Source organism: Mobula birostris, chromosome 3 (assembly GCF_030028105.1).
Source record: "Mobula birostris isolate sMobBir1 chromosome 3, sMobBir1.hap1, whole genome shotgun sequence".
Classification (NCBI taxonomy): domain Eukaryota; kingdom Metazoa; phylum Chordata; class Chondrichthyes; order Myliobatiformes; family Myliobatidae; genus Mobula; species Mobula birostris.
Window position 1 is genome coordinate 110,037,610 of NC_092372.1, and position 144,179 is coordinate 110,181,788.

Below are 144,179 nucleotides of genomic sequence, written 5' to 3' on the forward strand. Positions count from 1 at the left end.
CAGAAACTTGTGAAATTAGTCAGCTCCATCATGGGTACCAGCCTTCGTAGTGTCCAAGACATCGTCAAGGAGCGGTGTCCATCACCAAGCACCCCCACCATCCAGAACATGCCCTCGTCTCAGTCTCACCATTGGGTAGGAGGTCCAGAAGCCTGAAGGCACACTCTCAGCGATTCAGATACAGCTCCTTCCCCTCTGCCATCCGATTGCTACCTGGACATTGAACACTACTTCACGACGTTTTTGTATTTATTTGTTTGCACTGCTTATCTTAACTTAACTATTTACTTACTTACTGTAATTCAGTGTTTTTCTCTCCATTTATCACGTATTGCATTGTACTGCTGCCCTAATGTTAACAAATTTCACAACATATGCCAGTGATATTAAACCTGATTTTGATTCTGATTCTGATTCTAAACTCCAAGACTACTAGAAGACCATGAAACAAAGTGCAATATACAAAGACAGAATATAGAATATAGAAGCAGGAGTAGGCCTTTTGGCCCTTTGTGGCTGCTCCAATATTAAATATGATTATGGCTATCCTAACTCACTGCCACATACTAGTTCTTTTCCCACAACCCTTGGTACATTTGGAGTCTAGAAACCAATCTATACCCTACTTACATACCAGATACTCGGCATTTAGATTTTAAATTATGAGGACACGCAGTCCTCTTTTATTGTCATTTAATACTGCGTGCATTAAGAAATGATAAAATGTTTCTCCAGAATGATATCACAGAAACACATGACAAACCTACTGAAAAACTGACAAAAACCACATAATTATAACATATAGTTACAACAGTACAAAACAATACCATAATTTGATACAGAACAGACAGTAAAAAGTCTCAAAGTCTCTCGAAAGTCCCATCATCTCACGCAGACGGTGAACCTCCAGCGCTGCAAACTCGCTGATGCAGCATTCTGGAAGCATCTGACCACAGTCCGACTCCGAGTCCGTCCGAAAACTCTGAGCCTCCGACCAGCTCTCCGACACTGAGCACCGAGCACCATCTCTGCCGAGTGCTTCGACCCCGGCCCTGGCAACAGGCAATAGGCAAAGCCGAGGATTTGGGGCCTTCCCCTCTGGAGATTCCCGATCGCACAGTAATATTTGAGCCACCACTGTCTTATGTGGTAGAAAATGCACATGTTCACAACCCTCTGAGTGAAGAGATTTTTCAGACCATGCCTCCAACTGCCAATCTCCTTCGATCTTTTCACTCCATGGTTTCCGCCTCCCGCATTCTCTTCACCTTTGCAACCTCTTTAGTGTAATAACTCTTTTCTCACTTTACCTTGCATTCTCACAATTCTCCTTCCATGATGTCTCCCTTTCTCTTACTTTGTCACTGGCTACAAACACAAACATTAGGCTTGACCATCAGTTACCCTGTCTCCCAATCTGCATGCTGCCAGGCTGCAGGCTGAACAAAAATCAACTGAATGTATTTGGGAGCTTTCCTTCATCAGAACTGGAAAGGAAAGGGAAGGAAGCTCTTCCTGAATGTCATCAAGATAAAGGAGATAGTTATCAACTTGAGGGGAACTTGCACCACCCATACCCCCACCCCCCACCCCCCTTTACATCAGCAGCACAGCAGTGGAAACTGCAAGCTGTTTCAAACTCCTGGGAGTGTACATTTCACACGTAGACCCAGAAAGCATCCAACATAGCAGGAAAGCTTACCAATGATTCTGCTTTCTGAAGAGAGCTGGACAATGCACATGCACACCCATGTCATTCTGCAGATGCACAGTAGAGGGCATCCAAACTAGCTGCATCACTGCTTGGGACAGAAGCTGCACTGCAGCGAACAGGAAGGCTCTATAACAGGTAATGATGTATTGGCAGTCCCAACACATCACCAGCACCAGCCCGTACCTGCCATCAAGAACAGATATATAGAAAGGTGCCAGAAAAGGACCAGTAACATCATGAAGGATCCCACCCACCCTGCTCATAGACTGTTTGTCCCACTCCCATCAGGGAAGAGGTTAAGTAACATCCACATCAGGACCACCAGACTTAAAAACAGTTAGTTTCCCCAAGCAGCAAGGCTGAACAACACCTCCACCCACTAACCCACTCCTCCACACCCCAACCACCATATATCAGTCACCTTACATAAAGGCACTCTTGTGCCTACATCACTTTATGGACATACAATCAATCTACATATAGCACTATCTTATGTGTTTATATTTATTGTGTTCTTTATCTTTTGTGTTTTTGTTCTGTATTAGATTCAGAGTAATAATTATTTTGTTCTCCTTAACAGGGAATGACATTAAACTTTAAATTTTGATTCTTGTATTAGAAGCTGTGGTGAGGGGAAGGAGTACAAGTTGACAAGTGATAGATGAAACCTGGTGAGGAGGAAGATGGGTGGGTGGGAGAGGGGTGGTGAAAATATGGATGATAGGTGGAAAAGGTAAAGTTCTGAAAAAGAATGAATCTGACAGGAGAGGAGAGTAGACCCTGAGAGAAAAGGAATGAGAAGAGGCGCCAAATTGAGGTGATAGGAAGGAGGAGAAGAAAGGGGTAAGAAGCAAACCAAAATGGAGAATGGAACAAGAAAGAAGGGGGTAAGGGAGATTGCTGGAAGTTAGAGAAATCAATGTTCATGTCGTCAGGTTGGAGGCCACCCAGATGGAAGAGGAGGTGTTGTTCCTCCAACTTGAGAGTGACTTCTCAATGGCAGTAGAGAAGGCCTGGATCAACATGTTGGAATAGGAGTGGAAGTAGAATTGAAACGGGTGGCCACCAAGAAATCACACGGTTCCCCAATCTGCGTCAGGTCTCACCAACGTAGAGGAGGCTATACCAGGAGCCTCCTGGTTAGATGAAGTGTTGCCTCATTTAAAAGGACTGTTTGAGGCCCTGAATAGTGGTGAGGGAGGAGATGAGGGGCAGGTGTAGCATTTGACCTGCTTGCAGGCGTAAGTACTTGGAGGGAAAACGGTGGAGGGGGACACATGGACATGGGAATCATAGAGAGCAATCCCTTAATCCCTTAGAGAACTAATAAAGGTTTCTGGCATGAATTAAGCAAAATGCCAGGACTTAAATTGCACCTAAAATAAAGTGAACCTACATTTTGTGGCAAGTCTGTGAAGAACTTGAGTTTTGTTCTACAGCATTAGAGATGCTATATAAATGGAAGTTTCTGTTGATATAGCTATTGATGAATTTGTTTTATATAGAGTCATAGATCACTACAGCCCAAAAACCGGCCCTTCAGCCCATCTAATAAATGTCAAAATATTCATGTACTTAACTTGCTACCTATCATTTTCAATCTCTCATTACTACAGTCAGAATCTACAGCTGCTTCAAAGGGGCAACAATTGGACCAGTAGCCAGGAAGAGCACTGTGAGCTTCATTAGCAACTATCATCCAGTAGCAGGAAGAGCAATGTGAGCTTTATTAACAACTAGCAACACACATCAAAGTTGCTGGTGAACGCAGCAGGCCAGGCAGCATCTCTAGAAAGAGGTACAGTTGACGTTTCAGACTGACACCCTTTGTCAGGACTAACTGAAGGAAGAGCTAGTAAGAGATCAAATCTCTTACTTTCCAGCATCTGCAGAATTTCTCGTGTTTGTATTTATTAACAACTGCCGTCCAGTAGCAAGAGCAAGGGCCTGGGCCTACCGTAATTTGTCTATCGCCACATAGGTCTATGACGAACATGATCTGAATGGTTCTCCACGTGGCCTTAGATCACCTGGACAGTACAAATATCCATGTCAGGATGCTGGTTATTTACCATAACTTAGCGTTTAACACCATCAATCCTACAGTCCTGATCAAAAAGCTACAGAACCTGGGCCTCTGTACCTCCCTCTGCAACTGGATCCTTGACTTCGTAACTGTTAAACCACAATCTGTGCAAATCGGTAATAATATCTCCACCTCATTGACCATCAACACTGGCGCATTCAGGGGTGTGTGCTTAGCCCACTGCTCTTACTCTCTCTACACCCGTGACTGTGTAGCTAGGCATAATGCTAACACCACCTATAAATTTGCTGATGGTATAACCAATGCTGACAGAATCTCAGATGGTGATGAGAGGGCTTACAGGAGTGAGATATACCAGCTTGTTGAGTGCTGTCACAGCAACAACCTTGCACTCAATGTCAGTAAGACCAAAGAGCTGATTGTGGTCTTCAGAAAGGGTAAGACAAGGGAACACACACCAGTTTTCATACAGGGATCAGAAGTGGACAGAGGCAACAATTTCACGTCCCTGTGTGTCAATATCTCTGAAGATCTAACCTGGTCCCAACATATCGATGCAGCTATAGAGAAGGCAAGGCAGCCACTATGTTTCATTATGAGTTTGAGGAGATTTGCTATGTTACCTAAAACACTTGGAAACTTCTACAGATATACCCTGGATAGCTGCATCACTGTCTGGTATGTGTGGGGGAGGGGGAGGAGGAGGGGGTACTGCACAGGATCAAAGTAAGCTGCATAAAGTTGTAAAATTAGTCAGCTCCATCATGGGCACTAGCCTCCGTCGTATCAAAGACATCTTCAACATCGATGCCTCAAAAATGTGTTGACCTTTATTAGGCATCTCTATCATCCAGGGCATGCCCTCTTCTCATTGTTACCCTCAGGTAGGAGGTACAGAAGTGTGAAGGCACACAGCAATTCAGGAACAGCTCTTTCCCCTCTGCCATCCGATTTCTGAATGAACCCATGAACACTACCTCATTACTTTTTTTAAAATTTCTGTTTTTGCACTAGTTATTCCATTTAACTATTTAATGTACAAATATACACTTACTGTAATTTAATTTTTTTCTATATTCATCATGTGTTGTCTTGTACTGCTGCTGTTAAGTTAACACATTTCACAACATATGCCAGTGATACTAAACCTGATTCAGATTCGCCAAATGAAGTACATGGACATCACATACAGTATATTTGAATGGCGAAAAGCTAATTGCTGAGGCAGCATATGACATAGCAATGTTCAGATTTCTACATTGAACACTGCATAAGCAGTCATTAGAAGCTGTTACCCATTTTAATCGGAATTGTTGCAAATGCGCTGATTTGCCATGCAGTTGTCGAAGATGATGTTTTGAAATGGAATGATGTCATCTGATACACTTCTCAGTAGGAACTTGTGTCAGATAATCAGGCTTGACTCATGCTGGGTCTTGTCCAGTCAGCTTTCAGGAGTAGCACGAAACAGCCACAGATTTCACTCAGAGTAAGTAGATGTTCAGTCTGCCAGTACTAAAATAAACATAACTAGGCCACCTGGCTCTGGAAAATTCTGAATCAGTACAGCAGAACAGATAACCCAGCATGTCTGGGATCTCAGTGCTATTGGGCCTGCAGATTTACAGAACTATACACCAACACAGTTTAATTCACTTTTTTGTACATGACATAGTTGTATAATAAATTCAGAGAAACAGCTGAGTTTAAACAGAACATGAAAAATGAGTTTCCTCTGTGTGGAAAAGGAGCTTAGGACTGGGTGTGGTTTAATAGAGTTTGGGAACAGGGTCTTATCATGTTTAGAGCGAGTGTGGGAAAAGGGCCTCAGAATGTTTAAAATGAGGATTGGAATGGGGCCCAAGTGAATTTAAAGAGAGATTGGGATTATGATGAGCCAAATACCATCAGAATTTCAGAACAATAGTATAGAGGATTGTCAAACCTTAACTGTAGTGTACTTTTCAAAATCAATTATATGTAAATTATTCTATTTCAAATGCAATCCTCATTATATAATTTGTAATGAGAATCTGTAGATGTGAACTTCCCACCATTCAGGGCATTTACAAAGACAGGTGTGTAAAAAGGGCCCGAAGGATCACTGGGGACCCGAGTCACCCCAACCACGAACTGTTCCAGCTGTTACCATCCGGGAAACAGTCCTGCAGCATAAAAATCAGGACCAACAGGCTCCAGGACAGCTTCTTCCACCAGGCCGTCAGACTGATAAATTCATGCAGATACAATTGTATTTCTATGTTATATTGACTGTCCTGTTCTACATACTATTTTTATAAATTACTACAAATTGCACATTGCATATTTAGATAGAGATGTAGCGTAAAGATTTTTACTCCTCATGTAAGGATGTAAGTGATAAAAATAAACTCAATTCAATACATAATTTACCAAACAATTAAATTATAATTTTCCTCTCCATTATCCACCACTGAACCATTAATATCATAATCTTCATCTCTTTATATTGCTTTTCTCTGGAATTCTCCTTCCGGGGCAATTTCTTAAAATTTTACCTATCGGTGCTAACTCTTTGTTAGCTTTCACTAACCTAACTTTTCACTAATTGGTTCACTCTAATCATTTTTTTCCCTAAACTCTTAACTGTCAAACCTACCTGAAAAGTGAAATACCTTGGTATGTCATGCTAAGTTATAAGGTCAGTACAAGTTCAACCAGATTCTGTTACAGTTGAAAAGGATAGATTGCAATCGACCGCCCAGCCTTATGTGATTGACAAGATTCTCGCAAGAGATGGAAGGGTCAGATGTTTCTTTAGTCCAGATGTCAAAGTCTGCTTTGTCTGTTGTCAGCTCGTTTGTATCCTGAAGGAAGATTTCTGAGTGGAGAAGGTGGACATGAAGTTTTCACTGGACTCCAATGAAGGAAGCTAATTACTGAGAAGTCTCCAGCCACAGTGTTGTCACAGTTACTTGCTCTGATTGAGGAAGACACCCTCACGGACAGGAGTCGACACAGGAGACCACCAATGAGCATAATCCCACCTTAGCTGCTGAGATTTTGCTCTTTGGATTTTTGACTCCTTTAATTCATGCTCAGAACAAAGTTTGGATAAATAAATTATTTTGTTAGGATTTAAAGTAGATTATTAAATAATAGATGAAAATAAGTAGCCAGGGTATTATTTTCACTCAGGTCCAAATAGCTGAAACAACAAAGTTTTTTGAATAGAGCCCTATCAAGTCCAATTCTTTCATTTTCAACATACAACTACATTTCAGTGTAACTGACCTCTCTTACCATCTATGACAGCTATCATGTTTCAACCAGGTAATCCAACACTTGCTCAGTAAGGTATATGAATTTAATTATGTTGTATTTGATCAAATCTTAAACACTAAAAGGAAGGTTAACTGAAGTGCAATGGAATGCATTTTTTAACATTGAATAGTATGTTTTCATATCCACTGACATTCAAAATTCAAGCTTCAACTTTATTTATCTTGTGTACATTGAAATATACAGTGAAATGTGTTATTGTATTAACAACCAACATGCCCGAGCGTGTGCTGGGAGCTGCTTGCAGTGTTGTCACACATTCCAGCTCGAGCATACCACGTCCATAATGCTCAGCAGAACAACGCAGAATACAACGAAACAGAACACAAGCTTCAAAACACCAACAGCAAAACAAGCCTCATTCATCCCTCTCTCCCACCCAATCCTCCAACTGCAGAACAGGCCATCTTTGGCCTCCACCCTCCAGTGTAGTCAAACTCAGACTCAGACTCACACAGCCTCCAGCTACCTCAGTGGGCTTGCAGACTTGAGACTCTGACAAATCAGTCTCTATTTCTAGATTTCTGATTGACACTTGGGCCTCAGTCCTTGGAATCGACCCCTGGACCCACCAGGCCTCGAACACTGGACTTAACTGTGACAGAACCCTGAGTACTACGCCTTGAACTGGTCTCACCGATTCACGTATTCCAGGGGTCGTTGTACCTCCTTCTTCCTCACTGAAAAAAAACCTGACTCCAGAAACTGCCAACAATTTACTGACCCTGGGGTGGCCACCAGCTCTCATCCACACTGTGCTGACCACAGATGTCCCACATCTGTGCCGCTGGACTTTGGCCTGACCTCAAATTACCCCATATTCTTGTCCCTGAGCCCTAACCCAACTTCTAACTTCCTTCTCATTCCCAAAATATCCCTAAGGACCTAAAAAAACAACTAAATCTGAGTGGTAATCTCAATGGAGGTCACAGCTGAGAGAAAACAGTGTAACCATCTCACAAATCTCACCTGATATATTTCAGTATGACACTTTAAGTGGCTTACTTATATAACTGAAACTGCTGTTGCCATTTGTAAATTGCTCATACAAATGCACAGAGACCATTACAAAGAAACTACACAAAAAATAACGATGATGTGTGAAGTTTTTGACTGTGTACTGAACATTTTTAAACCAAAAGTAAAGACTGGTGTATTTTCTTGCTTTACTGTGTTTCCTGTATCCACACAACAGCTTTTTGTTTTGGAACTAGGAAACACTGAGGAACCTGAAAGGCAAGTTGAGTATTTGGGAGTTAATGGCCCATGTCGTCCATTTTCCAAGTATCCACTCAGTCTGAGTATCAGTGTCAGCTGCCAGCAGAAAACATATGATGAGGATTCAGACATCTGGAACATTACATTATTCGCTTTAGTTTATTACCTGCATATGAATATAATTTCAGTGGAGAACTGCCAAGTTTATGCTGCAGAAAACCTGCTTTAAACCATCACTGATGATTGACGAGGCAGATCAAACCAGATGTGCAGTTTTTGTTTCAACCAATAAATTTTGATGGCAATGTGACAAAAGCAAAGATCATTGTGGTGAATCTCTAATTTGTTCATGCCAATATTAAGGAGTTTTGACACACAAATAGAAGAAATCTGTTGTTCAGGACCATTTCACTCTAATTCTGTTGAATATATTGAAGATTATGCAAGGCACCTTAATTACTGCATTTTGTCTATTTAGAGAACTTCATACTGCAGATAAAATACATTGTAAAAACAAGTGATATTTTATAAATCCATTTATAAATTTCTCTCATATAAAGACAATAAGCATTGAATTAATGCAAATACATTATATATATATATGTAGTAGACTTTATTTTTACATGAACACCTTCTTTAGAATAGCACCTTGGGATCATGTATATCCAATTGAGCAACCTTACTGGGGCCCAGTTTCATGTTTCATTCTAAAGACATCATCTGAACAGAAATGAAAAGATCTTACACTTTTATTTAACTCTCCTAAAACTGTTAAAATCTGAAATAATGAGACTCGCCAATGCCAGAGGGCTTGATTGATAGAAATTATTGCTAATCACATAATTACTTTCAAATTGGAAGTTAAAATATGTAACTTATTTGACAAACTTCTATTGAACAGGTAGAAAAGGCCCACAATGTCCAAAACTTTTCAATAATGAGGAACATGGCAAGATGCCAAATACTGTTTTCACAGAGCATCAGCAGAGCAGTACAACTTGTTTGTATTTTTTAAATTTAAATACATTTTAACCATATCCTAAAGTAGTTGCAACTTTGTCTGTAAATTGGAGTGAATGCTATTAATAGCTCAGTTACTTTATAAGAGAAAATTTGGGATCTGTATTAATAACTTCCCAAAAGTAAAGTGAATTTTATTGGTATTACGTAACTGCTCACTGAGATTATAGCCCAGACTTTGCAGAGGTAAATCAGCAAATCTATCAGAATACACAGATATTATATATACAGCTGCTAGCAACTTTTGCAGAAAACAGTATGGAAGTCACTGGCAATGTCTCTGGGTAACCAGCTGTACTCTATTTCTCATGGTCTTCGGTGGGGTAGCTGAAACCTGGGCAAAATGCCCTGTGCATATGCTTCACTCTTGCTAAGGAATCCTGTGGTTGATTAGAGAAGGCAAACTAAAGTTTTTTTCCTTGAATGGAAGAAAACAATTAAGAGTGCCTCTGGTAAATGTTTCCTAATGTAAAAAGTCAGTTAAGTTGGTATTTAACATTTAGAGAAATGCAGTATCCCTAGTCAATAGCTCTGAAAATATAACAGAGCCAGAACATTGCCCTTAAAATTCACTCCATTCGCTACAACTGAATGAGTTCTGGAGATAAAGCACAATGCCACACCACAAAACATGGGCAGGTTTCTAGGCAAGCCTCTTCAGTATTTTAAACACAATTATTAAATTCTTCAAGCATTTTATTGTATTTAAAATGCATGGAGTATGAAAAAGTATTTTAAAGGTGTCTAAGAGTGTTTTATCTTTTATTGTTTTTTATCTTTTAGTTTCTTAAGCTTTTAGGTGTCTTTGAATGCTTGTGAATGTCCAAGAAATATTTTTCATCGACATGCCAAGGTTTGTTCTGCCATCCCACTTGATCCTATTTTCCATGAATAGCATGTCTCACCATCACCATTCTTCACTGTGCTTTCCAAAAGTTCTTACTGGGAAGATTGCAATGATACATTGAAGAGTAAAGAGTTAAACATGTGTTCACAGCTAACTTCAAAATCTAAGCAATGTATAAACACATGTTTAACCAGTCTTCTTGTTCTGTATTTATTGTTCATTAGTTGTATGTCAATGTTAGTACACAGCTCTTTTGACACTTCATTCAATTCATCCGACACTACCTGCAACCTCAGTTTGTGGAAAGAGGTTACTTAATGCCAACACCACAAAATACTACCCTCTAGTACCAGAGAAGTGTAGATGACCTCAATCCTACCTTGTCAGATGCTGTGGTTCTCTTTTGTATATTTTACAAGATTACCCCCCTCCTCTCCTTCACCATTCCCCGTTCCCATTTTCCTCTCTCACTTTATCTCCTTGTCTGTTCATTACCTCCCTCTGGTGCTCCTCCCCCTTTCCTTTCTTCCATGGTCTTCTGATCTATCCTGTCAAGACTCCCCATTCTCCAGCCCTTTATCTTTTTCACCAATTAACTTCCCAGCTTTTTACTTCATTCCTCCCCCTCCCGGTTTCACCTATCACCAACCACATTGTACTCTTCCTCTCCTTCCCCCACCTTCTTATTCTGACTTCTCTCCATCCTTTCCAATCCTGATGAAGGGTCTTGGTCCAAAATGTTGAGTGTTTACTCTTTTCCACAGCCTGGCCTGCTGGGTTCAAAGGTTTCAAAGGTACGTTTAATGTCAGAGAAATGTATACAATATACATCCTGAAATGCTTTTTCTTCACAACCATCCACAAAAACAGAGGAGTGCCCCCAAAGAATGAGTGATAGTTAAATGTTAGCACCCCAATGTTCCCCCCCCCAGTTCCCCTCCCTCCCGTGCATAAGTGGCAGCGAGCAACAATCCCCCTCCCCCTCTGGCAAAAAAAAGCATCAGTACCCGCCACCGAGCACTCAAGTGTGAGTAAAGCAACAGCAAAGACATCGACTTGCAGTTACCCCAAAGACTACATTGTTCACCCAGTATTCGACATAATAAGGGAGAAAGAGATGTCTCTGTTTCACAGCGAGAGGGAAACATAACAAACAACTCGCTGGTTTATGATGTTAAGAGTCCATTACATTGCTTTTTCCGAGCTCTGTGCCAAAAGATCTCAGGCCTCTGGGCACACAGCCATAGATCTCCCATCTTCCATGACACACCAGTCTTCTGCTCAGACACCGACCTCCGATTTCTTGCCCCCCCCCCCCACCCCGTGTCCAGAGCCACGAAAACTCGGTCCTCCGAAGCCAAGCAGAGCTCTTAGGCCAAGCCCTTGGCGCGCCGAATAACGGCCAGTCGTGAAACCACGAGAGTGGGTCCCATTCCCAGAAAGAACCGTAGTCAGTGTGTAACTCCAGGTCAGGGTCTTCGAAAGAACCCTGAAAGGGAAAAATAGAGATATTAAAGATGGAAATAGAGCTGTTTCCGACGATGTAGGCAAAGGAGTCGGCTTTAGGTGCCATTAACCCTCCTAAGCCCTGCTTCCCTCCAGCATTTTGTGTGTGTTACCTCTAGTCGGTAATGGGCTCAAGCCACTGCAAATGCAAGTACAGAACCTGAGCGGGCACTTCAGTGTAGGCCAGATCCACTGTCAGAAACATCATCTTTAGGATGAGATTCTAACCTGATAGCCCCTCTGTCAGCTCAGGCAGGAGTAAAAGAGCCTGTGACATTATTTGGAGAATATTCGTGGACATTTATTTGGACAATATTGCAGGACATTTATCTCTAAATTAATCACTGAAAATAAAGGAGAGGCTGCAGATGTTGGAATTTCGAGCATCTTTTGTTGGAAACCAAGACCTGTCCTTAGCACCTGCTGCTGGATCAGTGCAAAGCTGCTGCCACGCTCCCTGCAACACTGACTGCATTTCAAAGTCTCTTCCAGGCTGCAAATACATGATCATGATGTACCCACGTGCTGGAATAGAACTCAAATAGTGGCAGCTGAAAGTTAACTAGTTCATCTGCACCAGCTTGTGTCAGGTGAATTTTGTTTCTATAACCAAAACTTTCATTGGCTGATTATTTTCAGATGAGGTGGGAAATTCTGCTGATGAGAATAGAGATGCTATTGCTGTGTTAGTGATGATCAACAATCAGCTGGGAGAGAGGTTATTTATCAAAGGCTTTTCCCGAGCCTCTCCTTAGCAATCATATTGTTTCCTTCAATACTTTCCCAGGTCACATTGGGTTTGAGAACTTCCCTTACTGCTGCATTTGTGGAATAATGAGAGGCATGAGTTGAGACATATCTCAGAGAATTAGATGTTAGACAGACAGAGGAGGAAAGAAGCAATCATAATTGAGAGACTCAGAGAGCAATGGGCAAAAAATTCATCTCTGTTCACCAGCATTGAATTGCTGCACATGGCAGAATGCCATTGAGTTCTCCTAAAGGAAGTAGAGGGGCTGGGGTTTCGGAGAGGGAATTCCAATGTATGAGGCCAAATTGACTGAAAGTACATCTGGTGGAACAAAGGCCAAATCTGTAGAAACATTTGTCCTGAAGGAAGTTACCAAGTTAGAACCTGAGGAAATAACAAAGAAATTAAAAGAGTAGGATATGAATTTTAAAAGTGCAAAGTTGGAAAACAGATTCAGCTACATCTGGAGTCTTGTGTTCTAAATTATTTATAAATCTGACAAATAGCTGTGCTCTCAGTTCTGATTTCTGTGATACTCACATCACTGCCTGGGACCCAGAAAAAGACCCACTCATTCTGACACCTTGCTTACAATTGCCCAATCAGTTCTCTCCCATGTTAACACCCTCCCCACTCCAGCCCCAAAGGTGCTTCAGTTTTGCATATTAATCACATACGTGAAAATTGCCAGAAGTCTACTGGAAGGGAAATGAAGAGTAAAAGGGAGGTGAGAGTTGATATTGGACCACTGGAAAATTATGCTGGCGTGGTAGTAATGGGGGACAAAGAAATGGCAGATGAACTTACAGTGGAAGATACTAGCTGAATGCCAGAGGTCCGTGAGTGTCAGGCAGCATAAGTAAGTGCCATTGCTATTACAAAGGAAAACATGCTAGGCGAACTGAAAGTTCTTAAGGTGGATAAATCATCTGGACCAGATGGACTACATCCCAGAGTCCTGAGAGAGGTTGCTGAAGAGATAACGGATGCATTAGTCATGATCTTTCAAGAATCACTTGATTCTGGCATGATCCCAGAGGACTGAAAGATTGCAAATGTCACTCCACTCTTTAAGAAGGAGGGAAGGCAAAAGAAAGGAAACTATAGGCCAGATAGCCTAACCTCAGTGGCTGGGAAACTGTTGCAGAACATTATTAAGGATGAGGTTTCAAGGTACTTGGAAACTAATGAGTCAAGGTCAGCATGGTTTCTGTGAAAGGAAATCTTGCCTGACAAATCTGTTAGAGTTCTTCAAGGAAGTAACAGGCAGGGTGGAGAAGCAGTGGATGTTATTTGCTTGGATTTACTGAAGGAGTTTGATAAGGTGCCACACATGAGGATGCTTAACATGATAAAATCCTATGGCATTAAAGGGAATATTCTGGCATGGATATAGGAATGGCTCCCAGGCGGGAGATAGCAAGTGGAAATAAAAGGGGCTATTCTAGTTGCCTGCCTGTGGTGTTCCTCAGGGCCAGTTTTGGGACCACTAATTTTCACACTGTTTGTCAATGATTTGGATAATAGAATTGATGGCTTTATGGCAAAGTTTGCGAATGATACGAAGATAGGTGGAGGGGTAGGTAGAGCTGAGGAAGCAATGCAATTGCAGCAGGACTTAGGCAAATTGGAAGAATGGGCAAATGGAATACTGTCAACACACATCAAAGTTGCTGGTGAATGCAGCAGGCCAGGCAGCATCTCTAGGAAGAGGTACAGTCGAGGTTTCAGGCGGAGACCCTTCGTCAGGACTAACTGAAGGAGGAGTTAGTAAGAGATATGAAAGTGGGAGGGGGAGGGGGAGATCCAAAATGATAGGAGAAGACAGGAGGGGGAGGGATGGAGCCAAGAGCTGGACAGGTGATTGGCAAAGGGGATATGAGAGGATCATGGGACAGGAGGCCCGGGGAGAAAGAAAAGTCAGGGGGAACCCAGAGGATGGGCAAGGGGTATAGTCAGAGGGACAGAGGGAGAAAAAGGAGAGTGAGAGAAAGAATATGTGTGTAAAAATAAATAACGGGTGGGGTACAAGGGGGAGGTGAAGGAGGATTATTTATTTTTACACACACGTTCTTTCTCTCACTCTCCTTTTTCTCCCTCTGTCCCTCTGAATATACCCCTTGCCCATCCTCTGGGTTCCCCCCCGCCCCCTTGTCTTTCTTTCCGGACCTCCTGTCCCATGATCCTCTCATATCCCTTTTGCCAATCACCTGTCCAGCTCTCGGCTCTATCCCTCCCCACTCCTGTCTTCTCCTATCATTTTGGATCTCCCCCTCCCCCTCCAACTTTCAAATCCCTTACTCACTCTTCCTTCAGTTAGTCCTGACGAAGGGTCTCGGCCTGAAACGTCGACTGTACCTCTTCCTAGAGATGCTGCCTGGCCTGCTGCGTTCACCAGCAACTTTGATGTGTGTTGCTTGAATTTCCAGCATCTGCAGAATTCCCGTTGTTTGCATTTTAAGATGGAATACTGTATAGTGTTGGAAATGTATGATAATGCAGTTTGGTACAGACTATTATCTAAATGGGGAGAAAATTCAAACATCAGAGCTGCGGAAGGACTTATGCAAGACTCCCAGAAGATTAATTTACAGGTTGAGAAGGCAGTTGCAAAGTTGACATTTATTTCCAGGGGAGTAGAATGTAAAAGCGAGGAGATAATGTTGAAGCTTTATAAGACACAAGTCAGGCCGAACGTGGACTATTGTCAATAGTTTTGGGCTCTGTATCTCGGAAAGGATGTGTTGCCATTGGAGTGAGTCCAGAGGAGGTTCACGAGGATGATTCTGGGAATGAAGGTCTAATGTATGAGGAGCATTTGGCAGCTTTGCACCTGTACTCACTGGAATTTAGAAAAATGCATGGGGATCTCATTGAAACCTGCTGAATCTTGAAAGGACAAGATAGGGTGATGTGGAGAGGATGTTTCCTATAGTAGGGGTATCCAGAACTAGAGGACACAGCCTCAAAATTGAGGTGCGACCCTTTAGAACAGAGGTAAGGATGAATTTTTTCAGCCAGAGAGTAGCGAATCAATGGAAACTCCAGGAAAAATGCCAGGAGCAACACAGCGACCTCTTCGTGACCTTTGTCGATCTAACCAAGGCTTTCGATACGGTCAGCAGAGAAGGCTTGTGGAAGATCATGGAGAAGTTTGGCTGCCCCAGCAAGTTCATCACAATTGTCCGGCAGTTCCACGACGGTATGATGGTGAAAGTTCTGGATGACGACGACGAATCAGAGGCCTTCCCAGTGACAAATGGCGTCAAACAAGGCTGCGTTCTTGCCCTGACTCTGTTCAGTATGGTATTCTCTGCCATGCTGACAGATGCCTTCTGTAACTACGAAGAAGGAATCCACGTCAGGTACAGGACTGACGGCAGGTTGTTCAACCTTAGGCGCCTGCAGGCAGTTACAAAGGTGCGAGAGACTGTCATCAGAGACTTCTTGTTTGCTGATGACTGCGCACTCAATGCCAGCACAGAGCAGGAGATGCAGTGTGAAATGGACTGCTTCTCACAAGCCTGCGACAACTTCGGTCTCACTATCAGCACCAAAAAGACCAAAGTTATGTACCAGCCTGCCCCAGGAAAGCCATACCAGGAGCCGCACATCACGGTGAAGGGCCAGAACCTCCAGGCAGCCGACAACTTCACCTACCTGGGCAGCATACTCTCTCGCGCAGTGAACATAGACGCTGAGGTCAACAACAGGATTGCCAAAGCCAGCGCCGCCTTTGGGAGACTCCGTGAGAACATCTGGGAGCGGAGAGGACTCAGCCTTACCACCAAGCTGAAGGTCTACTGTGCAGTGGTCCTTACCACCCTCCTTTACGCCAGCGAGACCTGGACTGTCTACAGCAGACACGCCAAACAGCTCAACCACTTTCACCTGAGCTGTCTCCGCAGACTCCTCCACATCAGGTGGCAGGACAAAGTCCCCGACACGGAAATCCTGGAACGAGCTGGGCTCTGCAGCGTCTACACCCTCCTGCTGAAAGCCCAAGCCAGGTGGGCTGGACATGTGGTCAGAATGCCAGACAGCCGATTGCCTAAGCAGCTGCTGTACGGAGAACTGTGTCAGGGCAAGTGCTCAGTCGGGGGTCAGAAGAAACGTTACAAGGACTGCCTGAAAGCGTCCCTCAAAGGCCTGGGTGTCGACATCAACACTTGGGAGACGCTTGCCCTCGACCGTCCAGCTTGGCGCAGCAAGATCACCACAGGAGCCCGTGCAGCTGAGGTCAGGCGCATCATCGAGGCGCAACAAAAGCGTGTTGTGCACAAGGCCCGAGCAGCATCCACTGCCATGACAGCACCCACCCACTTGTGTCCCACATGTGGGCGAGCCTTCAGGGCCCAGGTTGGCCTCATCAGTCACCTCCGGACCCACAGCCACCAATCTCCCATTTAACTTTGAAGCCATGGTCATCTTCGACTAAGAAGGACGAACAACAACAAACAACAACAGCGAATCAATGGAATACTCTGCCATAGACTGCGGCGGAAACCAAGTCCGTGGATATATTTAAGGCAGAAGTTGATTATTTCCTGATTGGTCAGGAGATCAAAGGATATTGTGAGAAGACAGGTGTATGGGGTTGAGTGGGATCTGGGATCAGACATGATGGAATGGTGGAGACAACTTCATAGGCTGAGTGGCCTCATTCTGCTCCTATGTCTTGTGGTCTTAAGTACAAATATCCACTAGTCTAGCCGCATCCACTCTACCTGTTACACCCGCACAAAACATTTGTAGATTTATCAAGCATGATGTGCCTTTTGTAAGATCACATCCACTTGATTGATCCTGGTACTCCTCAGCACACATTCTGTTGTTAAATTTTATTACGAGTGTAGCCCCCTGGTGAGCCTCAGGCTCACTCAACTCGCTTTCGTCTAGGGGGAGCAGCCTTCGGCCTCGCCAAACTGGGTAATCAAGTTTGTGTTGATGCTGTGTGATGCACCCCACCCCACCAAATAACAGACAATACACCATATGCGATTAAATGATTACACTTTATAGACCTTACTGGAACTATGTAATTAATAGAGATAAAATATAAAAGGAAAATAAAAGGCGCCAAACTTATCAAAGTTCAACCACTTCATGCACAACAGTTGGAGCTCAAGTAGCAGAGTCTCCTTTCCACCATTTGATCCCCTCCGACCCCCTCGACCCACCGACTGGGACCAACCACGATGGTTGACCAGATGCTCCACATGAGTCTGTCTTCGTCTCCTCTCCTCGCCGAAGACCCTGGGCCTCGGACTCCCACTCAGGGTTGGTCCCACCGCCCAGGGTCACAGCATCTCATCTCCTCTCTCTGTCCCCATCACGCCTTCTACGCTAAAGCCCCCGAAACACAATAGCTTACAGACACAGAAGAAAGAATAACATCTATCCCAATTGGTTCGCTCTTCCTCTTATCAATAATATAACCCAAAGAAGCAGAAAGAGAACTCCTTACATCGCAGTTATTATTACAGAAAAGCCATTTTAATTATAACATAACAAAGAAGCCATTTTGTTAGCCTTCGCAGTAACATAAAAGAAGAAACCCCTTACACGAGCTCCAGCACTTCACCCCTACTGAGATTAGTCTAAATGGTCTATGATTCCCTGTTAACCTCCTGTTAAATATTGTGCTGTATTAGTTACCCTTCCAGAAAACAAAGAATGTTGGAAAATAGCCATCAGCACATTCACTAAGTACAAGGCCACTTCCTTCATTAATAGGGATAGACACAATTAGTCCCTGGAGATACTTTAATCTCTTCAATTTCCCACAACACATTTTTTCCTACAAATGCTTATTTTCTTCAGTCACGCCCTTTCACTCAGCCTGTGTTTCTCAGCATTCCTGGAAGGTTATTTATGTTCATCTTTTGAAGAAAGAATGGGAAGTATGTGTAATTGAACAGCCATTTCTTTGTTCATGATTGTGAATACCCATTTCCAAATGTAAGAGATCTATATTTCTTTTTGTTCATATTGTTCTCTTCACACATCTAAAAAAACGCTTCAACTCAAGTAATAATAATAATAAGTACTTTATTGATCCCGAGAGGGAACTTCCTTCGTTTCAGCAGCAACATTTAAATACACACTTAGCAGTGAGCAGACTTAACTAGTAATAAAGTCCAGAATAATAATTACACAATAATAAGTTACCAATGTTCAATAATGTGCAATAGAGCAAAAGACTATAAGACATAGGAGCAGAATTAGGCCATTCAGCCCATTGAGTCTGCTCCACTATTCTATCATGGCTGATCCTGGATACCACTCAACCCCATACACCTCCCTTCTCACCATATCCATTGATGCCCTGATCAATCAGAAAACCATCTATTTCCACCATAAGTATACGCACACACTTGACCTCCACCAGCTTGTGAAGGAACATTCCACAGACTTACTGCTCTCTGGCTAAAAAAATTTCTTCTTACCTTTGTTTTCAAGGGTTGTCCCTTAATTCTGAGCTGTGCCCAATAGTTCTGGATACCCCCACCATAGGATACATCCTCTCCACATTCACTGCGGCTTGTCCTTTCAACATTTGGTAGGTTTCAATGAGATACCCATGCATTTTTCTAAATTCCATTGAGTACAGGCCCAAATCTGCCAAATGTTCCTCATATGTTAACTCCTTTATTCCTGGAATCATCCTCGTGAACCTCCTCTGGATTCTCTCCAATCAGCATTATCTCCTTGTTTTATATTCTATTCCCCTTGAAATAAATGCCAACATTGCATTTGCCTTCTTTACCAAAGACTCAACCTGTAAATTAACCTTCTGGGAGTCTTGCATAAGGACTCCTAAGTCCCTCTGCATCTCTGATGTTTGAACCTTCTCCACATTTAGATAATAGTCCACACTATTGTTCCTTTTTACCAAAATGCATTATCATACATTTCCCAACGCTGTATTCCATCTGCCACATTTTTGCCTGTTCTTCCACTTTATCTAAGTCCTATTGCAATCACTTTGCTTCATCAGCATTACCTACCCTTCCACCTATCTTTGTATCATCCACAAACTTTGCCACAAAGTTATCAATTCCATTATCTAAATCATTAACAATCAATATGAAAAGTAGCGGTCCCAAAACTGTCCCCTGAGAAACACTTCTTGTCATTGGCAGGCAAGCAGCAAAGGCCCCCTTTATTCCTACTCCCTGCTTCCTGCCTATCAGCCATTCCGCTATCCACGTCAGTATCTTTCCTGTAACGCCATAGGATTTTATCTTGTTAAGCAGCCTCACGTATGGCACCTTATCAAATGCCTTGTGAAAATACAAGTAAATGACATCCACTGCCTCTCCTTTGTCGAAGAACTCTAACAGATTTTTCAGGCAAGATTCCCTTCATAGAATCTGTTGTAGTCTGGATGAAATTACCGGAGAGACAGAGTCACTGGTAGATACAAAGCAGCTTCTTTATTTGACACAACAAGCAGGCATTATATGGATGGAGACGCTTTCGGGAGAAAGGTCTGCTAGCTCAATGTGGGCTTGATATTAATATGCTAAATGCAAAGGCAATCGCTACTTAAAAAGTTATAGGCAATGCTTCTTATTGAAGCTACAAACAAACATCACACCATCCTTTCCTTCCGACGCCAACATGTCTGGGTTGGTATCCACAGCCTTTAAGTATGCGAGTTAAGTCTACGATACATTTATTTGGCATTTCCCGTGCTAACATAGAAGACAATTAATATTTATAATGTATAGATAATACTGTCTTCGAAACTACAGCATCAGGTCAAACTACGGCGCCAGAAGCATCTGGTATTCACACTTTTTCAGGAAGCGCATTGTTGTGGACTCAATCCATAGTAATTTGTCAAATAGAAGTCTGGTGGCCAAAGTCATTTAAGTGTAAACAAATCATCTACCTAAAAAACTCACTCTAACAGAATCCATGCTGACTTTGACTTATTTTATCATTAGTCTCCAAGTACCCCTTCACCTCATTCTTAATAATAGACTCCAACACTTTCCCAACCACTGATGTTAGACTAGCTGGTCTATAATTTCCTTTCTTTTGCCTTCCTCCCTTCTTAAAGAGTGAAGTGACATTTGCAATTTTCCAGAGCTCTGGGACCATGCCAGATTCAAGTGATCCTTGAAAGATCATGACTAATGCATCTGTTATCTCTTCAGCAACCTCTCTCAGGACTCTGGGATGTAGTCCATTGGGTCCAGATGACTTAACCACCTTAAGACCTTTTGAGTTTGCCTAACGCTTTTTCCTTTGTAATAGCTATGGCACATACTCCTGCTCCCTGACACTCATGGTCCTCTGGCATACTGCAGGTGTCTTCCACAGTGAAGACAGATGCAAAGTACCCATTAAGTTCATCTACCATTTCTTTGTTCTACTTCACTGGCATCATTTTCCAGTGGTGCAATATCAACTCTCACCTCCCTTTTACTCTTTCTATAACAGAAAAAATTTTGGTGTCTTGCTTTATATGATTGGCTAGTCTGCCTTCATAATTCATCTTTTCCTTTTTTTAGTTGCCTTTTGTTGGATTTTAAAAGCTTTCCAATCATCCAACTTTGCACTCACTTTCGTTACCTTACATGCCCTTTCCTTGGCTTTTATTCAGTCCTTAACTTCCTTTGTCAGCCACAGTTGCCATAAGAACTACTTCTTCTGTGGGTCATATCTATCCTGTGTCTTGTGAACTATTCCCAGAAACTACCACCAACTCTGCTCTGTCATCATCCCTACCAGTATCCCCTCCAATCCACCTGGGCAAGCTCCCCTCTCATGCCTCTGTAATTTCCTTTTTTCCAATATTAATGTACAAAATAATAAAACAGAGACTATTGCACTATGATGTGTGTTCTCCTGTTACACAGAGATGAACTGTTGTATATGTTTATTGCATTTGGTAGGAAAGATTTTCTGTAACGATCCTTGTGACAGTGGAGCTGAACGAGTCTGTTCGAAAGGGTGCTCCACGACTTATTCAGTAGGTCATGGAGAGGATGTGCCAGATTGTCTATAATGGATAACAGTTTGTTTAGTGAGTTGCTGACCACCACCAACTCAAAAGAGTCTGGGTTGTAGCCTGGGATGGATCCAGCCTTTGATGAGTTTATTTTGTGTTTTTGCATCACCAGCACTGATGCTACTCCCCTGAAATAAAGCCGCAAAGAAAACTGCACTCGCTATAACAGACTGGTAAAGGATCTCCAACATCCTGCTGCACACATTGAAGGATCTCAGCTTCCTTAGAAAATAGAGTCTGCTCATCTCCTTCTTGTAAAGAGCCTCGGTGTTGATTTTCAAGTCAAGTCTGTTGTCGAGGTGAACCCCCAAGTATTTGTACTCCTCCTCCACCGCAACAACTTCTCCCAGAATGTATACAGGACTCGCCACAGTCCTCTTCCTCGTAAAATCAATCACCATCTCCCTGGTTTTGGCCACATTCAGGAGCAGGTGATTCCTCCCGTATCACTCCACAATCTCATCCACCAGTCCTCTGTACTCTGACTCCTGCCCATCTCTGATACACCTAACCACCGCAGAGTCATTAGAGAACTTCTGCAAGTGACAAGATTCAGATTTGTACTGAAAGTCTGAGGTGTACAGTGTGAACAGAAATGGAGGCAGGACAGTCCTTCTCTACAGAGAAGATATGTATTCGCAGAGGGGGATTGTTCATCTGCACCTTCCTGAAGTCCACAATGATTTCCTTTGTCTTCTCCACCTTCAAGCTTAGGTTGTTCTTCTCAAACCAATTCATGAGCTGCTCCACTTCCTCTCTATGCTCAGTCTTATCATCATTCTTGATAAGGCCAAGCACTGTTGTGTCATCTGCAAACTCGATGAGACGGTTTGAGCTGGATCTTGCAATACAGTCATGCGTCAGCAGTGTGAACAGCAGCTGGCTGAGCATATGGCCCTGGGAAGCGCCAGTGCTCATTGTAATGGGATGAGAGAAGTTGCTGCCCACGTGGACTGACTGCAGCAAATAAGAGTGAATCTGCAGATGCTGGAGGAACTCCAGGGAACTCCAGAGTGAAGGGTAGAGGCTATTGTCAGTGGATTGACTTGAGCAATAAGTGAACTAGAAAGGGTCCAGTGTAGCCAAGGGAAAGGCTTTAATGTGCTCCATGATCAGCCACTCAACGCATTTCTTAATGGTTGATTTAATGCCACCGGCTGATACTCATTTAGGGCAGGTTACTGCCGCCTTCTTTGGCATTGGAATGATGGTTGCTGTCTTGAAAACCGAGGAGACAATGGATTGTTCCAGAGAGATGTTACATATATCTGTCAGCATCTCCATCACCTGGGCTGTGCAGTCTTTCAGAACCTGACCTGGTACTTTATCAGGCTTTGTGTCGGTCAACTCTAGCTCATTTCAGCTTCATCCAGGAGTGTCTGTTGCCCTGGGGGGTGGGGGGTTGGGGGTGCCTTCCTCACCAGCAATTTGTTCTGTACATCAAACCAGGTGTAGAAGACTTTCAGCCTCTCAGGGAGTGAAACACCATGGTCACTGAGGCACAGGGTAGACTTGTTGTCTGTAATCCTCTGAATTCCCTGTCACATGCGCCTTGTGCCTCTGGTATTTTACAGTCTCAGAGACTTACAGTTACAGTATAAACATGCACTATGTTTCTGCAGCTTTCTTTCATGTTTTATTTGGAGACGTACAATTAGGCTCCGGAAAGATCTTGACCCGAAGTGTCAATTGTCCATTTCCATCCATAGATGCTGCCTGACCTGCTGAGTTCCTCCAGTCTTTTTTTATGTTCCATTTTCCCCTTCTTAATCAGTCCCCATGTTTTCCTTTGATTCTACTGCTTCTTGAAACGTATAAAATCCTAAAGGGATTGGACAGGCTAGATGCAGGAAGATTGTTCCTGATGTTGGGGAAGACCAGAACGAGGGGTCACAGTTTGAGGATAAAGGGGAAGCCTTTTAGGACCGAGATTAGGAAAAACTTCTTCACTCAGAGAGTGGTGAATCTGTGGAATTCTCTGCCACAGGAAGCAGTTGAGGCCAGTACATTGGCTATATTTAAGAGGGAGTTAGATATGGCCCTTGTGCCTACGGGGATCAGGAGGTATGGAGGGAAGGCTGGGGCGGGGTTCTGAGTTGGATGATCAGCCATGATCATAATAAATGGCGATGCAGGCTCGAAGGGCTGAATGGCCTACTCCTGCACCTATTTTCTATGTTTCTATGTTTCTCATTACTTTTGTAATCTATTGTTGATCGATGAATTACAAAAGAAATGAGGGATGGTATTAGATTCAACTAGATCCCTTGATAGTTTAGAGCCTTTAGTGGACCTTTGAAATGAAATAAACATGAATGTTTTAAATGATTTTATTTTTGTCAAATGAAATAATATTTGCACCATAAAATTGATTCTAAGAGTCAAAGCTACCAACAGATATCAGCATTCACTGAAGAAGTTACATCTCTCAAATGTCTGTTCTTTAAAATTAATGAATGGAAAGTTTTAACCCTTATCCAGTGAGATTCCAGGTCATGCAATCACTCTTCGTATAGTCTCAGTGGTTTTATACAAATCCTCAGGAATAATTCCTAAATTATCCGATGTTTCTTTGCAAAAAGCAGCATTTCCTGCTAGCCAGCCATTTTAATTCCTGTTCCTGTTCCCACTTGACAAGTCGGCCCGTGGCCCCCTCTTCTGCCTCGATGAGGCTACTCTCAGGTTGGAGGAACAACACCTTATATTCTGTCTGGGTAGCCTCCAACCTGATGGCACGAACATTGATTTCTCCTTCCAGCACTTTTTTTTTCCCTCTGGCTTCCTTTCTTTTTTTATTTTTTCACTCTGGCATCTTACCTCTTCTCCTCACTTGCCTATCACCTCTTCCTTCCCTTTCTCCCATGACCCACTCTCCTCTCCCATCAGTTTCCTTCTTCTCCAGCCTTTTCCACTGATTGTCTCACAGCTTCTTACTTCATCCCCCTCCCCCACCCACCTGGCTTTACCTGGTGTCTTCCTTCCCCTCCCCCTACCTGTTTATTCTGGCATCTTCCCCCTTCCTTTCCAGTCCTGATGAAGACCCAAAACATCGACTGTTTATTCATTTCCATAGATACAGCCTCTCCTGCTGAGTTCCTCCAACATTTTGTGTGTCCTTAGTTATTTACACTGTCTCGTTCTCAGTAGAAGGAAATTTTACAACATTTCAAATCTGTCAGTTATTTTGACGGATGTCCATGTGCATGTTTGAGTGGAAGTAACAATGCTTTGCAAACTCCTACAGCTCTGTAACAGAAAACTGTTATTCTTCATCCAGATATGGACACTTTATTCATTAAGGATCAATTCTTGTGATCCTCTGGGATATTTTGTTGCCAGCCATTAGTTTCATCTGAATATTTCAGGTTATTTAATTTAGAATGTCAACACATATTCTCTACAGGAAACTGACTCAGCTGTTTTATTCCCAAAGTGCCATGTCAGAGAATAAGTTTGAGCAGACACAACTGCTTTTAGATTTATTCCTTAGATATTCAACAGCACAAGTTCCACCACCCTCCTACTTTTGGGCTCACTGGAGAGATGAGTGGATAGGCCCTGATGTGTCTGAAGACAAGGATGATGTCAAGTTTAATGGAAAGTTATATGAGGAGGGTCAATCAGCGATCAGGCAGTGGTGTGGTAATGCAAATCCACAGTCCTAGTGGTGACAGGGATTTGTGGCCTGAAGCTGAAGATCTGGATTTGGTTCTTCTTTGTCATGTGCCTAGTTTTATTTTCCATTCAAGTAAATCCATGGTTCAAATAATTTTGAATCTTTTTTCTTGCTTTTGAATTTATGCCTGAAATGCTCAGGAAAAAATATTGCCTTTGACAGATCCAATTAAGTGAATTGGCATGGGTATCCAGCTGTCAAAAAGTTTTCATCCCTTTTGTGGGTGGGCTTTACTTGCCTCCCCACTTGTATTTTCAATGGTGACGTGATCTAGTTGTAAATGTCCCACCGGGCTTTCCCCACTTGGAAAACCAAGGCAGGTGAATACAGAAAATTACAAATTCTTCACTGAAAAATAATGATGTTCTAATGATACGTAACTTGGCTAGTGCACAGATCAGTCAGTAATATGTGGCAAAGGTGAATTTCAATGTGTCTCTCTCTAGTGGCATTTCACAAAATAGACATTTTATAAAAACCTCCACACTACTATGAATTAGATTGAAAAATATATTTATCATGTGTGAGGGTCTCCACAAAAAAGTCTAACAATTATCAGTGGAAAGTACTGTTCAGACTATGAAGCTCTTAATGATTGGCAATAACCTGTTTCTCACAAAAGGTGACAAATACATACCAATGAACATTCTCAATCTCTCCAGTCTCCTCATCTGCTCTGTTTTTCTTTTTCTTTCTTTTCCTGCACTAATTCTGAGTCTAATCCTCCCTGCATATCCAAATGTTTTCTGTTCATTTATCATTACTGGAATCTCTTTAACTAAGGGGCTGCACTTTTGAAATTGGACAACTACCCAAAATTCTGGAGGATCTCAGCAGGTCAGGCAGCAGCAATGGAAATAAATGTACAGTCGACAGTTCAGGCCAAAACCCTTCATCAGCTTGCAATTTAAGCAGCCTTGAAGACAATATTTTTAAAAGCTTAAACATAGGCCAGCAAATCTTCTTTCCAAGGCAATCTAAATCTAATTATTTTCTGATGACATTAAAACATGTGCCTACTTGGCTAACATGTTGGGTGTTTCCTTAGGTGCAAGCCCATTAAATTATGCCTTTCTCTGCACTGAATGAAAATAGGTGCATCCAACGTGGGTGCAACCAGATGCCAGCAGCCATTCCTGAGCCATTACACAACTTTACAAAAACACTGCAAGTCACATTAAGAATACAATTGACATTGAATTGATCTTTTCACTGGGAATTTGAGATGAAATCCCAAAGAGATAAATACCTAGATTGTAGGACTAATAATAACATAAGATAGTAGCTGATTTCATATCTTGACTGGGACTCTCATAGTGTAAAAGGGCTGGATGGGATAGAGTTTGTCAATACGCACAAAATGCTGGAGGAACTCAGCAAGTCATGCAGCGTTGATGGAAATGAATAAGCAGTTGATGAAGGGAGTAGGAGCCAAAATATAAAGGTGGTGGGAGGGGAACTAGTACAAACTAGAAGGTGATAGGCTAGGCCAAGTGGGTAGAGGAGAGGGGATGGAATAAAAAGCTGGGTGGTGATAGGTGAAAAGGGTACAGGGCTGGAGAGAAGATAGGAGAGGAGAGTGGACTATGGGGGAAAGGGAGGGAAGAGGAGCACCAGATGATAGGCAGGTGAGGAGAAGAGGAGAGGTAAGTGGGAGGCAAGGAGCAGATTGGGGAATTGAAGAAGAGGGATGTTGGAGAATTAAATGGCTTCACCTACCATCTTCTAACTTGTACTCCTCCACACCTCTTCTTATTGGAAACATAGGAAACCTACAGCACAATACAGACCCTTCGGCCCACAATGATGTGCCGAACATGTACTTACTTAAGAATTTACCTAGGGTTACACATAGCCTCTAGTTTTCTAAGCTCCATGTACCTATCCAGAGGTCTCTTAAAAGACCCTATCATATCCGCCTCCACCACCACCGCCAACAGCCCATTCCATGCACTCACCACTCTCTGCGTAAAAAACTTACCCCGACATCTCCTCTGACCCTACATCCAAGCACCTAAAAACTGTGCCCTCTCGTGCTAGCCATTTCAGCCCTGGGAAAAAGCCTCTGACTATCCACATGATCAATGCCTCTCATCATCTTATACACCTCTATCAGGTCACCTCTCATCATCCGTCGCTCCTAGGAGAAAAGGCCGAGTTATTATGGGTTCTTCCCCTTTCTTTCCAGTCCTGATGAAGGGTCTCATCCCAAAACGTTGACTATTTATTCATTTTCATAGATGCTGCCTGAACAACTGAGTTCCTCTAGCATTTTGTATGCGTTACTCTGGATTTCTAGCATCTGCAGAATCTCTGTGATTATATGTCAAATATGTATAGGAATATTTCCTTTAACAAACAAAGACTTCACTATATCCACCAAGAAGAGAGGACAGCTGAGTTTTTTAAAGATGGAGTAGGTGGAGTATTCTTTCTGATTAACTATTTGTGGTACACGGATGTGGCTGCTCTGTCCCAATCATGCTCACCCAAACTAGAATGTCTAGCAGTCAAGTGCCATCCATTATATCTGCGAGGGAGTTCTCTGCCATCATCCTGGTAGTGGTGTACACTCCACCTCTGGTCAACTCAGGCTGGCACTGGGGGAGCTGAGTGCTGTGATCAGCAGTCATGAAATACTGTACCCTGATTATTGTGGGAGATTTCAAGCAGGCCAGCTTGAAGAGATCTCTGAACAACTACTGCCAACACATCACCTGTGGAACGAGAGAAGCCAACACGCTTGGCCACTGTTATAGCACCATCAGGAACACTTACCATGCCATCCCATGCCCACAAGAATATACTTCTATTCCTGAACATAGGCTATAGGTCACAGGACCAAGAATAGAGGTGTAGGAGTGCTTCCGGGGCTGCTTTGAGTCGGTGGGCTGTTCACTACTCAGGGATTCATCTTCAATATGCCACAGTGATCACCAACTTCATCATGATCTGTGTGGATGAGTGTGTGTCTTCAAGAGCACTCCAGGCATACCCAAACAAAAAGCTGAGGATTAACCAGGAGATTCATAGTCTGCTGACGGTTGGATCTGTGGCATTCAAGACTGGTGATCCAGAACTACACACAAAGTCCAGGTATGACCTACGGAAAGCTATTTTAAGAGGGAATAAACAATTGCAAATGAAGTTAGATATGGAATCAGATGGACATCAGCTCTGCTGGGGTTTGCAGACCATTATTTCCTACAAGGTGAAACTTAATATCATAAATTGCTGTGATGCTGCACTCCCAGATGAGCCCAATGCCTTTAATGCATACTTTGAAAGAGAGAATAAAATTACACCTGTGAAAATCCCCACAGCATCCGGTGACCCCATGATCTCTGTCATGGAGGCCAACATCAGAACACCTTTCAAGATGGTAAACTCTTGCAGGGTTTCAGGCCCTAATGGTGTACCTGACAGGGCACTGAAATTCTGTGCCAATCAAGGACATGTTCAATCTCTCACTGCTGCAGTCAGAGGTTCCCACTTGGTTCGAAAGGGCAACAATCATACCAGTGCCAAAGAAGATCAGAGTGAGCTGCCTCAATGACTATCACCCAGTGGCACTCACATCTACTGTGATGTGCTTTGAGGGCTTGGTCATTGCAAGAATCAGCTCCTGCCTCAGCAGGGACCTGGACCTGCTGCAATAGGCCTACAGCGGATGCAATCTCACTGGCTTCTCGCTCAGCCATGGATTACCTGGACAATAGCAATAACTATGCCAGGCTGCTGTTTATTGACTATGACTCAGTGTTCAATACTATCATACCCTCAGTTCTAATCAACAAAACCTGAGCCTCTGTACCTTATTCTGTAACTATCTCTGATTTTCTTATCAGGAGACCACAGTCACTGCAGATCGGAAATACCATCTCCTCCTCACTAACAATCCACACAGGTGCACATCAAGGATGCATGCTTAGCCCACTGCTCTAATCTCTCTACACCCATGACAGTGCGGCTAGGCCAAGCTGGTCTACAAATTCACTGATGACACAGCCACAGATGGTGATGAAGAGGTGTACAGGAGTGAGATATATCAGCTGGTTGAGTGGTGTCGCAACAACAACAACATTGTATTCAACGTCAGTAAGACCAAGGAATTGATTGTGGACTTCAGGAAGGAGAAGTCAAGGGAAAACACACCAGTCCTCAAAGGGGTCAGAGTAGAAAGGGTGAGCAATTTCAAGTTCCTGGGTAGCAACATCTCTGAAGATCTATCTTGGGCCCAAAATAATTATGTAATTACAAAGAAGGCATGACAGCAGCTATACTTCATTATGAGTTTGAGGAGATTTGATACGTTAGCAAAGACTCTCACAGATTTCTACAGATGTACCGTGGAGAGCATTCTAACTGGTTGTGCCACCATCTGATATGGAGGGGCTACCGCACATGATCGGAAAAAGTTGCAGAAAATTGTAAACTCAGCCAGTTCCATCATAGGCATTAGTCTTCCCAGTATCATGGATACCTTCAAATGGAACTGTCTCAAAAAGGTGGCATCCATCACTTCGGATCTTCATCACAAAGGACATGCCCTCTTTCCATGGCTACCAACAGGATGAGGTACAGCAGCCTGAACACACAGACTCGATGTTTCAGCAATAGCGCCTTCCCCTCCGGCACCCAAATTCTGAGTGGACAATGAATCCATGTTCACCAGCTGACTATTGTTTTTTTGCATGACTGATAATTTAATTTTTTATTTCTTATTGTGGTTATAGCTTCATTATTATTAAGTATTTCAATGTACTGCTACCACAAAACAGCAGTTCTCATGATGCTGACTTAGAGGTCCCAACTAGAAAGAGGGTCCTACTCCTATTAGGGAATGAGGCAGGGCAGGTGACAGACATTTATGTGGAGAACACTTTGGGTCTAGTGATCATAATTCCATTAGTTTCAAGATAATTGTGAAGAAGAATAGGCCTGGTCCTATGGTTGTGATTCTAAATTGGAGAAAGGCCAATTTTGATGGCGTCAGAAAGGATCTGGCAGGTGTAGTTTGTCAAAGTCAAAGTGCATTTATTATCAAAGAATGTATAAATCACACAACTTTGAGATTTGCTTGCTTATAGTCAGCTACAAAGCAAGAAACCCCGAAAGAACCCAATTAACAAAAATGACACCAAACCCCCAGTGCCCACAGAAAAATAGAAAAGAAAACAAAACAGATCTTGCGAACAGTAGAATCAAGCAACAACAGCATTCTGAACCAAACTGAGTTCTTAGATCCAAATCCCCAGAGCAACTCAAAGTAGGCCCAAAGCCTCGGTATTCAGTTCATCATATTAGTGGAGCAAGCCACTGCAAAGTTTGCAGGCACAAATAATAGACTTAGCATTGTGGAGGGAGGAGCCCCCAGACTATCTGGGCTGGTGTCTAAATTGTTTGAACCTCACACTAGGACCCCAGCCCCATCACAACAAATTATTCTGGACCTAGATGTTGCTGCTAGAGAAGTCATTCTCGTTCTCTCCAAATTGGCTCAACACCCAGAGCGACCTAACCTAGCCCGACCCTTGACACCCTGACTTTCTGGTCTATCTGGGCTAGTGTTTAGATTGTCCAAACAGCCTATAAGAACATGGGACTCGCCACAATGAATCACTCTGGACCTAGAACACACTGTGCAACAATTTGCTTTGGACCTGCTGAAGATGTTTCCAACCTCTCCAAATTGCTCGATATTTAGAATGATCCACCCTCGCACCTGGATTAGTTGGATAGGCATCAGAATGCCTCTGTCCTGTCTGAATCACCCACTCCAATCAGCATGGCTCCAACTCCAAGTGTGTCGATTTTGCAGCGCATCAGCAGGGCGCGTCTCTCAAGTTCACTTTGGCTTCGCTGCCTCGTCATTGCTTGCAGTGATAGTTTACCACAATTTACTTCCAAAAAAGTAATATTAATAATTTGCTTAATCAATTTCATTTGCTTTCGAACCACCAGTAAAATGTTGCATGTCTTCAGCAGCACAATCTTAAACTAGAAAGGCAGAATGGGGAGAGGTTAAGATTTGCTTACAACAGAGGTAGGTATAGCAGGAGGGAGGCCTCCAAAAGTAAAATTTTGTAAGTACAGGGTTTGTATGTTCATGTCAGGACAAAAGGCAAGGGGAACAAGTTTACAGAACCTTGGCTTTCAAGAGGCCCAGGTTAAGAAGAAGGAGAAGGTGCAGAGCAAGTATGGATAGGTAGGAACAAACAAGATACAAGAAATGCAAGAGAGTATTTAATAAGGAAATCAGGAGGGCTAAAAAGCGACGTGAGGTTTCTCTAGCAGACAAGGTGAAGGAGAAACCCAAAGGCTTCTCCAAATATATTAAAAGCAAATAGATAGCAAGGGACAAACTGGTGGCCATCCATGTATGGAGCAGAAAGAAATACAGGAGATGTTAAATGGAATGTTTCCATCTGTATGTAATCGGGATATGAATGCAGTGTCTATAGAAGAGAGGCTGAACAGCAGTGAGGTTATGGATAGTTTAGGCATTACAGAGGAGAGGTGCTTGCTGTCTTAAGGCAAATTAGGGTGGAAAAATTCCCAGGGCCGAGTAGGGTGGCCCCTTGGGCCCTACGGAATGCTAGTGCAGAAACTGCAGGGACCCTAGCAGAGATATTTAAAATGTCCTTAGCCACAGGTGCAGTGCTGGAGGATTGGAGGACAGCTAATGTGTATCTGTTTAAGAAAGGCTCTCAGAATAGGCCAGGAAATTATAGGCTGGTGAACCTGACATCAGCACAAAAAGTTCAAAGTACAATTTATTATCAGAGTGCATACATGTTACCGCATACAACCCTAAGATTCTTTTACTGTGGGCATACTTAGCAAATCTATAGAACATGCAACAGGATCAACTGTGCAAATGCAAATATCAATAAATAACACGCATAAAGTAACAAGATAAAGAGTCCTTAAAGTGAGTCCATCGGTTGTGGGAACATCAGAAATAGAATGAGTTGTAGTTATCCATTTTTGTTCAAGAGTCTGATGGTTGAAGGGTAGTAATGTTCATGAACCTGGAGGTGTGAGTCCTGAGGCACCTGCACCTTCTACCTGATGGCAGCAGCAAGAAAGATTAAAGAGTAGGGATGAGTTGTTGGAAGGCATACTGAAGGATCAGATATGTAAGTATTTGGACAGACGAGGATTGATTAGGGATAGTCAACATGGCTTTGTGCATCATAGATTATGCCTCACCAATCAGAGTTTTTGGCATATTGGCCTTTGAAAATCAGAGTACTGCGTATGGGGTTGAGATGTTATGTTGAAGTTGTATCTGATGTTGGTGAGGCCAACTTTAGAGTATTGTGTGTAGTTCTAGTCACCAACATACAGGAAAGAGATCAATATGAACACAAGTGTACAGAGATAATTAACAAGCTATTTCCTGGGACTTAAGGAACTAAGTTACAGGGAGTGTAGGAGAATGAGGAGAGATTTGATAGCAGTATACAAAATTATGAGGGGTATAGATAGGGTAAATGCAATTGGACTTTTCTGCTGAGGTATGGTGAAAGTGGGACTAGAGGTCATAGGTTAAAGGTGAAAGGTGAAATATTGGAGGGGAACCTGAGGGAGAACTTCTTCACTCAGAGGACAGTATGAGTGTGGAACAAGCTGCCAGTGAAAGTGGGTTTGACTGAACATTTTAAGAGAAGTTTGGATAAGTACATGGATGAGAGGGAATGGAGGGCTACAATACAGGTGTGGGTTGATGGGCCTAGGCAGGTTAACAATTTGGCATGGACTAGACGGGCTGAAGGGCCTGTTGTATTAGTTTAATACAGCAAAATATGTATTCATTCCTATTCACTTTTTCCCATGAGCTCCAGTCTCTGACCTATTGGCTGCCAGATTCTGGAGATGAAATAAGTTGGCAGAATTAATCTTGCTTTGAATACCAACATAAACACAAATCTAGCAAATAGACAGGAGATATGTTGAAATATTAGACAAAAGAATCTTTGAGTGCAGATATTAATATCATAAACAGCATTTACAATGTTTAACATATTAATCATTAGTCATTTCAACTACTGTTTAAAAACATCTACAGTAATCTGGAACTGATTCAATATATCAGATTGCATCGAATAATTTGATGAAATGAAAGGGGTTTTGACAATCATTCAAATTCTTTTCAAGATAGCAATGCATTTAGATTCTAACCATACCTTAATAACAATCATTTGGCAGCAGAGATAAATAGTGGACTCTTCTTCCCATCAGTTTCGCATTCAGGCAGACACTGAGAAGCAAATTAGTATAATTCGCAGTCACAGTTGAAAGCCCAGAGTTGGAAGATAGCTCTGATTACAATGGCAATAGATGTGATTATGTCAATCTAAAATGAATTCTTAATTGCCAAGTATAGTATAGACTGGCAAATCAGTGCTTTGCTTGGTGACCACCACCAAATTGTCACAGCATTTAGTTATGTAAATATATGTTTTGCACTTAATGAGTTCATTCATACCTGTTAATTTTCTCTGCTGGAAGGAATTCTGCAGGTTGAACAGCATCTGTGAGATGAAAGGATTTGTTGATTTTTTTTGGATCAAAACCTTGCATTAGGAGTCAGGGTTTCAGTCCAAAATATTGTCGTTTCTTCCCCCACTGATGCTACTTGACTCTTTGATTTCCTCCACCAGATTATCTATTGCTCCAGATGCCAACATCTCCAGTCTCTTCTGTCTCTCATTTTCCCAGCGTTCCCTGATGCAAACTGGCAGCAAACTAACTTGTGCACACTTGTGGGTTTCTAGTGAATGTCTTTTGATGCTATTTCAGTCTGTTGATTAAATCTGAAAGACCTTATTGTCACTATTATCAATTTGTTTTCAGGTAAATTAATAGAAGAGCACAGAATAGCAAGAGGCCTGTTAGCCCACAACCATGATACCAACATAGACAAATCTCATGGCTGATCCCTGCCTATACTTGCACCTGTCTAAATGCCACTTCAACTTACTATTACTCTGTACCTGTTTTCATCATTCCCCTAGCAGCACATTCCAGACACCTACCACTCTGTTAAAAGCCTTGTAAATTACCTTTAAGCTTCCTCCCTCTCACAATAAAGTAATGCCCTTAATATTTGTTATTTCCACCTGGGAAAATTGCTCTATCTCTGACTATGCACATAGTATTTTATTAACTGCGAACCTTCTTGGGACTCTGAAAGTTGATTAGATATAAATGCAAATCTTTTTTTGTTAATGCAGAGGAAAGCTCACTTTATCTTATTTCATTCTTGGAAAACAACCCCAAAAACGTATCCTCAAGGTGATATTTTTCATTTCTTGGACTCGGCCTCTTATGAGCTTGGACTGACAGTGCCCTTACACACAATGCTGCATTCACTGGACTGTCTTGTGAAATGGATCAGTACTCACTTAGAAATAAGTTAGAATTGCTCTGATTTATTTTATAGATGAACTCTGCAAATTATATTCAGTTGACACTTTGAGGCTGAAGTAAATTTTTCATCCCTAAAATAACAGACCAATAAATTATTATCTAAGCTAACTTCCTGTTTGAATATCAAGAGTGGCCTTTAAGCAATGTTCTCATTTTATGTTAAAGGGAAATCTGGGAAGATAACTGATCTCACTCTGTGACATCCCTTCATCTGCTAAGGCAGATATTTTTAAATCTTCAGTGACACATCTTCAACAAGTCTGAAAATACATATAGCTGGATGAATGAAACTTAACAAACCTGCAGTTGGATGACTATATAAAAAACTGTTTTGCTTTGAATAAGATATATGAATTATAGCACAGTACAGTATTTTAATTGGTGAATAAATGAGGCTCTGTGAAAAAAAATCACATTGGAGATATACAAACCCCATTTCCAGAAAAGTTGGGATATTTTCCAAAATCCAATAAAAACAAAAATCTGTGATATGTTAATTCACGTGAACCTTTATTTAACTGACAAAAGTACAAAGAAAAGATTTTCAATAGTTTTACTGACCAACTTAATTGTATTTTGTAAATATACACAAATTTAGAATTTGATGGCTGCAACACACTCAACAAAAAGTTGGGACAGAGTTAAATTAAGATTGAAAAGTGCACAGAATAGTCAAGTAACATCGGTTTGGAAGACTCCACATTAAGCAGGCTAATTGGTAGCAGGTGAGGTATCATGACTGGGTATAAAAGTAGCGTCCATCAAAGGCTCAGTCTTTGCAAGCAAGGATGGATCATGGCTCTCCTCTTTGTGCCAAAATTCGTGAGAGAATTGTTAGTCAGTTCAAAAGGAACATTTCTCAATGCAAGATTGCAGAGAATTTAGGTCTTTCAACATCTACAGTACATAATATTGTGAAAAGATTCAGCGAATTCAGAGACATCTCAGTGCATAAAGGGCAAGGTAGAAAACCACTGTTGAACGTGCGTGATCTTCGAGCCCCCAGGCGGCGCTGCCTAAGAAACCGTCATGCTACTGTGACAACTATAGCCACCTGGGCTCAGGAGTGCTTCGGAAAACCATTGTCACTCAACACAGTCCGTCGCTGCATCCAGAAATGCAACTCAAAACTGTATTACGCAAGGAGGAAGCCATACATCAAATCCATGCAGAAACGCCGGCGAGTTCTTTGGGCCTGAGCTCATCTCAAATGGACCGAAAGACTGTGGAACCGTGTGCTGTGGTCAGATGAGTCCATATTTCAGCTAGTTTTCAGAAAAAACTCCGTGCCAAAGATGAAAATGACCATCCAGATTGTTATCAGCGAAAGGTGCAAAAGCCAGCATCTCTGATGGTATGGGGGTGCATCAGTGCTCACGGCATGGGTGAGTTGCATGTATGTGAAGATACCATTGATTCTGAGGCAAATATTAGGATTTTAGGGAGACATATGTTGCCATCAAGGCGACGTCTCTTCCCATGCTTATTTCAGCAGGACAATGCCAGACCACATTCTGCACGGGCTACAACAGTGTGGCTTTGTAGACACAGAGTGCGTGTGCTTGACTGGCCTGCTGCCAGTCCAGGTCTATCTCCTATTGAAAATGTATGGCGCATCATGAAGAGGAGAATCAGACAACGGAGATCACCGACTGTTGAGCAGCTGAAGTCTTATATCAAGCAAGAATGGACAAAATTTCCAGTTAAAAATCTACTACAATTAGTATCCTCATTTCCAAAACGATTAAAAAGTGTTATTAAAAGGAAAGGTGATGTAACACAATGGTCAACATGCCTCTGTCCCAACTTTTGTTGAGTGTGTTGCAGCCATCAAATTCTAAATTTGTGTATGTTTACAAAATACAATTAAGTTGGTCAGTAAAACTATTGAAAATCTTTTCTTTGTACTTTTGTCAGTTAAATAAAGGTTTACGTGAATTAACATAGCACAGATTTTTGTTTTTATTGCATTTTGGAAAATATCCCAACTTTTCTGGAAATGGGGTTTGTACATGAGTATGCACATATTTTGTATGTTTATTTTGTTTCATGTGTGTACATGCATGTTAGATATTCTTTAATTAAATTTTGGGAAAATCTGCAATTTAATTCCTCTAACAACATTCTTTCTGTGTATTGAGTTTCAGTAAATGAAGTTAGCTTTGAGAAGTTATTTTATGAGTTGTAACTTTGTACAATAGCGTCACAAAAATAATGTATCAGTTACCAGGGATATTCACTTAACACACATCAAAGTTGTTGGTGAACGCAGCAGGCCAGGCAGCATCTCTAGGAAGAGGTACAGTCGACGTTTCGGGCCGAGACCCTTCGTCAGGACTAACTGAAGGAAGAGCTAGTAAGAGATTTGAAAGTGGGAGGGGGAGGGGGAGATCCAAAATGATAGGAGAAGACAGGAGGGAGAGGGATGGAGCCAAGAGCTGGACAGTTGATTGGCAAAAGGGATATGAGAGGATCATGAGACAGGAGGCCCAGGGAGAAGGAAAAGGGGGAGGGGGGGAACCCAGAGGATGGGCAAGGGGTATAGTGAGAGGCACAGAGGGAGAAAAGGGAGAGAGAGAGAAAGAATGTATGTATATAAATAAATAACGGATGGGGTACGAGGGGGAGGTGGGGCATTAGCGGAAGTTTGAGAAGTCAATGTTCATGCCATCAGGTTCGAGGCTACCCAGACGGAATATAAGGTGATGTTCCTCCAACCTGAGTGTGGCTTCATCTTTACAGTAGAGGAGGCCGTGGATAGACATATCAGAATGGGAATGGAATGTGGAATTAAAATGTGTGGCCACTGGGAGGTCCTGCTTTCTCTGGCGCACAGAGCGTATGGACAGAGGGATATTCACTTATTTGCTTTTATGAGAAATAATATTCCAATGAATCTATTTCAGATTTAATGATTGATCCAAGCATAACTATGCATATTAAAAAGGTGGTCACATGAAACCACGACACACTGGCAGTATTCACGAGTAATAACTGAGTACCTTACTCCTAAAACATAGCAATACTCTGCTTCTTAAGTAGGCTTTTGGGAATTAAAATGATTTGAAAAATCTGGCTTAATTTCAGAGTGCATTTTTGTTTGATAGTAAAAGCCCTCCTAGTTTAGGATGAGAACATATGCGTGTTCATTAGATTAGATTCAACTTTATTGTCATTGTACCGAGTACAGATACAAAGCCAATGAAATGCGGTTAGCATCTGACCAGAAGTGCAAAGAGTAGTGTTATTTACAAAATAACTGCAGATAAAAAGTAGGTGCTACAGCACACAGATATAAGAGTACTGAGACAGTACAATATGGGTGCAATACTGTTTAGCGCTGTGATGTGAGTTTCAGCAGGGTCACAGCCTCAGGGAAGCAGCTCTTCCTGTGCCCGCTGGTGCGGGAGCGGAGGCTCATGTAGCGCCGAACCGAATGGGAAGAGAGTAAAAAGTCCATGGTTAGGGTGAGATTCATCCTTGATAATGTTTTTCGCCCTGCTTAGGCAGTGTTTATGGTAGATGTTCTCAATGGTGGGCAAATGGGTGCCGATAATCCACTGGGCAGTTTTCACCACCCGCTGCAGTGCTTTGCGGTCCGATACGGGACAATTGCATACCACACTGAGGTGCAGTTGGTGAGTATGCTCTCAATGGTACAGCGGTAAAAGTGCGTCAGTATCTTGGGGCAGAGGTGAGCTTTCTTGATGCTCCGCAGGAAATAAGGGTGCTGTTGCGCCGTTTTGATCAGGCTGGAGGAGTTCAGGGACCAGGTGAGATCCTCGGGAATGTGGATGGCACACACCCAAATTAAGTGTGTTTCTAAGAAGACATGGTCTCCACTCTTTAAATATCTTGATACAACCACTATGCTGTCGCCATGTCTGTACTGGTTTAGCGGAGAAATGGAAACGTGGTAACATTTGACATAAGAGATCGGTAGGTAATGCTTCAGGAGTAACAGAAACCTCAAATGGTCTTGGTTACATTGCAAATACAGAGCCAGGCAAATGATAGAAGGATGAATACTGATTCTGAACAGAGGAATATCCATCAAAATAACTTGTTGAGCAATTCCTTACCACTTGATTATTGCCGATGTGCAACAATTTGGCAGGTATCCAGGTGTTTCTTTATGCAAGTTTGTACATGTACCACTCAAAGTTGGGTAGCCTAGCAGTTAGTGTGACATTATTACAGCTTGGGCGTCAGAGCTTGGAGTTCAATTCTGATGTCGTCTGTGAGGAGTCTTTGTACATTCTCCCCGTAGAATGCGTAGGTTATCCCCAAATGCGCCATTTCTGTGCACAGTCTGAAGATGTACGGGGCAGGTCAGTTAGTCATTGTAAACTGTTGCGTGATTAGGTTAGGGTTCATTGGGGTTGTTGGGAGTTGCAGGGCCAGCATGGCTCAAAGGGCCAGAAGGGCCTCCTCCACATTGTATCATTAATTAAAATAGGACCTGTGCCACAAAGTTATCAAAGGCATAACAAGTATCAGCTACCTATCCATATTGTTATAGAAAAGCTCATCAAAAATAGAATCAAGGACATCAAGCTGCTCACTGATGCACATGCTGTTCCTTTCAAATTTAAAGCTGCTCCCGTTTAGCAGGCCAAAGCTAGAACAGCTTGTGAAAATATAGATCAGTGTTTCCCAACCTTTTTTAACCCAACGCCTCCCTAAAGCAACTGCCAATGCCCCTCTTAGGCTTAATGTACTTTCTGGCACTCCCATTGTGTGAAAACATATCTACCATATGCCAATGTTCGTTTTGTCATACAGATCTTCTCGGTATGCCACATCTCCATGTGGAAGTTCAATCTTGTTTCCCAAACTCTCGACAACTTGGACAAAAATTCAATCACAGTGTCAGTAGATCAAAGAAATGTTTTAAGCAGCAACCTTTAGACAGCCAACACATTTCAGTGTGAAAAAGCAAGAGTTCAAGCTCTTCATTGTTATCTTCACATAACTGGCAAAATATTCTGCTGTTTAATAGATGAGCTATAATTTTTGTTGATAGCAGATATTACAAGAGTCATGTCTGAAAAAAGTCACTGGCTGAGGTTTTTGGCTGTGAGCTGTTGACGATGAAATATACAATGGATTGCAAACAGACTTGGAATTTCTTTTTTCATAAATGCCACTAAACCAGCCTGGCAACCTGTCATATATGGTGCTCCATCTGTTGCACAAGAAATCAAGTTCCTAATGGGAATACCTTTATCCTTATTATACATTTTGTGCTCATTGTGGATTGAAACAGAAACAGATTGAAATAGCTAAAGTTTCGGACTGAGAACCTTCATCAGGAACATTGACTATACCCTTTCCAGTGGATGCTGCCTGGTCTGCTGAGTTCATCCAGCATCTTGGGTGTGACACTTTCTGCAGTTTCTGTTTCTTAGCACATTTAGAATTCAAGGCTTCACTGCATTCAGACTGAGAGATTGTGATATACATGCTTATCCACAATAAGACCACAAGACATAGGAGCAGAATTAGGCCATTCAGCCCATCAAATCTGCTCTGCCATTTCGTCATGGCTGATCCCGGATCCCACTCAACCCCATACACCTGCCTTCTCGCCATATCCTTCGAAGCCCTGACTGATCAGGAAACGATTAAATTCTGCTTTAAATATACCCATGACTTGTTCTCCATTGCAGTCTGTGGCAGAGCATTCCACAGATTTACTACTCTCTGGATAAAAAAAATCTTCCTTACATCTGTTCTAAAAAGTTGTCCCTCAGTTTGAGTCTGTGCCCTCCATTTCTAGATACCCCCACTACAGGAAACATCCTCTCCACATCCACCCCATCTAGTCCTTTCAACAATCAGTAGATTTCAGTGAGATCCCCCCGCATTCTTCTAAATTCCAGTGAATACAGGCCCAAAGCTGCCAAATGCTCCTCATATGTTAACCCCTTCATACCTGGAATTGTCCTCATGAACCCCCTCTGGACTCTCCCCAATGACAACACACCCTTTCTGAGATGTAGGGCCCAAAAAAGTGCAGCCTGCCTAGTATCTTATAAAGCCTCAGCATTATCTCCTTGCTTTTATATTCTATATTCCTTGAAATAGATGCCAACATTGTGTTTGCCTTCTTTACCACAGACCCAACCTGTAAATTAACCTTCAGAGTCTAGCACATGGACTCCTAAGTCCCTCTGCAACTCTGATGTTTGAACCTCCACCCCATTTAGATAATAGCCTGCACTATTGTTTCTTTTACTAAAATGCATTATCATACATTTCCCAACACTTTATTCCATCTGCCACTTGTTTGCCATTCATTAATGGGGCTTAATTAAAATAAACAATCAACACAAACTGGGAATACCTACTGAATATGACGATGGCAGTGAGTTGACATGGATGGAACAATGGCATTGCAAGCAAAGGAATAGTGAGGTGAAGATAAAGATGACCACAACAGCGAAAATTATGTTGACAAGGATTCAGATTGGTATCTAAATGTTAGTCAAGATACAGCTGGTTTTCAGCAAGCTACCTTAATACGATTCCAGTTAGCACAATTGGCCAATCACACAAGTCTCATAATCCCCAAAGATGATTCTTGACCACACATATGAAGCCAAGGTTGCTTTGAACACCTTAAGAAGAGTCCTCAGGGTCAGGAGGTTCACTGATTGGCTCTATTTCAACGTTTGGTTCCGGTTAGCGCTGTATTGTGCGAACTGTTCTCCGTAGATCTGTAGAGAAAGATGGGAGGGTGCACATGACTTACCAACTGTTAAATTGCATGTACTCATTCCATTCCATGAGTCAAGGGGAACTGTTGGGCACCCTGGTTGCTAATTTATGCATTTCCAATACTGTCTGTTTGATTGGGAAGGTCGGATGAGATTGCTGAGGTTCAGACATGTTGTGATGATGAGTGCTCGTCGCCTGCAGAGCTATGGTTCTTAGATACATAAAAAACCTACAGCACAATACAGGCCTTTCGGCCCACAAAGTTGTGCCAAACATGTCCCTACCTTAGAAATTACTAGGCTTACCCATAGCCCTCTATTTTTCTAAGCTCCATGTACCTATCCAAAAGTCTTTTAAAAGACACTATTGTATCCGCCTCCACCACCAATCACGGCATAAAAAACTTAGCCCTGACATCTCCTCTGTACCTATCCCCCAGCACCTTAAACTTGTGTCCTCTTGTGGCAACCATTTTAGCCCTGGGAAAAAGCCTCTGACTATCCACACAATCAATGCCTCTCATCATCTTATACACCTCTATCAGGTCAAGGAGCATTTGTAACAAGGTGGATGAATTAAAATTGCAGATTGTTATTAATGAATATGACATAGTTGGGATCACAGAGACATGGCTCCAGGGTGACCATGGATGGGAGCTCAACATTCAGGGATACTCAATATTCAGGAGGGATAGACATGAAAGAAAAGGAGGTGGGGTGGCATTGCTGGTTAGAGAGGAGATTAACGCAATAGAAAGGAAGGACATAAGCCGGGAAGATGTGGAATCGATATGGGTAGAGCTGCATAACACTAAGGGGCAGAAAACGCTGGTGGGAGTTGTATACAGGCCACCTAACAGTAGTAGTGAGGTTGGGGATGGTATTAAACAGGAAATTAGAAATGTGTGCAATTAAGGAACAGCAGTTATAATGGGTGACTTCAATCTACATGTAGATTGGGTGAACCAAATTGGTAAGGGTGCTGAGGAAGAGGATTTCTTGGAATGTATGCGGGATGGTTTTTTGAACCAACATGTCGAGGAACCAACTAGAGAGCAGGCTATTCTGGACTGGGTTTTGAGCAATGAGGAAGGGTTAATTAGCAATCTTGTCGTGAGAGGCCCCTTGGGTAAGAGTGACCATAATGTGGTGGAATTCTTCATTAAGATGGAGAGTGACATAGTTAATTCAGAAACAAAGGTTCTGAACTTAAAGAGGGGTAACTTTGAAGGTATGAGACGTGAATTAGCTAAGGTAGACTGGCAAATGACACTTAAAGGGTTGACGGTGGATATACAATGGCAAGCATTTAAAGATCGCATGGATGAACTACAACAATTGTTCATCCAAGTTTGGCAAAAGAATGAATCAAGGAAGGTAGTGCACTCATGGCTGACAAGGGAAATTAGGGATAGTATCAATTCCAAAGAAGAAGCATACAAATTAGCCAGAATAAGTGGCTCACCTGAGGAATGGGAGAAATTCAGAGAAGGACAAAGGGCTTAATTAGGAAGGGGAAAAAAGATTATGAGAGAAAACTGGCAGGAACATAAAAACTGACTGTAAAAGCTTTTATACACATGTGAAAAGAAAAAGATTGGTTAAGACAAATGTAGGTCCCCTACAGAGAGAAACAGGTGAATTGATTATGGGGAGCAAGGACATGGCAGACCAATTGAATAATTACGTTGGTTCTGTCTTCACTAAGGAGGACATAAATAATCTTCTGGAAATAGCAGGGGACAGAGGGTCCAGTGAGATGGAGAAACTGAGGAAAATACATGTTAGTAGGGAAGTGGTGTTAGATAAATTGAAGGGATTAAAGGCAGATAAATCCCCAGGGCCAGATGGTCTGCATCCCAGAGTGCTTAAGGAAGTAGCCCAAGAAATAGTGGATGCATTAGTGATAATTTTTCAAAACACTTTAGATTCTGGACTAGTTCCTGAGGATTGGAGGGTGGCTAGTGTAACCCCACCTTTTAAAAAAGGAGGGAGAGAGAAACCAGGGAATTATAGAACGATTAGCCTAACATCGGTGGTGGGGAAACTGCTAGAGTCAGTTATCAAAGATGTGATAACAGCACATTTGGAAAGCGGTGAAATCATCGAACAAAGTCAGCATGGATTTGTGAAAGGAAAATCATGTCTGACGAATCTCATAGAATTTTTTGAGGATGTAACTAGTAGAGTGGATAGGGGAGAACCAGTGGATGTGGTATATTTGGATTTTCAAAAGGCTTTTGACAAGGTCCCACACAGGAGATTAGTGTGCAAACTTAAAGCACACGGTATTGGGGGTAAGGTATTGATGTGGATAGAGAATTGGTTGGCAGACAGGAAGCAAAGAGTGGGAATAAATGGGATCTTTTCAGAATGGCAGGCAGTGACTAGTGGGGTACCGCAAAGCTCAGTGCTGGGACCCCAGTTGTTTACAATATATATTAATGACTTGGATGAGGGAATTAAATGCAACATGTCCAAGTTTGCGGATGACACGAAGCTGGGTGGCAGTGTTAGCTGTGAGGAGGATGCTAAGAGGAAGCAGGGTGACTTGGATAGGTTAGGTGAGTGGGCAAATTCATGGCAGATGCAATTTAATGTGGATAAATGTGAAGTTATCCACTTTGGTGGCAAAAACAAGAAAACAGATTATTATCTGAATGGTGGCCAATTAGGAAAAGGGGAGGTGCAATCAGACCTGGGTGTTATTATACACCAGTCATTGAAAGTGGACATGCAGGTACAGCAGGCGGTGAAAAAGGCGAATGGTATGCTGGCATTTATAGCAAGAGGATTCAAGTACAGGAGCAGGGAGGTACTACTGCAGTTGTTCAAGGCCTTGGTGAGACCACACCTGGAGTATTGTGTGCAGTTTTGGTCCCCTAATCTGAGGAAAGACATCCTTGCCATAGAGGGAGTACAAAGAAGGTTCACCAGATTGATTCCTGGGATGGCAGGACTTTCATATGATGAAAGACTGGATGAACTAGGCTTATACTCGTTGGAATTTAGAAGATTGAGGGGGGATCTGATTGAAACGTATAAAATCCTCAAGGGATTGGACAGGCTAGATGCAGGAAGATTGTTCCCGATATTGGGGAAGTCCGGAACGAGGGGTCACAGTTTGAGGATAAAGGGGAAGCCTTTTAGGACCGAGATTAGGAAAAACTTCTTCACACAGAGAGTGGTGAATCTGTGGAATTCTCTGCCACAGGAAACAGTTGAGGCCAGTTCATTGGCTATATTTAACAGGGAGTTAGATATGGCCCTTGTGGCTAAAGGGATCAGGGGGTATGGAGGGAAGGCTGGTGCAGGGTTCTGAGTTGGATGATCAGCCATGATCATACTGAATGGCGGTGCAGGCTCGAAGGGCCGAATGGCCTACTCCTGCGCCTATTTTCTATGTTTATATGTTTCTATGTCACCTCTCATCATCCGTCGCTCTAAGGAGAAAAGGCCGAGTTGACTCAACCGGTTTTCATAAGGCATACTCCCCAATCCAGGCAACATCCTTGTAAATCTCCTCTGCACCCTTTCTATAGTTTCCACATCCTTCCTGTAGTGAGACGACCAGAACTGAGCACAGTACTCCAAGTGGGGTCTGACTAGGGTCCTACATAGCTGCAACATTACCTCTCGGCTCCTAAATTCAATTCCACGATTGATGAAGGTTAATACACCGTATGCCTCCTTAACCACAGAGTAAACCTGCACAGTTGCTTTGAGTGTCTTATGGACTCGGGCTCCAAAATCCCCCTGATCCTCCAGACTGCCAAGAGTCTTACCATTAATACTATATTCTGCTATCATATTTGACCCACCAAAATGAACCACTTCACACTTACCTGCGTTGAACTCCATCTGCCACTTAGCCCAGTTTTGCATCCTATCAATGTCCCACTGTAACCTCTGACAGCCCTCCACACTATCCACAACACCTCCAACCTTTGTGTCATCAGCAAACTTACTAACCCATCCCTCCACTTCCTCATCCAGGTCATTTATAAAAATCACGAAGAGTAAGGGTCCCAGAACAGATCCCTGAGGCACTCCACTGGTGACCAACCTCCATGCAGAATATGACCCATCTACAACCACTCTTTGCCTTCTGTGGGCAAGTCAGTTCTGGATCCACAAAGCAATGTCCCCTTGGATCCCATGCCTCATTCATTTTTTTGGAAGTGCCTGCTATACTGATGGTGGGTCAGGTCTCGTGACTCAAGTTATGGTGCCACTTACTGTCCCCTTCTCCCCAAGAATCTTGAATGCCCTTGACAACTTCTAGGTGATGCAGTGGCCCCCGCTGGGAATCACTGAAATAAGTGTCTAGAGGATTTCATGCAGCTTCCATCAGTGGCATTCAGCAGCTTCAGAACCAGCATGCACTGTGCAATCCTTTGCAGAGACATGCAAATAGACTTCAGAGAGGACGCTGTGGCTTGCTTGACCCCTCCATTCATCTACAGCAAGCCATCTCAGTGTGCATCCACACCAGCCATGCAAGTCTGGAAGTGACACCCGGATATCCTGACAAGAGCAGGCAGTGAGTAATTGCTGTTGTAAGCTATAACAAAAAGGTTTTAACGCTAGTGAAGAGGGAATTTAAGCACCATTACAGTGTCTCCTGTTGATCACTTTGAAAGGAACATAGTAACTGGAGCAAAACATTGTGAATAAGCACACCTGACAGACCCGGGATAACAATGGGAAACAAAGGATATTGTTAAAAAGCATAACTTTTTTAGGCAGCACATATGGAGTGAAATGAATAGTTGACATTTCAGTCCAACTAAGGGTCTCAAACCAAAAAGTTGACTTCTCCATTTTCTTCCATAGATGCTGTGGAACCTGGTGCGTTCTATGGACAACACCTGCACCGAAGGTAGTTTGAGGCTTGTAACCCATAAGCTGTTGAGTAACTGTGTGGTGTCCGTATGTGCGAGTACTGGAGAGGGACCACTTGTGTTGTTAGGGCGTATTCTGGAGTTAAGGTATATAGCAAATATTAATCACCAGCAATCAATCTTCGGACATGAACGCAAATTGCAGATTGAATTCAAAACACAGCCCTGAACAAGGCCTCCTCTTCCAAAGTTTGTCTCAATAGGATGCCCACTACTTGTTTTTGTTGAATAAAACATTCTGTATCCACTAGCCTCAGTGTCTGTCTAGTGACTCTGTTCGCATTACAGCGGTGTATCCTCTCTCCTTGTATTGTGATTGCTGAACATTACCAAAAATTAAACTCAATTGCTTTGCTGATGTTAAGTTCACCCAGAATATAGTGCTCTGCACAATGATACACCCAGTCATTTGGCATTGCATTAAAGATCATTAAGGAAGAGATGAAATTTTATAACCTCAGCAGACATCAGTTGCCAAGTAAAAACCTTACTTAGTAAAACAGCAGCAGAATCTAGAGCCTGCATTAGCCTGCAGAGCAGGCAGAAGTTCAGTGATCTTGTTGAGGGATGGATCTGCAGCTGGAAGAGGTTTTTATATCTTTCTGAGCTGCACTAGCAGAAAACTAGAGAGTGGCTAATGCAGAGTGTGATGGATGCTATTTGCCTGTGATACTGCTGCAAGTCAGTTTTTTAATCTACGAGTGCAGGCACATATTTGTGTATATGACAAGAAGCAATTGTGACTCTAACTAATATGGTGCCTTTATTTAAGACTTGAGAACCTAACAATAGTGGTGGAAAGGTTACAGGAGTGGATTCTGCTAGAGAGGATCTATCTGTATTTGGAAAGGGAAGAACTGATTAAGGACATTCAACACGGCTTTGTGTGTGTAAAATCATGTCTCCTGAATTTGACTGAGTTTTTTGAAGAGATGACCAAGAGCAGGGGTGGTAGACATCATCTACATGGAAAAATGGAGAAAATAACATAGGATCAGGGTAAATGGGTGTTGATTAGTGCAGGAACTGTTGGGCTGCAGGGCCTGTTTCTCTGCTGTATTTCTCAATGACTCTGTCCGGTCCTCTAATGGTCAGAGCCAACCATGGATATTGCATCCTAGCTGTCCACATGATGCATAAGTAGTATGATATAGCTGTTTACATGATATGTAAGCCAGTACACAAGCCAGCAGTATGATATTGCTGTCTACATGATACGTAAGCTAGTACACACGCCAGAGGTACGATATGGAGAACAAGCTAATGCGCATGCAGCAGGCTCCCCCTCTCCATGCAACTAATGAATCCAAAGGAACAGCAGAGCCCAGTACAGTTTAGCATCAGCAGTGTCACAGGACTTGCCTGTCACTGCTGAACTCAATGTTGGACTTCCTTGGGGACTGTATGTCTGGATTTTTCCTCAGAGTTTACTCCCGAAGTCTTCACCATGAGTCAGTATAGCCGCAAGGCAGTAGAGGTTTGAGATCAGAGATTTCCTTCTCCTAGATGAGCTCACAACCATGGCTGATGATCCTCATCTGCCCAAAGCAACTCGGTTTGAGGTGCCAGTAAGCCACCTTTGCTCCTTCTCCTGTCAGTAGAAACAGTTCTGTTGAGCTTAGTAGATAAACCAGGAGCTGGACTTGGCTATCAGAGGCTACTTGAGATGCACACCACTGGAAGCATTTAATTAGTGGGAGCTAATTCCACTTCCACCCCAGCTACAACAGGGAACAAATGACTCTGTGACTACTTGCAAATGGCAGAAGGCCGAATAGATTAAATTATAAAAAGGAGTGATGATACAGGGCAGGGAGTGATAATTAGATATGAGCAAAATCAAAATGCTTTTCTTTCTGAGGAATGTATGGATGGGAAAATCAAAAGCATTGTTCAAAGCTGTCAGTAGAAGAAACCTTAACTACTGGGAATAAAATGCATTGTATGAACAATTGAATTCACCACAGTATGCCTCACTGGAAGACAAACTGCTGTTCCTCAAGGTTACAGTGGGCTACACTGATTATGTTGGAGGCCACTGAAAAGGAAGAGGTCAGAATAGAACTGGTACCTATACATGACAGGGAATTGGAAAGTCTGGGTCCTGCTCTACAGCAGAAAGCTGTTGTTCCACAAATTGTGTTTTGATTTTCCGATGTGGAGACCACATTATGAGCATGGAATACAATTGACTCCTCCAAATGAAGTCTTGGGCCTCCAAGGAGGTGCAGGAAAGGAGTAAAATAACTAAGGGTCGGTGCTGTATTTTCAGTGGTTGAATGGAACGTGCTGTGGGTGGGAGGGTGGATATTGGTGGATGTAGAGGAGTATATTACTGTATCTGTTGTAATGTAAGCATTATAAAAATAAGTTAATACTAATTAGGATAATGGTAATATAGCAATACTCCGCTAGGGGAAGTTGTTTGTAAAGAGAGGCTGTTTCCGGGGGGTGAGGGGTGGGGTTTTCTTCTGTTTCCTTTTCTTGTGTGCATTGTATATAGTTTTCTCTGCCATGCCGTACGGCTTAGAGAAAGCCTCTATACGTAAATATCCGTTTTGCCGCCCCAGGTAAAGTTGTTCCTTTGGGCATGAAGTTGTCGAGTGGTCCTTTTTCAAAGAAGAAGTTACCACATATTTTTGTCGACGAGGTGAACTGGTTTTGTGGACATGTTTGCCCGTTTCGAACAAGAGCTGCGCGGGGACAGGGAGCCTTGCGTTCAGATGACTACGTTTGGGACTATCGGTGAATTTGTGGAGGGAAACAAGGACTGGCTGGAGTATGAGGAAAGGTTGGGACACCTTTTCTGTGCTAATGGAATTACTAAGGAGGCTAAGAAGCACTCTATTCTCTTGAGTGTGTGGGGGGCAAAGACTTATAAGCTGATAAGGAACTCAGCCACACCACGGAAACTGGGGGAAATTCCATATGACAAACTGGTCAAGCTCGTGGGGAACCACTACAATCCGAAACCTTCTGTGATAGTCCAACAGTTCAAGTTTCACAGCCATTTCAGGAAGTCAGGTCAGTCTGTGGCCAATTTCGTGGCCGAGCTTCGGCAGCTGTTGGAGCATTGTGATTTCAGAGCGGTGTTGGAAGACAAGCTCCATGACAGATTGGTATGCAGCATTAATAATGACGACATACAACGTCACCTGTTAGGGGAAACCCCACTGCTGACTTTCAAGGAAGCCTTAGAGATTGCCCAAAGCATGGAGATGGCTGCTAATAATGCCAAGGATATCCAGAAAGGACATGAGGGGGTCGCAGTCGGCGGCAGTGCACCAAGTCAGGAGGGAGACTGGTAAACAGGCAAAGCCAGTGGAATGTTTCCAGTGTGAAGGGACGCACTACGCAAATGATTGCAAATTCAAAGACACTGTCTGCCATGCTTGTAGCAAAAAGGGACATTTAGCTAAAAAGTGCAGAAGTTCAAAGGGTAAGATTAAGCCTGGGCAGGCTCAACAGGTTCAGGCAGCCACACACCATCTAGAAGCAGATGAAGAGGCAGCGTGTGTCCACAATATGTTTGCAGTGGAAACGGATGAGGAACCACCTGAGCCATATTATGCCACAGTCACTGTCAGGGGAAAGGACATTAAGTTTGAGATTGATTCAGGGGCTACTGCATCGGTCATTAGTGAGGAGACCTACAGGAAGATATGGGGATCCAACCTGCCTCCTATTTGACCGTCAAAGCTCAAACTTAGGACCTATACAGGGCAGCCCATACCTCATACCCCATACCCCATACAGGGCGTTATATGTGGACATTTCAGCCGGGGGTCAGAAGGCTGAAGCCAGGCTGGTGATAGCTAAGGGCAGTGGGACCGGTCTTTTGTGCTGCAATTAGCTTTGCAAAATCTGGCTCAACTGTCATGAAATTAAGTATGCACACATGACAGAGGACATTCTGCAGCGGTACAGTGACATTTTCAGGAATGAGCTGAGCACACTGAAGGGCGTGACAGTGAAACTCCATGTCGACCCTGAGGCTATACCAAGGTTTTTTAAGCACAGGTTGGTGCCCTACGCCATGAAAGGCAAAGTCGAGGAGGAGCTGGAGCGTTTACAGAGGCTGGTCATTATTGAGCCCATCCAGTTTTCAAGGTGGGCAGCTCCCATTGTTCCAGTTTTGAAGGCAGACAAAATGGTGAGGATATGTGGGGATTATAAGCTTATGGTGAATCAGATCTCTAAACTGGAGGAGAACCCATTGCCACGGGTGGATAACCTGTTTGCGACCCTGTCAGGGGGGTAAGCTGTTCACAAAGCTGGACATGAGCCACGCCTACCAACAGCTGCTGCTCGATGAGGATTCAAAGGAGTACGTCACAATCAATACGCACAATGGATTATTCAAATACAATTGCCTGGTGTTTGGAGTGGCGTCCAGCCCCGCCATTTTCCAAAACACAATGGACACTTTGTTGCAGGGGATTCCGCATGTAGCAGTGTACCTTGATGACATTTTGATCATGGGGCCACGGAGGTGGAGCATCTGGCTAATTTAGAACGGGTGCTGAAGAGCCTCTCAGACGCAGGGTTGCGAATGAAACGTGGCAAATGTGTGATCCTGGCACCGAGTGTGACCTACCTGGGACACCAGATCACAGCTGAGGGACTTTACCCTGTGGAGGACAAAGTGAAAGCTATCAAGGAGGCCCCAAGCCCAAAGACCGTCATGGAAATGGATCATTTTTGGGCATGGTGAATTATTATGGCAAGTTTCTTCCTGACCTCTCAAGGGTTTTGACCCCACTGTATAAGCTGCTTCACAATGGCACTAAGTGGCAGTGGGGTGAAGAGCAGGAGGAAGCTTTCAAGGAAGTGAAAGAAATCCTCCACTCAGCAAAGCTGCTTGTTCACTATGACCCAGACAGGGAGATCACCCTTGCATGTGATGCCTCACCCTATGGAGTCGGGGCAGTTCTCTCACATGTAATGGAGGACCGTTCAGAGAAGCCTATTGGTTTTGTTCCACGTACCCTGACAGCTGTTGAGAAGGGATATTCACAGCTAGACAAAGAAGATCTGGCCATTGTTTTTGCAGTTAAATGCTTTCATCAGTACCTCTATGGATGTTCATTCACAATTTATACGGAACATAAACCACTGATGAGCCTATTCAGAGAGACCAGAGGCATCCCACCACTAGCTTCAGGCAGGATACAGCATTGGGCTTTCACATTGTCAGCCTACCAGTACACTATAGCGTACAGGGCGGGTAGGGCTAATGCAAACACCAATGTGCTGAGTCGACTACCTTTACCTGAGACACCTGCTACTACATATGCACCTCCAGAGACTGTGTTTTCATTGCAGAGGTTGTCAGAGACACCTGTAAAGGTGACCCAGATCAAGCAGTGGACAGAGTCCTGTCCCAAGTCAAGACTTTTCTTTTAGAAAGGTTGGCCCAGAGTCATGGAAGAAGAGGAACTGAGGCCTTATGCCAAATGCAAGACAGAACCCAGTCTGCAGGATGGCTGCATTTTCTGAGGGGGCGAGAGTCATCGTGCCTCCCCCGGCCATTCACAGATTGTGGAGGAAATTCATGAGGCTCACCCAGGAGTGTCTCAAATGAAAAGTCTTGCAAGATCCTACGCTTGGTGGCCAAGAATGGATCAGGATCTGGAGAACAAGGTAAAATCATGCACGCAATGTCAAACTAATCAGAATATGCCACCACCAACTCCTTTGCACCCATGGGCTTGATTATGGACAAAGATAGATCTGGTCCTAGGGTTGAGGTTCTTAACTAGAAGAAGGCCAAATTTGAAGAAATGGGAAAGGATCTAAAAAGTGTGGATTGGGACAGGTTGTTCTCTGGCAAGGATGTGATCAGTAGTTGGGAAGCCTTCAAAGGAGAAATTTTGAGAGTGCAAAATTTGTAAGTCCCTGTCAGGATTAAAGGCAAAGTGAATAGGAATAAGGAACCTTGGTTCTCAAGGGATATTGCAACTCTGATAAAGAAGAAGAGGGAGTTGTATGACATGTATAGGAAGCAGGAAGTAAATATGGTGCTTGAGGAGTATAAGAAGTGCAAGAAAATACTTAAGAAAGAAATCAGGAGGGCTAAAAGAAGACATGAGGTTGCCTTGGCAGTCAAAGTGAAGGATAATCCAAAGAGCTTTTACAGGTATATTAAGAGCAAAAGGATTGTAAGGGATAAAATTGGTCCTCTTGAAGATCAGAGTGGTCGGCTATGTGCGGAACCAAAGGAAATGGGGGAGATCTTAAATAGGTTTTTTGCGTCTGTATTTACTAAGGAAACTGGCATGAAGTCTGTGGAATTAGGGGAAACAAGTAGTGAGATCATGGAAACTGTACAGATTGAAACAGAGGAGGTCCTTGCTGTCTTGAGGAAAATTAAAGTGGATAAATCCCCGGGACCTGACAGGGTGTTCCCTCGGACCTTGAAGGAGACTAGTGTTGAAATTGCAGGGGCCCTGGCAGAAATATTTAAAATGTCGCTATCTACAGGTGAAGTGCCGGAGGATTGGAGAGTGGCCCATGTTGTTCTGTTGTTTAAAGGATTGAAAAGTAATCCGGGAAATTATAGGCCAGTAAGTTTAACATCGGTAGTAGGTAAGTTATTGGAGGAAGTACTAAGAGATAGAATTTACAAGCATTTGGATAGACAGGGACTTATTAGGGAGAGTCAACATGGCTTTGTGCGTGGTAGGTCATGTTTGACCAATCTATTGGAGTTTTTCGAGGAGGTTACCAGGAAAGTGGATGAAGGGAAGGCAGTGGGTATTGTCTACATGGACTTCATTCAGGCCTTTGATGAGGTCCCGCATGGGAGGTTAGTTAGGAAAATTCAGTCGCTAGGTATACATGGAGAGGTGGTAAATTGGATTAGACATTGGCTCAATGGAAGAAGCCAAAGAGTGGTAGTAGAGAATTGCTTCTCCGAGTGGAGGCCTGTGACTAGTGGTGCGCTACAGGGATCAGTGCTGGGTCCATTGTTATTTGTCATCTATATCAATGATCTGGATGATAATGTGGTAAATTGGATCAGCAAATTTACTGATGATACAAAGATTGGAGGTGTAGTAGACAGTGAGGAAGGTTTTCAGAGTCTGCAGAGGGACTTGGTCCAGCTGGAAAAATGGGCTGAAAAATGGCAGATGGAGTTTAATACAGACAAGTGTGAGGTATTGCACGTTGGAAAGATAAACCAAGGTAGAATATACAGGGTTAATGGTAAGGCACTGAGGAGTGCAGTGGAACAGAGGGATCTGGGAATACAGATACAAAATTCCCTAAAAGTGGCATCACAGGTAGATAGGGTCGTAAAGAGAGCTTTTGGTACATTGGCCTTTATTAATCAAAGTATTGAGTATAAGAGCTGGAATGTTATGATGAGGTTGTATAAGGCATTGGTGAGGCCGAATCTGGAGTATTGTGTTCAGTTTTGGTCACCAAATTACAGGAAGGATATAAATAAGGTTGAAAGAGTGCAGAGAAGGTTTACAAGGATGTTGCTGGGACTTGAGAAAGGTTGAATAGGTTAGGACTTTATTCCCTGGAGCATAGAAGAATGAAGGGAGATTTGATAGAGGTATATAAAATTATGATGGGTATAGATAGAGTGAATGCAAGCAGGCTTTTTCCACTGAGGCAAGGGGAGAAAAAAACCAGAGGACATGGGTTAGGGGTGAGGGGGGAAAGGTTTAAAGGAAACATTAGTAGGGGCTTCTTCACACAGAGAGTGGTGGGAGTATGGAATGAGCTGCCAGACGAGGTGGTAAATGCGGGTTCTTTTTTAACATTTAAGAATAAATTGGACAGATACATGGATGGGAGGCGTATGGAGGTCCGTGTGCAGGTCAGTGGGACTAGGCAGAAAATGGTTCGGCACAGCCAAGAAGGACCAAAAGGCCTGTTTCTGTGCTGTAGTTTCTATGGTTCTATGGGAGTGGCCAGAACACCCCTGGTCTAGGCTTCATTTGGACTTTGCTTGCCCCTTTATGGGGCAGGTGTAATGGTAGATGCACACTCCAAATGGATAGAAGCTCACATCATGAGCAATATCACAGGCCCCTCAACCATAGACAAACTCAGGCAACACTCTGGTCACTGATAATGGCCTGACGTTCACCAGTGAACTGTTCAGTGAGTTCATGCAGCAGAATGGCATTCATCACATTCGGACGGCCCCTTTCCACCCAGCCTCCAATGGTTTGGCTGAGCGGGCTGCTCAGACAGTGACAGGGGACTATCTTAGCATGCGGCTTTCACGTTTCCTGTTTAAATACCGCCTCACGCCACAGACTACGACCACCCGCGCTCCAGCAGAGATGCTGATGGGGCGTAGGCCCAGGTCAAGATTGGACCTGCTGCGCCTGGACATGAAGGCGAAAGTGGAGAGAAAGCAGGAAAAGCAGAAGGAGGGACATGATCAACATGCGCAAGAGAGACAGTTAAAACCGGATGACAGTGTCTATGTGAGAAACAATCAGCAATGGCTGACTGGGGTTATTCTTAAGCAGAGTGGTCCCGTCTCCTATGTTGTTAAGCTGACTGATGGGCGCGTTTTCCGCAGACATCAGGACCATGTGCGCCTGCATCATGATACCAACTCAGAGGCTGACAGTTCCATGGAGTTTCCATTTGTGAGACAGACTACGGTGGAAGCATGTCCACCAGTGACATTGCCAGAGGGTGAGACGCTAGCAGAGAGGTCAGGGTCCCCTGAGGAGGAGGGACATTCTCACGCAGACACACAGACCCCTCTCATGCCCTCAACACCAGATCTACCCAAAACACCATCACTAGTGGTGCCTGCTGGGTCACCAGGAGTAGTGCGCAGATCACAGCGCACTCGCAAACCTCCTGACAGACTCAATGTTTGACTGGACAGTTTTTTTTTGTTAGACTGAGTGTTGAATCTGTCACGTTTTTCAGGTGTTTTGTATTGGTAAACTGTTGCTGAGACACTAGTATAAGTTTCAACATTCAGGGATATTCAATATTCAGGAGGGATAGACATGAAAGAAAAGGAGGTAGGGTGGCATTGCTGGTTAGAGAGGAGATTAACGCAATAGAAAGGAAGGACATTAGCCGGGAGGATGTGGAATCGATATGGTTAGAGCTGCATAACACTAAGGGGCAGAAAACGCTGGTGGGAGTTGTGTACAGGCCACCTAGCAGTAGTAGTGAAGTTGGGGATGGTATTAAACAGGAAATTAGAAATGCGTGCAATAAAGGAACAGCATTTATAATGGGTGACTTCAATCTACATATAGAATGGGTGAACCAAATTGGTAAGGGTGCTGAGGAAGAGGATTTCTTGGAATGTATGCGGGATGGTTTTTTGAACCAACATGTCGAGGAACCAACTAGAGAGCAGGCTATTCTAGACTGGGTATTGAGCAATGAGGAAGGGTTAACTAGCAATCTTGTCGTGAGAGGCCCCTTGGGTAAGAGTGACCATAATGTGGTGGAATTCTTCTTTAAGATGGAGAGTGACATAGTTAATTCAGAAACAAAGGTCCTGAACTTAAAGAAGGGTAACTTTGAAGGTATGAGACGTGAATTAGATAGACTGGCAAATGGCACTTAAAGGGTTGACGGTGGATATGCAATGGCAGCATTTAAAGATTGCATTAATGAATTACAATTGTTCATCCCAGTTTGGCAAAAGAATAAATCAAGGAAGGTAGTGCACCCGTGGCTGACAAGGGAAATTAGGGATAGTATCAATTCCAAAGAAGAAGCATACAAATTAGCCAGAATAAGTGGCTCACCTGAGGAATGGGAGAAATTCAGAGAAGGACAAAGGGCTTAATTAGGAAGGGGAAAAAAGATTATGAGAGAAAACTGGCAGGGAACATAAAAACTGACTGTAAAAGCTTTTACACATATGTGAAAAGAAAAAGATTAGTTAAGACAAATGTAGGTCCCCAACAGACAGAAACAGGTGAATTGATTATGGGGAGCAAGGACATGACAGACCAATTGAATAACTACTTTGGTTCTGTCTTCACTAAGGAGGACATAAATAATCTTCTGGAAATAGTAGGGGACAGAGGGTCCAGTGAGATGGAGGAATTGATGGAAATACATGTTGGTAGGGAAGTGGTGTTAGGTAAATTGAAGGGACTAAAGGCAGATAAATCCCCAGAGCCAGATGGTCTGCATCCCAGAGTGCTTAAGGAAGTAGCCCAAGAAATAATGGATGCATTAGTGATAATTTTTCAAAACTCTTTAGATTCTGGACTAGTTTCTGAGGATTGGAGGGTGGCTAATGTAACTCCACTTCTTAAAAAAGGAGGGAGAGAGAAACCGAGGAATTATAGACCGGTTAGCCTGACATCGGTGGTGGGGAAAATGCTAGAGTCAGTTATCAAAGATGTGATAACAGCACATTTGGAAAGCGGTGAAATCATGGGACAAAATCAGCATGGATTTATGAAAGGAAAATACTGTCTGACGAATCTCATGGAATTTTTTGAGGATGTAACTAGTAGAGTGGATAGGGGAGAACCAGTGGATGTGGTATATTTGGATTTTCAAAAGGCTTTTGACAAGGTCCCACATGGGAGATTAGTGTGCAAACTTAAAGCACACGGTATTGGGGGTAAGGTATTGATGTGGATAGAGAATTGGTTGACAGACAGGAAGCAAAGAGTGGGAATAAACGGGACCTTTTCAGAATGGTAGGCAGTGACTAGTGAGGTACCGCAAAGCTCAGTGCTGGGACCCCAATTGTTTACAATATATATTAATGACTTGGATGAGGGAATTAAATGCAGCATCTCCAAGTTTGAGGATGACACAAAGCTAGGCGGCAGTGTTAGCTGTGAGGAGGATGCTAAGAGGATGCAGGGTGACTTGGATAGGTTGGGTGAGTGGGCAAATTCATGGCAGATACAATTTAATGTGGATAAATGTGAGGTTATCCACTTTGATGGCAAAAACAGGAAAACAGATTATTATCTGAATGGTGGCCGATTAGGAAAAAGGGAGGTGCAACGAGACCTGGGTCTCATTATACACCAGTCATTGTGGGCATGCAGGTACAGCAGGTGGTGAAAAAGGCGAATGGTATGCTAGCATTCATAGCAAGAGGATTCGAGTACAGGAGCAGGGAGGTACTACTGCAGTTGTACAAGGCCTTGGTGAGACCACACCTGGAGTATTGTGTGCAGTTTTGGTCCCCTAATCTGAGGAAAGACATCCTTGCCATAGAGGGAGTACAAAGAAGGTTCACCAGATTGATTCCTGGGATGGCAGGACTTTCATATGATGAAAGACTGGATGAACTAGGCTTATACTCGTTGGAATTTAGAAGATTGAGGGGGGATCTTATTGAAACGTATAAAATCCGAAAGGGATTGGATAGACTAGATGCAGGAAGATTGTTCCCGATGTTGGGGAAGTCCAGAACGAGGGGTCACAGCTTGAGGATAAAGGGGAAGCCTTTTAGGACCGAGATTAGGAAAAACTTCTTCACACAGAGAGTGGTGAATCTGTGGAATTCTCTGCCACAGGAAACAGTTGAGGCCAGTTCATTTGCTATATTTAACAGGGAGTTAGATATGGCCCTTGTGGCTAAAGGGATCAGGGGGTATGCAGGGAAGGCTGGTACAGGATTCTGAGTTGGATGATCAGCCATGATCATACTGAATGGCGGTGCAGGCTCGAAGGGCCGAATGGCCTACTCCCGCACCTATTTTCTATGTTTCTATATTTCAGGGGTACACAAGCTAATGACACCACTGTTTTTGTTTCCCAGTTCTTTTTACATTTGGGTAATGTTGGAATTTAAAGGGGGAGAAGTGTTGTAATGTAAGCATTATAAAAATAAGTTAATACTAATTAGGATAATGGTAACATAGCAATACTCTGGCTAGGGGAACTGCTTGTAAAGAGAGGCTGGTTCCGGGGTTGGGGGGGGTTTTGCTTCTGTTTCTTGCACAGTGTGCTTTGTATATAATTTTCTCTGCCATGCCGTATGGGTTAGTGAAAGCCTCTGTTTGTAAATATTGGTTTTGCCGTCCCAGATAAAGTTATTCCTTTGGGCATGAAGTTGTCAAGTGTTCCTTTTTCAAAGTAGAAGTTACCACGGTATCCTTTTGCTTTTGGAATATTGACAGTGGGGGTGGGGGTTGAACCATAGACATAGAACCATAGAAACTACAGCACAGAAAAAGGCCCTTTGGCCCTTCTTGGCTGTGGCGAACCATTTTCTGCCTAGTCCCACTGACCTGCACATGGACCATATCCCTCCATACACCTCCCATCCATGTATCCGTTCAATTTATTCTTAAATGTTAAAAAAGAACCCGCATTTACCACCTCGTCTGGCAGCTCATTCCATACTCCCACCACTCTCTGTGTGAAGAAGCCCCCCCCCAATGTTCCCTTTAAACTTTTCCCCCCTCACCCTTAACCCATGTCCTCTGGTTTTTTTCTCCCCTTGCCTCAGTGGAAAAAGCCTGCTTGCATTCACTCTATCTATACCCATCATAATTTTATATACCTCTATCAAATCTCCCCTCATTCTTCTACGCTCCAGGGAATGAAGTCCTAACCTATTCAACCTTTCTCTGTAACTGAGTTTCTCAAGTCCCAGCAACATCCTTGTAAACCTTCTCTGCACTCTTTCAACCTTATTTATATCCTTCCTGTAATTTGGTGACCAAAACTGAACACAATACTCCAGATTCGGCCTCACCAATGCCTTATACAACCTCATCATAACATTCCAGCTCTTATACTCAATACTTTGATTAATAAAGGCCAATGTACCAAAAGCTCTCTTTACGACCCTATCTACCTGCGATGACATTTTTAGGGAATTTTGTATCTGTATTCCCAGATCCCTCTGTTCTACTGCACTCCTCAGTGCCTTACCATTAACCCTGTATGTTCTATGTTGGTTTGTCCTTCCAACATGCAATACCTCACACTTGTCAGTATTAAGCTCCATCTGCCATTTTTCAGCCCATTTTTCCAGCTGGTCCAAGTCCCTCTGCAGGCTCTGAAAACCTTCCTCACTGTCTACTACACCTCCAATCTTTGTATCCAATTTACCACATTGTCATCCAGATCATTGATATAGATGACAAATAACAATGGACCCAGCACTGATCCCTGTGGCACACCACTAGTCACAGGCCTCCACTCAGAGAAGCAATTCTCTACCACCACTCTCTGGCTTCTTCCATCGAGCCAATGTCTAATCCAATTTACCACCTCTCCATGTATACCTAGCGACTGAATTTTCCTAACTAACCTCCCATGCGGGACTTGTCAAAGGCCTTTCTGAAGTCCATGTAGACAATATCCACTGCCTTCCCTTCATCCACTTTCCTGGTAACCTCCTCAAAAAACTCCAACAGATTGGTCAAACATGACCTACCACGCACAAAGCCATGTTGACTCTCCCTAATAAGCCCCTGTCTATCCAAATGCTTGTAGATTCTGTCTCTTAGTACTCCCTCCAATAACTTACCTACTACTGACATTAAACTCACTGGACTATAATTTCCCGGATTACTTTTCGATCCTTTTTTAAACAACGGAACAACATGAGCCACTCTCCAATCCTCCGGCACTTCACCCGTAGACAGCGACATTTTAAATATTTCTGCCAGGGCCCCCGCAATTTCAACACTAGTCTCCTTCAAGGTCCGAGGGAACACCCTGTCCGGTCCCGGGGATTTAATCACTTTAATTTTCCTCAAGACAGCAAGCACCTCCTCCTTTTCAATCTGTACAGTTTCCATGGTCTCACTACTTGATTCCCTCAATTCCATAGATTTCATGTCAGCTTCCTTAGTAAATACAGACGCAAAAAACCTATTTAAGATCTCCCCCATTTCCTTTGGTTCTGCACAAAGCCGACCACTCTGATCTTCAAGAGGACCAATTTTATCCCTTACAATCCTTTTGCTCTTAATATACTTGTAAAAGCTCTTTGGATTATCCTTCACTTTGACTGCCAAGGCAACCTCATGTCTTCTTTTAACCCTCCTGATCTCTTTCTTAAGTATTTTCTTGCACTTCTTATACTCCTCAAGCACCTGATTTACCCCCTGTTTCCTATACATGTCATACAACTCCCTCTTCTTCTTTATCAGAGTTGCAATATCCCTTGAGAACCAAGGTTCCTTATTCCTATTCAATTTGCCTTTAACCCTGACAGGAATATACAAACTCTGCACTCTCAAAATCTCCACTTTGAAGGCTTCCCACCTAACAATCACATCTTTGCCAGAGGACAAATTGTCCCAATCCACGATTTTTAGATCCTTTCTCATTTCTTCAAATTTGGCCTTCTTCCATTTCAGAACCTCAACCCTGGGACCAGATCTATCCTTGTCCATGATCAAATTGAAACTAATGGTGTTATGATCACTGGAACCAAAGTGCTCCCCTACACAGACTTCTGTCACTTGCCCTAATTCGTTTCCTAACAGGAGATCCAATATTGCATCCCCTCTAGTTGGTCCCTCTATATATTGATTTAGAAAATTTTCCTGAACACATTTTACAAACTCTAAACCATCTAGACCCCTAACAGTATGGGAGTCCCAATCAATGTATGGAAAATTAAAATCCCCTACCACCACAACTTTATGTTTCCTGCAGTTGCCTGCTATCTCTCTGCAGATTTGCTCTTCCAAGTCTCGTTGACTATTGGGTGGTCTGTAATACAATCCCACTAATGTGGCCATACCTTTCCTGTTTCTCAGCTCCACCCATAAGGACTCAGTAGACAAGCCCTCTAATCTGTCCTGCCTGAGCACTGCTGTAATATTTTCCCTAACAAGCAATGCTACTCCCCCACCTTTCATTCCTCTGCCTCGATCACATCTGAAACATCGGAACCCTGGAATATTAAGCTGCCAGTCCTGCCCCTCCTGTAGCCAAGTTTCACTAATTGCTACAACATCATAATTCCACGTGTCAATCCACGCCCTCAACTCATCTGCCTTCCCCGCAATACTCCTAGCATTGAAATATATACACCTCAGAAGATTTTTACCACCATTTTGGAATGGAAGATGGCTTTTACGGAACAGTACAATGGAGATGGAGAAACTAAGAAAATGGACTGATGTCACTCTAGGATGAGGAAGTTAGTGAAGGTAGGTGTGAGTCAATGAGCTTATTGTTAATATTGGCCACTAATTTAACCTTTGAAATGGAGATGGAAATGTCAAAGAAGAGAAGGAAAGAGTCAGAGGTGGATGATGCAAAGGTGAAAGAACATAAATTGACAGAAAATTTGATAACATTTTCCATTTCAGTTTTAACAGAAAATTGTATTTGGTCTTTCTTTGTTCCTCCACAACAAAGCAAAGTTTGTTATCTAAACGTTGGCTGCTTGATGGTGAGTACACAGGCTGTGTTTCACATTTATTTCGTTAATTTTCCCTCTCCTACTAGCTTTGTGGTTGAAAGGGTGACTGGTTAATATTGAGGTTTTAGAGCACCTGGTCCAACTTGCCACTTTCTACCCAACACCTAAGCCCACCACAGTGGTTAGGATAGGTGATCAATATTGATCACATTGAATGGTGAAGCAGGATCAAAGAGCTGCATGCCCTACACTTGCACTTATTTTCTATATTTCTATGTTTGATTCCAATATCTCTACACATCTAATTGCTAGATGAGCTGTGTAATTATCCTCTCAAAATGCTGGAGGAACTCAGCTGGCCAGGCAGCGTCCATGGAAAAGAGTAAACAGTTGAAGTTTCAGGCATTGGACAGTCGATTATCAAAGTTCACCCCTCTCATCTTCTTTCCAATCCTGATAAAGGGTCTTGGCCTGAAACACTGACTGTTTACACTTTTCCATGGATGCTGCCTGGCTTGCTGAGTTCCCCCAGCATTTTAATGTGTTGCTTGGACTTCCAGCATCTGCAGAGTTTCTGGTCTTAGTGTAATTATCCTGACTGATGCAAAAGGAGCATTGAGAAGATGACTTATCATTGCTCATCACTTTGATTTATGATGAGGTCCAGGTCTCATCAACACACGATCAGATTTAGCCTTCAAAAACCTATTCTGAGATAAATGTTACTCTGAACTTACCTACTCTTTAGAAAGGATGGTCTTGCGTTAGTATTTCTCATGACTGAATGCAGTTTCAAATGGAAGTTGTAAAGGTTGCCTTGCCCTTAGAATAGAAGGTCTTCTTACCCTTTCTCCTCTTTCTATGAAAGATTCAGAAATTGTCACCAGGAATTCCAATCATTCTGTTCTGACCAGCAATATAAAGCATCTCCCAAACTGGGAAATTGTTTAATTTATCTATCTACTGTAGACTCAAGTTTATATATAATTCTGGCCAAGAAGAATGCTGAGAGTGTAAAATGGGACTGGGAGAGATGCCTCACTGAAAAGCCTATTGACTCATTCAAGGATTGAAGCAATTTCCTCCCACTGCTCAGAGACAAGGTAACGCAGGTTTGATTCATGTGCCACCTCTCAGTGTTCAGACAGTTAGTATTTCACCAACAGGAAGCTGGAATAAACCTAGTTAGGGATGGAGCTCCTGGAGATTCTTACCAATGAAACAAAGCTCATCCCAGACAACACCTCATGTTGCTGAAATCAGAGACCCCGAAATAGAGAGCACATCACACATTATATACCGTGGGACCCCATACTGTAAAGGAAGAAAGGTCACAGGCCCCACAAAGTCAGTGTGATAGCTGTGGTAAACAGTATATATATGTTGTAACTGGGTTACCTCTCTGGACACGCCCCTCTGCTGACTGCTCCTGTGGCTCCTCCCACAGACCCCTGAATAAAGACGATTGGGCCATTGCTCCTCCCTCAGTCCAGAGGCAGACACTCAGCATGGTGGAGGTCACATTTTACTGCTAATAAAAGTCTTTCAGTATTTACTCTACTTCCAGTCTTTTGGAGTTATTGATGGTGCATCAATTTTATTAGCAGTAATTTTAAAGTATGGAACGTACCCTGCGACCCGACAAGTTAGACCTCGACCCGCAAGCACCTGAAGCTGGAAATGCTTTCGAACTCTGGCTGGCCTGCATTGAATCATACCTGGAGGAGATTGAAGTGACCGAGCCCACCACAAAGCACAGAGTTCTCCTCTCCAGGGTCAGTCCACAGGTCTACTCAATGTTCAGAGACCAGCCGAGCTACAACGATGTGATGAGCGCCCTCAAAAGACAATACCTGCGGACGGTAAACACCATCTACGCGCGCCATCGCTTAGCGACCTGGGGAATCGAGTTCTGAGTTTGTCCGAGACCTACAGACACTCGTGCGGGCCTGCATCTGCCGAGAACTGATGGCAGAACAGCATGCGGAGCTCCTAGTGAGAGACGCCTTCGTCACGGGGACCAGGTCAGTGTACGTGCACCAGCGGCTGCTGGAACAAGCCAATCTTACCTTACGTTCGGCGATTGAGCTGGCCGACACGCTGGAGGCCGCTCTGCACAACTCCGATGCTCTCCAGGTACGCGATCTCCCGACAGCCTCATGGATGCCGCAGACCCTGCAACCCGCCGGCGAATCGACCATGGCTGCTGCCAGTCGCGAGTCCGCGGAGTGTTACTTCTGCAGACTCGAGAAGCACCCTCAGGAACGCTGCCCGGCCTGAGAAGCTACCTGCTCCAGCTGCGGAAAGGAGGGCCACTTCGTCAACGCCTGTGAGTCCAACCCATGAGCAGGATCACACAGCATCGCTTGCGAGGCATGGGGTTCGCTATCTTGCCTGCACACCGCCATCACGTACGAGATATGGGGGCGGCTATCTTATTACCTACGGGTGCTCACCAGGCACCCCACCGCACCAAGACAGCGACTCAAATCTGGCCTCCGTAACTCTTGCCAAAGCGCTCCCCACCAGCTCGCAAGGTCAATGACGGACATCCAGGACAAGCTGTCTGTTTGACACGGGCAGCACGGAGAGTTTTACCCACCCGGACATGGTGCAGCATTGCGGACTCGCGATTGTGTAGCGATGCTAGTGGTGCAGGGCACAGAATATCGAGACTTTACATTACTGGTCATGCCTCAACTGTGTGCCCCTGTGCTATTGGGGCTCGACTTCCAGAGCCACCTGAAAAGCGTGACAATGGAGTATGATAGGCCCCTCCCACCAATCACTGTCATAAATCCTCAGTTTTGTAGGAATACGTCACATACCCCGTTACTGACCACACACACACACACACACCAACCTGCACATCCCACCCAACATCATGCCAACAGCCGCACCACAGACACCACTTGCAGCCTCTCCACCCTCAGGATCCCTCCCCCACCGCTGTTCGCCAACCTGACTCCGGACTGTAAACCTGTTGCAACTAAAAGCAGGAGGTACAGCGCGGGGGACAGAGCCTTCATTAAGTCGGAGGTGCAGCGGCTGCTCAGGGAGGGGGTTATTGAGGCAAGCACAGGTCCTTGGAGGGCGCAGGTGGTGGTTGTTCGGAACGGGGAGAAAAATAGGATGGTCGTAGACTATAGCCAGACCATCAATAGGTTCACACAGCTCGACGCGTACCCTCTACCCCGCATCACGGATATGGTCAATCAGATAGCACAGTACAAGGTGTACTTGACCATAGACCTAAAATCCGCTTACCATCAGCTCCCCGTCCGCCGGGAGGACCGCCCTTACACCGCCTTCGAGGAGGATGGCAGGTTTTATCACTTCCTGTGCGTCCCTTTCGGAGTCATGAATGGTGTATCTGTCTTCCAGAGGGAAATGGACCAGATGGTGGACCAGTGCCAACTGAAGGCCACGTTCCCATATCTGGATAACATCACCATCTGCGGTCATGACCAGCAGGATCACGACAACAACCTCCAAAAATTTTTCAATGCGGCCAAATCTTTCAACCTCACCTATAACAAGGACAAGTGTGTGTTCAGAACCACCCAATTTGCTATCCTTGGGTGTGTCATGGAGAATGGAGTCATTGGCCCTGACCCCGACCGTATGCGCCCCCTGTTGGAACTCCCTCTTCCCAACGCCCTCAGAGGCCTCAAAAGGTGCCTGGGCTTCTTTTCATATTACACACAATAGGTCTCTAACTACACAGACAAGGCCCGCCCCCTGGTCAAGCCTTCAGCTGCATTAAAGGGGACATTGCCAAAGCAGCAATGCATGCGGTGGATGAGGCCATTCCCTTCCAAGTAGAGAGTGACACCTCCGACTTTGCGCTGACTGCTACCCTCAACTAGGTGGGAAGACCGGTGGTGTTCTTCTCCCGCACCCTTCAAAGCCCTGAAATTCAGCACTCCGCGGTGGAGAAAGAGACCCAGGCCATAGTGGAAGCTATTAGGCACTGGAGGCACTACCTCGTCAGCAAAAAGTTCGCCCTGCTGACTGACCAGCGCTCAGTCGCATTCATGTTTAGTAACCAACAGCGGGGCAAAATCAAAAATGATAAAATTCTGAGGTGGAGAATCGAACTCTCCATCTTCAACTATGACGTCATATACAGGCCTGGGAAGCTCAACGAGCCCTCCAATGCCCTATCCTGGAGAACGTGCACCAGCGTGCAGATCGACTTGCTGTACGCCCTACATGTAGATCTTTGCCACCCGCGGTCACCCAGCTTTTCCACTTCGTGAAAACCCAAAACCTGCCTTACTCCCTTGAGGAGATCAGGCTGATGACCAGGGACTGCCAAGTCTGCGCAGAGTGCAAACCGCATTTCTACCAACTCGAAAAGGCACAACTAATCAAGGCCACCTGCCCCTTTGAGCCACTGAGTGTCAACTTTAAGGGCCCCCTTCCCTCCACCGACCGCAATGTGTACTTTCTTAACGTTATTGACGAGTACTCGTGGTTCCCCTTCGCCATCCCCTGCCCCGATCCCACTACCAAGTCAGACATAAAAGCCCTGCACAAGCTCTTCACTCTGTTCAGATACCCATGCTATATCCACAGTGACAGAGGGTCCTCGTTTATGAGTGACGAGCTGCGCCAATACTTGCTGGCTAGGGGTATTGCAACTAGTGGGACCACGAGCTATAATCCCCAGGGGAATGGACAGGTGGAGAAGGAGAATGCCATGGTTGGGAAGGCCACACTCTTAGCCCTTAGGTCAAAGGGACTGCCGGTCTCCCGCTGGCAGGAGGTCCTTCCCGAGGTACTCCACTCCATCCGCTCCCTGTTATGCACGGCCACCATTGCCACCCCTCATGAGCGACTCATTTCTTTTCCCAGGAAGTCGACCACTGGAACCACCCTACCAACTTGACTGACGTCCCCGGGGCCAGTGCTGCTCCAGAAACACGTGAGGAGCAATAAATACTCCCCGATGGTCGAGAGGTTTCACTTACTTCATGAGAACCCCCAGTATGCCTATGTGGTTTTACCTGATGGGCGGGAGGACACGGTCTCCATCCGCGACCTGGCACCCACAGGAGCACCGGGCCCCTACTCTGAACACTCTATGGTGACTATTAACCCCGTATCCACTGATATATGTACCCTCGAGACACCGCGCACTCCAAGCCCCACACAGACAACACACGACATTCCCATACCGGGTGTGACGCACACGCACGAGGGATTACCGACGCCTAACGTGCTGACACCGCATGTCAGGCCAGAGCCAGCACAACCGCCGTCGCAGGTGCAATCACCACCGGTGCTACGTAGGTCACAGCGACGGAATCAACCGCCTGATAGACTTAATCTGTAAATATACTTGTTTTAAATATTGTCAGTCACTTCACCCCGCGGGACTCTTTTTTTAAAAAAGGAGGGGTGAATGTGGTAAACCATATATATGTTGTAACTCGGTTGCCTGTCTGGACACACCCCTCTGCTGACTGCTCCTGTGGCTCCTCCCACAGCACCTGTATAAAGGTGATTGGGCCTTGGCTCCTCCTCTCAGTGCGGGGGCAGATACTCAGCATGGTCGAGGTCACATTTTGCTGCTAATAAAAGCTTTTCAGTACTCTACTTCCAGTCTTTTGGAGTTATTGATGGTGCATCAAAGACAGAAGCCAGAGAAAGTTAATCTCTAATAAGACTCCTCCATAAGCAGTGAACTGTAAAGAGAAAGTGTACTATTCATGTCAGGTCCTTGGCAGTGTTGATATGCAGAGGGATCTTGGGATTAAAGTTCATGCTTCCTGGAAGTGGCCGCACAGGCTGATAAGTGGCATGTTTGCCTTCGTTGATCGGGGCATTGAATTCAGGAGTCAGGAGGTTAGTCAGACAAAAGTCTGGTTAGGCCACATTTAAAGTATTGCATTCAGTGCTGGTTGCTCCATTATAAGAAGTATGTGGGGGCTTTGAAGAGGATGCAGATGAAGCTCACCAGGATTGGCTCTGGATTAGAGGTCATGCTCAATATGAGGAGCATGGACAAACTCCGGTAGCATTCCCTGGAGCAGCAGAGTCTGAGGGAAAACATGATCAAGGTTTATAAGATTATGACAAGCATAGCTAGTGTAGACACCTGATATCTTTGTGCCCCAGTATCTAAATGTCTAATTCTAGGGGGCATGCTTTTAATGTGAGAGGGGTAAATTCAAATGAGATGTGTGGGGTAAGTTTTTGACACACAGGGGGGTGGATGTCCAGAATGTACTGTCAGGGGAGGTAGAAAAAGTAAATATGAGAGGCATTTGAGAGTCTCTTAGATAGGGTCATGAATCTTCAGAGAATGGGGTGATATGGACGTGGTGTAGGTAGAAGAGATTAGATTAGTTAGGCATTTAATCCTACTTTAATCTGTTTGGGCTGTGGTATCTGTCTCTGTGCTACACTATGTTCCATGTTTTTTATAATAAAGAGGACAGATTACTGTGTGATTTCTCCAGAGAGAGAGAGAGGGTCACAGACTCTTGGAGATATCAGCAGAGATGGCAAGTTACAAGTAACACATTAGTGACCAGTTCATACCAGGTCACAGTCCTGATCCCATCTCAGCATCTTACCAATACTATTGGCTGATAATGATTCTTCCAATGACACAATACCAGCAGGGTGACATCCTAAGACATTCATGACCCCATCATAAATGTAACATCATCTAAACATGACTCATCCTCTTGTACCACATCAATATGCTTTATTTTCTGTATTTTTTGCTACAGAGAATGAAGCCCCTTCCAATTAGTTAATTCTGGCTCACAGAGAAATCTTACTACTCCAATAATTTTTCTTATAACCAGTTCTTCATAAATTTCTATTAATTCTACCCCACATCTACACACTGAGAGCAATTTACAGTGGCCAACCAATCTACTAACACATACGTCTTTGTGATGTGAGAGGGAAACAGATCAACCAGATGAAAGGCAAAGCAAACTCCACACAGGCAGACAAGATGTTAGGATTAAACTCAGTGCATTGGAACCATAATCTCCATTAAGGCCGCAAGATATAGGAGCAGAATTAGGCCATTTGGCCTATTGAGTCCGCTCTGCCATTTCATCAGGGCTCATTCATTTTTCTCTCACCTCCAGTCTCCTGCCTTCTTCCCATATCCCTTCATGCCTTGACTAATCAAGAACCTCTGCCTTAATTATACATTGATTCGGCCTCCACAGCCACCTGTGGCAACAAATTCCACAGATTCACCACTCTGCAGCTAAAGAAATTCCTCCTTATCTCAGTTCCAAATTGAGATCCCTATATTCAGAGGCTGTGTCCTTTGGCCTTAGACTTCTCCACCAATGGAAATAACCTCCCCACATCCACATATAACACCAGTCTTATCGTGTATCACTAGTCCTCGCACCATTCAGAGAAAATCAAATTACACTAGGTCCTAATAGGTCATCAGATGAATCCAGGTTGTGGAAGAAGGCAGTGAATAGAAACCACACACTTCTGGAAATAAGTTGTGCTTATAAGAAAAAAAAATGTACAAAATATATACATGAGCAACAACGATTCAAAACTCAAACATTCTGTTTGCATTCCAAATCTTAGATATCAAACCACAACAAATTTCTTTTCAATTAGAATCAGTGATATTCATTAGAATAACCTTTGTTACTCCAATTTCTGTAATTATATCTAGTGTTATTCCCTATTTAAAAGTTTACAGACTAAACTTCCCTTTTTACTTATCCCTAGTTAGTTAGAAAACCAAATACAATTGCTATTCTCAAATATTAGAGTTAACTTCAGTTTCAGCTCCAGGCAGTATATCTACAAGTTTAAATTCAAATTCAAAAATTATATATACACAGTTTTATTTTTTTCATGACAATTCTCCAACATCACAACTCTTAAACAAAGTAAATCTCATTCAGTAACTTATCAAAGTCTTTGTAAAAATAATCAGTTCTTGCAGAAAATCAATTGCGGATTCTTCGAATGAAAATAAACTTATACATCCAACCATATTAAATCCTTTGCGTTATTACACGTTTCCTTCCCGCACTGGTTCTTCATCTGGGTGGCTCGCCATCTTGGTTCATTGGATGATCATCCACAGTAAGTCAGTTCACAAACTTGTACAAAACTTGCCCAAGTGCCTTGGTATGATTTTGCAGAACTAATTCCCGACTACACGGTAGGGATTTTGGACGCTGGTCTCTGCCGATATTGTCTTGTTTTAGCTGCTGTGCATTATAGCCCTTGCTCCAATAAATCTTCTATCGCTATTGTCTCTCCTCCTGGGGTTTCACCCAGAGGGTTTCAAGTTAGTAGGGTAAAGATACTCACTACTAATTCCATTCTTAACAGTTCATGTCTTCAGCTTCTAATCAACTCTGCATTTCTCTCCTTGTCCGTCCTGTGTCCAGCCCGCCCCACCCTTGCATAGCATTTTTTTCAAATTCTTTTTTAAAAATCAGTTAACCTGGTTTTCATCCCTCTGCAGGTAGAGCTTTCTAACATTACAACTTTGGGTCTAATTAACCTGTGCTGCATACACTATCGAGGCCTTTCAACATCCAACAGGTTTCATCGAGATCTCCCTTCGTAATCCTGAATTTCAGTGAGTACAGGCCCAGTCCATCAAAAGCTCCTTATATGATAAGCCTTTCAAATTTGGAATCATTTTTTTGAATCTCCTTTGAAGTCTCTCCAATGACAGCATAATCTTTCTTAGACAAGTAGCCAAAATCAGTTCATGATACTCCAAGTGAAGCCTCACCAGTGCCTCATAAAGCCTTAGTATTACGTCCTTGCTTAGTCCTCTCAGAATGAGTGCTGACATCGCATTTACCCTCCTCAACACCACTTAACCTGCAAGTTCATTTTCAGGGAATCCTGCACGAGGACTCCTAAGTCCCTTTGCACCTCAGAGTTTTGAATTTTGTCTTCATTTAGCAAATAGTCAACACTTTTATTTCTTCTACCAAAGAGCATGACCATGCACTTCCCAACACTGTATCCCATCTGTCACTTCTTTAACCATTCTCCTAATCTGTCTAAGTCCTTCTGTAGCATCTCTGCTTCCTTAACACTACCTGCCCCTCCACCAATCTCATATCGTCTGCAAACTTGGCCTCAAAGCCATCAATTCCATCATCCAAATCATTAACATGTAACTTACAAGGAATCAGTCCCAACACAGACCCTGTGGAACACCACTAGTTACTGGCAGCCAATCAGAAAAGGTTCCCTTCATTCCCACTCTTTGCCTCCTGCTAATCAGCTAATGCTCTATCCATGCTAGTATCCTTCCTGTAATATCATGGACACTTAACTTGTTAAGCAGCATCATGTGTGACAACTTGTTAAAGGCCTTCTGAAAATCTTAGAACAACATCCACCAATTCTTCTATGTCTATACTGCTTGTTATTTCTTCCAAGAATTCCAACAGAACTGTTAGGCAAAATTTTCACTTAATGAAGTGCTGATTTTGTCCTAGTTTATCATATACCTCCAAGTATCCCAACACCACATCCTTTAAACTCAACACCAACATCTTCCCAACCACTGAGGTCAACTTAACTGGCCTATAATTTCCTTTCTTCTGCCTCTTTCCCTTCTTGAAGAGTGCATGACACTTGCAATTTTACAGTCCTCTGGATGTCATGGTCCAGTTCGTGAAGTCCACGTTCCGGTTAACGGTCCAGTCCATGGACTCTGGACTCCGGGTCTTCCGGCTGTCCCTTGTTTCATTTGGGCTTAATCATAGGCACCTCGTGCTCATCTTGGGGCTGGGAATATAAGTGGCCCTGTGTTCGAGTGTGGTTGCTGGTTTGTCTCGTCAGTATCCCGTCCTTGCCTCCATGGGGTAAGTCAGGCCATCTTTTCTGTTACCCTGAGGTTGGACTGTTCCCTTCCCTTCACGTTCCTTCTGAAGTCTTACCCTGCAAGCTGCGCCTGGTGCCTTGCCTTGCCCTGCAACCTGTGTCCAGAGCTTTGCCTACGAGTCCCAGCCCTAAGTCCTGTTCCCAAGCAGGGGTCCCAGCAGTGTGTTCCATGTCCCTGTGTTCCTGTCGTCCCAAGTCCAAAGCTCAGCTGTTCCTGAGTACCAAGTCAAGGCTTTGTGTTCTTGTCCTGTCCATGTGCTTTGTCCTGTGCTGGAGTTCCCTCGTTCTGTGCTGGACTTCCCTTGCCTTGCCCAAGAGTCTCTCATTCTGTCCTGTAGCTTCGCCTAGTCCTGTCTCCCAAGACCACGTCATGTCCTTGCCTAGTTTCGGAGTACAAGCCTGAGTCAAGACCCAGGTTCTGGGTCCTTGCCTAGTCTCTGGCTCGGAGTCCGAACCCAAGTCTCATCATGTCCTCGCCTCGAAGAACCCAAGCCATGTCCAGTCTTGTAGCCACGTCATGTCCTCGCCTAGTTCCGGGGTCCCAGCCCGAGTCAAGACCCAGGTTCTGGGTCCTTGTCCAGTCTCCTGCTCGGGGTCCAAGCACAGGCTCCTAGTTCCCAGTTCCTTGTCCTGATCCTGCTTGCCTAGCCAATGTCCTAGCCCAAGTCTGTGTTCTTGTCCCAGCTCTCCAGTCAAGTCCTGTTCCTAGTACTTCAGTTCTTGCATTTGGGTCCGCTCTTTATAACACTGGAACCAATCCAGATTCAGTTGATTCTTGAAAGATCATTACTAATGCTTCCACAATTTCTTCAGCCACCTCTTTCAGAACCCTGGGGTGTACACCATCTGGTCCAGGTAACTTATCTACCTTCAGACCTTTCAGTTTCCCGAGCACTATTTCCTTTGTAATGGCAACTTCTCTCATTTCTGACATCTGACACACTCGAACTTCTGGCATATTGCTAGTGTCTTCCACAGTGAAGACTGATGCAAAATACTTATTCAGTTTGTCCACCATTTCCTTGTCTCCCATTGTTACCTTTCCAGTGGTCTGATATCTACTCTCACCTCTCTTTTACACTTTATGTATCTGAAGAAACTTTTGATATCCTCTTTAATATTATTGGTAGGGGGTTCCTTCTTTATGACTTTTTAGTTGCCTCTTGGTTTTTAAAATCTTCCCAATCCTCTAACTTCTCTCTAAATTTTGCTCTATTATATGCCCTCTCTTTGGCTTTGACTTCTCTTGTCAGCCATGGTTGCATCATCCTAACTTTGGATATATCTATCCTGTGCCTTCTGAACTTGTGCTTGGAAGTAGGTACAGAGGAGATGTCGGGGATAAGTTGTTTTTTAAACGCAGATGATGGTAAGTGCATGGAAAGGGCTGCCAGCTGCCAGTGGAGGCAGATACAATAGGATTTTTTAAGAGACTCCTGGATAGCTACATGGAGCTCAGAAAAGTAGAGGGCTGTGGGTAACCCTAGGTAATTTCTGAAGTAAGTACATGTTCAGCACAGCATTGTAAGCCGAAGGGCCTGTATTGTGCTGTAGGTTTTCTTTGTTTCTGTTCCTACGAATTGCTTCCAAAAACTCTGGCCATTACTTCTTTGCCATCATCCCTGCTAATATTCCATTCCAATCAATGTTGGCCATTTCCTTTCTCATGCCCCTTTACTCCACTGTAATAGTGATGCATCTGACTTTTGCTTCTCCTGCTCAAATTGTAGGGTGAATTCTATCATATTATGACACTGGCCCCTGAGGATTTCTTTACCTTTAGCTCTCTAATCAATTCCAGTTCATTGCACAACACCCAAACCAGAATAGCTGATCCTCTAGTGAGCTCAACCACAAGCTGCTCTAAAATGCCATCTTGTAGGCATTCTCGAAATTCCTCCTCTTGGGATCCAGCACCAATCTGATTTTCCCAATGGAACTGCCACTGTGCCATCCAAATGCAAAGCAAGAACCAGAGATGATCTTGCTCAAATAATCTGCCTACAATTTTACACACAATATAAGGAATGGTTTTCCTAGCTATCATCTCTCTCTCTGTCATGTGTAAATTGCATCTTTAACATTCCTTAGGCAAGATTTCATCTTGCTTTTACAATTTGCTTGAAGTAGAATTGAAGCGAATGTTTCAAAGATACTTGTTCCCATTGGCACTTTGCTGCCTGACAGCCCAGGCACGTAACTGGAATGATATGAAAAGTCACATACAGCTCGAGAGATTTAAAACCTTACATCTTCTCACCTCCTTCATAACAACCACCATCAGCAATACCAAAAGATGCAAAATATCTATCACCGAAAGACTGACAGAGGGGGCTGGGTTCTGAAATTTACATAAAAGATGAATGAAGGAATAACATAAAACTTTGCTGAGGCCTACGTATTGCTGAAAAGTTTTGAGGTGTAGCATTCATATATTGGGGTTTGAGTGTTTGACCAAACAACAATGCAGTGATTCCCCTTTCCTACAAAAAAGTAACATGTGGTGTTCATTAATTGAATATTTAAAACAATGGAAATTAAAAAGGCAAGAGTGTGACCGTAATGTCACATATGGCCCAAACAGTACAATGTGATGTTGCAGATGCAGGCCACTTGTTATTTGCTGGTGTCCAGAGAAATTTGGGTGTCTTCACATATGAATTAAAAAGCTAGTAAGACAAGCTAATACAAAGAGAAGGAGGCGTTTACTCAGGGAAGGCTGGTGTGTACAAGAATGGCGGTTATTCATTTGATTCCTGGGGTGAAAAAGCTGCTTTTGAATCAAATGGATCGTTATTCTCATTATTTGATAATCATATATTTCAATGAAATCAATGAAATCAAAGGTAATCGCATTGAAATATCTTAGGTGAAGAGGGACTTTGACAGGATGGTAAATGAATAGTTTTGCTGGAGAGTTTAGAATTTGGGGGCATTTTCTCAAAATAAGAGGATTAGATAGTTAGGATTTAATCAGGAAGTATGTGAGAAATTAGAAGGCTGTGATTGTTTGGAATAGGGTGGAATCTCATTGAAACTTATCATCAAATATTAAAAGGCCTAGATGGAGTGCATGTGGAGAAGATGTTTCCTATAGTGGGGAGACTAGGACTCAGAACAGAGGGATGTACCTTCAGAACAGAGATGAGGAGGAATTTCTTAAATGGGTGATGAATCTGTGGAATCCATTGCCATGGACGGTTGTGGTGCTGCCTCCTTCGGTCAGCAGATTGAATACATTTAGGAAATCAAGTACACTTCATCTACTGTCTCCCTGCAGATTGTTGACAACCTCCAAGAATGCTGCTAAATTTGTAAAATGCAATATTCCTTTTACTAAATCATGCTGAAGATGCATTCGTCACAGATTTTCCATCATATTCCTAGCATGTCCAGTAAATGGTCAAAAATCTTTGGAAAAAAAAACAAAGTTGAGTCACTCACTCCAGAATTCTAAGTCTCACACTTGCTCTTGCCATTAATCCTGTTAAGATTGGAACCATGGGACATCTTCAATCACTAGAGGAATCAGTGTTGAAATGAGGTTACAGACACAAGTGTGTAGATACTGTAACTGGAGTCAAAAACAAACTGCTGAAGGAACGTAGCCAAGGGCCATCAGGCTACAACCCTGCATCAGAGTCTCCACTCTAAACATCGACCCTCCCTTTGCCTCCACAGATGCTTCCTGACCTGCTGAGCTCCTCCAGCTATTTGTTGATATGAGGTTGAATGTGAATAAGTCTTTGAATTTTTTGTATTGTCTGAAATGTGCTTGGTTTGAAGTTACTTGCCACATCAACATCACATTGTCTGGATCTAGCTGCACCTTCACCCTTAAATCAGGTCGCTTCATTTCCAAGGAGACAGAAAAGGAACAATTACCACCTGCTATGACTCCTAGAGATACCGGGAAGAATCCAAATCAGGTTTATTGTCACCGGCATGTGTCATGAAATTTGTGAACTTAGCAGCGGCAGTTCAATGCAATACACGATAATATAGAAAGAAAAACAAAATCAATCAATAACCAAGAAAATCAATTACAATATATGTTTATTGAATAGATTAAAATTCAAGCAAAAACAGAAATAATATATATTAAGAATACTGAGGTAGTGTTCATGGACTCAATGTCCATAGGAATCAGATGACAGAGGGGAAGAAGCTGTTCCTGAATCACTAAGTGTGCGCCTTCAGGCCTCTAACTCCTTCCTGATGTCACAATAAGAAAAGGCATGCCCTGAGTGATGGGGGTCCTTAATAATGGCATCGCCTTTCTGAGGAACTGCTCCTTGAAGATGTCTTGGATACTACAGAGGTCAGTACCCAAGATGGTGCTAACCAATTTTATAACTTTCTGTAGCTTCCTTCGGTCCTGAGCAGTACACTCACCCCCCCACCTCCACCGGCCCCCGCCACACACCAGACAATGATGCACCGTGTCAGAATGCTCTCCATGGGTAGTACATCTATAGAAATTCTTCAGTGTTTTAGGTGACAAACCAAATCTCTTCAAACTCCTAACAAAACGTAGTCACTATCTTGCCTTCTTTTCACCTGCACCGATATCCTGGGATCAGGTTAGATCCTCGCTAATCTTAACACTGAGGAACTTGAAATTGCTCACTCTCTCCACTTCTGATGTGGAGAGAATGTTATTTATGTACAACCTGAAGGTGGCTGGTCAAATGCAATTGTCCTAAGTTTCTTCTGAGTAACACTCTCTGTCAGAAATGACAGGGGATTTTCCTTTGAGAGAAGTATGACTCCAACTATTGACTTCAGTTTTATCAGGGGACTTGACAATTGTCAGTTTGATTGTAACGCCTATCACCCTCTCCTCACTTCAGGAAGTTGGTTATTTGGATAAGGTCCAGTCCAGCTGGCACACAAAGTGAGCAAATTGTTGCTGAAGAAGCATCAACATTGTCATGGCACCAACATTGACTGGCATGTTAGCAAAGCAGTTAGCGTAATGGTTTACCGCAACACACATGAAAGTTGCTGGTAAACGCAGGAGGCCAAGCAGCATCTCTAGGAAGAGGTACAGTCGATATTTCAGGCCGAGACCCTTCATCAGGACTAACTGAAAGATGAGCTAGTAAGAGATTTGAAAGTGGGAGGGGGAGGGATGGAGCCAAGAGCTGGACAGGTGATTGGCAAAAGGGATATGAGAGGATCATGGGACAGGAGGCCCAGGGAGAAAGAAAAAGGGGAGGGGGGGAAAAACCCAGAGGATGGGTAAGGGGTATAGTGAGAGGGACAGAGGGAGAAAAAGGAGAGAGAGAAAAAAACAATGTGTGTATATAAATAAATAACAGATGGGGTACGAGGGGGAGATGGGGCATTAGCGGAAGATTGAGAAGTCAATGTTCATGCCATCAGGTTGGAGGCTACCCAGACGAAATATAAGGTGTTGTTCCTCCAACCTGAGTGTGGCTTCATCTTTACAGTAGAGGAGACCGTGGATAGACATATCAGAATGGGAATGGAACATGGAATTAAAATGTGTGGCCACTCGGAGATCCTGCTTTCTCTGGCGGACTGAGCATAGGTGTTCAGCGAAACAATCTCCCAGTCTGTATCAGGTCTCGCCAATGTATAGAAGGCCACATCGGGAGCACCGGACGCAGTATATCACCCCAGCCGACTCACAGGTGAAGTCTCACCTCACTTGGAAGGACTGTCTGGGGCTCTGATTGGTAGTGAGGGAGGAAGTGTAAGGGCATGTGTAGCGCTTGTTCTGCTTACAAAGATAAGTGCCATGAAGGAGATTGGGGTGGGGAGGGATGGGGGATATGAATGGACAAGGGAGTTGCGTAGGGAGCGATCCCTGTGGAAAGCAGAGGGGGTGGAGGGAAAGATGTGCTTAGTGGTGGGAACGCGTTGGAGGTGGCGGAAGTTACGGAGAATTATATATTGGACCTGGAGGCTGGTGGGGTGGTAGGTGAGGAAAAGGGGAACCCTATTCCTAGTGGGGTGGCGGGAGGATGGAGTGAGAACAGATGTGCGTGAAATGGGGGAGATGCGTTTGAGAGCAGAGTTGATGGTGGAGGAAGGGAAGCCCCTTTCTTTAAAAAGGGAAGACATCTCCTTCGTCCTGGAATAAAAAGCCTCATCCTGAGAGCAGATGTGGTGAAGACGGAGGAATTGCGAGAAGGGGATGGCATTTTTTCAAGAGACAGGGTGAGAAGAGGAATAGTCCAGATAGCTGTGAGAGCCAGTAGGCTTATAGTAGACATCAGTAGATATGCTGTCTCCAGAGGTAGAGACGGAAAGATCTAGAAAGGGGAGGGAGGTGTCAGAAATGGACTAGGTAAACTTGAGGGCAGGGTGAAAGTTGGAGGCAAAGTTAATGAAGTCAACGAGCTCAGCATACGTGCAGGAAGCAGCACCAATGCAGTCGTCGATGTAGCGAAGGAAAAGTGGGGGACAGATATCAAAATAGGCACAGAACATAGATTGTTCCACAAAGCCAACAAAAAGGCAGGCATAGCTAGGACCCATGCGGGTGCCCATAACTACACCTTTAGTTTGGAGGTAGTAGGAGGAGCCAAAGGAGAAATTATTAAGAGTAAGGATTAATTCCGCTAGACGGAGCAGAGTGGTGGTAGAGGGGAACTGGTTAGGTCTGGAATCTAAAAAGAAGTGGAGAGCTTTGAGACCTTCCTGATGGGGGATGGAAGTATATAGGGACTGGACATGGACATCCATGGTGAAAATAAAGCGGTGGGGGCCAGGGAACTTAAAATCATCAAAAAGTTTCAGAGCATGAGAAGTGTCACGAACATAGGTAGGAAGGGATTGAACAAGGGGGGATAAAACCGTGTTGAGGTATGCAGAAACGAGTTCGGTGGGGCAGGAGCAAGCTGAGACAATAGGTCGGCCAGGACAGGCAGGTTTGTGGATCTTGGGTAGGAGGTAGAAACGGGAAGTGCGAGGTGCGGGAACTGTAAGGTTGGTAGCAGTGGATGGGAGATCCCCTGAGCGGATAAAGTCGGTGATGGTGTGGGAGACAATGGCCTGGTGCTCCTTAGTGGGGTCACGATCGAGGGGTAAACAAGAGGAGGTATCCGCGAGTTGTCGCTGTGCCTCGGCAGGGTAGAGGTCAGTACGCCAGACTACAACAGCACCCCCCTTATCGGCGGGTTTAATAGTAAGGTTAGGATTAGTGCAGAGGGAGTGGAGAGCAGAGCATTCAGAAGGAGTGAGGTTGGAATGGGAACAAGGTGCAGTGAAGTCGAGACGGTTGATGTCCCGTCGGCAGTTAGCAATAAAGAGATCCAGAGCAGGCAGAAGACTAGAGCTGGGTGTCCATGAAGAGGAGAAGGGTTGAAGATGGGAGAAGGGGTCATCAGTGTTGGCAATCGCCAATAAGGGTTCAATTCCTGCCACCGACTATGAGGAGTTTGAGTTTGTATGTTCTCCCTGTGACTGTGTGGGTTTACTCTGGGTGTTCCATTTCCTTCCACATGCCAAATATTTGCAGATCAATGTTAGTAAGTTGTGGGCATGCCATGTTGGTGCCAAAAGCATGATGACAATTGTGGATACCTCAGGACCCTTGGAACGTATTAGCCATTCATACAAACAAAGTGTCGAGGAAGATTGAAACATCAAGGCAAATGCGGAGGACAGTGAGCCGCCAGCTCAAGTTGCTGACCTCGGAGGGGCTGCCGGGTTCCATTGCTCTTGGAGATGTTATTGAACTTCTTAGATTTATAAATTGGACTGTATTTCAAACTAACTGTAGCTCTTATTAACAAACAACAGAAATTCTGCAGATGCTGGAAATTCAAGCAACACACATCAAAGCTGCTGGTGAACGCAGCAGGCCAGGCAGCATCTCTAGGAAGATGTACAGTCGACGTTTCAGGCCGAGACCCTTCGTCAGAACTAACTGAAGGAAGAGTTAGTAAGAGATTTGAAAATGGGAGGGGGAGGGGGAGATCCAAAATGATAGGAGAAGACAGGAGGGGGAGGGATGGAGCCAAGAGCTGGACAGGTGATTGGCAAAGGGGGATATGAGAGGATCATAGGACAGGAGGCCCAGGGAGAAAGACAAGGGTGGGGGGGAACCCAGAGGATGGGCAAGGGGTATAGTCAGAGGGACAGAGGGAGAAAAAGGAGAGTGAGAGAAAGAATGTGTGTATAAAAATAAATAACAGATGGGGTACGAGGGGGAGGTGGGGCATTAGCGGAAGTTAGAGAAGTCGATGTTCATGCCATCAGGTTGGAGGCTACCCAAACGGAATATAAGGTGTTGCTCCTCCAACCTGAGTGTGGCTTCATCTTTACAGTAGAGGAGGCCGTGGATCGACATGTCAGAATGGGAATGGGATGTGCAATTAAAATGTGTGACTACTGGGAAATCCTGCTTTCTCTGGCGGACAGAGCTTAGGTGTTCAGCAAAGCGGTCTCCCAGTCTGCGTCAGGTCTCTACTATAAGCCTACTGACTCTCACAGCTATCTGGACTATTCCTCTTCTCACCCTGTCTCTTGCAAAAATGCCATCCCCTTCTCGCAATTCCTCTGTCTCCGCTGCATCTGCTCTCAGGAGAAGCTTTTCATTCCAGGACGAGGGAGGTGTCCTCCTTTTTTAAAGAAAAGGGCTTCCCTTCCTCCACTATCAACTCTGCTCTCAAACGCATCTCCCCCATTTCATGTACATCTGCTCTCACTCCATCCTCCCACCACCCCACTAGGAATAGGGTTCCCCTGGTCCTCACCTACCACCCCACAAGCCTCCAGGTCCAACATATTATTCTCCGCAACTTCCGCCACCTCCAACGGGATCCCATCACTAAGCACATCTTTCCCTCCCCCCCACTGCTTTCCGCAGGGATCGCTCCCTACGCGACTCCCTTGTCCATTCGTCCCCCCCATCCCTCCCCACTGATCTCCCTCCTGACACTTATCCTTGTAAGCGGAACAAGTGCTACACATGCCCTTACGCTTCCTCCCTTACCACCATTCAGGGCCCCAGACAGTCCTTCCAAGTGAGGTGAGACTTCACCTGTGAGTCGGCTGGGGTGATATACTGCGTCCGGTGCTCCCGATGTGGCCTTTTATATATTGGCGAGACCCAACGCAGACTGGGAGACCGCTTTGCTGAACATCTACGCTCTGTCCGCCAGAGAAAGCAGGATCTCCCAGTAGTCACACATTTTAATTCCACATCCTATTCCCATTCTGACATGTCTATCCACAGCCTCCTCTACTGTAAAGATGAAGCCACACTCAGGTTGGAGGAACAACACCTTATATTCTGTCTGGGTTGCCTCCAACCTGATGGCATGAACATCGACTTCTCTAACTTCCGCTAATGCCCCACCTCCCCCTCGTACCCCATCCATTATTTATTTTTGTACACACATTCTTTCTCTCACTCTCCTTTTTCTCCCTCTGTCCCTCTGACTATACCCCTTGCCCATCCTCTGGGTCCCACCACCCCTTGTCTTTCTCCCTGGACCTCCTGTCCCATGATCCTCTCATATCCCCTTTGCCTATCACCTGTCCAGCTCTTGGCTCCATCCCTCCCCCTCCTGTCTTCTCCTATCATTTTGGATCTCCCCCTCCCCCTCCCACTTTCAAATCTCTTACTAACTCTTCCTTCAGTTAGTCCTGACGAAGGGTCTCGGCCTGAAACGTCAACTGTACCTCTTCCTAGAGATGCTGCCTGGCCTGTTGCATTCACCAGCAACTTTGATGTGTGTTGCTTGAATTCCCAGCATCTGCAGAATTCCTCGTGTTTGCAGAAATGAATCACTTGATTGAACAAGACTTGTTCTGCGATTTGTGAGGATGAAACACCTGGAGACTTCTGTACAATACAGGTAAAAAGTCTGACATTATATGTAATGAGATGCCAGACTTAAATCTAACTGTATGACGTTGTCAAGATAGCACAAAAGTACTTTGTACAACATATCATATTCTGAGTACAGTGGCAATTATTTTGTGGGCAATCATTCATCAGTTTCACGTTCCCTTTCAACCCCATATCAAATTGCACCAGAATTTCTTGTGATGCAAACCTATACTTTCCCACAACAACTTACCATGTTGTTCTTATTTTTCACAAGGATTCTCCCCACTATGCTCGTGCCTGCCAGCTACTTGTTCCAGTCATTCTGTTTCTCAGAGTAACTGATTGCAAGACACCTGCTTCTCTCACCATCTCTCTCAGGCTCCCCTTTCAGTGAACATACCAACCCTATTATTCATCAGACTTGAGCTTAGTGATCTGCCTTTACCATTTGTTCAATTCAGACGTACAAGCATTTGGAAATTCTATTATTTTCAGAGATGTATTGAAACGTATCTTGTTTCTTTTACTGATGCAACATAGAACTCAGAACGCAACAGGAACAGGTCCTCAAGACCACAACGTTGTGCAAAGTAATTAAGCAAGTAATTAAATGCCTAATTAAATTAATCAATTCTGCCCACACAATGTCTATCAGCTGCATATTCATGTGCCAATCTAATACAACTCTTGAGCTCCCATTGTTGGTATAATTCATTGTTCATTTGTGTTCTTTGTTTCTTCTAAATGTTCTTCTAAATTCCACTGAGTACAGGCCCAAAGCTACTAAATGCTCATATGTTAACCCCTTCAATCTGGGAATCATCCTCGTGAACCTCCCCTGGACTCTCTCCAATGATAATACATCCTTTCTCAGATATGGGGCCTAAAACTGTTGGCAATACTCCAAGTGCGGCCTGACTAGTGTCTTATAAAGCCTCAGCATTATCTCCTTGCTTTTATATTCTATTCCCCTTGAAATAAATGCCAACTTTGCATTTGTCTTCTTTTCCCCAGACTCAAACTGTAAATTAACCTTCTGGGAGTCTTGCATGAGGACTCCTAAGTCTCTCTACACCCCTGATGTTTGAAACTACTCCCCATTCAGATAATAGTCTGCACGATTCTTCCTTTTACCAAAATGCATTATCATACATTTCCCAGCACTGTATTCCATCTGCCACTTCTTTGCCGATTCTTCCAACGTGTCTAAGTTCTGCTGCAATCACATTGCTTCCTCAGCACTACCTACACCTCCACCTATCTTTGTTCATCCACAAACTACCACAAAGCCAACAATTCCAGTAGCCAAATCATTGACAAACAATGTGAAAAGTTGTAGTCATAATACCGACTTTTGAGGAAAACCACTAGTTACTGGCAGTCAACCAGAAAAGGCCCCTTTTATTCCCACTCACTGCCTCCTCCCTGTCAGCCATTCCTCTATCCATGTCAATATCTTTCCTGTAACACCATAGGGTTTTATCTTGTTAAGTCGCCTCATGTGTGAGGCCTTCTGAAATGCCTTCTGAAAATCCAAGTCAATGACATCCACTGTCTCTCCTCTGTCCACCCTGCTTGTTACTTCCTCAGAGAACTCCAACAGATTTGTTAGGCAAGATTTCCCTTGACAGAAACCATGCTGACTTTGACTTATTTCATCATGAGTCTTCAAGTACCACAAACCTCATCTTTAATAATGGACTCCAACACTTTCCCAACCACTAAGGATAACTGGCCTATAATTTCCTCTATTTTGCCTTCCTCCCTTCTTAAAGAGTGGAGTGACATTTGCAATCTTCCAGTGCTCTGGGACCATGCCAGCATCAAATGATTCTTGAAAGATCATGACCAATGCATTTGTTGTCTTTTCAGCAACCTCTCTCAGGACTCTGAGATGTTGTCCATCTGGTCTGGGTGTCTTATCCACCTTAAGACTTTTCAGCTTGCCTAGCACTTTTTCCTTTGTAATAGCAATGGCACTCACTGACACTCATGGACCTCTGGCACACTGTTAGTGTCTCCCACAGTGAAGACTGATGCAAAGTACCCATTAAGTTCATCTGCCATTTCTTTGTCCCCCATTACTACCTCACCAGCATCATTTCCAGTGGTCCAATATCATCTCTCACCTCCCTTTTACTCCTTATAAAAATGAAAATAACTTTCAGTATCTTGCTTTATATTATTGGCTAGTTTGCCCTCATATCCCATAATTTCCCTTCTTATAGCATTTTTAATTGCTTTTTGAACTATTTCCAGAAACTTCAGCCATCTCAGCTCTCTGGCATCCCTGTCAGTATCCAACTCCAACCCACTTGGGCAAGGTCCTCTCTCATGCCTCTGTAATTCCCTTTATTACATTCCGATACTGATACATCTGACTTATGCTTCCGCCTCTCAAATTGCAGTATGAATTCAATCATATTATGACCACTGGCTCCTATTAGTTCCTTTACATTAAGCTCCCTAATAACATCTGGGTTATTACACAATAACCAATCTGAGATGGTCTTTCTCTGAGTAGACTCAAGCACAAGCTGCTCTACAAAGTCACCTAATAGGCATTCAACAAATTTCCTCTCTTGCCATTGACACCAACCCAATTTTCCCAATCCCTTTGCATACTGAAGTCCCCCAATACAATTGTGCCATTACCTTTATCACATGCCTTTTCCAGCCCCTTTTGCAATCTTAAGACTACTAAATGGTTCCCTAGAATAATGACAGAGCAGGTGACAGAAGTGTATGCAACAGAACATTCTAGATCTAATGGTCATAATTCCATTTGTTTCAATATAATCATAGAAAAGGTTAGGTCGATTCTCGGGTTGAGATTCTAAATGGGAGAAAGTCCAATTCAGATAGTATCAGAAAGGATCTGGCAAATGTGGACTGGGACAGGTTGCATTCTGACAAAGGTGTGCTTGGTAAGTGAAATGCCTTCAGAAGTGAAGTGCCTTCAAAACTGAACACTTCGAGAGTACAGAGTTTGTGTGCTCCTGTCAGAATAAAAGCAAGGTTTACAAGTTTAGGGAACCTTGGTTTTTGAGAGGTATTGAGTTCAGATTCTGAAGAAGGAGGTAAAGGCAACAAGGAATAAATGAGGTATTTGAGGAGTATAAGAATGCAAGCAAACACTTAAGAGGGAAATCGGAAGGGCTAAAAGAGGGCATGAGGTGAAGGAGAATCCCAAGAGCATCTATAGATATAAGAGCAAAAGGATAGCAAGGCACAAAATTGGTCCCCTTGAAGATCAGTGTTTGCATCCAGAAGAGAAGAGGGAGATCTTACATGAGTTTTTGCATCTGTATTTACTCTGAGCACAGACACAGAGCCTTTAGAAGTGAGGCAAAACATCAGTGTTCATTCTTCTTTTTCAACAAAATAAACCAACCAGTTCCTCTCCACCACCACCCTCCTCCATGTGGCAGAACTGGACCTCATCCTCAACAAGTTGTCCTTTGGCTCCTCCCACTTGCTCTTCCCAGGTTTGGGAGGTAGCCATGGGCATCTGCATGGGCTCCTCCCTTTTCATTGGCTATGTATAAAAGTCCATGTTTGAAACCTTCTCTACTAATACTTCCCAACTCTTCTTCCTCTACATTGACGACTGCATTGGTGCTGTTTCATGCATCCATGCTGAGCTCATCAATTTCAACAAATCTGCCTCTAACTTCCACCCTGCTCTTAAATTCACTTTGTTCATTTCTGACACCTTTCTTAATCTTTCTGTCTCCATCTCTGGAGACAGTCAACCAACCTCATCTATAAGCCTACCAATTCCCATCGTGATCTTGACTATATCTCATCCCACCTTGCCTCCTGCAAAAATGCTATTCCCTTTCCTCCATTCCTTGTCCCACTGCATCGGTTTCTAGCATGCAGCTTTCCTTTCCAGAACATTAGAAATGTCCTCCTTCTTTAAAGAATAGTGTTTCTTTTCCTCCACCAGTGATGTTGCCCTCACCTGCACCTCCTTTTCTTCCTTTTTCAACATCTTTATTGATTTCTTACATAAAAGAATACAGAGTACAGCAGGATATATAATATATATCAATTACAATATATTGGAATCACAAATATAGTCTCATTACCCCATATCCATATAAATTAAACTTAAACATAGTATTGAAAAGAGATCATTTTATTATACAAAAAAAACCTAAACCCACTACCAGAGGAAAAAAACAGCTGTTTGGTTAAAGAAAAAGAAAAGGAAAAAATCCTTAGCATATAGTAAAACATATTATTAGCCAACATCTGTGCTTAATAGCAAGTCAAAGATTTTGAAAATAATTCAAAAAAGGTCCCCACAATGTTAAAAAATCTTGTCTAGGTTCAGAAATTGAACAGCAAATCTTCTCTAAATTTCAGCATGACATCATTTAACCAATGAGTATGAGTAGGCAGAGTGGCATCCTTCCACTTAAGCAACAATGTCCTCCTGGCTGAAGAGAAATAAAGGTCAAAATATACAAATCATTTGTCTCCAAAATAATATCATTTCCTCCAACAATACCAAATAAGGCAGTCAAAGGACTAGGTTTAAAATTTACCTTAAAAAGCACCGAAAAGGTTTGGAATACTTCCTTCCAATATTTTTCAAGACTTGGACAAGTCCAAAACATATGAATTAGTGAAGTGTCTCCATTGATACATCTATCACAATAGGAAGATATATCCAAAGAAAAACGAGACATCTTATCTTTAGTCATGTGGGCTCTATGAACCACTTTAAATTGTAGAAGGGAATGATGGGCACATAACGATGAGGTATTAACCAATTTAAAAATTTCAGTCCAACTATCCTCAGAAATTGGAATCTATAAATCTTGCTCCCAGAGATTTTTAATTTTGTCTAAAGGAATATTTCTCATTCCCAACAACATACCATAAATATTAGATATAGATCCATTATGGAAGTGTTTCAAATTAAAAATTATGTCAAGTAAATTTTTATCTGGACTTTTAGGAAATATATGTACTTGAGAAAGCAAAAATTCTCTAAATTGTAAATATCGAAAAAAGTGGATTTGGGTGGCTATACTTAGCTGACAGTTGCTCAAATAAAGAGAGACTATCTCCAACAAACAAATCCCGAAAACATTTAACACCCAATCTATTCCTCTATTTAAAAACTACATCAGTCATAGAAGGTTTAAAAAAACAGTTAGAAAAAATGGGACTTGAAAGTGACAAACTCAATAAACCAAAATATTTTCTAAATTGTACCCAAATCCTCAGGGTGTGTTTGACCACAAAATTATCAGTTAAATTACTTAAAGATAAAGGAACTGAGGATCTGAGAAGAGAAATGATAGAAAATTTATTAACAGAATTAGATTCTAAAGAAACCCAGACCAGACAAGTCCTCTCGATTAATATAATATAACCAAAACATAAGATTCCGTATATTGACTGCCCAGTAATAAAATCTAAAACTTGGTAAGGCTAAACCTCCATTCTGTTTAGCTTTTTGAAGATGAACTTTATTTAATCAAGAAATTTTATTTTCCCAAGAAGATATAATAGAATTCAGAGAATCAAAAAAGGATTTAGGAATGAAAACAGGTACGGCCTGAAATAAACATAAAAATTTAGGCAAAATATTCATTTCAATAGAATTAATTCAGCCAATCAATGATAAAGAGAGAGGTGACCAATTTGATAGTGCCTTCTTAACATAATTCAGAAGTGTAAAAAAAATTTCTTTAAAAAGGAATTTATAATTCCCAGTAATTGTTACGCCCAAATAAGTAAATAGATTTCTTACAATTTTTAAAGGAAGGTTAGTATTAACCAATACCAAATTATTCAAAGGAAAAATTTCACTCTTATGAAAGTTAAGTTTATATCCTGAAAACTGACTAAAGCAGGAGAGTATGGAAGGTAAAGGGGACTCCATATTAGAAATGTAGAGCAAAAGGTCATCAGCATAAAGTGAAACTTTGTAGGTAATACCCCTCCGTAAAATACCAGTGATATCATTAGATTCCTGGAAAGCAATAGCTAAAAATTCTAAGACCAAATCAAAAAGCAAAGGACTCAAAGGACAAACTTGTCTAGTTCCACGTTGAAGTTTAAATGGTTTAGCATTCTGAGAGTTATTAAGAACCTGAGCGGAGGGAGGTAAATAAAGTGATTTAATCCATTGAATAAAATCAGGACCAAAGTTAAATTTTTCTAATGTTTTAAATAAATAATTCCATTCAACCTGATCAAAGGCTTTCTCAGCATCTAATGATATCACACATTACAATATCTCTTTTGAAGGAAAATAAATAACTTGCAATAAATGACGAATATTAAAAAGGGAGTATCGATTTTGATAAATCCAGTCTGATCATCAGAAATAATAGGTGGTAAAATAGTTTCAATCCTACGAGCCAAAAGCTTAGATAAAATTTTAGTATCAACGTTAAGTAAGGAAATTGATCTATGAGAAGAATATTCAGTTGGATCCTTATTCTTTTTAAGAATGAGCGAAATAGAGGCTTCATAAAAAGATTGTGGCAACCTACCTAATTTAAGAGTGTGAAAGGACTGAATATAAGTGAGGTATAAGCAAAGAGGAAAAGCCCTATAAAACTCTCCAGAAAATCCATCAGGACCCGGAGCCTTCCCCGAGTGCAAAGAGTGAACAACCTTGGCAATTTCCTCATAAGAAATGGGTCGATCCAGCAATTTTCGATTATCATCAGAAAGTGCAAGAATGTTTAATCAATCTAAGAAATTATTCATTACAGTATTGTCTTTAGGAGGATCAGAACTATAAAGTTTAGAATAGCATTCTCTAAAAGTATCGTTTATTTCTAAATGATCAGATGTTTTATCACCATTAGCTTTACAAATTTCTTTAATTTGGTGTTTAACTACAAAGGTCTTTAATTGGTTAGCCAATAGTTTACTCATTTTATCTCCATGAACATAAAATTGACTTTTATCTTTTAAAAGTTGAGTTTCAATTGGATAAGTTAAAAGCAGATTGTATTTAGTTTTAATTTCAATACGTCTTTTATATAAAACAGGATCTGGAGCCAAAGCATATTTTGGTCTAATTGTTTCAACTGATTGGCTAATTCACTTCTCTCTTTATTAGAAGAGGTACAGTTGACGTTTCGGGCTGAGACTCTTAGTCAGGACTAACTGAAAGAAGAGCTACTAAGAGATTTAAAAGTGGGAGGGTGAGGGGGAGATCCAAAATGATAGGAGAAGACAGGAGGGGGAGGAGTGGAGCTAAGAGCTGGAAAGTTGATTGGCAAAAGGGATATGAGGCTAGAGAAGGGAGAGGATCATGGGACGGGAGACCTAGGGAGAAAGAAAGAGGGAAGGGGGAAGCCCAGAGGTTGGGCAAGGAGTACAGTGAGAGGGACAGATGGAGAAAAAGGAGAGAGAGAGAGAGAGAGAGAGAGAGAGAGAGGGGAAAAATTATAATAATTAATAATAATAATAAATAATGGATGGGGTACGAAGGAGAGGTGGGGCATTAACAGAAGTTAGAGAAGTCATGAACAAGTCATGAGTTCATGCCTGATAGCATGAACATTGGCTTCTCTAACTTCAGTTAATTCCCCACCTCCCCTTCTAACCCTATCCGTTATTTATTTATTTATTATTATTATTAATTTTTTTCTGTCTCCTTTTTCTCCCTCTGTCCCTCTCACTATAGTCCTTGCCCATCCTCTAGGCTTCACCCCTCCCCGTTTCTTTCTCCCTAGGCCTCCTGTCCCATGATCCTCTCCCTTCTCCAGCCCCATATCCCTTTTGCCAATCAACTTTCCGGCTCTTAGCTCCATCCCTCCTCCTCCTGTCTTCTCTATCATTTCGAATCTCCCCCTCCCCCTACCACTTTAAAATCTCTTACTATCTCTTCTTTCAGTTAGTCCTGACAAAGGGTCTCAGCCCGAAATGTTAACTGTACCTCTTCCTATAGATGCTGCCTGGCCTGCTGTGTTCACCAGCAATTTTTGTGTGTATTGCTTGAAATTCCAGCATCTGCAGATTTCCTCGTGTTTACTTCTCTCCTTATTAGCTTTTTTCTTAACACTTGCGGTGAAAGAAATAATTTGTCCTCTAATATAAGCCTTAAAAGCATCCCATAAAATAAGACGAGAAGTCTCTTCTAGCCTATTCTCTTAAAAAAAAGAGTAATTTGTCTCTCCAAAAATTTTTTAAAATCCTTATCAGATAACAGAGTTGGATTAAAATGCCAGAATCTGTTTATTTGGGAGATACCTGGAAGATTTAAAGAGGAAAACACAGGAACATGATCTGAAACTGCAATTTCTTTATATTCACAGGATCAAACCAATGGAATCAATTGACTATCAACAAAAAAATAATCAATCCTGGAATAAGTATGATGAACATGATAAAAAAAATGAGTACTCTTTATCTGTTGGATGCAAGAAGCGCCAAACATCAACAATATCACATTTCATTAGAAAAGATTGGATAAAGGAGGCAGATCTACTAAAAGTCCATCATTTAAAAGATGAGTGATCTAAAACAGGGTCTAAACAAAAGTTGAACTCTCCTCCTAAAACCAGAGAACACAGACTTAAATCTGGTAAAAGCAAAAAAAAGCGTTCAAAAGAACCTGGATCATCTATATTCCGGGCATACAAGTTAGCAAAAACCATTAATTTATTATCTAATTTCACTGACACTATAACAAGATGCCCATTGGTATCAGACACTACATTATGTTGAACAAGAGAAACTGAATTGTCTATAAGAATCAAAACTCCTCTGGCCTTAGCCTGAAAGGAGGAATGAAACAATAAGCCCTTCCAACGGCTGAAAAGACGTAAATTATCACATTTATAAACATGTGTTTCTTGTAAAAAATAATTGAGACATTCAATTTCTTAATATAATTACAAATCCCATTTCCAGAAAAGTTGGGATATTTTCCAAAATGCAATAAAAACAAAAATCTGTGATATGTTAATTCACGTGAACCTTTATTTAGAAACCATAGAAACTACAGCACAGAAACAGGCCTTTTGGCCCTTCTTGGCTGTGCTGAGCCATTTTCTGCCTAGTCCCACTGACCTGCACACGGACCAATAGAAACCGACAAAACTGACAAAAGTACTAAGAAAAGATTTTCAGTAGTTTTATTGACCAACTTAATTGTATTTCGTAAACATACACAAATTTAGAATTTGATGGCTGCAGCACACTCAACAAAAGTTGGGACAGAGGCATGTTTACCATTGTGTGACATCACCTTTCCTTTTAGTAACACTTTTTAATCATTTTGGAGCTGAGGATACTAATTGTAGTAGATTTGTAATTGGAAATTTTGTCCATTCTTGCTTGATATAAGACTTCAGCTGCTCAACAGTCCGTGGTCTCCGTTGTCTGATTGTCCTCTTCATGATGTGCCATACATTTTCAATAGGAGATAGAGCTGGACTGGCAGCAGGCCAGTCAAGCACATGCACTCTGTGTCTACAAAGCCACGCTGTTGTAGCCCGTGCAGAATGTGGTCTGGCATTGTCCTGCTGAAATAAGACGAGGGCAACATATGTCTCTCTAATATCCTAATATACACCTCAGAGTCAATGGTACTTTCACATACATGCAACTCACCCATGCCGTGGGCACTGATGCACCCCCACACCATCACAGATGCTGGCTTTTGCACCTTTCGCTGATAACGATCTGGATGGTTGTTTTCATCTTTGGCACGGAGAACTCGACGCACATTTTTTTTCCAAAAACTAGCTGAAATCTGGACTCATCTGACCACAGCACATGGTTCCACAGTCTTTTGGTCCATCTGAGATGAGCTCGGGCCTAGAGAACTTGCCGGTGTTTCTGCATAGAGTTGAGGTATGGCTTCCTCCTTGCGTAATACAGTTTTGAGTTGCATTTCTGGATGCAGTGACGGACTGTGTTGAGTGACAATGGTTTTCTGAAGTACTCCCGAGCCCAGGTGGCTATAATTGTCACAGTAGCATGACGGTTTCTTAGGCAGTGCCGCCTGAGGGCTCGAAGATCACGCACGTTCAACAGTGGTTTCCGACCTTGCCCTTTACACACTGAGATGTCTCTGAATTCTCTGAATCTTTTCACAATATTATGTACTGTAGATGTTGAAAGACCTAAATTCTCCGCCATCTTGCATTGAAAAATGTTCCTTTTGAACTGACCAACAATTCGCTCACGAATTTTGGCACAAAGGGGTGAGTCACGACCCATCCTTGCTTGCAAAGACTGAGCCTTTGATGGACGCTACTTTTATACCCAGTCATGATACCTCACCTGCTACCAATTAGCCTGCTTAATGTGGAGTCTTCCAAACCGGTGTTACTTGACTATTATGTGCACTTTTCAATCTTATTTTAACTCTGTCCCAACTTTTGTTGAGTGTGTTGCAGCCATGAAATTCTAAATTTGTGTATATTTACAAAATACAATTAAGTTGGTCAGTAAAACTATTGAATATCTTTTCTGGAAATGGGGTTTGTAAATATCTTATTACGTTTTACAAGATGGTTTAATCCTTTCACATTAAAACTAAGTAAATTAATAGTATGGTCCATTTTAAATATTGCTTAAAAGAGAGGTTAGAATAAAAACCGCTGGAATGTATATTAAATCCAAACAATGAGCTTTAAGTTAAAGTAACCTAGCGACAAATGAAGCTAAGAGAACCAAACAGCTGATGGAAAAGAAGAAATCCATCCCCACCCCCCCCCACCCAAAGGGAGAAGGTTGACCAAAGGGCAGTCGACAGCTAAACCTACCAATATTACCCTCCCAAAACAATCTGCGCTCCAAAAATTTTTCAAGTCTAACTGCATTCCAACAAGATGCAACAAAAAAACGAGAAATATTAAACTATTTTAAAAAGCCTCATGAAAAAATATAATATAAAATATTAAAAAGAACTAAGAAAATTCAGAACATATTAACTTGGAAAGTATTAACTCAATGAAAAGTTACTGATGTTAAATGCTCAATTTTCTAAGCAAAGAAATAAAAGTACAAAAAAATTAGATACGGAGGTATACCAAAATAAAAATAAAACAATTGTTCATAAAAGAAAGTAATGAACACTTAGACTGCTGATTCTAAAAAAAGGATCCATCAAGCAGACGCAACATAGATTTATGTAGGGAATTATTGAACGGTTAAACATCTGGTACTGATTCGGAAATTAAAAAATCCTGCACATCTTGAGTCAAACGCAACCATTTCTGAGAGCCATTTTTCAAAATGATTCTAAGACGAGCGGGGTAACGAAGAGAGGGTTTCAAACCTTTACTATACAATTCCGACATAACCTTTTAAAACTTGAAGTGTTCATTCAACACCTCGGGTGAAAAATCCTTCACAATTCTGATCTGGCCTTCATAATCAATCATATTGATTGACAAGATTCCGATGAGATTCACAAATTAAAAGTTCCTTTGTTTGAAAGTCGTGAAGACAAATTATCACTGTACGAGGTCTAGGCACAGGCAACCTGTGAGCTCGGTCTATTTTAGATGGAGATTTTAAAATATTCAGAAATAAGTTAGCCAAAAGGTTTACAAAAAAATTCCAAAGGCTGATTGCCTTCCATTAACTCTTTAAAACCTAGAATACATAAGTGATTTCTTCTGCTTCTATTTTCTAAGTTGATAGTCTTCGGTCTTAATTTCTCAGTAACCTTTGACTGTTTATCATAAATCTTTTCCAGGTCATCAATCTTTGCATCCAGCATCATTCTCTTTTATCTGTTTATCATGTTCACTTAAAGTTTTTTGAATAGAATACAATTTTGCATCCATTCATTTAAATTCAACACCGAGTTGCCGGAATTTCTTCTGGAACTCCTCCGAAAGTTAATTTTTATGCTTCCGAAGTGTCTCCATAATAGATTCCAAAGTTATAGGAGGGTCCTCTTCTTTATTAGTAGCTTTGGCACCCCTCATTGTAAAACAATATTGTGTTTAAACGTAAGTTTTCAAAGCAAGTTGGAAACAGTAAATTAAGTAGAGTAGGAGCAACTATAAAAATGCTGCTGCTCCATCGACAGCCAGTAGGTTCCTCCTCCTGCACTTCCTGAACATTTACGCCCACCCTATCTTCCCACCTTCACAGTGATAGAGCTCCTCTTGTCCATACCTTAGATCTCACAAGCCTCCTCATTCAACTCCTCATTCACCGCAACTTTCACCATCCCGAAAGTGATGCTACCACTAGGCATATCTTTATCTTTAAGATATTTAAACTTTAAATTCCAAGGTGTTATTATTTCAGAAGATCTGCCCTGGGCCCGGAATTAAAGAGCAATTACAAAGAAAGCACAGTAGCACCTCTCTTTCCTCAGAAGTTGGTGGAGATTCAGCATGACATCTAAAACTTTACATAAGAACATAAAAACATAAGAAATAGGAGCAGGAGTAGGCCACTTGGCCCATTGAGCCTGCTCCGCCATTTAATAAGATCATGGCTGATCTGGCCATGGACTCATCTCCACCTACCTGCCTTTTCCCCATAACTTTTAATTCCCCTACTATGCAAAAATCTGTCCAACCTTGTCTTAAATATATTTACTGAGGTAGCCTCCACTGCTTCATTGCTCAGAGAATTCCACAGCTTCACCACCCTCTGGGAAAAGCAGTTCCTCCTCATCTTTGTCCTAAATCAACTCCCCTGAATCTTGAGGCTATGTCCCCTAGTTCTAGTCTCACCTACCAGTGGAAACAACTTTCCTGCCTCTATCTTATCTATCCCTTCCATAATTTTATATGTTTCTATAAGATCTCCTCTCATTCTTCTGAATTCCAGTGAGTACAGTCCCAGGCGACTCAATCTCTCCTCATAGTCTAACCCCTCCATCTCTGAAATCATTTTGGCGAACCTCCTCTGCACCACCTCCAAAGCTAGTATATCCTTCCTCAAGTAAGGAGACCAGAACTGCACACAGTACTCCAGGTGCAGCCTCACCAGTACCAGCATAACCTCCCTGTTCTTAAATTCAATCGCTCTAGCAATGAAGGGCAACATTCCATTTGCCTTCTTGATAGCCTGCTACACCTGTAAACCAACCTTTTGTGATTCATGCACAAGCACTCCCGAGTCCCTCTGCACAGCAGCATGCTGCAGTTTTTACCATTTAAATAACAATCTGCTCTTCCATTTTTCCTTCCAAAGTGGATGATCTCGCAGATAAACTACACTCAGTCCCTTCTTCCAGATCGTTAATGTATATCATGAACAGTTGCGAGCCTAGCACCGTCTTGGACAAACTTCTCTAGATGTGTGGTGTAGGGAGTACTAACTGGCTACATCTCAGCCTGGTATGGAAACACTACTAGCCCTTGAATGGAAAATTATACAAAAAATAGTGGATACAGCCCAGTCCATCACAGGTAAAGCCCTCCCCACCAATGAGCACAGCTATACAGCTACCAAATAGAAAGGCCAGAAGCAGGTTGCTACAGTGAGAAAGAGCTTTGACCAGTGACCAGTCTGGACATCAGAAGTTTTGAGAGGAGGGCATTTCACTCAGGTTCACTGCCCGAGTCGTTGTTTGAGACGTCAGCAAAGAGAAGCTTCAGTCGGACACAGGAAACGAAAGGAAGGGCTCCAAGTTATTTTTTTCCTTCCTTCTTTATATCTGCTCAGCGAGAACATGGAGACACCAGGCAGGATAGTGAAAAGCTCCTCTTGCGGGATGTGGGAAGGCAAGGAGATCTCCAATGTCCCTGACGACTACAACCGTGAGAAGTACATCCAACTCATGTTACAGTGGAGTACGGGAATTACAGAGGAATGGGAGAAGAGTTAACCACAATTAATTGCAAAAGAACACTGGCAGGGATGACAGCAGAGCAGCAATGGCTGGAATTTCTGGAAGCAATTCAGAAGGCACAGGATATATACATCCCAAAGAGGAAGAAGATGGAAAGATGACACAACCGTGGCTAACAAGTCAAAGCCAACATATGATGAGTGATTGATAAGTTCGTGGCCTAAGGTAGAAGGAGTCAATTTTAGAAAACCTAGCACATTTATTTTTCAACATAGTCCCCTCCAACATTTACACACTTAATCCAGCGGTCATGGAGCATATGGATCCCTTCTTTGTAGAAGAGGTTCTCAGGAGGGGTGATTGATAAGTTCATGGCCTAAGGTAGAAGGAGATGAGTTATACAGCTCTCGTTACATGCACGTACAGTTCAACTCTTTGAGTGAAAATGCAGCAAGTTTGAAGTTAATAACTCATCTCCTTTTACCTTAGGCCACAAACTTATCAATCACCCCATGCTGTGGACCACTTCTAGAGGCCAACTTCTACAAAGGAGAGATCCATATGCTCCACGACCGCTGGACTAAGTGTGTAAATGCAGGAAAAATAAATGTGCTAGGTTTTCTAAAATTGACTCCTTCTACCTTAGGCCATGAACTTATCAATCACCCCTCGTAAAAGCCAAAGAATACAAAAGCAAGCTAGCCAGAAATATTAAACAGTATACCAAAAATTTCTTCAAATACATAAAGTATAAAAGAGAGGCGAGAGTGGAAATTGGAGCGCTGAAAAATGATGCTGGAGAGGTAGTAAGAGAGGACAAAGAAATAGGAAACAGACTGAATAAGTATTTTGCACCAGTCTTCACTGAGGAAGACATTAGCAGTATGGTGGAAGTTCCAGGTATCAGGGGGCATAAAGTGTGTGTAGTTACCATTATCAGGGGAAGGTTCTTGGGAAACTGAAAGGTCTGAAGGTAGGTAAGTCACCTGGACCAGATGGTGTACATCACAGCATTCTAAAAGAGGTGGTTGAAGAGATTGTGGAAGCATTAGTAATGATCTTTCAAGAATTACTAGATTCTGGAATGGTACAGGGAGAATGGAAAATTGCAAATGTCACTTCACTCTTCAGGAAGGGAGAGAGGCAGAAGAAAGGAAACTATAGGCCAGATAATCTGATCTCAGTGGTTGGGAAGATGTTGGAGTCAATTATTAAGGATGAAGTATTAGGGTACTTGGAGGCATGTGATAAAATAAGCCATAGTCAGCATGGTTTCCTCAAGGAAAAATCTTGCCTGACAAATCTCTTGGAATTCTTTAAAGAAATAGCAAGCAGGATAGACAAAGGGGAACTTTGAACTTTGAACTTTGTATCTCCCCCCCCCACCACCACCACCACTTTCCACAGGGATCATTTCCTCTGTGATTCCCTTGTCCATTCATTCCTCTGCACTAATCTCCCTCCCGGCACTTATCCATACAAGCAGCCGAAGTGCTACACCTGATCATTCACCTCCTCACTCACCTCCATTCTGGGCCCCAAACAGTCCTTCCAGGTGAGGCAGCCCTTCACCTGTGAACATGCTGTGGTTGTCTGCTGTGACTGATACTCCCAATGTGGCCTCCTCTGCATTGGTGAGACCCATTGTAAATTGGGGAATCATTTCATTGAACACTTCCGCTCCATCTGCCAAAACAAAATGGCCAAGTGGCCAAACGTTAAAATTCTGATTCCAATGATGAGGTCACCCTAAGGGTAAAGGAGCAACACCTTGTACTCTGTTTGGGTAGCCTCTAATCTGAAGACATAAATATTGATTTCGCCTTCCAGTGAAGAAATATTTCCTTACCGCTTCTTCTATTTTCCACTCTGGCCTCTTAATTCTTCTCATGTGCCTATCACCTCCCCCGATGTCCTCCTCCTCCTCTTTCTCCTGTGGTCCACTCTCCTCTCCTATCAGAATCCTTCTTCTCCAGCACTTTACAATTTCCACCTATCACCTCCCAGCTTCTTACGTTATTCCCACTTCCCTACCTACCTGGCTTCACCTATCACATCTTAGCTTGTCCCCTTCCTTTCCGATCCTGAAGTGTAAAAGAGAGGCAAGAGTGGATATCTAGTTGATGGAAAATCATGCTGGAGAGGAAGTAATAGGGTGCAATGAAATGGTGGAAAAATTGAATAATTACTTTGCATCAATCTTCACTGTGGAAGACACTAGGAGAATGGTAGAATTTCCAGGTGTCAGGGATCATGAAGAGTATGAAGTCACCAACACGAGAGAGAAGGGAAATTGAAAGGTCTGAAGGTAGGTAAATCACCTGGACCAGATAGTGTACACCACAGGGTTCGGAAAGAAGTAGCTGAAGAGATCATAGAGACACTTACAATGCTCTTTCAAGATTCACTAGATTCTGGAATTGTTCCGTAAGAGTGGAAAATTGCAAATGTCATTCTACTCTTCAAGAAGGGAGAGAGGCAGAAGAAAGGAAACTATAGGCCAGATAATCTGACCTTAGTGGTTGGGAAGATATTGGAGTTGTTTATTAAGGAAAAGGTCTCAGGGTACCTGGAGGCACATGATAAAATAAGCTATAGTCAGCATGGTTTCATCAAGGGAAAATCTTGCCTGACAAATCTGCTAGAATTCTTTGAAGAAATAACAAACAGGATAGACAAAAAAAACGGTTGATGTTGTGTACTTAGATTTTCAGAAGGCCTTTGACAAGGTGCTACACATGAGGCAGCTTAACAACCAGGAGTCCATGATGTTACAGGAAAGATTCTAATATGGATAAAGCAGTGGCTGATTGGCAGGAGGCAAAGAGTGGGAATAAAGGGAGCCTTTTCTGACTGGCTGCCGGTGACCAGTGGTGTTCCACCAATGTCTGTGTTGGAACCAATTCTTTTTATATTATACATCAATGATTTGATGATGCCATTGATAGCTTTGTTACAAAGTTTATAGATGATAAGATGACAGGTGGAGGGGCAGGTGGTCTTGAGGAAGTAGAGAGGCTACAGAAGGGAGATGGAATACAGTGTCGGGAAGTGTGTGATCATGCACTTTGGTGGAAGAAATGAAAGTGTTCACTGTTTTCTAAATGGAGAGAAAACATAAAAAACGGAGGCACAAAGGGACTTGGGACTCCTTGTGGGGGAATTCCCTGAAGGTTGATTTGCATATTGAGACTGTGGTGAGGAAGGCAAATGAAATCTTAGCATTAATTTCAAGAGGACTAGAATATAAAAGCAAGGATGTAATGTTAAGGCTTTATAAAGCACTGTTGAGGCCTCACTTGGAGTATTGTGAGCAGTTTTGTGCCCCTTAGAAAGACTATGCTGGGAGAATGAGAGTGTTTAAAGGTGGTCCACGAAAATGATTCCGGGATTGAATGGCTTGTCATATGAAAAGTGTTTGATGGCTCTGGGCCTGTATTCACTGGAATTCAGAAGAATCAGCGGTGACCTCATTGAAACCTATGGAATAGTGAAAGGCCTTGATAGAGTGGACATGGATGGGATGTCTCCTAAGACCAGGGAACACAGCCTCAGAATAGAGGGGCATCTTTTTAGAATGGAGGTGAGGAGGAATTTCTTCAGCTAGAAAGTGGTGAATCTGAGGAGTTCTTTGCCATAGGCAGCTGTGCAGACCAAATCTTTATGCATATTTAAGGCAGAGTTTGATAGATTATTGACTGGGCAGGACTTAACAGGCTAGAGGGAGAAGGCAGGAGATTGGGGCTGAGAGGAAAATTACATCAGCCTTGATGAAATTGTGGAGTAGACTCGATAGGCCAAATGGCCTAATTCTGCTCCTATGGTTTTATGCTCTACAATCATTCTACTGAGTAGCAGAAGAAAAAGTTTTAATTCATTTTTAAAAATATTATATTCATAAGCTGCTTGTATACCGGTTATGGAAAAAGTTGGTTAAATTCCGTTCCGGATGACTTCTTGCGTTCATTCTAGTGGTTTATTCAGATAATCAGCTTTTCAGTTTTTCTTCAGCCTGGTGAAATTTAAAATAGATTGTTATGATTTAGAACATAGAACATAGAATAGTACAGCACAATACAGGACCTTCGGCCCACAAAGTTGTGCCAACCCTCAAGCCCTGCCTCCCATATAACCCCCCACCTTAAATTCCTCCATATCCCCGTCTAGTGGTCTCTTAAACTTCGCTAGTGTATCTGCCTCCATCACTGACTCAGGCAGTGCATTCCACGTACCAACCACTCTCTGAGTAAAAAACCTTCCTCTAATATCCCCCTTGAACTTACCACCCCTTACCTTAAAGCCATTTCATAGAAACATAGAAAATAGGTGCAGGAGTAGGCCATTCGGCCCTTCGAGCCTGCACCGCCATTTATTATGATCATGGCTGATCATCCAACTCAGAACACCGCCCCAGCCTTCCCTCCATACCCCCTGACCCCCGTAGCCACAAGGGCCATATCTAACTCCCTCTTAAATATAGCCAATGAACTGACCTCAACTGTTTCCTGTGGCAGAGAATTCCACAGATTCACCACTCTCTGTGTGAAGAAGTTTTTCCTAATCTCGGTCCTAAAAGGCTTCCCCTCTATCCTCAAACTGTGACCCCTCGTTCTGGACTTCCCCAACATCGGGAACAATCTTCCTGCATCTAGCCTGTCCAATCCCTTTAGGATCTTATACATTTCAATCAGATCCCCCCTCAATCTTCTAAATTCCAACGAGTACAAGCCCAGTTCATCCAGTCTTTCTTCATATGAAAGTCCTGCCATCCCAGGAATCAATCTGGTGAACCTTCTCTGTACTCCCTCTATGGCAAGGATGTCTTTCCTCAGATTAGGGGACCAAAACTGCACACAATACTCCAGGTGTGGTCTCACCAAGGCCTTGTACAACTGCAGTAGTACCTCCCTGCTCCTGTACTCAAATCCTCTCGCTATAAATGCCAGCATACCATTTGCCTTTTTCACCACCTGCTGTACCTGCATGCCCACTTTCAATGACTGGTATATAATGACACCCAGGTCTCGTTGCACCTCCCCTTTTCCTAATCGGCCACCATTCAGATAATAATCTGTTTTCCTATTTTTGCCACCAAAGTGGATAACTTCACATTTATCCACATTAAATTGCATCTGCCATGAATTTGCCCACTCACCCAACCTATCCAAGTCACCCTGCATCCTCTTAGCATCCTCCTCACAGCTAACACTGCCACCCAGCTTCGTGTCATCCGCAAACTTGGAGATGCTGCATTTAATTCCCTCATCCAAGTCATTAATATATATTGTAAACAACTGGGGTCCCAGCACTGAGCCTTGCGGTACCCCACTAGTCACCGCCTGCCATTCTGAAAAGGTCCCGTTTATTCCCACTCTTTGCTTCCTGTCTGCGAACCAACTCTCCACCCACACCAATACCTTACCCCCAATACCGTGTGCTTTAAGTTTGCACACTAATCTCCTGTGTGTGACCTTGTCAAAAGCCTTTTGAAAATCCAAATATACCACATCCACTGGTTCTCCCCTATCCACTCTACTAGTTACATCCTCAAAAAATTCTATGAGATTCGTCAGACGTGATTTTCCTTTCACAAATCCATGCTGACTTTGTCCGATCATTTCACCGCTTTCCAAATGTGCTGTTATCACATCCTTGATAACTGACTCCAGCAGTTTCCCCACCACCAACGTTAGGCTAACCGGTCTATAATTCCCTGGTTTCTCTCTCCCTCCTTTTTTAAAAAGTGGAGTTACATTAGCCACCCTCCAATCCTCAGGAACTAGTCCAGAATCTAACGAGTTTTGAAAAATTATCACTAATGCATCCACTATTTCTTGGGCTACTTCCTTAAGCACTCTGGGATGCAGACCATCTGGCCCTGGGGATTTATCTGCCTTCAATCCCTTCAATTTATCTAACACCACTTCCCTACTAACATGTATTTCCCTCAGTTCCTCCATCTCACTGGACCCTCTGTCCCCTACTATTTCTGGAAGATTATTTATGTCCTCCTTAGTGAAGACAGAACCAAAGTAATTATTCAATTGGTCTGCCATGTCCTTGCTCCCCATAATCAATTCACCTGTTTCTGTCTGCAGAGGACCTACATTTGTCTTTACCAGTCTTTTCCTTTTTACATATCTATAAAAGCTTTTGCAGTCCGTTTTTATGTTGCCTGCCAGTTTTCTCTCATAATCTTTTTTCCCCTTCCTAATTAAGCCCTTTGTCCTCCTCTGCTGAACTCTGAATTTCTCCCAGTCCTCAGGTGAGCCACTTTCTCTGGCTAATTTGTTATGCTTCTTCTTTGGAATTGATACTATCCCTAATTTCTCTTGTCAGCCACAGGTGCACTACCTTCCCTGATTTATTCTTTTGACAAACTGGGATGAATAATTCCTCTTGTATTGAGCAGTGGTGCCCTGGGGAAAAGGCGCTGGCTATCCACTCGATCTATTCCTCTTAATATCTTGTACTCCTCTATCATGTCTCCTCTCATCCTCCTTCTCTCCAAAGAGTAAAGCCCTAGCTCCCTTAATCTCTGATCATAATGCATACTCTCCAAACCAGGTAGCATCCTGGTAAATCTCCTCTGTAACCTTTCCAATGCTTCCACATCCTTCCTATAGTGAGGTGACCAGAACTGGACACAGTACTCCAAGTGTGGCCTAACCAGAGTTTTATAGAGCTGCACCATTACCCCGCGACTCTTAAACTCTGTCCCTCAACTTATGAAAGCTACCGCGCCATAAGCTTTCTTAACTACTGTATCTGCCTGTGAGGCAACTTTCAGGGATCTGTGGACACGCACCCCTAGATCCCTCTGCTCCTCCACACTACCAAGTATCCTGCCATTTACTTTGTACTCTGCCTTGGAGTTTGTCCTTCCAAATTGTACCACCTCACACTTTTCCGGGTTGAAACTGTATCTGCCACTTCTCAGCCCACTTCTGTATCCTATCAATGTCTCCCTGCAATCTTTGACAATCCGCTACACTATCTACAACACTACCAACCTTTGTGTTGTCTGCAAACTTGCCAACCCACCCTTCGACCCCCACATCCAAGTCGTTAATAAAAATCGCGAAAAGTAGAGGTCCCAGAACAGATCTTTGTGGAACACCACTAGTCACAACCTTCCAATCTGAATGTACTCCCTCCACCACCACCCTCTGCCTTCTGCAGGCAAGCCAATTTTGAATCCACCTGGCCAAACTTCCCTGGATCCCATGCCTTCTGACTTTCTGAATAAGCTTACTGCGTGGAACCTTGTCAAATGCCTTACTAAAATCCATGTAGATCACATCCACTGCACTACCCTCATCTATATGCCTAGACAGCTCCTCAAAGAACTCTATCAGGATTGTTAGACATGATCCACCCTTCACAAAGTCATGCTGACTGTCCCTGATCAGACCATGATTCTCTAAATGCCCATAGATCCTATCTCTAAGAAACTTTTCCAGCAGCTTTCCCAGCACAGACAAAAGGCTCACTGGTCTATAATTACCCAGACTGTCCCTACTACCTTTTTTGAACAAGGGAACAACATTCGCCTCCCTCCAATCCACCGGTACCATTCCCGTGGACAACGAGGACATAAAGGTCCTAGCCAGAGGCTCAGCAATCGCTTCCCTTGCCTCGTGGAGCAGCCTGGGGAATATGCCCGGGGACTTATCTGTCCTAATGTATTTTAACAACTCTAACACCTCCTCTCCCTTAATATCAACATGCTCCAGAACATTAACCTCACTCATATTGTCCTCACTGTCATCAAGTTCCCTCTCATTGGTGAATACCGAAGGGAAGTATTCATTGTAGATCTCGCTCACTTTCACAGTCTCCAGGCACATCTTCCCACCCTTATCTCTAATCAGTCCTATCTTCACTTTGTCATCCTTTTGTTCTTCACATAATTGAAGAATGCCTTGGGGTTTTCCATTGACCTACTTGCCAAGGCCTTCTCATGCCCCCTTCTTGCTCCTTTCAGCTCTTTCTTAATCTCCTTTCTTGCCACCCTATATTCCTCAATAGACCCATCTGATCTTTGCTTCCTAAACCTCATGTATGCTGCCTTCTTCCACCTGACTAGATTTTCCACCTCACTTGTCACCCCTGGTTCCTTCATCCGACCATTCTTTATCATCCTCACCAGGACAAATTTATCCCTAACATCCTGCGAGAGATCTCTAAACATCCAAAATGTCCATAGTACATTTCCCCACAAAAACGTCATCCCAATTCACACCTGCAAGTTCTAGCCTTATAGCCTCATAATTTGCCCTTCCCCAATTAAAAATTTTCCTGTCCTCTCTGAATCTATCCTATTCCATGATAATGCTGAAGGCCAGGGAGCGGTGGTCACTTTCCCCCAGATGCTCACCCACTGAGAGATCTGTGACAGGAATCCATCCTGGACACACTTAACAAACTCTGTCCCATCTAAACTCTTGGAACTAATCAGGTGCCAATCAACATTAGGGAAGTTAAAGTCACCCATGATAACAACCCTGTTATTTTTGCACCTTTCCAAAATCTGCCTCCCAGTCTGCTCCTCGGTATCTCTGCTGCTACCAGGGGGCCTATAGAATACTTCCAATAGCTCCTTTCCTGTTCCTGAATTCCACCCATACTGACTCAAAAGAGAATCCTGCTACATTACCCGCCCTTTCTGTAGCTGTAATAGTATCTCTGACCAGTAATGCCATCCCTCCTTCCCCTTTTCCCCTCTCTCTATTTAGTACTTGAATGCTTGTTTAGTTACGACTACCCAGAGGTTGAAGACTGCTCAGCTAAGAAATCAACAAAATCAGTAGCATTTAGCAGAATGAGTGCTAACTGGCAGCTTAACTCACCAACACGGTCACTAAACTGGTTAACAGATCACTTGTTGAATATTTAACCATTCTATCATTGAAATGTGCATTTTAGTGGGTGAGCTAATTCCACCACTTTAATTGAATTTCCCTCATTAAAAATTGTGGCATAATTTTTTAACAAATTGTTAACAAGGTTTCTTTGGAACCCCAACAATTCCATCAAAAGACAGAATGGAGAAGTTCCTTGTTTCAAATTACCCATCAGTACTCGTTTATTTGTTATCACCTGATTGTTGTTCCACAATAATAAACATTTCTCGTAGTATTTAAAACCAAAGGCTGTTTGTGCTTTAACATGAAGAATGAAAATTTGTATAAAGGATTGGTTTTGTATTATATTACCTAACTCTATTCAATTTTAGTTCTAATCTTACAAGGCTATAAATATAGTTGGAGTTGGTATTGTAATTGGTTTATTATTGGTATATCGTTATTCACATGTACCAAGATACAGTGAAAAGCTTGCCCTGCGTACTTTTCATCCAGATTAAATCGTTACACATTGCATTGAGGTAGAACAAGGTAAAATAGAAAGAGAATAAAGTATAACAGAAAGAGAGAAAGTGCAGTGCAGGTAAGCAAAAAGGTGTGAGATCATAACGAGGTCAATTATGAAGGCGTGTTCGTTCTATGAGTCAAAGAGTGAGAATGCTACAGCGCAGAAACAGGCCACTCATCCCATCCAGTCCACACCAAACTATTAATTTGCCATTTCACATCGACCTGCACCTGGGCCACTTCCCTCCGTACCCCTCCCATCCAGGTACTTTTCCAGATTTCTCTTAAATGTCACAATCAAACCTGCATCTAGCACTTGCACTGGCAAGTCATTCCACGCTCTCACCACTCTCTGAATGAAATTCTCTGTCACGCTCCCCATAAATACATCACCTTTCACCCTTAACCCATAAGACATTATGAGCAGAAGACAAAGGAGCAGAATTATGCCATGTGACCCATTGTGTCTGTTCCCCCATTCCATCACGTCTGGTTGAACCCGAACCCGAGGGGGACCAATATCCTTGTGAGCAGGTTTGCTACAGTTGTTCGGGAGGGTTTAAACTAATTTGGTGGGGGGGTGGGGTGGGAACCAGAGTGATAGTTCTGAGGGTGGGGTAATTGGTTTTCAGACAGAGGCAGAGTGTAGTGAGACTGCAAGCAAGAAGAGGCTGATTGTGGAGCAAAATCGCAGTCAAAAGGCTGAGTTGCAATGTAAAAGGTGGACAAAACCAAAAAGGGTGATGGATACAGGACTGAAGGTGTAATATTTAAATACACAGAGTACACAAAATAAGGTAAATGAACTTATAGCACAGTTACAGATTGGCATGTATCAGATTGTGGGCATTACTGAATGATGGCTGTAGAAAGATTAAAGCTAAGGGCTTAACATCCAAGAACACATATTGCATCGAAAGGAAAGACAGGTAGGCAGAAGGGGTGGCATTGTTCTATTGGTAAAGTATGGAATCAAATCATTAGAGACAGGTTGCACTGGATTGGATGGTGCAGAATCATTGTGGGTAGAACTAAGAAACTGCATATGTAAAAAGACCCTGATGTATACAACTCCGAAATTCTTCCTCTCCAGATATCCATGAAACCAAGAAAGGTAACCTAGCCAATAATATTAATAAGGATATCAAAAGTTTCTTCAGAAACATGAAGTGTAAAAGGGAGGTGACAGTAGATATCGGACCGCTGGAAAACAATGCTGGAGAGGTTGTAACGCGAGTCAAGGAAACAGCGGACGAACTGAAAACATTAGCAATATGTCAGAAGTTTGAGATGGTCAGGGATTATTTTTTCATATACACATTATTGACTTAATTTAAAAGTTTTTAGATAATATTGAAGTTTGGAAATGTTGCAAATAATGTGGAAGGTTAAACTCTTCTCGGGTTTCCAACCGGTATAAGTATCGATTTTAACCAACACTTCAAAGACAAACTCTTGCATCTTCATCATGGATGATATCTGGGCACATCTAGTCCAGCTGGCATTTACAGGTTTCTCTGTGAATGAGGAGCATTCTATATCGGCCAGACAGGATGCACAGTGGAAACGGGCATCAAGGAGAACAGGAGGTGTATCCATTTGGGTTACCTAGGGAAATTGTTGGTGGAAATTGGCATTCACAATGGCCATAGGATTGACTTTGATGGCACAAAACTACTGTGCTGCTCCAATGTCTTTTGGGACCACCTGGTGAAGGAAGCCATTGAAATAAAGCTAGAGAAAAAGGATTTTAACAAAGACGTAGGTCTTGCTCTAAATAAGAACTGGAGCTTGAATGTAAACAAAGTGGGAGAGCAGAAACCTGATTGGATGAGGACAAACCAATCAGGAGGGACAGACGACTGGGGTATAAATACCAGTGGACTAGACCTCCCCAGCTATTACTCCTGATGAAGATGGCAGAGTTTGTCATTGAAATGTCAGTTAAAATCATTATCTCCACCCGGATGGAAACCCAAGAAGAGTTTATTCATCATGTATGCCGAGAAAGCACTGGCTCCTTTTTCAATGTGGAAGGCAGTGTTAGATTTTTGGAGGACATGGTTTGCCTGGTATGACAAAGCAGCAATGAGTGGATGAAATTGAAGACAAAGAAGTGTAAATTGAAAGATGAGAACAGGCAATTTGAACAATCTTCAAGGGATTAAAGGAAGATAGGATTTTGTGGGGGTTCAGTATGCATGGGAAGAATGTTTGAGGAGGGGATTAAAAAGACATGGGGATCCTTTGCAAAGAAAAACTGGCACAGAATATAAAATCAAAGAGACAACACAAGTACTTCATAAAATACTGGTTAATATCCAACAAGAATATTGTGGCCTCTTCTGGATATCACATTTAATAATAAGGTCTTGGAGAAGGTATACCAGAGATTCATTAAAATAGTAAACAACATGAAGAAATCTATATATGCTGAAAGATTAGGCAAAAAAACATTAAAGGGACATTTCATAAATGTATTTAAAATCAAAAATCATAAAATCATAAATATATTCATCGTAAATACTGCGCTCAGTTCTGGTCATCTCACTACAGGAAGGACATGGAAACTATAGAAAAGGTGCAGAGGAGATGTGCAAGGATGTTGCCTGGATTGGGGAGCATGCCTTAAGAGAAGAAATTGAGTGAACTTGGCCTTTTCTCCTTGGAGTGACGGAGGAAGAGAAGTGACCTGATGGAAGTGTATAAGATGATGAGAGGCATTGATCGTGTGGATACAACATAGAACATAGTATGCACAGCACAGTACAGGCTCTTTGGCTCACATTGTTGTTCCAACTCTCAAACCCTGCCTCCCATATAATCTCCCATCTTAAATTCCTCCATTTACCTGTCTAGTAGTCTCTTATATGTCACTAGTGTATCTGCCTCCACCACTGACTCAAGGCAGTGTATTCCACGCACCAACCACACTCTGAGTAAAAAACCTTTCTTTCATATCCCCTTGAACTTCCCACCCCTTACCTTAAAGCCAGGTCCTCTTATATTGAGCAGTGGTGCCCTGGGGAAGAGGCGCTGGTTATCCACTCTATCTATTCCTCTTAATATCTTGTATACCTCTATCATTTCTCCTCTCATCCTTATCTCTCTCCAAAGTGTAAAGCCCTAGCGCCCTTAATCTCTGATCATAATGCACACTCTCTAAACCAGGCAGCATCCTGGTAAATCTCCTCTGTACCCTTTCCAATGCTTCCACATCCTTCCTATAGTGACGTGACCAGAACTGGACACAGTACTCCAAGTGTGGCCTAACCAGAGTTTTATAGAGATGCATCATTACCTCGTGACTCTTAAACTCAATCCCTCGACTTATGAAAGCTAACACCTCATAAGCATTCTTAACTACCCTATCTACCTGTGAGGCGACTTTCAGGGATCTGTGGACATGTACCCCCAGATCCCTCTGTTCCTCTACACTACCAAGTATCCTGCCATTAACTTTGTACTCTGCCTTGGAGTTTGTCCTTCCAAAGTGTACCACCTCACACTTCTTAGGGTTGAACTCCATCTGCCACTTCTCAGCCCACTTCTGTATCCTATCAATGTCTCTCTGCAATTTTCGACAATCCTCTACACTATCTACAACACCACCAACTTTTGTGTCATCTGCAAACTTGCCAACCCACCCTTCTACCCCCACATCCAGGTCGTTAATAAAAATCACGAAAAGTAGAGGTCCCAGAACAGATCCTTGTGGGACACCACTAGTCACAACCTTCCAATCTGAATGTACTCCCTCCACTACCACCCTCTGCCTTCTGCAGGCAAGCCAATTCTGAATCCACTTGGCCAAACTTCCCTAGATCCCATGCCTTCTGACTTTCTGAATAAGCCTACCGTGTGGAACCTTCACAAATGCCTTACTAAAATCCATGTAGATCACATCCACTGCACTAACCTCATCTATATGCCTGGCCACCTCCTCAAAGAACTCTATCAGGCTTGTGAGACACGATCTGCCCTTCACAAAGCCATGCTGACTGTCCCTGATCAGACCATGATTCTCTGAATGCCCATAGATCCTATCTCTAAGAATCCTTTCCAACAGCTTTCCCACCACAGATGTAAAGCTCACTGATCTATAGTTACCTGGACTATCCCTACTATCTTTTTTGAACAAGGGGACAACATTCGCCTCCCTCCAATCCTCCGGTACCATTCCCGTAGACAACGAGGACATAAAGATCCTAGCCAGAGGGTCAGCAATCTCTTCCTTCACCTCATGGAGCAGCCTGGGGAATACTGCGTCAGTCCCCGGGGACTTATCTGTCCTAATGTATTTTAATAACTCCAACACCTCCTCTCCCTTAATATCAACATGCTCCAGAACATCAACCTCACTCATATTGTCCTCACCATCATCAAGTTCCCTCTCATTGGTGAATACCGAAGAGAAGTATTCATTGAGCACCTCACTCACTTCCACAGCCTCCAGGCACATCTTTCCACCTTTATCTCTAATCCGTCCTACCTTCACTCCTATCATCCTTTTCTTCTTCACATAATTGAAGAATGCCTTGGGGTTTTCCTTTGCCCTACTCGCCAAGGCCTTCTCCTGCCCCCTTCTTGCTCTTCTCAGCCCCTTCTTAAGCTCCTTTCTTGCTTCCCTATATTCCTCAATAGACCCATCTGATCCTTGCTTCCTAAACCTCAGGTATGCTGCCTTCTTCCACCTGACTAGATTTTCCACCTCACTTGTCACCCATGGTTCCTTCACCCTACCATTCTTTATCTTCCTCACTGGGACAAATTTATCCCTAACATCCTGCAAGAGATCTCTAAACATCGACCACATGTCCATAGTACATTTCCCTGCAAAAACATCATTCCAGTTCACACCCGCAAGTTCTAGCCTTATAGCTTCATAATTTGCCCTTCCCCAATTAAAAATTTTCCTGTCCTCTCTGATTCTATCCTATTCCATGATAATGCTGAAGGCCAGGGAGTGGTGGTCACTGTCCCCCAGATGCTCACCCACTGAGAGATCTGTGACCTGGCCCGGTTCATTGCCGAATACTAGATCTAGTATGGCAGTCCCCCTAGTCAGCCTGTCAACATACTGTGACAGGAATCCATCCAGGACACACTTAACAAATTCTGCCCCATCTAAACCCTTGGAACTAATCAGGTGCCAATCAATATTAGGGAAGTTAAAGTCACCCATGATAACAACCCTGTTATTTTTGCACCTTTCCAAAATCTGCCTCCCAATCTGCTCCTCAGTATCTCTGCTGCTACCAGGGAGCCTATAGAATACTCCCAATAGAGTAACTGCTCCCTTCCTGTTCCTGACTTCTACCCATACTGACTCAAAAGAGGATCCTGCTACATTACCCACCCTTTCTGTAGCTGTAATAGTATCCCTGACCATAATGTCACCCCTCCTCCCCTTCCCCTCCCCACATCCCTTTTAAGGCACTGAAATCCAGGAATATTGAGAATCCATTCCTGCCCTGGTGCCTGCCAAGTCTCTGTAATGGCCTTACATCATAATTCCATGTATGTATCCAAGCTCTCAGTTAATCATCTTTGTTCCTGATGCTTTTTGCATTGAAGTACACGCACTTTAGCCCTTCTACCTTACTACCGTTATTCTGCTTCTCTTTCCTCAAAGCCTCTCTGTATGTTAGATCTGGCTTTACTCCATGCACTTCTTTCACTGCTCTATCGCTCTGAGTCCCATCCCCCTTGCAAATCAGTTTAAACCCTCCCAAACCATGCTAGCAAACCTACCTGCAAGAATATTGCTCCCCCTTGAGTTCAGATGCAACCTATCCAATCTGTACAGGTCCCACCTTCCACAAAAGAGATCCCAATGATTCAAAAATCTAAAATCCTGCTCCCTGCACCAACTCCTCAGCCACGCATTCCACTGCCATCTCCTCCAATTCTTACCATCACTATCACGTAGCACTGGCAGCAATCCTGAGAACACCACCCTTGAGTTCCTGTTCTTCAGCCTTCTGCCTAATTCCCGAAACTCACACTTCAGGACCTCATCCCTCTTCCTGCCTATGTTGTTGGTCCCAACATGTATCACGACTTCTGGTTGCTTTCCCTCTCGTACCAGGATGTCATGCACCCGGTCAGAGTCATCCCGGACCCTGGCACCCGGGAGGCAACAAACCATGCGGGTGTCCTTCTCACTTCCACAAAATCTCCTTTCTGCTCCCCTGACTATACAGTCTCCAATGACGACAGCTGTCCTCTTCTCCGTCCCACCCTTCTGCACCACAGGGTCAGACGCAGTGCCAGAGGCCCTGCCACCATGGCTCACACCTGGTCGGTCGTCACTGCCAACAGTATCCAGGACGGTAAACTTATTATTCAGGGGAATGGCTACAGGGGTGCTCTGCACTACCTGACTACTCACCTTCGCTTTCCCCCCTCTGACTGTCACCCAACGACCTGCTTCCGGCAGCCAAGGTGTGACTACCTCCCTGTAACTCTCATCTATGACTGCCTCATTCTTCCTTATGAGTCGAACGTCATCCAGCTGCTGCTCCAGATTCCTTACATGGTCTTTCAGGTCGCCCAGCACATGCACTTCTGGCAGGTATGACTCTGCGGGAGAGGGGAGTTCCCCCAAGACTGCCACATCTCACATGAGAGGGACATCACCGTCTCAGGAGGCATTGTAAAGACTAATTTGGAACAAGCTGAGAGGCTGAAAAGGGTAACATGAGGGGGCATAGTTTTAAGGCGCTTGGAAGTAGGTACAGAGGAGACGTCAGGTGTAAGTTTTTTACGCAGAGAGTGTTAAGTGTGTGGAATAGGCTGCCGGTGACAGTGGTGGAGGCGGATATGATAGGGTCTTTTAAGAGACTCCTGGATAGGTACATGAAGCTTACCAAAATAGAGGGCTATGAGTAACTGTAGGTAATTCGTAAAGTACATGTTCAGCACAGCATTGTGGGCCGAAGGGCCTGTATTGTGCTGTAGTTTCTCTCTGTTTCTATGTTCCTAAATGAGATTGACTAGGGAAATCTTTTTCCAGTGCTGAATGGAAAATAAACAGAGAAATCAAAGTAAAGGTGAATGGTATAAATAAACAGCAGCACGGTAATAACAAATCAGTTTATACAGTGAATTATTGCAATTTGGAATAAACCATCTAAAAAGTAATGGTAATTCTCAAAAGAAAATTATGAGTAAAAAATGAGGAATACGGGTAGGATTGTTACAAATTGAATAGATTTTTTCATAAAAGCACAGGCATACACAGCAAATGACTTCTTTTGTGAATTGTTCAGTAACTCATGAAGTCTCACGAGCTTCATCAATGCATGAGTCAACATCCTGGTGTGACCATTGACTAGGCACTTAACCAAATCAGCCACATAGATAGAGTGATTACCAGATCAGCGAAGATGCTGAGTCTGCTGTGGCTATTACTCAGCTTCTGACTCCAAGGGATATATAATATTCAGTAATATAATCTGAGGTTTATTTACTGCTGAAGTATCGCTACATCTCAGTGAATACATCCCAGGTGCAGAAGGTGCATGGCTTGTTCAGCACCCACACCAGATAATGGGGCTCTGGGAAATGTGTCCAGACAGCATACTGGATTTAGCTTGAAGCAGGTCGTTAATAATAGGTTCACTTTCTCTATGGAATAACAACATTTGGTGGCAAGGACAGCAAAGAGAAGATGTTGTTTCTGATCCGCACACTGTGAGAAAGTCAAGAATTCAGTTGCAGAGGGAGGCACAGAGGTCTAAGTTATGAAGCTCGAAGGGGATCATGTGCTGAGTGTATACTGCAGATGTTGTTTCTGTCCCTATGTTCAAGGCTGAGTGGCGATCTGATGAGATTGCATCATTTGTAGACTTACTGTTGGAGTAGGCAAATTGCAGTGGGTCCAGGTATTTGTTTAGACAGGAGTTGATTTTGGCCACGACCAACCTCTCAAAGCACTTCATCACCATAAATGTGAAAGCAACTAGTTGACAATGGCACATGATCAAATAGGCTAACGCCAGCATGGTTTCCTTCAAAGAAAATCTTTCCTGACAAATCTGTTGGAATTCTTTGAGAAAAGACAGGTGTGTGGAGGAATTTAAGGTGGGTGGTTATATGGGAGGTAGAGTTTAAGAGTTGGCACAACATTGTGGGCCGAAGGGCCTGTACTGTGCTGTACTATTCTATGTTCTATGTTCTATGTTCTAAATAACAAGCAGGATATATAAAGGAGAATTGGTGGATGTTGTTCACTTGAACTTTCAGAAGGTCTTTGACAAGAAGCCACACATGAGGCTGCTTACCAAGTTAAGATCTTGTGGTATTACAAGAAAGATACTAGCATGGATAGAGCATTGGCTGACTGGCAGGGGGTAAAGAGTGGGAATAAATGGAGCCTTTTCTGGTTGGCTGCTGCCAGTGACAAATGGCATTCCACAGGGGTCTATGTTGCGACATTTCTTTCTGCATTAAATAACAGTGCTTTGGATGACAGAATTGATGGATTTGTGCTCATTTTGTGGACGATACGAAGATAGGTGGAGGTGCAGGTAGGATAGGTAGTATTGAGGAAGCAGGGAGACTGCAGAAGGACCTAGATTAGAACAAATGGGCAAAGAATTGGCACATAGATTACAGCATTGGGAAGTGTATGGTCATGCACTTTGGTAGAAGGAACTAAAGCATAGACTGTTTTCTAAATGGGTAAAAAGATTCAAAAATCAGAGACACAAAGGGACTTGGGAGTCCTCTTGCGGGATTCCCTTAAGGTTAACTTACAAGTTGAGTTGGTGGGAAGGAAGGCAAATGCAACATTAGCATTCCTTTCAAGGAGACTAAAATATAAAAATAAGGATGTAATTCTGAGGTTTTATAAGGCACTGGTGAGGCATCACTTGGACGATATTGTGAGAATTTAGGACTCTTATCTAAGAAAGTATATGAATGAGAGAGTTAACATATGAGGAGCATTTGATGGACAACACAAACACCCATGTCAGGATGCTCTTCATCGACTATAGCTCAGCATTTAATACCATCATTCCCACAATCCCAAATGAGAAGTTACAGAACCTCGGCCTCTGTACCTCCCTCTACAATTGGATCCTCAACTTCCTAACCAGAAGACCATAATCTCTGCAGATTGGTGATAATATCTCCTCCTCGCTGATGATCAACACTGGTGCACCTCAGGGTGTGTGTGCTTAGCCCACTGCTCTACTCTCTGTATACCCATGACTGTGTGGCTAGGCATAGCTCAAATATCATCTATAAATTTGCTGATGATATAACCGTTGTTGGTAGAATCTCAGATGGAGACGAAAGGGTGTACAGGAGCGAGATATGCCAACTAGTGGAGTGGTATTGCAGCAACAAAGTCAGTAAGACAAAAGAGCTGAGTGTGGACTTCAGGAAGGGTATGATGAAGGAACTCATACCAATACTCATAGGGGGTCAGAAATGGAGAGAGTGAGCAGTTTCAAGTTTCTGGGTGTCAAGATCTTTGAGGACCTAACCTGGTCCCAACATATCAAGACAGCAACTATACCTCATTAGAAGTTTGAAGAGATTTGGTATGTCAACAAATACACTCAAAAACTTCTATAGATGTACCATGGAGAGCATCTGACAGGCTGCATCACTGTCTGGTATTTGGCCGGGGGGGGGGGCGGGGGGGGCTACTGCACAGGACCGAAAGAAGGTGCTGAGGGTTGTAAATTTAGTCGGCTCCATCTTGGGTACTAGCCTACAAAGTACCCAGGACATCTTCAAGGAGTGGTGTCTCAGAAAGGCAGCGTCCATTATTAAGGACCTCCAGCACCCGGGGCATGCCCTTTTCTCACTGTTACCATCAGGTAGTAGGTACAGAAGGCTGAAGGCACACACCCAGCGATTCAGGAAAAGTTTCTTCCCCTCTGTCATCTGATTCCTGAATGGACATTGAACCCATGAACACTACCTCACTTTTTTTAATATATATTATTTCTGTTTTTGCATGATTTTTAATCTATTCAATATACGTATACTGTAATTGATTTACTTATTTATTATTATTATTTTATTTTTTTCTTCTATATTATGTATTGCATTGAACTGCTGTTGCTAAGTTAACAAAATTCACGACACATGCCAATGATAATAAACCTGATTCTGATTCTGAATGAAAGAGAATGGGGTTGAGAGGGAAAATAGACCAGCCTTCATGAAATGGCGGAACAGACTCGATTGTCCGAATGGCTGAATTCTGCTCCTATATTTTATGGACTTACAATGCGAGTTGTGAAGAGAATCCAAAGTGGTTTCAGAAGAAACAGATAGAATAAATGAATGAGCAAGGACTTAGCGGGTTGAATATGATGTTGCAACATCCAATTTGGGAGCAGAAGTTAACAAAGTAAAATATTTTTGAAAGGTGAGGGATTGAAAGGCACTGGTGTTCATAGGATCTGGGTGTTCTCCAATTGATAACATCTAAAAAGTAAGCTCAGTAAGTAATTGTTACTTTAGAGTGTATTGTAAAACTATTTGAGTATGACTGCTGCTGTCTGTAAGTCTGTACATTCTCCCTGTGGCCGTTTGGGTTTCCTCTGAATACTCCAGTTTCCTGCCACAGTCCAAAGACATACCATTTGGTAGATTAATTCATCGTTATCAATTGTCCCATGTCTAGGCTGCGACTGAGTCGGGGGATGCTGGACGGAACAACTCGAAGGGCCGGAAGGGGCCATTCTGTGTTATATCTTAATTAATCAATCAATCAATAAATAAACAAAAAGACATCTCTGACTGTAATTATATAGTACCCTGCTGAGACTGTTAATGATATATTTTGTATCAGCTATCCTGGTGCAAGGGGCTGAATGGCTAACCCTTGCTTCTATTTTTTGAGCTCTTTCTTCTGGAGCATCCATGGGTCTATGTCGCTTGACATCAGAGCAAAGAAGTAATTCTGTGTTCAAACTCATGCAGAGGAAGTGGTACTCAGTGATGGGGTGTGAAATCACCATGTTCATCTGCTGAACTGCCAGCAAATCAAGAGCTATTTTAACATTTGCAAATAATGTGCCACAGATATTTTTTAAAAAGCTGTACTGCAGAGGTGGAAAATGAAGTGAGAAATAATCCACTGAATATAAGTCAAAATAGAATGAGCACGTTCCCATCTTTTCTGACTGTTCATTATTAGTAACTGATATTAAAACAGATTACTGAAAACAAAGATCAAAGATAAAATAGAAAAAGTTAGTTACAACTAGTACATTCCTTCCAATAGTGCAATAAAACAAAGTTGAAAATTGAAGCATAGAAATGTCCTTTCGCAAATGACTTTAAAATGGAACTGCTTGTACTTTCAGATAATTCAGTGGTGTCTTTATTAGCAGTGTAATTAATTATTAAACTGCTATTTTATATAAAACATAGAAGTACGTATCTGAGTAATGACTCTTAAACCTAACCGCAACACAAAACTTTTTCAACTTATTCTACTTATTCAACCCCCAAGCCGACCGGGGGAATGCCGTACTAGATCTAGTACTAGGTAATGAACTGGGTCAGGTCCCAGATCTCTCAGTGGGTGAGCATCTGGAGGACAGTGACCACCGCTCCCTGGCCTTTAGCATTATCATGGAAAAGGATAGAATCAGAGAGGACAGGAAAATTTTTAATTGGGGAAAGGCAAATTATGAGGCTATAAGGCTAGAACTTGCGGGTGTGAATTGGGATGATGTTTTTGCAGAGAAATGTACTATGGACATGTGGTCGATGTTTAGAGATCTCTTACGGGATGTTAGGGATAAATTTGTCCCGGTGAGGAAGATAAAGAATGGTAGGGTGAAGGAACCATGGGTGAAAAGTGAGGTGGAAAACCTAGTCAGGTGGAAGAAGGCAGTATCCATGAGGTTTAGGAAGCAAGGATCAGATGAGTCTATTGAGGAATATAGGGAAGCAAGAAAGGAGTTTAAGAAGGGGCTGAGAAGAGCAAGAAGGGGCATGAGAAGGCCTTGGCGAGTAGGGTAAAGGAAAACCCCAAGGAGGCTGGAGGCTGTGAAAGCGAGCGAGGTCCTCAATGAATACTTCTCTTCAGTATTCACCAATGAGAGGGAACTTGATGATGGTGAGGACAATATGAGTGAGGTTGATGTTCTGGAGCATGTTGATATTAAGGGAGAGGAGGTGTTGGAGTTGTTAAAATACATTAGGACGAATAAGTCCCCGGAGCCTGACAAAATATTCCCCAGGCTGCTCCACGAGGCGAGAGAAGAGATTGCTGATCCTCTGGCTAGGATCTTTATGTCCTCGTTGTCCACGGGAATGGTACCGGAGGATTGGAGGGAGGCAAATGTTGTCCCCTTGTTCAAAAAAGGTAATAGGGATAGTCCGGGTAATTATAGACCAGTGAGCCTTACGTCTGTGGTAGGAAAGCTGTTGGAAAAGATTCTTAGAGGTAGGATCTATAGGCATTTAGAGAATCATGGTCCGATCAGGGACAGTCAGCATGGCTTTGTGAAGGGCAGATCGTGTCTAACAAGCGTGATAGAGTTCTTTGAGGAGGTGACCAGGCATATAGATGAGGGTAGTGCAGTGGATGTGATTTATATGGAATTTAGTAAGGCATTTGACAAGGTTCCACACGGTAGGCTTATTCAGAAAATTAGAAGGCATGGGATCCAGGGAAGTTTGGCCAGGTGGATTCAGAATTGGCTTGCCAGCAGAAGGCAGAGGGTGGTGGTGGAGGGAGTACATTCAGATTGGAGGATTGTGACTAGTGGTGTCCCACAAGGATCTGTTCTGGGACCTCTACTTTTCGTGATTTTTATTAAGGACCTGGATGTGGGGGTAGAAGGGTGGGTTGGCAAGTTTGCAGACGACGCAAAGGTTGGTGGTGTTGTAGATAGTGTAGAGGATTGTCAAAGATTGCAGAGAGACATTGATAGGATGTAGAAGTGGGCTGAAAAGTGGCAGATGGAGTTCAACCCAGAGAAGTGTGAGGTGGTACACTTTGGAAGGACAAACTCCAAGGCAGAGTACAAAGTAAATGGCAGGATACTTGGTAGTGTGGAGGAGCAGAGGGATCTTGGGGTACATGTCCACAGATCCCTGAAAGAAAGCTTATGGGGTGTTAGCTTTCATAAGTCGAGGGATAGAGTTTCAGAGTCGCGATGTAATGATGCAGCTCTATAAAACTCTGGTTAGGCCACACTTGGAGTACTGTGTCCAGTTCTGGTCACCTCACTATAGGAAGGATGTGGAAGCATTGGAAAGGGTACAGAGGAGATTTACCAGGATGCTGCCTGGTTTAGAAAGTATGCATTATGATCAGAGATTAAGGGAGCTAGCGCTTTACTCTTTGCAGAGAAGGAGGATGAGAGGAGACATGATAGAGGTGTACAAGATAATAAGAGGAATAGATAGAGTGGATAGCCAGCACCTCTTCCCCAGGACACCACTGCTCAATACAAGAGGACACGGTTTTAAGGTAAGGGGTGGGAAGTTCAAGGGGGGTATTAGAGGAAGGTTTTTTACTCAGAGAGTGGTTGGTGAGTGGAATGCACTGCCTGAGTCAGTGGTGGAGGTGGATACACTAGTGGAGTTTAAGAGACTACTAGACAGGTACATGGAGGAATTTAAGGTGGGGGCTTATATGGGAGGCAGGGTTTGAGGGTCGGCACAACATTGTGGGCCGAAGGGCCCGTACTGTGCTGTACTATTCTATGTTCTATGTTAGTGAAGTCTATAATTTGGCTTAATTTAAGGGAAGTAGTGATAAATCTGATGTTTAAAAAAAGGACAGGTTAGTAAAATATTTGCAAGCGCAATTTAACAGAGAGCTTGTAGAATAATCGCATGTATTTGAGATACTTTCTTAAACTTTAGCCGAAATCCAAAATTTTAATTGGCTTGTCTATTTTAGTAATCTAAATAAAAATATAGGTTATGTTTGACAGGAATTCCCTCCAGAAACTTTGCTCAAGTTAGTATTGTCTGTACTATGGAAGAGAAAATGCAGTTAATTCATCCCCAGTTAAATACGTAGGAAATCTATGGTTTTCATTTGTGTCTGACTATCAACAGCTGAAGAAACAAAGTAACAGCTGGACTAATGAGTTTATTTCACCCTTTGACTGTACCATTCTATAACATGCCAAAGGGAATCAGTCATCACTGTAACAGAAAAATACTGCCCCATGGTACATAATATTGAAGAATCTCATTAAGCTGTTCACAGAAAAATATTCCACAATAAAGTCAAAGATAAGACAATAGATCTTGTTTTTACCATCTAATTATTATGAACTATAGATTGTTATGTTAGTTTAATCATTCTTTATGTGTATTCAATTAAAACATGAAATCAGAAAATCAAAATCATTTGTTCAATTGAAAATAAAAACAAACTAAAATACATGGTTTGGTTTTACTGGAAGCATGTGCCATAGTAATGATTCATTAAGTGTATGCCACGTATAGTCCATGTTTTGCTCAGATGAGACTCTCAAGGTGTGCATTGCTGGCTCGGCTTTGTCCTGCAAAACACTGGAAGTACAAGGTGATAAAAATGTTTAAAGAGTGGGGACCACATGAGCCATGCTGGAGGTTAAGATCAACCATCAATCTCTATAAACAATGAGGCTGAGTTGGAATTCGAGAATTGATAGAAAAATGTCTACTATTAGTTAGAGTTGAAGCAAGTATGGAAAGAAAAGTGAGAAGTAGTATAGAAAAACTGCACTAGAAGTAAGAGAAAATAGGCACAGAAAAACAGTTTTCAATAATTGGCCCAAATCTAATACAAAACTCTACACATTCAAGTATTCAAATTTGAGCATTACTGCAGGATTTTAAGAGTATAGATATATAAGAACAGAATAAGAGCAAGGTCAAATGGTCTCCAAACTTGATCCTCCTTTCAACAAGATTATGGATAAAAGTATTTTCGCAACCAACATCTAAATCCTCTCTTGTGTTCGGTATACAAAGTTTCATCAAACTTTGCACTCAATTAGTGAAGCTGCCTTCTGAGGTAGAGATAATATGAGCAAAAAGAATTGTATACTTTTCTCATCTAAGTTAACACAAAAACTAGAGGAAAGTTCCTTTCTGCATCTATAATGTCAAACCCTTTCAGAATTTTGTATTAGGATCACCTAATATACTTTTAAATGCAAGTGAATACATGCGAATCTTATCCATTCTCTCCTCACAGAGCAAAGTCGAAGTCAAAATAAAATTTATTATCCAAGTATGGATATGTTACTACCTTGAGATTTATTTTCTTGCAGGCATTTGCCAGAAAATAATGAAGTACAATAGCAATTATGAAAAAATATAAACAAAGACTGACAAACAACCAATGTGCAAAAGAAGAATTGTGCGAATAAAATATGAAAACAAGAGTTGCAGAGTCTTTGAAGGTGATTCTTTAGCTTGTGGAATCAGTTCAGAGGGAAGTTGTCCACGCTGGTTCAGGAGCCTGGGTTGTAGGGCCATAACTGTTCCTGAACTTGGTGGCATAGGACCTTTGGCTCCTGTATCTCCTGCTCAATGGAAGTAGCAAGGAGTGAATGTAGCCTGGACCGTGGTGGTCATTCATTATGAATGGTGCTTCCTTGTGACTGCGCTCCAAGTAAATGTACTTAATTGTGGGTAGGGCTTGATCTGTGATGGACTGGGCTGTAACCGTGGACTTTTCCATTCCTGGGCATTGGCGTCTTCATACCAAGCTGTGATGCTTACCAGGCTTTGGTGACATGCCAAATATGAGCAAACTTCTAAGAATATAGAGCTACTGTCATGCCTTCATTGTGATGGCTTTTAGATGCCAGTCGGAGATGAGGGCAACTCATTTGCCTTGTAATCCAAATTGCTTTCATTTCTAGGTCAGCACTTTTAAGAAACTTTTGGATTTAAGAAACTGCAAAGGTTAAGAAACATTTATAGGGATCATAAATAGGCCTCCAAATAGTAGCCAAGATGTGGGGTTGAGATTACAAAGGGAGCTGGAAAAGGTACGTAATAAAGGTAATGACAAAATTGTAATGTGGGACTTCAATATGCAAGGGGTTTGGGAAAATCACATTAGTGCCAGCTTGCAAGAGAGGGAACTTGTTGAATGCCTACGAGATGGCTGTTTTAGAGCAGCTTGTGCTTGAGCCTCTCAGGGAAAGCCTATCTTAGATTGGGTGCTGTGTAATAACCCAAATTTTATTAGGGAGCTTAATGTAAAGGAACCCTTAGGGGACAGTGACCGTAGTGTGATTGAAGTTATACTGCAATTTGAGATGGAGAAGCAAAGTCACAGGTATCAGTATCACAATGCAATAAAGGGAATTACAGAGGCATGAGAGAGGAGCTTGCCCAGGTGGAATAGAGGAGGATACTGGCAGGGATGACGGCAGAGCAAAGATGTCTTAAGTTTTTAGTAATATTTCACAAGGCACACAATAGATATGTCCTTCAGAAGAAGAAATTCTCAACTGGCAGGTTTAGGCAACCATGGCTGCCAAGGGAAGGTAAGGACTGCACAAAAGCCAAGGAAAGTGCACATAAGGTAGGAAAAGTATGGAAAGTTGGATGATTGTGAAGTTATCAAAATCCTACAAAAGACAACAAAAAAAGCTGTTAGAAGAAAAAAGATGAAATATGAGGGCAACCTAGACACTAATATAAAGCAGGACACTAAACGTGTTTTCAGTTATATAAAGAGTAAAAGGGAGGTGAGAGTTGATATTGGTCCACTGGAAAATGATGGTGGTGAGGTAGTAATGGGGGACAAATAAATGGCAAGTGAGCGTTATGGGTACCTTGCATCATTCTTCACTGTGGAAGACACTAGCAGTGTGCCAGAGGTACGTGTATATCAGGGAGTAGGATATTACCATTGGTATTACAAAGGAAAATGTGCTATGAAAAATGAAAGGTCTTAAGGTGGATAAGTCACCTGGACCAGATGGACAACATCCCAAGAGTCCTGAGAGAGATTGCTGAAGTGATAACGGATGTATTAATCGTGATCTTTCAAGAATCACTTGATTCTGACATGGTCCCAGAGGACTGGAAAATTGCAAATGTCACTCCATTCTTTAAGAAGGGAGGAAGAAAGGAAATTATAGGCCAGTTAGCCTAACCTCAGTAATTGGGAAAATGTTGGAGTCTATCATTAAGGATGAGGTTTCAGGATACTTGGAGACTAATAATAAAATAATTCAAAGTCAGCATAGTTTCTGTCAAGGGAAATCTTGCCAGCCAAATCTGTTAGAGTTCTTTGAGGAAGTAACAAGCAGGGTGGACAGAGGAGAGCCAATGGATGTCATTTACTTGAATTTTCAGAAGACATTTGAAAAGTTGCCAGACATGAGGCTGTTTAACAAGATAAAATCCTATGGTGTTACACGGAAGACACTGGCATGGATAGAGAAATATCTGACAGGCAGGATTAGGCGAGTCAGAATAAAAGAGGCCTTTCCTGGTTGGCTGCCAGTGACTAGTGATGTTCCTCAGGAGTCAGTATTGGGACCGCTGTTTTTCACATTGTTTGTCAATGATTTCAATAACGGACTTGATGGTTTTGTGGCAAAGTTTGCAGATGATATGAAGATAGGTGGAAGGGTAGGTAGTGTTAAGGAAGCAATACAATTGCAGCAGGATTTAGACAAATTGGAAGATTGGGCAAAAAAGTGGCAGATGGAATACAGTGTTGGGAAATGTATGCTAATGCATTTTGGTAAAAGGAACAATAGTGCAGACTATTATCTAAATGGGGAGAAGGTTCAAATATCAGAGGTGCAGAGGGACTCAGGAGTCCTCGTGCAAGATTCCCAGAAGGTTAATTTACAAGCTGAGTCTGTGGTAATGAAGGCAAATGCAATGTTGGCATCTCCTTCAAGGGGAATAGAATATAAAAGCAAGGAGATAATGCTCAGCCTTTATAAAACACTAGTCAGGCTGCACTTGGAATGTTGTCAACAATTTTGGGCCCCATATCTCAGAAAGGATGTGCTGTCATTGGAGAGAGTCCAGAGGAGTTTCACTGGGGTGACTCTGGGAATGATGGGGTTAACATATCAGGAGCATTTGACAGCTTTGGGCCTGTACTCAATGAAATCTAGTAGAATGTGAGGGCATCTCATTGAAACCTAACAAATGTTGAAAGGACTAGATAGGGTGGATGTGGAGAAGATGTTTCCTCTGGTGGAGGGACCCAGAACTAGAGGACATGGCCTCAAAATTGAGGGGTAAACCTTTAGAACAGCAATAGGAGGAATTTTTTTTAGCCAGAGAGTAGTGAATATGTCAATTGTTCTGCCACAGACTGTGGTGGAGGCCAAGTCCATGGGCATGTTTAAGGCAGAAGTTAATTGTTTCCTGATCAGTCAGGGCATCAAAGGATTTAGCAAGAAGGCAGGTTGAGTGGGGTTGGGTGGGATCTGGGATCAGCCATGATGGAATGGTGGAGCAGACTTGATGGGACGAATGGACTAATTCTGCTCCTATGTCGTATGGTCTTATGGTCTAAGACTTTCGTACGTCTACCTTCTTAAAGACCAACTGTTTTCTGCCAAATTGTTCCTGCTTTTTTAAAAGTTTTCTGCATCTCCTGAATTTCCTGTACAGCAGGATTCATTAGTATATCACTGTCTAAATGTAATCTCTTTTCATAAATTTCCAACCAAGCGCACAACATCGTATTTTCTCATATTCTACTGTGTGTGCCACCTTTACACCCACTTGCAAACTCCTTGTGTTCCCACAAATGATGACTGCGGCATCGCAGTGGGAACATATTCATACTTCTTACTTTCATATGCTTTAATTTTAATTTACTTTCAATTTAATTTTCATTTTAATCCCAACTTTAATTTAGTTTAACCAACCCTATATTTGAACAAGTATTTCAGAATTATTTGATAATGTAAATAAGATTTGGATGTCATGGTTAAGGTACATCAGACCAATCGGGAAAGGTGGAAAAGCAAAGGATTCAGAGACTCAGATTAACAAGTTGTTGTTTAACAGGACGTGGAGGACAGGGAGATCAGTGAGTTTTATGTCAGTGGTAGAGAAATTACTGGAGAAAATCCTTAAGGATAGGATTCAAAGCATTTGAGATCCATGGCCTAATTAGGGAGAGCCAGCATGGCATGTGCGGGGCAAGTAGTGTCTTACCAACTTGATTGAGTTTTTTGACAAATGGCGAGGGTAATTGATGAAGGTAGAGCAGTGGATGTAGTCCTTTCCCTATTGGTCTGATGTACCTTAACCATGACATCCAAATCTTTGCATCGTCATTGGAAAAAATATAGAAAGTTGAATTCTCAGCAAATTGAGAATGCTAGATATTTCACCAGTATAAAACTGCTTATTGAAGTTAGGTGTAATGGCAACCATCTAAACTATAAAGTGAAGAAATGGAGAAACATGAGAAATCATTGTAAGTCACAGCACTGGTGAAATTAGTGATGAGCATTTTAATAAGACACACACAGTCCCTATTGATCCAAAGCTGAGCTCACATTGCAATCTGCTAAAACAATGATTCGATTGTTAACTCATTTGGTTCAGAACAAGTTTGTTGCTGTGCTGTACTGTTCGATTATCTATGTTGCATGTCAAAGACAGCAATTCAAGTAACTTCGGTTATAAAATATACTGGGTTGTATAACAAGGAAAATGCAAACCATAGATGTATCTGAATTGTTATAAAACAAAAAATGATATTCTGTAATATTCTGCACTACAATATGGAATAATCATAGTCAAATTGGGAAAAATAGAGGGCAGGTACACCAAGAATGGTGTACACTGGCACAGAATCACAATCATGAGAAAATCTGCAGGTGCTGGAAATCCAAGGCAACACATAAAAATTGCTGGAGGAACTCAGCAGGTCATGTAGCATCTATGGAAAGGAATAAACAGTTGATGTTTCTGGCCGAAAGCCTTAACCAGGCCTGGAAAAAAGATGAGAAGTCAGGGTAAGAAGGTGGGGGCAGGGGAAGAAGAAGTACAAGGTGGTAGGTGGTAGGTGAAACTGGCAGAGGGGGAGGGGTGAAGTAAAGAGCTGGAAGTTGATAGATGAAAGAGATAAGGGGCTGGAGGAGGGAGAATCTGATAGGAAAGAACAAAAGACCATGGAAGAAAGGGAAGAAGGAAAAACGCCTGAGAGGGGTGATGGGCAAATAAGGAAAAAGGTGAAAGAGGGAAACATGAATGGGGAATAATGAGTTGAGATGCAGTTACCAGAAGTTTGAGAAATCGACGTTCTTGCCATCAGATTGGAGGCTATGCAGGAGGAATATAAAGTGTTGCTCCTCCAGCTTGAGTGTGGCCTCATTGCAGCAGTAGAGGAGGCCATGGACTGACATATCAGAATGGGGATAGGAAGTAGAGTTGAAATGGGTGACCTCTGGGAGATCCCACTTTTTCTCATGGATATTGTGTAGATGCTTGGCGAAGTTGTCTCCCAATCTACTTCTGGTCTCACCTATATACAGGAAGCCACACTGGAAGCACTGAATATAGTATATGACCCCAACAAATTCACAGGTGAAGTGTCAACTCACCTGGAAGGTAGTGAGGGAGGAAGTGTAGGGGCAGGAGTAACACTTGCTCTGCTTGCTACAGGAGGGACCAGGAGGGAGATCAGTGGGGAGAGATGAATGGATAAGGAGCAATCCCTGTGGAAAACAGAAAGTGGGGGGGAGGGAAAGATGTGTTTAATGGGGGAATCCCACTGATGATGGCAGAAGTTATGAAGAATTATGTGCTGGACGTGGAGGCTAATAGGGAGGTAAGTAAGGACAAGAGGAACCCTATCCCTGGTGTGCCGGGAGGATGGGGTAAGGGTAGATGTGCATGAAATGGAAGAGATGCGGGAGAGGGTAGCATTGATGGGGAAGGAGGAAAGTTCCTTTCTTTGAAGAACGAGGACATCTCATTAGTTCTGGAATGAAAACCCCGCCTCCTGAGAGCAGATGCAGTGGAGACTGAGAAAAGACGATAGCATGGATTCGGTTCATCCACAGGGCCTCACCCCAAAGACATGCATATTCCAGACGACGTCTTGGAGATATCAAAAACAACCGGTCAGTAAGCTCCAGAAGTGGGAACCATCACCATAAAGGACCTCAGTTTGCGTATAGCTGAAACAAGAATTTCAGATTGTATATGTTCTCCAATATTAAATGAAACAATTGAACTAGTGAATAATTCCAAATAACGTGCCTTTTTCTGGTTACACTGCATATCTGTAAGAAATACTTAATGGCCTGTCAACAGACACTGTCATATTTTAACAAATAAATAACTAAAAGGAAACAGAATAACACATGCATTTTAAGTACAAGCGAATGGCACCAAGATTCCAATTTATTAATAAATGGGCAATTTTTTCTGATTCTTTTCAGAATATTGGACTCTTGAGCTTTTTCTTTAAGAACAAGCATGGATCTCTTTGTACCAACATTTTCAACTTCAATTCAGGTTAAATATAATACAATAGCTTTTTTGCTATTTCCAGGGAATAACAGCCCAGGTGTCCAGAAATCTGATCCACTTTCTTGTCTCTAGGGGAAATTTATGGTTTCCCATTGAGCACCATACTTTTCTTCATCATAAATCAATGTTGTGAGCCTAATTTAGCAAAATTACATTCCCAATAGGAGGCCTCACCTTCCGGCCCACATATTAACAATTTGCATGTGTGACTCAGAGACTTTCTGCTATCAATTATGTCTGTCAATTTGTCAAGCAGTTGTTCACTGGAGATCAGAACACCTAGGAGACTAAGTAAAGGGCAGAATCTGTGATCAAGGATCATGCAATTTGCTTCCCATGACTAGACATGAAGAAATCAAATGGAAATGTCTAACCAGTGTTTGGCAGCTCGTTACAAAGAAACAAATGAACAGAGATTGATTTAACTGTGTTATCATACTACACATAGCTATTAAACTAAATAGAGCTAAAAAAAAATTACTCGATGCTCTTTGTCCCAAAAGGGTTTTCTTCCTTCCTAGCTGGAAGCAACACAAAGAAATGCAAAAAAGAATCAATTGATAAAGACCAGCTGGCCCATTGGATCTCTTCCACTCAATCATATTAGTACTAAAATGCAGGATCTCAACATTTCAAACCACTGTAACTTCCTGGAAGACAAAGTGAAAAATTAAACAAGTAAATGAATCAGAAAGCAAAAATGATGGGTACTCTCATATTGAACCACAAAGATGATGAATGTCTTTTTTCCCCCTGAAGATATAAGTGACAGCAAGCTACATAAACTTAATAACCCACCTCTCTTCCAAAGGTTAAAAGGCATCATCCTCCAGGAACCCAGCAGTTATGAATATTTGTAGTAAACCTGCAATCACTGCCATCTCAAGTACTGTACTGTGTATTGGCATTCTTTTGGCATTCATTTCTTAGAGAAGGGAAGATCAGGGCCTTGAAGGTTCTCAATATTGTTAACAATTTTGAGAGAGTCAGTGGGGAGAAATTATTTCCTCTGGCAACCCAATTATAAACCAAAGGATACTGATGTAAACTAATTGGTAAAGACAAAGGGTAGGAACGAGGAGAAATTTCTCAATACAAAGGGATGTTAAGACCTGAAATCGTTGGTGAATTTGAGGTATTCTTGCAAAGGACAACACTGCAAATTTATTGAGAAAATAGCCGAGGTATAACAGATAAAGCCATGAAGTTGGGTTTGTGAAGCATTAAGGTCACTATTATAAAGTTACAAATTAGCTTATTTCCTGGTGGCATTTTTCATCATTCCCCATGTCTTATTATCAGCCAACTTAAGCCAGATGAGAATTACTTCCAGTTGATATATGGATACTCCCTTAGCAAGACATATCCAAAGGCAACTGTCCTCCTTGTCAGAGCTGAAAGGAAATGGAACAGAACAAAGTGATGGTAAACAGTTGATCCTGCACCTAGTTCTGGTATGATGCAATGCTATCTGGCTCCCTAATTTGCATTGGGATGCATCGGTGTTTTATCCATCTCATCTCATTCCTAAGAAACATCAAGAAAGAAAACAGCCAATAATCCAACATCGCATATTTTCCTCAGGTCCCCATATATTTTTGAATTTCAATCTTCTTGCAAATAGTCCAACAAAAAGTTTGCATTCCTAATTGCTTGCTGGACTTGTATGTCAGCATTCAATGTCAAAGAGCCATTGAGTTACATAGTACGGAAGCAGATTTTCTGGCCCAAATCATCCATACCGACATGTGCTGGTACTATTTTCATGCATTTGACCCATATTCCTCTAAACTTTTCCTATCTATGTACCTATTCAAATATCTTATAAATGTTATAATTCTGCCCACCTCCACCTCTGGCAGTTCATTCTTCTCTTTGTGAAAAATGTGTCTCTCAAGCCCACTTTAAAATTTTGGAGACAAAACAGATTGCAAATGCTGAAATCTGGAGCAATAACCATGCTGCTGGAAGAACTCAAAGGTAAAGCAGTATCTGAAATTGTTGATGGGAAATCTGAGAGAGGAAACATCAACAATTCCTTTCCACCAACAAATGCTCTTGACCCAATAACCTCTACCAGCAGATTGTCATTTCCCCCCTTTCATTTTAAACCTAAGCCCTCTAGTTTTTGATTCCACTACCCTTGGAAAGATTTGAGTTATAAGGAGAGATTGGATAGGCAACAAATTTCACCTTATCTGTGCCCCTCATGATTTTATAACCCTCAATAAGGTCATCCTCATCCACCCTTTCTCAAGGGAAAACTGTCCCAGCCTATCCAGTCCTTCAGTCCCAGTAACATTGTTCTCAATGCTTTCTGCCTTAATCACATTTCCCTGCAGTTTTGTGACTGGAACTGAAAATAATACTCCAGGAGCAATCTCAGCAACATCTTGTGAAGCGGTAACACAAAGTGCCAAACCTTGTATTCATTGTCTCAGCGAATGAAGGTGGACATGCTACACTCCTTTATCACCATTCTGTCCAACTATGAGGCCACCTTCAGGGAACTATGACTTTTACCTCTTGTACTCTCTGTTCTAAACACTCCACAGGGCCCTGGCGTTCACTGAATATATCCAACCATGGTTAAATTTCTTAAAATGCACCATTTTGTGTGGCTGAATTAAATTATATCTGCTTTTCCTTTGACCAATTTCCCAGCTGATCTACAGGAGGTCCTGTTGTATTCTTAGATGACATTCTTCACTTCTGTTCCACTACCAATTTTGGTGTCATCGCTAATCTTACCCATCATACCACCTACATTCCTTTCAAATCATTATCCCGATGGCTGGCTCACCCTGGTTCCCATGTGATCTATCCTTCCAGATCAGCCTGCCATACAAGATCATCAAAGGCTTTTCTATGATCAATGTAGACAACTCAACCCCATCAATCCTCTTGCTCCCTTCTGTAAAACAAAACTCAATATTGTGAGGTGCACAGAATGCTGGAGGAACTCCGCAGGCCAGGCAGCATTTATGGAAAAAAGTAAACAGTTGATTTCAGGCCAAGACCCTTCATGAGGACTGAAGAAAAAAAGATGAGGAGTCAGAGACAGAAGGTGGGGTGAGGGGAAGAATATAAACAAGGTGATAGGTGAAACTGGGAGTGGGGGGGTGAGGTAAAGAGCTGGGAAGCTGATTGGTGAAAGAGGCACAGGGCCGGAGAAGGGGGAATCTGATAGGAGAGGACAGAAGGCCATGGACGAAAGAAAAGAGGAAGGAGCACCAGAGGGAGGTGATGGGCAGGTAAGGAGATAAGCTGACAGAGGGAAATGAGATTGGGGAATGATGAAGGGGGAGTATCCCAAAAATTGCTTCCTGCAATGTCCTAGGATACATGATACGTGTACAATGACACTCAAGTCTGTCTGGGCACAACACCTTTCAATCTCACACCTTAATAAAAATATCTGCCTTTTGAACTTGTTCATCCAAGGTAGGTGACTTCACATCTTTTCAATCTGACATCTCCTTGCCATTTATTTATTTATTGAGACACAGCATAGAATGCGGGGGGTCTCATTGAAACCCACCGAATATTGAAAGGGCTAGAAAGGGTGGATGTGGAGAGGATATTTCCTGCGATGATGGTATCCTGGACTAGACGGCACAGCCTCAAAATTGAGGGGCAACCCTTTAGAACAGAAGTAAGGAGGATTTTTTTTCGACAGAGAACGGTAAATTTGTGGAGTTCTCTACCACAGACTGTGGTGGAGGCCAAGTCTGTGCATATATTTAAAGCAGAAGTTGATAGTTTCCTGATCAGTCAGGGCGTTGAAGGACATGGCGAGAAGGCAGGTGTATGGGGTTGAGTGGAATCCGGGATCATGATGGAATGGTGGAGAGGACTCAATGGACTGAATGGCCTAACTTTGTTCCTATGTCTTGTTGTCTTATGAATCCTTCCTTTGAGGTCCTTTCAGCTGTGTGGCCCAGCATCCCCGATTCAACCCTAGCCTAATCACAGGACAATTCGGACTGTGGGAGGAAATTGGAGCGCCTAGAGGAAACCAGCATGGTCACGGGGAGAAAGTGCAAACTCCTTACAGGTACCGGCGGGAATTGAACCCGGATCACTGGCACTGACGATCGTTGTGCTAACCGCTAAGCTACCATGCCGCCCTGTGCTCGTCTATGTTGTCTTTATCCAGCTGGCTCTAATATAATCATTCTCGCAATAAGGGTATAAGAAGTAGATTTTTGCAAAAATAATCTTTATTCATAAGAAATACATGCAAATAATATAAAACCGTACCCAACATTCTTTACGTTCATAGTGCTGCTCCTGTCATACAGTTGCAATGTCATCAGATCTATACAATCTGTTTGCAGAGCACCCGTGTGAGCAGAAATCAATTGATTGGACTTTACTGAAAGCAGTTTATGTGTGAACTTGAACTTGTCATGGTGTTAGACCAGCTACATTAAGAAGAGTTTAGTGTGCTTCTATAAAGAACAGATCTAGAACTGTGGCAGTGAACCCTAGGATCCTACACCTGAAGCACCCTGATGGCTTTTTACCAGGTTCCTGCCGTTAGGAATCTTTAAACCATCTTTTGATTATTTGAAATTATCGGAGACAGTTAACAACAGTTCAAGTTGTATTAGCTAATGAAACAAAATAAGATGAATTAAGCATATAAATATTTTTTAAAAATCTTAGAAATTAATTGCAGAGATTAAAATGTACCAAAAATTTCAAGGAAATACTCGTTTGCACTTATCTTCAAAGAAGTAAAGTTTTCTGTCTTAATAAGTGACTGGCATACACCTTTGGAGCAGGCAGTAAAATGCATCTGACCCTCTGCTCAGCACGTGAGAGTTCTGCTGGAGGTCTTTCTGTTGAGTCAACAGTTGTGTCAGCACCTGACTCTCAATTTGGCTTTGACTTTTGCGTTACAAAGAGCAAATGCAGAAATGCATCATGGTCAGTTCTGAGTTCTGAGTAACTGAGTACATAGACCATAGTTCCTCGTGGACTTGTCAGGGCCCATTGGATCTGAATGAATCTGTGGAGCAACAATATCCTCTTAAATATCATCTATTTAATGAATCAGACTAAGCTGAATTACATCAAATCAAACCATATCAAATCATATTCAAGTTTAATTATCATTCAAACATACATGAATAATGCCGGACGAAACACAGTTTCTCTGTGACCAAGGTGCAAAACGTACACAGCACATTCAAAATAGCCAGCAAAAATAACCACATACATAGGCCAAGACCTTGAGTGACATGTCCAGCAAATTGACCATACAGATTAGACCCTGAGTGACATGTCCAGCAAATTGACTGTACAGATTACTGACAGTGCACAGCCACTGCAATCCAGCATGTCATTCCACCAGTCAAACACTGGAGGACAGCACCGACGGGAGAGGCCAGTTCTCAGTGAGCTACTCCGCCTCTGGAATCTCTCTCCTGGACTGCAGCAGCAGACAAGATCCTGCTTCATGGTTTAGTCCTCACTATAACTGAGGCCATCCAGCTCCCACACCGCCTGTCATCCCACCAAACAAGGGAAACAGGCTTGCAGCATCTTACAGGTCTTGCCGTCACAACAGAAACAATCACCCACGGTTATCCTGCACAAAACCTTCATGCACCAACTCCAATGATGGCAACCACACAGTCTGAACCTAGGCCAGCTCTTCCAAATCTAATCCAGCTCCTCCAAAACTCTGGCAAACAGCACCCCGGACACCTTGGCCAGCAAACAGCTTACTGATGGGGTAGACCTGCAGCAACGAGGAAAGAGGACCGGGTCGAGACAACAGAGACTTATGGAGAAGAGGAGTTCGGTGGGTAATAAAATGGACGAGTTGACGGCACTAGCCAGACGTCAGAGAACATTTCGGGAGAACAGTATGATGTGTTTTACTGAAACGTGGCTGCACGAGGACATACCCAACCAAAACTTTTCCATGGAGGGCTTCCAGACCGTTTGGGCTGACCGGAAGTGCACTGAGAGCGGTAAGTGTGAAGGAGTTGGGGGCTTGCTGTTCTGGTTAACAACGGATGGTGCAATCCTGGTCACATTACGATCGAGGAACGTGTCTATAGCCCAGATATTGAACCTTTTACTGTTGGACTCCAGCCATATTCCACTGAGATACAACACTGGGCGTCATGGGAGGTTGTTCCTGCCTGTGGCCATTGAAACTTTGCAGCTCCTCCTGTGGAGGGTCAGACACCCTGAGCCAATAGGCTGGTCCTTGACTTATTTCCATCTGGCATAGTGTGCATATTGTTGTTTGATTGTTTGTGGTTTTTGTATTGCTATGCTTATGTTCTATTCTTGGTTGATGCAGCTGTAATGAAACCCAATTTCCCTCGGGATCAATAAAGTATGTCCATTTATCTATCTATCTAACTGAAGCTCTTGGAGCCCAGGACCGTCTTACGATTGTAAACATACATTTGACAAAGGAAAAAGCACCTTTGGTCGGCTCCCAAGAGGCCGCTGAGTCTGAACACACTGTCATCTCACCGGAAGAACTTACATCCTCTGGGACATTGCTGGGAGCTTATGAGATGTAATGTCATTTGTATAACATTGACTTAAACAGAAGTATTTCAATGCAGATCATTAAAAATTAGCAATAATATTTCACATCCATATATTCTCACCAGTCCCATTCATTTCCTTCCTCATCACTGCCAGGATCTACCGCCTGACTACTTTTCATCTCTTTGTAATCTGTTGAACAACCTTTTAATATCTTTACATAAACAAGTACACTGGATTTTGAACAGATGCAAAAGCTCAGAGCATTAGTTGAATGAGTCCTGAAACCAGGGCTGCTCAATCAGTACCATATGTAGCTAGACTGCAGGAATTACAGCTATAAATTAAGCATACACTAAACAAGCAATGGATTGTCTACTTTAACCGGTGCATCTGTTCAGCGACCAGCCCTTTCAACGTGTTGGCTGGTGGGCTTGATGAATTCTATTAAAGTGTATTCAAGGACTATTTTTGCGGTTCTCCCCTTGTCATAATAGCAAGAAAACAATTTGCAGACCATAGAAAACCCTCTTGAAGACTGTCCATGGTCCGCCTGCTGTGCAATGGAAGGCTGTGTGCTTTTCAATCTGACCACATCACTTTCCCCAATAACACCTCGGCTTGTTCACATTGATTTCTTTCCAACTTCTTTGCATTCATGGGCATTTTACCTCAGAATCAGAATCAGGTTTATTATCACTGTCTTATCTGATGTGAAATTTGTTGTTTTGCAACAGCAGGACATGCAAAGACACAAAATGCCTATAAATTATGAACTGAATAAATAGTGCAGAAGGAGGTTGTGTTCATGGACTGTTCAGAAATCTGATGACAGAGGAGAAAAATCATTGAGTGTGTGTCTTCAAATACCACATACATTTCTGTGAAATGCATTGATGTTATAAGTATTCCTTGCTATTAGAGACACCTAGATTTGTCTGAAAGCTGTTTTAAGAGATATTATTTAAGCATTTTTATAAAACACTATTTATTTTTGCTACTAAGGATATTACATGCAAAATGACTTCAGAAAGAAATACAAAGCACATGGACCGAGAATGAATCTGGCAAAATCGAGGAAGAGCGCTCAAGTAAGTTTATGATTCAACTTTTAAGCCAATACAGCAAAATAAATAATGTTCATGCCATATAGCAGACCTTGAGATGTATTTGATGATGGACATTTTAAAGCAAAGAATGCCATTTTGCAGCATCAAACAAGAAACTTGAAGCTTCTACACATTTTCTCCTTCCATTGTCTGCAGGGTGTATTGAGATCAGTGCAGTCAACATCCCTTCGATTGACAGAGTTAGAAATGTTGGAAACAAGAATTCCAACATAAACATTGTACCAATGCAGGAGGTTTGTACTGGGAGAAACCAGAACTGAAAGTACATAAACACGAAGAAATCTGCAGATGCTGGAATTTTAAGCAACACACACATATAAGTTGCTGGTGAATGCAACAGGCCAGGCAGCATCTATAGGAAGAGGTACAGTCGACGTTTCGGGCCGAGACCCTTCGTCAGGACTAACTGAAAGAAGAGCTAGTAAGAGATTTGAAAGTGCGAGGGGGAGAGGGAGATACAAATAGGAGAGGGAGGGATGGAACCAAGAGCTGGACAGTTGATTGGCAAAAGGGATATGAGAGGATAATGGTACGGGAGGCCTAGGGAGAAAGAAAGAGGGAGGGGTGAAGCCCAGAAGATGGGCAAGGAGTATAGTGAGAGGGACAGAGGGAGAAAAAGGAGAGAGAGAAAAAGAATATATATATATATACATACACACACATAATAATAAATAAATAACAGATGGGGTACAAGGGGGAGGAGGGGCATTAAGAGAAGTCAGTGTTCATGCCATCAGGTTGGAGGCTACCCAGACGGAATATAAGGTGTTGTTCCTCCACGGTCTCCTCTACTACCAAGATGAAGCCACACTCAGGCTGGAGGAACAACACCTTATATTCCGTCTGGGTAGCCTCCAACCTAATGGCATGAACATTGACTTCTCTAACTTCCGTTAATGCCCCTCCTCCCCATCGTACCCCATCTGTTATTTATTTATTTATTATTTTATTTATTAGTGTGTGTGTGTGTGTGTGTGTGTGTGTGTGTGTGTGTGTGTGTGTGTGTATGTATATATATATTTTTTTTCTTTTTCTCTCTCTCCTTTTTCTCCCTCCGTCCCTCTCATTATACTCCTGGCCCATTCTCTGGGCTTCACCCCTCCCCCTTTCTTTCTCCCTAGGCCTCCTGTCCCATGATCCTCTCATATCCTTTTTGCCAATCAACTGCCCAGGTCTTGGCTCCATCCCTACCCCTCCTGTTTGGATCTCCCCGTCCCCCTCCCACTTTCAAATCTCTTACTAGCTCTTCTTTCAGTTAGTCTTGATGAAGGGTCTCATCCTGAGAGTACATAGTTACTCCATTGCATAGCTGCAGCATACTATCCGTACTGACATCACAGACTCGACTTGCAGGAATTTATGCTCTGCAATGTAATGTATAAATATTTTTGCTGTCCAACTCCTGTTGTCTTCTTTTAACATCTATCTGTTTATAAATTCCATCTGCCATTTTTCAGCCTATTTTTCCAGCTGGTCAAGATCCTGCTGGAAGCTCTGATAGTTTTCCTCGCTGTCCACTACACTCCCAATCTTGGTCTCTTCCGCAAAATTGCTGATCAGTTTAACCACATTATCTTCCGGATCATTGGTATAGTTGACAAACAACAATGAACCAGCACGGATCCCTGCAGCAGTTCACTAGTCACAGGTCTCCAGTCAGAGAGGCAACCCTCTACTACCACTTTCTAGCTTCTCCCACAAAGTCAATGTCAAATTCAATTTACTACTTCAGCGTGGATACCAAGCGACTAATCTTCCTGACCAACCTCCCATGTGAGATCTTGCCAAATTCCTTGCTAAAGTCCATGTAGACAGTATGCACCTCCTCCTCCATAATCTGTATTAGGTCCAGGACCTAACTGCTGCTATGTTTTGCTTCTATAGATGCTCTATCCATCTCCCGAGTAAATACAGATGCAAGAAATCTATTTAAGATCTCCCCTATCTCTTTGGCACCATCTATAGATTACCATTCTGATCTTCCAGTGGACCAATTTTGTCCCTTGCAATCCTTCACCTTCACCTTGCCTGCTAGGGCAACCTCATGCCTTTTTTTAACCATCCTGATTTCATTCTGAAGTCTTCTCTTACAATTCTTATACTCCTTAAGACCATAAAACATTGGAGCAGAATTAGGCTATTTGACTCATTGATTCTGCTCTGCCATTCCATCTGTCTGTCCTATTACAGCCTACCTGTTTCCTTAACACTACGTGCCCCTCCACCAATTTTCATATCATCTGCAAACTTGGCAACAAGGCCATCTATTCCATCATCTAAATCATTGATATACAGCATAAAACGAAGCGGTTCCAACATTGACCCCTGCAGAACACCAGTTGTCACTGGCAGCCAACCAGAAAAGGATCCTTTTATTCCTACTCGCTGCCTCCTTCCAATCAGCCAATGCTCTAACCATGCCAGTAACTTTTCTGTAATACCATGGGCTCTTAACTTGGTAGGTAGCCTCATGTGTAGCACCTTGTCAAAGGTCTTCTGAAAGTCCAAATATACGACATCCACTATGTCCCCTTTATCTATTCTACGTGTAATCTCCTCAAAGAATTCTGACAGGTTCATCAGGCAGGCTTTTTGCTGAAGGAAACCATACTGACTTTGTCCTATCTTGTTCTGTGTCACCAAGTACTCCATAGCCTCATCCTTAACAACTGACTCCAACATCTTCCCAACCATTGAGGTTAGGCTAACTGGTCTATAATTTATTTTCTGCTGCCTTCCTCCTTTCTAAAAGAGTAGAGTGACATTTGCAATTTTCCATTTCTCTTGGACCATGCCAGAGTCCAATGGAAGATCATTACTAATGCATCCACAATCTCTACCACTATTTCTTTCAGGATCTTAGGGTGCAGTTCATCTGGCCCGGGTGACTTATGTACCTTAGGTATTTCAACTTTTTGAGCACTTTCTCACTTGTAATAATAACTGCACTCACTTCTCTTCTTTCAAACCCTTCAACATCTAGCACACTGCTGTGTCTTCCATAGAGAAGGCTGAATGAAGATACTCATTTAGTTCATCAGCCATCTCCTTGTCCCCCATTATTACTTCTCTGGCCTCGTTTTCTTATGGTCCTATATTCACTCTCTCTTTTATTTTTTACATGAAGAAACTTTTACTATCCACTTTGATATTGTTTGTTAGCTTGCTTTCATATTTTATCATTTCTCTCCTAATGACGCTTTCATTTGCTCTCTGAAAGGTTTCTTAAAATTTCCAATCCTCTGTCTTCCCACTAATTTTTGCTTTGTTGTATACCCTCTCTTTTGCTTTTACATTAGCTTTGACTTCCCTTCTCAGCCATGGTTGTACTACTTTGCAATTTGAGTATTTTGTTGTTTTTGGGATACATCTATCCTGCACTATCCTCAGTTTTCCCAAAAACTCACACCATTACTGCTCTACTGTCATCCCTGCCAACATCTTCTTCCAATTTATTTTGGCCAACTCCTCTCTCATGCCACTGTAATTTTCTTTACTCCACTGAAATACTGCTACATCAGACTTTACTTTCTCCCTGTCAAATTTCAAATTGAATTCAATCATACTGTGATCACTACCTCCTAAGGGTTCTTTTAGCTTAAGCTCCCTAATCACTTCCAATTCATTACATAACACCCAATCTAGTATAGATGATCTCCTAGTAGGCCTAATGAGAAACTGCTCTAAAAAGCCATCTCGTAGGCATTCAACAAGCTCACTTTCTTTACATCTATTAGCAAACTGATTTTCCCAATTGACTTTCATGTTGAAATTTCCCATGACTATCATAACATTGCCATTTTAACACACCTTTTCTATTTCTTGTTGTAAGCTGTGGTCCACATCCCAGCTACTGTTGGGAGGCCTGTATATAACTGCCATCAGGGTCTTTTTACTCTTGCTGTTTCTTAACTCAACCCACAAGGATCTAACATCTTCCAATCTTATGTCACATCTTTCTACTGATTTATGCCATTCTTCAACAGCAGAGCTATGTCACCCGCTCTGCCTACCTTCCTAGTCCTCTGAAACAATGTGTAACCTTGGATATTCAGCTCTCAAGTGCCATAAAACCATAAGGTATAGGAGCAGCGGACCATTCAGCCCATTGAGTCTGCTCCATCAGTCTGCATCATAACTGATCCTGGATCCCACTCAACCTCACACACCTGCCTTCTTGCCATATCCTTTGATGCTCTGACTGTTAAGAAAATGATTAACTTCTGCCTTAAATGCACCCATGGACTTGGGCTCATCTGCAGTCTGTGGCAGAACGTTCCACAGATTGATGACTGTCTGGCTAAAAAAAAACCCTCCTTGTCTCTGTTCTAAAACATCACCCCTCAATTCTGAAGCCACTAGTTCTCTATACCAGCACCATAGTAAACATCCTCTCCACATTTACCCTATCTACTCCTTTCAACGTTCAGTAGGTTTCATTGAGATCCTCCCCACCCCTGAATTCTTCTAAATTCCTGGACTATAGGCCCAAAGCTGCAAAACGCTCCTCATATTTTAACCCCTACATTCCCAGAATCATCCTCATGAACCTCCTCTGGACTCTCTCCAATGACAACACATCCTTTTTGAGATACGGGGCCCAAAACTGTTGACAATACTCTAAGCGCGGTCTGACTAGTGTCTTATAAAGGCTCAGTATTATCCTCTTGCTCTTAGATTCTATTCCCTTTAAAATAAATATCAACATTGCATTTACCTTCTTTTCCACAGATTCAACCTGTAAATTAACCTTCTGGGAGTCTTGCACGAGGACTCCTGAGTCCCTCTGCATCTCTGATATTTGAACCTTCTCCCCATTTAGATAATAGCCTGCACTATTGTTCCTTTTACCAAAATGCATTATCATACATTTCCCAACACTATATTCCATCTGCCACTTATTGCCCATTCTTCAAATCTGTAAATCATGCTGCAATCACATTGATTCCTCAGTACTACCTACCCCTCCACCTATCTTCATATCATCCACAAACTTTGCCACAAATCCATCAATTCTGTTATCCAAATCATCGACAAACAATGTGAAAAGTAGCGGTTCTAATACTGACCCCTGAGGAACACTGCTAGTCACTGGCAGCCAACCAGGAAAGGCTCCTTTTATTCCGACTTGCTGCCTCCTGCCTGTCAGCCATTCTTCTATCCATGCCAGTACCTTTCCTGTAACGCCATATGATTTTATCTTGTTAAGCAGCCTCATGTGTAACACTTCATCAAACGTCTTCTGAATATCCAAGTAAATGACATCAACTGCCTTTCCTTTGTCCACTCTGCTTGTTATTTCCTTGAAGAATTCAACCAGATTTGTCAGGCAAGTTTCCCTTGACAGAAACCATGCTGACTTCGACTTATTTTATCATTAGTACCTTGAAACCTCATCCTTAATAACAGATTCCAACACTTTCCCAACCACTGAGGTTAGGCTAGCTGGCCTATAATTTCCTTTCTTTTGCCTTCCTCCTTTCTTGAAGAGTGGAGTGACATTTGCAATCTTCCAGCCCTCCGGGACCATGGCCGAATCAAGTTATTTTTGAAAGATCATGACCAATGAATCCATTATCTCTTCAGCAACCTCTCTCAGAACTACAACCATTCTTCAGCCATGATTCTGTGATGGCCACAACGTCATACCTGACAATCTGTAATTGTGCAACGAGATCATTCACCTTATATCTTATACTCTGTGCACTGAGATATAACGCTTTGAGTACTGTATTTGCTACCCTTTTTGATTCTGCATTCCTGATTGCAACCCTGCTGGCCACAATGTTGTCCTATCATTTGCCTGCTTTTACCGACAAGTCTGGCTGCACGCTACATTTGCTTTTTATCATCTATCCTATCCTAGGTCCTTTTCACTGTGGTTCCCACCCCCCTGCCAAATTAATTTAAATTAGAACTTACAAGTACTTCATTTTTGTTCCTACTTGCTATGCACCTCCTTTTTTTTTCCTTAGCCAGGCCCTCAATATCTCTTGAAAACCAGGTTTCCCTAAATCGCTTATTCTTATCTTTTATTCTGACCGACACATACAAGCATTGTACTGTGAAGATTTCACTTTTTAAGTCATCTCACTTACCAAGTATACCTTTGCAAGAAAACACCCTGTTCCAATCCACACTTGACCAGATCCTTTCTGACAGAGTCAGAATTGGCCTTTTTTCAACTTAGAATGTCAACCCATGGACCAGACCTGTCCTTTTCCATACTTACTTTGAAACTAATGGAATTACGATCACTAAATGGAAAATGTTCCCCTGCACAAACTTCTGTCACCTGCCCTGTCTCATTCCCTATTAATGGATAGATAGATTGATAGATACTTAATTGATCCCAAAGGATGTTTCAGTGTCACAGTCACATTGCAAGTGCACAGATGCAAATATTAGAAGAGAAGTTGAAAGAATAAAAAATAAGTTACCACAAGCAATCTAACAGGAGGGAGTCATCACTTCCCCTGCTATAGGTTGACTCATTATAGAGCCTAATGGCTGAGGGCAAGAATGGCCTCTATAGCACTCTTTGGAGAAGTGCAGTTGTCTTAGTCTGTTACTAAGGTGCTCCTCTGTTCAGCCAAGATGGCATGCAGAGAGTGAGAAACATTGTCCAGAATTGCCAGGATTTTCCAGAGGGTCCTTTGTTCTACCAAAGCCTGCAGGGTACCCAGTCTGACTTCTATAACAGAGCCAGCCTTTCTAATCAGTTTATTGAACCTGTTGGCATCACCCGTGTTGATGCCATTGCCCCGGCACACCACCACATAGAAGATTGTACAGGCAACAACAGACTGGTGGAACATGTGAAAGAGAGGGCCTGCATACTCCAAAGGACCTCAGTCTCCTCAGAAAGTAGAGGCGACTCTGTCCCTTCTTGTACACTGCCTCTGTATTGGTGCTCCACTCAAGTTTGTCATCCCCCAGGTACTTGTAGGTCTTCACCACACCCACGTCCTCACCATCAATAGTAACAGGGAGCAATACAGATCAGGTATTGCACACTCTCTTGTTGCGACCTCCGTGTAGTGATTAACGAAACCATCCTGAACATACTTGACGAACTCTATCCCATCTAGTCTTTTTACAGTATGGGATCCCAGTCAATATGTAGAAAGTTAAAGTCAGCTACTATAACAACTTCATGCTTGTTGCAACAGAATGCAAACTCTCTATAACTTTGTTCCTCTAAATCCCTGTTAAATCCCTGGACTGTTAGATACTCTATAATATAGCCCCATTGATGAGGAGATATCTTTCTTAAACCACAGTTCCACCCATTGAGGGGAATAACCTACCAGTGATAGCTACAGTGACCTACAGTAGCCACACTGAGTCTGTTGCTGTGGCTCATTAGAGTAGAGAGATGAAGAGGACTGAAGTGCTGATAGGAGATTCCATAGTCAGAGAAACAGAGATGAGGTTCTGTGGGTGCAATAGAGACACCCAGATGGTATGTTCCCTCTCTGGTGCCAGGATGTCATGGTCCAGATCGGGGTCCCTTTAAATTTACTTTGTTTATGTTACGATCCATACCATTGTCTCCCTGTTTCCTTTTGGTTCCCTGTTTTCCCATGTTCCTTCGCCTTGGTGATTAGAGGCAATTTACTCTCAGCTGAGCTGGTAGTTTATAGTCTCCGGCTTTCAGCTGTTCGACGCGAGAGTGTTTGCAAAGTCACTAAAGGTACGGCGTGCCAACGTCATCCGGCCGGAGCAAGCTTAGCCTCCACCAGAAGCGAGTGCCGGTAATTCGCCTTTCCTCACCGGAGAAACCCTGTCAAGTTGCCTCGCCAAAGCAAGCCTGCAAAGTTTCCTCACCGAGGTGGGTCCGTCAGTTAACCCACCAGAGGAAATCAAGAACCACTGTCTACTGTTCCCTGGCCGAGTCGAGAGCTCGCCACTACCCGGAGGCTCCAAGCCAAGTCCTGGCTCCAGGGGCATTCAAGTACAAAGTCAAGTCCCGGGCCTGGCGGCATCCAAGTTCTGAGTCGAGTCCCGGCCCTGGCGGCATCCAAGTTCTGAGTCGAGTCCCGGGCCTGGCGGCATCCAAGTTCTGAGTCGAGTCCCGGCCCTGGCGGCATCCAAGTTCTGAGTCGAGTCCCGGCCCTGGCGGCATCCAAGTGCTGAGTCAAGTCCTGGCCCTGGCGGTCTGTGATTCCTGTCCCACCCCCTGTCTGAATCCCTTCTCTGCCCCTCTTGCCTCTAGCCCTCATCTGCAGCCCTCGTCTGCACTTCGGTCTAGTTCTATCGCCAGAGCTAGATAGGTACTGTCTGGTGATCTTTCGTGTTGGTCTTGTCTTGTCCTCCCCTCCGTGGGGTAAGTCAGGCCGTCTTGCCATTGTCCACGGGGATCATATCTTGTCTTGTCTTGTCCTCGCCTCCGTGGGGTAGTCAGGCCGTCTTGCCATTGCCCCGCGGGGGGTCATGTCGTGTCGTGTCTTGTCCTCACCTCCATGGGGTAAATCAGGCTGTCTTGCCGTTGCCCCGCGGGGAGGCCATGAGTCCTGGCCCTATGTCCTGTACCCAAGGAGAGGTCCCGGCTCTCTGTTCTGTGTGTGACTCCCAGCCCTATGTCCTGTACCCAAGGAGGGGTCCCGACTCTGTGTTCTGTGTATGTGTTCATGGTTCCATATACCTGCTCTCCTGAGCCCGAGGCAAGACCCAGGTACTGGATCCTTGCCCAATCCCTGGCTCGGAGTCCATACCGTAGCCTCTTCATGTCTCCTCTAGTTCTAGGATCCTATTCCGAGTCCTAGCCCAGACCCTTGTCCCAGCCTAGTCGTAGTCCTGAGTCCTTGTCCAGTTCACTATTCCTGCTTCCGCTTTGTTCTTCTGATATTGAACAATAAACTAAATTTAATTAACCTCACAAGATGTGTCTTGCATTTGAGTCCACCCTTACTCCCTATGCCCCCCCCCATTGTGACACAGGATCAGGGATGACTCAGATTGGGTCCAAGGCATTCTCAATAGCAGTGAGCAGTCAGAAGTCTTGGGAAAAATAGACACCAATGACATTGGTAGACAAGGTGCGGAGGTCCTGAAGAGAGATTTTAGGGAGCTTGGTGGAAAACTGAGAAACATGACCTCCAGGGTAGTAAGTTCTGGATTGCTGCCTGTGTCATGTGCCAGTGAGAGTAAGAATAGGATGGTTTGGCATCTGAATATGTGTCTGAGGGACTGATGCAGGGGGCAGGGGTTCAGATTTATGGATAATTGGAATCCCTTCTGGGGAAGGTCAGACCTATACAAAAGGGATAGACTACACCGGAACCTGAATGGAACAAAAATCCTTGCTGGCAGGTTGGTTGGAGGTGTTCAGGAAGGTTCAAACTAATTTGACAGGGGGATGGGAACTGGGGTGATAGTGCTGGAGATGAGGTAGTTGGTTTACAAATAGAGGTAAGATTCTAAACAAAGAAAGACTGACGATAGGGCAAAATTGCAGTCAACAGGTTGAGTTGCAACATGAAAGGCAGACAAAATAGAAAAGTGTGAATACAGTACTGAAGTTGTTTATTTGCATGTGTGCAGGATATGGAATAAGGTTGATGGACTTGTAGCACTATTACAGACTGGCATGTATGATGTAGTAAGTATCACTGAATCTTGACTGAAAGTAGATTATAGCTGGGAGCTAAATGTCCAAGGATGCACATTGTATCGAAAGGACAGGCAAGAAGGTAGAGGGGGTGTCTCTGTTGGTAAAAAATGAAATCAAATCATTAGAAAAAGGTGACGTAATTTTGTAATGATGATGTTCAATTGTTGTGTATAGATTGAAAGAACTGCAAGGGTAAAAAGACCCTGATGGGAGTTATATACAGACTCCCAAATGGTAGTAAGGATGTGGTCTACAAACAACAATGGGAGATAAAAATGCATGCCAAAAGGGCAATATTACAATAGTCATGGGGGACTTCAACATACAAGTAGATTTAAAAAATCAGATTATGCAGGATTCCAAGAGGGGGAATGTCCAGAATGCCTACGAGATGGCTTTTTTGAACAGCTCGTGGTTGAGCTCACTAGAGGATCAGTTATTCTAGATTGGGTGTTGTGCAATGAACCGGAATTGCTTAGAGAGCTTAAGGTAAAAGACCCCTGAGGGGTAAGTGATTGTATCCACCCTGAAATTTGAAAAGTTGAAGTCAGAGGTATCAGTATTACAAGGGGTAAAGGGTATTACAGAGGCTTGAGAGAGGAGTTGGCCAGAATTGATTGGAAAACAACACTGGCAGGGATGAAAGCAGAGCAGCAATGCATAGAATTTCTGGAAGCAATTCAGAAGGCACAGGATATATACATCCCAAAGAGGAAGAAGCATTCAAAAGGAAAGATGATAGAACCATGGCTAACAAGAGAAGACTAAGAAAACATAAAAGCCAAAGAAAGGATATATAATAGAGCAAAGATTAGTTGAAAGTTAGAGGATTGGGAAGCTTTTAAAAACCAACAAAAGGCAACTAAAAAAGTCATTAAAAAGGTAAAGATGGAATACAAAAGTAAACTGGCCAATGATATTAAAAGGGATACCAAATGTTTCTTCAGAAACATAAAGTGTAAATGAGAGGCAAGAGTAAATATCAGGCAGATTGAAAATGATGCTGGAGAGGTAGTAATGGGGGACAAGGAAATGGTGGAAGAACTGAATAAGTGTTATGCATCAGTCTTCACTGTGAAAGACACGAGAAATGTGGTGGAAGT